General features: G+C 36.1%; 10 protein-coding genes, 1 long non-coding RNA gene and 1 pseudogene across 18 annotated transcripts; 11 read left to right on the top strand and 1 right to left on the bottom strand.

The window, feature by feature from the left end:
• The first annotated feature begins 2,338 nt into the window (after window positions 1-2,338).
• Window positions 2,339-9,310, top strand: LOC140805960 (calcium-dependent protein kinase 18-like). Its single transcript, XM_073162347.1, has 12 exons — window positions 2,339-3,118; window positions 5,623-5,753; window positions 5,865-5,906; window positions 5,980-6,091; window positions 6,171-6,249; window positions 6,415-6,584; window positions 6,666-6,792; window positions 7,266-7,381; window positions 7,479-7,586; window positions 8,064-8,126; window positions 8,229-8,402; window positions 8,681-9,310. Exons 1-12 carry the CDS (start codon window positions 2,699-2,701, stop codon window positions 8,843-8,845), a joined length of 1,707 nt encoding a protein of 568 aa, XP_073018448.1. The 5' UTR covers window positions 2,339-2,698; the 3' UTR covers window positions 8,846-9,310.
• A 12,521-nt stretch (window positions 9,311-21,831) lies between these two features.
• LOC140805621 (thaumatin-like protein 1) lies at window positions 21,832-24,406 on the top strand (annotated as a pseudogene).
• A 10,417-nt stretch (window positions 24,407-34,823) lies between these two features.
• LOC140805958 (thaumatin-like protein 1) lies at window positions 34,824-36,822 on the top strand. Its single transcript, XM_073162346.1, has 3 exons — window positions 34,824-34,957; window positions 35,063-35,723; window positions 36,311-36,822. The coding sequence occupies exons 1-3, from the start codon at window positions 34,894-34,896 to the stop codon at window positions 36,528-36,530; spliced, it is 945 nt and encodes a 314-aa protein (XP_073018447.1). The 5' UTR covers window positions 34,824-34,893; the 3' UTR covers window positions 36,531-36,822.
• A 4,474-nt stretch (window positions 36,823-41,296) lies between these two features.
• LOC140805955 (alpha-mannosidase-like) lies at window positions 41,297-82,446 on the top strand. 2 transcript variants are annotated; one of them, XM_073162342.1, is made up of 29 exons: window positions 41,297-41,745; window positions 41,828-41,911; window positions 63,136-63,224; window positions 63,308-63,482; window positions 63,569-63,688; window positions 63,776-63,859; window positions 63,949-64,020; window positions 64,117-64,230; window positions 64,685-64,785; window positions 64,879-64,972; window positions 65,316-65,480; window positions 65,612-65,701; window positions 66,233-66,298; window positions 66,386-66,442; window positions 67,440-67,659; window positions 67,857-67,993; window positions 74,593-74,658; window positions 74,759-74,818; window positions 74,961-75,032; window positions 75,148-75,195; window positions 75,328-75,447; window positions 77,117-77,182; window positions 77,411-77,523; window positions 77,612-77,696; window positions 81,137-81,247; window positions 81,321-81,416; window positions 81,490-81,537; window positions 81,758-81,826; window positions 81,975-82,446. In XM_073162342.1, the coding sequence occupies exons 1-29, from the start codon at window positions 41,527-41,529 to the stop codon at window positions 82,212-82,214; spliced, it is 3,081 nt and encodes a 1,026-aa protein (XP_073018443.1). In that variant the 5' UTR covers window positions 41,297-41,526; the 3' UTR covers window positions 82,215-82,446. The 2 variants fall into 2 exon arrangements, with proteins under 2 accessions (XP_073018443.1, XP_073018444.1); XM_073162343.1 differs by lacking the exons at window positions 41,297-41,745; window positions 41,828-41,911 and adding exons at window positions 62,109-62,450; window positions 62,552-62,635.
• Window positions 46,234-60,018, top strand: LOC140805956 (alpha-mannosidase-like). Its single transcript, XM_073162344.1, has 19 exons — window positions 46,234-46,708; window positions 46,827-46,916; window positions 47,600-47,665; window positions 47,748-47,804; window positions 52,782-53,001; window positions 53,191-53,327; window positions 54,404-54,469; window positions 54,565-54,624; window positions 54,768-54,839; window positions 54,955-55,002; window positions 55,155-55,274; window positions 56,663-56,728; window positions 56,941-57,053; window positions 57,142-57,226; window positions 58,199-58,309; window positions 58,383-58,478; window positions 58,551-58,598; window positions 58,830-58,898; window positions 59,412-60,018. The coding sequence occupies exons 1-19, from the start codon at window positions 46,535-46,537 to the stop codon at window positions 59,604-59,606; spliced, it is 1,893 nt and encodes a 630-aa protein (XP_073018445.1). The 5' UTR covers window positions 46,234-46,534; the 3' UTR covers window positions 59,607-60,018.
• On the bottom strand, window positions 71,273-72,339 carry LOC140805959 (uncharacterized). The gene is made up of 2 exons (XR_012112399.1): window positions 72,208-72,339; window positions 71,273-72,134 (listed from the first exon to the last, which is right to left on the bottom strand). It is a non-coding gene; the product is annotated as an uncharacterized lncRNA (long non-coding RNA).
• Window positions 82,447-85,649: 3,203 nt separating the features above from the next.
• Window positions 85,650-89,755, top strand: LOC140805953 (protein ALTERED PHOSPHATE STARVATION RESPONSE 1-like). Of its 2 annotated transcripts, none has more exons than XM_073162339.1 (5): window positions 85,650-85,779; window positions 85,901-86,789; window positions 87,433-87,635; window positions 87,838-88,061; window positions 88,657-89,755. In XM_073162339.1, the coding sequence occupies exons 2-5, from the start codon at window positions 86,111-86,113 to the stop codon at window positions 89,435-89,437; spliced, it is 1,887 nt and encodes a 628-aa protein (XP_073018440.1). In that variant the 5' UTR covers window positions 85,650-85,779; window positions 85,901-86,110; the 3' UTR covers window positions 89,438-89,755. The 2 variants fall into 2 exon arrangements, with proteins under 2 accessions (XP_073018440.1, XP_073018439.1); XM_073162338.1 differs by having other exon boundaries at window positions 85,650-85,815.
• Window positions 89,756-90,612: 857 nt separating this feature from the next.
• LOC140805952 (3-dehydroquinate synthase, chloroplastic-like) lies at window positions 90,613-94,828 on the top strand. Its single transcript, XM_073162337.1, has 8 exons — window positions 90,613-91,140; window positions 92,736-92,886; window positions 92,977-93,144; window positions 93,239-93,465; window positions 93,732-93,855; window positions 94,002-94,064; window positions 94,277-94,420; window positions 94,506-94,828. Exons 1-8 carry the CDS (start codon window positions 90,794-90,796, stop codon window positions 94,635-94,637), a joined length of 1,356 nt encoding a protein of 451 aa, XP_073018438.1. The 5' UTR covers window positions 90,613-90,793; the 3' UTR covers window positions 94,638-94,828.
• A 4,808-nt stretch (window positions 94,829-99,636) lies between these two features.
• Window positions 99,637-102,617, top strand: LOC140805954 (rac-like GTP-binding protein RHO1). Of its 2 annotated transcripts, none has more exons than XM_073162340.1 (8): window positions 99,637-99,767; window positions 99,933-100,208; window positions 100,556-100,643; window positions 100,783-100,892; window positions 101,007-101,070; window positions 101,959-102,023; window positions 102,151-102,216; window positions 102,320-102,617. In XM_073162340.1, exons 2-8 carry the CDS (start codon window positions 100,110-100,112, stop codon window positions 102,419-102,421), a joined length of 594 nt encoding a protein of 197 aa, XP_073018441.1. In that variant the 5' UTR covers window positions 99,637-99,767; window positions 99,933-100,109; the 3' UTR covers window positions 102,422-102,617. The 2 variants fall into 2 exon arrangements, with proteins under 2 accessions (XP_073018441.1, XP_073018442.1); XM_073162341.1 differs by having other exon boundaries at window positions 99,719-99,762.
• Window positions 102,618-105,247: 2,630 nt separating this feature from the next.
• LOC140804783 (F-box protein At4g35930-like) lies at window positions 105,248-108,031 on the top strand. Of its 3 annotated transcripts, none has more exons than XM_073160912.1 (5): window positions 105,248-105,377; window positions 105,697-106,140; window positions 106,994-107,068; window positions 107,161-107,270; window positions 107,390-108,031. In XM_073160912.1, exons 2-5 carry the CDS (start codon window positions 105,748-105,750, stop codon window positions 107,649-107,651), a joined length of 840 nt encoding a protein of 279 aa, XP_073017013.1. In that variant the 5' UTR covers window positions 105,248-105,377; window positions 105,697-105,747; the 3' UTR covers window positions 107,652-108,031. The 3 variants fall into 3 exon arrangements, with proteins under 3 accessions (XP_073017013.1, XP_073017014.1, XP_073017012.1); XM_073160913.1 differs by having other exon boundaries at window positions 105,254-105,377; window positions 105,701-106,140; XM_073160911.1 differs by having other exon boundaries at window positions 105,255-105,377; window positions 105,692-106,140; window positions 107,390-108,030.
• A 4,727-nt stretch (window positions 108,032-112,758) lies between these two features.
• Window positions 112,759-117,112, top strand: LOC140805951 (la-related protein 1C-like). Of its 3 annotated transcripts, XR_012112398.1 has the most exons (7): window positions 112,761-113,239; window positions 113,412-113,961; window positions 114,034-114,181; window positions 114,281-114,371; window positions 115,620-115,691; window positions 116,161-116,473; window positions 116,573-117,112. XR_012112398.1 is itself a non-coding variant. In XM_073162336.1 (6 exons), exons 1-6 carry the CDS (start codon window positions 112,994-112,996, stop codon window positions 116,287-116,289), a joined length of 1,233 nt encoding a protein of 410 aa, XP_073018437.1. In that variant the 5' UTR covers window positions 112,759-112,993; the 3' UTR covers window positions 116,290-117,112. The 3 variants fall into 3 exon arrangements, 2 of the variants coding, with proteins under 2 accessions (XP_073018437.1, XP_073018436.1); XM_073162336.1 differs by having other exon boundaries at window positions 112,759-113,239; window positions 113,415-113,961; window positions 116,161-117,112; XM_073162335.1 differs by having other exon boundaries at window positions 116,161-117,112.
• A 3,610-nt stretch (window positions 117,113-120,722) lies between these two features.
• Window positions 120,723-122,505, top strand: LOC140804873 (bZIP transcription factor 27-like). The gene is made up of 2 exons (XM_073161030.1): window positions 120,723-121,551; window positions 121,976-122,505. Exons 1-2 carry the CDS (start codon window positions 120,973-120,975, stop codon window positions 122,138-122,140), a joined length of 744 nt encoding a protein of 247 aa, XP_073017131.1. The 5' UTR covers window positions 120,723-120,972; the 3' UTR covers window positions 122,141-122,505.
• The last annotated feature ends 21,249 nt before the right edge of the window (window positions 122,506-143,754 follow it).

Below are 143,754 nucleotides of genomic sequence, written 5' to 3'. Positions count from 1 at the left end.
TCATTATCATATTTATTATTGAAATCAAATTATTTCTTCCACTCTATAAATTTGACTTGGTATTCTTTGCCATTAATTAACCAGATCTTACTAAACTTTGTCTCCTAAAGAAGAATTTTCAATTTGGAAAGGCATTAATTACAAGGAGTACTTACCGTAATTACAAGGAGTACTTACCGTGTGTCCGGGTCTTATAATAACTAAATCTTCAAAAGAAAATATCGATATTTTTTTATTCAATAAATGTATTTTCTGAAGTCCGTGAAGTTTCAAAAACCTCAAAATTTTATATGTTTTTATTTTAATTTTTTTAGAAAAAAACCCTTAACAATGTTCTTTAAAAAAAATTTGTTATCTTTTCAAAAAAAAAAAAAAAAAATTGTTATAACGTTACATAGACACTATAATTATATAAGTATCAATCAATGTAGGAGGATTCAAAAATATGTAGGACAAAATTGATTGATCATAATAACTAAAAACTATAGGGAAATTCAGATTTATAAAAGTCGGATGAGATACGTTTTTTAGTGTTGATTTATTCATGAGATGTGATAAATGAAGAATGTGTAACAAAAGTGATAATAAAATGAAAGACGATTATAAATAAAAAGTGTAATAAATTATATGATGTTCGATATGCTTTTAAAATGATGGATTAATTTTGTTAATTGTATTTTAATGAATAAAATGTCTCATCATGTATTAATTCATAAATATTAGTAAATAATTAAATATTTATAAGAGTGATTTGATATTATTAATTTGATTTAAATGTGTTAAATATATAAGTTTAATAATATTATATTAAGCATTAAATAAAAATAATTGTGAGCTTACAATTATACAACGGAAAGTGTAAATGCATAATTGCACTAACTTTTTGTGACAAGTTTAAATATATAAAACCTTTTAAAAATATTAATAGACTAATGCATTAATCATTTTTTTCAAAATCAAAGATATTTAGAGTGGGTCTTTTGTAAGACGATCTTACGAATTTTTATCTGTGAGACGGGTCAATCCTATCGATATTTTAAATAAAAAGTAATACTCTTAGCATAAAAAATATTATTTTTATGGATGACTCAAATAAGAGATCTGTATCACAAAATACTACATATAAGACCGTCTCATATGAGTTTTTGTCTTATATTTAATCTCTAATTTATAAAAACTCAAGCATATATATCCCGGATTTTATGCTTAATTTTTAAAATTCATGGTGTAAAATGATATTGATTCTAAAAAAGCTGCTTTCTGTTTTATTATTGTTTACGCCGATTAATCATATATCAATAAATCCAATATACTAGACTTTATGTAGCCACTGGCCTAGAAATCTATCGGCTTAGCAGAGTTCACTCTTGCATTAGCTTGACATGGAGTGGATATCGTTTTATCAAAAATTATAACAATAATAATGGTATAATTTTATTCTTTTAAATTGGGCAAAAAATCAAGCGTTACATTTTGATCATTCTCCCATAAAAGACAATTATTGCACTCAAACAATCTCATTTTCAAAATGCACCCATCGCAATTCATGGAAACACATGGCTTTGACTCTAACATCAATTGAAGGACCTAGTATTTGTTGTTTTACTAAAAATTATTTTATATTTGATGGTAAGTGTGCAATTTCAATCTTTGAAATTATACGACCACCCAAGTATTACATTCCGATTGTTCTATCAACATGTACAATTATTGCACGCGGCATGAATTATAAAGTATTACATTCCGATTGTTCTATCAATAGGTACAATTATTGCACGCGGCATAAATTATAGAAAATTTTAATAACTTAAATAAAAGCGATTTTTTTTAAGATTTCGATATTTGAAGCTATATTTGGGATGGCAATGAATCTATGTATAACGGGGATTCTATTCGAGGCCAACCCCTTCTGAGTTCTGAGGTAAGTGGTTTTGAATAAGTTAAATGAGTACGAAATATGTCACGAGTACTTATTTTTTTCTCGGATGAGTTTAGGTAACAAGTTCTATGGAAAACGATCCAAACTCGACTCGATTGGTATGAAGATATTAATATGTGTTCATTGTTGGTTGTAGAATTCTGTAATTGGTAAATAAACTTTTAGGAGTGTGTCTCATGTGAGATCCGTCTCACGGATCTTAATCTGTGAGACGGGTCAACCCTACCCAAATAAAAGATCTGTCTCACAAATATAACTCATGAGACCATCTCACACAAATTTTTGTCACCTTTTAGTTATATTTGTCAAAGAGATTGATGACTTGGCCATGGACCTTTCCTCGTGAGTAGGATATGCGAATCTGGCAAGTAAAAACTGAGGCAAAGACCAGAAGAAAGAAATCAAGGCAATGAAATAATCAAGAAAGCGGGGAACTTTTTACAATCCCCCTTTCTCTCTCCTCTCTGTTTTTTTTTTTATCAATATTTTCTTTGACCATGACCACCTCCACCTCCTCCATCTCCTTCTTCCCCTCTTCCTCCTATCTGCTTTAAGCCTTCCTCTGAATTTAATTATATAACCCATCATTTCACATTTTCTCCTCATATGATTTTCTTTTGTCTATGTATTGTTGATATTAATATGTTTGTTTACATGATCATCATTGGTTGTCCCGCAGGATTCTTGTTTGGATATTGAGAATATTTGATTTGAAAGCCCAAAAGTTGGAATCTTTAGCTTCATATCCTGTTTCTTGAAATGGGTAGCTGTTTTTCCACCTCCAAGGTGAGTGGTTCCAATAGCAACACCCCTTCCAACACCGCAGCCGCCACGAACAACCAGCGCCCCTCCACCGCCGCCGCCAAGCCACAGTCAGCAACCCCTTCGACTGCCACGCTGGGAAAACTAGTGGGTTCTCGTTATAATCATCGTAAGACGAAAGAAAACCATAATAATCAACAACAGAGGCAATCCCAGCAGGTTCATAGGAGTGGGTCTAAAAAACCAGGTGGAGCCATCCCCTATGGGAAAAGAACGGATTTTGGTTATGATAAGGATTTTGATGCGAGGTACACAATTGGGAAATTGTTGGGACATGGTCAATTTGGTTATACGTATGCTGCCATAGATAAATCTAATGGGGATCGTGTTGCTGTCAAGAGAATAGAAAAGAAAAAGGTAATTTTTGTCCAATTCTCTACCCAATTCATGTTTTTGTTCAATTAATTTGACAGGTTCATAGCAATTAGTCAAACGAGGATTGGTTTTTCAATATTAGGTATTGCATTTCTGGTTCAATCCTCTATTTCTTATTTTATAGGAATTGTAAAGTTTAAGGGAATATAAAGATGGTTCAGATGAATGATTTAGTAGGAATGTTGTAAGCTTTTGGCATTTTTACATCCAAAAGGAAGATCTAAGTTATGGGATATTCAGCAACATCTATGTTGGGCTCTCATTTGTTCCTGCCTCATATTTTCTGTTCATTTTAGGTGCTTGTGTAGTCCATAATCGAGTCATTCTTGATGCTCGTTTGTGCGAATAAACTGATATGGCTTAAGCATATCAGTTTATAACGATTTTTTTATAGTTATTTTTGGCTTATCAACAAAACACCCATTTCTTCTCTGAAAGTTGAGCTTTATCTGAATGCAATGTTTAGTTTTGCCAAGTTTGATGGTTAGTTTTACAACTGTGGAGTATTTTCTTTAGAAACATGCTAAGATTTGGCGCAAAATGGGATATTATGAGAGGGGAAGAGTTTACTTTCAGCCAATTAATGAACCCCATTATTATTGAACCATCATCTGATCAATCCTGTTGTAGTCAATTACTTTGTTAGCCGAAATTGTTATTGGAATCCAGTGTGTCACGCCCCGAGACCGGGGTTAGTTGTCACCAGTATTGTTTAACAATCACACAATCGAAAACAACATACATCGTAGCACAGTATAAATCAAAACCAGTTTATATCATAATTTCAAATAGATAGCAATGTCTTTACAAGCCAATAACCGAAAAAAAAAACGGCAGAATCTTATGCGAAGACGTTACAACTGAATAATAAAAACTTAAACTTAAACTAAAATCTTGAAAGTTCACCGGTCCCAAAATTGTTCCGACCCCTCTTCCTCGAGTTATTCCTCGGTTTATCTGAGAAAGGATTATAACGGGTGAGTATTTTGGGAAATACTCAACAAGTGGGGGCCGTATCGAGCACAATATAACAACATGCATAAAATTTCGAAAATCACATGGCTTGCACACATAATTCATAACACACGCATAACATTGACCAGGCACTGAGATTCTTCTACTTTATATGGTTTACTGATATTAGTCTCTAATTTTTACTCCTCTAAGGGGCGAGGCCATATAACGGTTATAATCTCACCGTGTAAGGGTCATAAACATATCATATTGGGATTCCCACCCACATACAGTCGAATCCTCACAGTGCCCAAAAACCATATGACAACTAACATAAGAAAGGAGAATTTGTACTCGACCGAATTTTCGAAAACGAATATATGCATAAACCGAAAGTTTAACTTTAAAACTGGCCCCCTTACTTTGGTTTTTGAATGCTAAAACGTGGGTGCACGGCTGCTTGACTTGGATCACTTCTTGCTCCTTACTCGGGCGGCAGTTCGGCTAACTTTCTAGCCTAACTTTGGACGATTTTCAAGCAAGGTTTTGGCTAGGATATGCTGCTGGAATTTCGAAACTTTGCAGCTAGGGATCTCGAATTTAGGGTGTGTTGAAGAGTGGAGATGATGGCCTATTTATAGGTGAGGGAGGTCGGAGGAGGCTTAATTAGGTATTCCAATCATGCCCAAAATTGTATCAAATCTCACAATATTTGACTCCAACCCTACCCTTCCATGGCTGATGATTTTCTACTTAATTTAAGTTCCTAATTTCCTAATCCAACCCTTGATTGGCTCGAAAATATGGTGCAAGGGAGGGGAGGATTTGCTTCCATTCTTTTACCTCAAGTTGCATACAATTCAATATTCAAGCACACCATATTTAGGCAAAATTATAGTGGAATTTGAATTTTTGCAATATCATGCCTTAATTCCTTGTATGGCATCTCCCAATCTTGCCATAATCCTTAGAAATTTCGAAAATATGCTTGCCTTATTGTAGATATTAATGACTTGGCAACAAAGATTTTCCAAACAAATATTCTTCGATATGTATATCTTATTCTAATACAAGAATCAAATCTCATGCTCTTAAAATTTCCTTACAAATGTTTAATGAAAAAGGTTTGAAAAGAAAAAGAAATCCGGTTCTCACAGAGTGAATATTGGCACATAAGTTGATTAGATCTCTAAGTGATTCATATCTAGCTAAAGGTGAGGCTGATTTCCCAGAGAAGATTTAATTTATTCACCCTTTCTGATGTTTTTATTTATTGTCTAATGATCCACTTTGCCTGCTTTCATTTTTCAGAAAAAAAATGTAAATTTGGCAGAAAAATATGTTAAATTGATGGTTCTGCTAGCAAGGACTTGTACGTTCTAGTACTTTTTCAATATTGATTATAACTCAGTTTCCATTTTCTGTGCTTGCGCTTGCACTCGAAGAAAGAATATAATTGTTACAATTATTACGTCTATTTGTCCTTTCATTGTGAAGTCTCTGTATTGAACAAAACCTTGAATATCTGGCAGATGGTTCTTCCCATTGCGGTGGAGGATGTGAAGCGAGAAGTCAAGATATTGAAAGCATTAACAGGTCATGAAAATGTGGTTCAGTTCTATAATGCTTTTGAAGATGATTCGTATGTATATATAGTGATGGAGTAAGTTTTGACGTACAGATTTCAAAAGTTAGTTTCAAATATTTTCTTGCATTATGCTGTCTTTTTTGAACATTTTGTGAATGAGTTGTTGTCAAATTTTGTGTATTTTAGGCTATGCGAGGGAGGAGAATTGTTAGACCGTATCTTGTCAAAGTAAGCATGTTGATAGATGAAGATTCTTTTCTTGAAGCTTTACAGTGGGACTTAATGGTGATTTATTTTACAGAAAAGATAGCCGTTACACGGAAAAAGATGCAGCAATTATCGTGAGGCAAATGCTAAAAGTTGCCGCAGAATGCCATTTACATGGTATGGTACACCGTGATATGAAGCCAGAGGTACATGTGAAAATTATTATTTTATCTTCAAGTTGGGATCAAACTGCTGCTTAATGTTCTAACGTTTATTTTCCTTCAGAATTTTTTATTTAAGTCACCAAAAGAGGATTCACCCCTGAAGGCTACAGATTTTGGTCTTTCAGACTTCATAAGACCAGGTAATTGGCTTTAGATTTGTTATTGTCCAATTGTTGAGACATTTTTTTATAGCACGACCACATAACTTCGGCACATAAAAGTTTCAATTATTTCTATTTAATTTTCAGGTTTTCTTTATTATTTCTCATCCATGAAAAAATTTCAAATTGTTTTCATAAATCTAGGAAAGAAATTCCAAGACATTGTTGGGAGTGCATATTATGTTGCTCCAGAAGTTCTAAAGCGCAAATCTGGCCCTGAATCGGATGTGTGGAGCATTGGTGTAATAACATATATTTTGCTCTGCGGCAGACGACCCTTCTGGGACAAAACCGAAGATGGCATTTTTAAGGAGGTGGGATATTACAGTTGTAATTATATTGCACTCTGAAATGTGGCAGGATCCTATTTTTGAATAAATTTTTTATGTTAACAGGTTATGAAAAACAAGCCAGACTTTCGGCGCAAACCGTGGCCAACAATAAGCAGTGCTGCTAAAGATTTTGTTAAGAAGATACTTGTTAAAGAACCACGAGCCAGACTTACTGCAGCCCAGGCCTTATGTATGCCGTGCTGACTCTCAGATAACTAATTTATTTCACTTGAATATGTTTTTTTATTTAGTGATTATAATATTATTGACATCCATTAACACATTTTGTTTTGCATCCACGTGATTCTTTTGTATACAAAAACGAATATACTCAAACACCTTTTTTACAATCTTTTTGCAACATATAATCTGGGCTCTAAAACATCATTTTTATATATTAGTTTAAAAACTTGTAATTGAAGGAACTACAGTCTCTCTAATGCATGGCGTTCTGAAAGTGGAACCACTTGCAATTTTTTCCGAAGTTAGTACAGCAGCCTGATACTGCCATTTTATGCTACATTTGAAAATGAATTATACAACTTATGATTGTTAAATTGTTTGTATTCGTTTACTCGGAAAGTTATGCGGCATTGTTTTTCTAACAAAGTATCTGCACACCCATGTTCTTGATGGCGTACTTATCTTGGTAACATGTTACAGCTCATGTATGGGTTCGAGAAGGCGGCGAAGCTTCAGAAATTCCTCTTGACATTTCTGTTCTGTCCAGCATGCGGAAATTTGTGAATTACAGTCGATTAAAACAGTTTGCCCTCCGTGTAATTCTGCCTCTACCATTAAAATTCTGGTGATTCTATAAATATGTGAATAAATTTTGTGCATGCGACTTCATCAGGATCAAATTTAATGTTCTAGGCACTGGCTAACACACTTGACGCGGAGGAAATTGCTGATCTTCGAGACCAATTTGATGCCATTGATGTGGATAAAAGTGGTGCCATTAGCCTTGAAGAAATGAGACAGGTTTGTTTTTTTGTATGATTATCTGGCCATTTATCAAGGTTTTACTTTAGTTTACATAATAGTTAACTAGAGTTTCTGGAAGGACTTCAGGTGGTGGTTGCTTTGCTTGGCGGCAGAACTTTTTGTGGGGAATAATTTTTAGAAATTTTGGTGTTGTCGGGTTGTGGAAATTTGAGATATTGTTTGGATTGTATGTTTTGAAATATGATGTGTGGTTGTGATTTTCTAAAACTGGTAAAACTGCATCAAGTGTATGGAAAATTTCTGAGAGGAGATAGAAGTGTGATTCTGTTGTGAAATGACATGCGGTTTATAATTGTGATTCACCTTTTTTTAATTTTTTATGGCTGGTCGATAAAAATTTGCAATGAGAGCCAAACAGAATCAGTCTAAAAAGTTGTTACAAGTTTCCAGAGCATTCATCTATTTGCTAAGCATCATTTGTCTTGTTCATCACATGTTTGCCTTGAATTGTAGGCACTGGCAAAAGATCTGCCTTGGAAAATGAAAGACTCGCGTGTTCTTGAGATCCTTCAGGCGGTGAGTTTATCTTAAACCAGGATATGAATTTCACCCTTAGTTGGCACATGTATTTTAATTTTTGGCAGCTTTGTAGATGGCTAATATATATAGTGTGAGCAGATTGATAGCAATACCGATGGACTTGTAGATTTCACGGAATTTGTTGCGGCTACTCTACACGTCCATCAGTTGGAGGAGCATAATTCAGAAAAATGGCAGCAAAGATCGAAGGCCGCCTTTGAAAAATTCGATGTGGATGGAGATGGATTTATAACCCCAGATGAACTTAGAATGGTTCGTATTTGTGTTTTATCCCTTTTTAAGTTATGGTACTATGTGCCAAGAACCAAAAAATAGAAAAACAATCACATTAATTAACTATCATACGCTTCGAGATTGGACCAATCTTATGCTTTAAAAAAAGTTGTTTTATAACATTCTTGCAATTTATCATGACATGAAACGGCAGCATGAAGTATCCATTCTCACACCATTTATAAAACAGAAAAATTTTGTGAAATATGATGTATCTTCGTTCAAGCCTCAGCTTGTTCTCATTTGTTGTGTTGCAGCACACGTGCCTGAGGAACTCGGTTGATCCGCTCCTAGAAGAAGCAGATATCGACAAAGATGGGAAAATCAGCTTATCAGAGTTCCGCAGACTTCTAAGAAACGCAAGCATGAATTCACGAGGCGTTACTAGCCCATCTGCCCATCAACATTCACGCCTGTTATAGTTCCCAATCAGGTATTTGGAAGCTCGTGAGTTGTAAAAATGAGTTTCCCGGAATTGCAAAGAACTTTCCTCGAATACCATTCTCATGTACTGTTTCTCATCTGTTTTCACACGATAATGTCTCTGGATGCGTTTCCAAGTGGTGGTAATTAGAATAAGGTTGTAAACATGTCTCGCGCCAAGGTGTGCAGTTTAGACCTAATGTGAAGAGGGGTCGGGTCGTCTGACTGTAAATTATCTGTTGTTTCTGTTAGGCTTCTTGCTATTCGAGTACGAAAATCGTCTCAGGCCGCCTCTTCTCGTGGTCTTTCTTTGGCATACACATGTAACACATTTGTCTCCTTGATGTGTTGTTTCCTTGATGTTCCGTTTCATTGCTACTATGTTGTTCAGTATATGACAAGAACTGGGAAGTTAATACAGTTTTCGCAAAATCATACAGCATATGTAACACTCGTTGTCTCCACATCTTTGATGATGTATGTTTCATATCAATTATTATTTGTTGTGACCCAAATTTGATTACCTTAGTTTTATCATATTAAAGGGAGAGTTGTTGAAAAACTGCTGATTACACTCAATCTTATCTTTTATCTGTTGCATCAAAATATTACCCTCATATAAATAAATAGAGTAGATCTCTTGTAAGACGGTCTAACGAATATTTATCTGTAATATGGGTCAACACTACCGATATTCACAATAAAAAACAACACTCTTAGCATAAAAAGTAATATTTTTTCATAGATGACCCAAATAAGATATCCGTCTAACAAAATACGACTCGTGAGATCGTCTCACACAAGTTTTTGTCATAAATATATCACTTTCTTTGTATTACAAATGTGAAGACCATGCACCAGCCGAAATCACTCCAGCCGAAATCACTCCATTTCAGCATGAAAATCGAGTGAGCACCTTGAACCAAAAAGTGGCCACATTCATCCGGGAAAAGTTAATGCAACCAACCATTGATCAAGCCATCAGCGTCATTCATGGAGCCATCAACGCAGCGTCATTCATGGAGCGACTGGAGCCTACCTTGTAGAAGGTTGTTCGTGCCTATATAAAGGAGGGCTCCTCATTCGAATTGGCACATCCACTCTCGAAATCCTCTCTAGCAACTCTGTAGTCTCGAAGCCCTTCGCCCTCTAGAAGCTCTGCCGCAATCTCGCCGTTCGTGTTTACGTTTCTTTGAGCAATCAAAATACAGTAAGTGGTTTTTGCTACTATTTCGATTGGCATATTATATTTCGAAAATAGCTATGGCTCTGAAAATTATATCGGCATGATATATTCGTTCTGCTTCTTGGAATTTTCGTTTATTGAAAGCATGTTGAGTATTTGTTAAGCACTGTAATGATTCGATTTAGAAATGGTAAAGGAAATTTCGAACTTTGAAATCTTTGTTTAGGCCCTGATGCGGTGGGTTATAATAACCGTTCCTTTGGCCTCGCTCCTTAGAGGAGTAACATATAGGGGACTGATCAGTTAAAAACCATCGAAAATGAGATGATTTCAGTGCTGTTTCCGTTTTTTTTATCTGATTCGACATGCTAAATATTGAAATTGTGACAATCGTTTATATGTATAACCTCGATATTTTTCATGCACGATTGGCCCCCATTTACTGAGTATTTTCCTCCAAAATACTCACCCCTTACCTCCCCCTCCCAGATAAGAATGAGAAGCAAATTGAGGATGAGGAGCAAGAATACTTTTGGGAGATGGTGAAGAGCAGTCTAATTCGTGACCGATTGATTATTCAGTCTTATGATTTCAGTATTATGTATTTACGCTTCCGCATGTTTCTATTTCTTTCTGAGTTGTAAAGACGTTGAACTTTTGGGAAATTTATGATAATAAACTGGTTTGGTATATGCTGTACTACGAGGCTAGTTGTTTTGCAATTATGTGATTGCGAGATAACGCCGGTGTCAACTAACCCCGGTCTTGGGGCGTGACATTTAAGTGGTATCAGAGCCGCCAGGTTCATAATCCGGTTGGGGAAGGAAAATGTTCAAAAATTCTTCGGTGAAATTTTATCAATCGGCCAATGCTATCCCCTCCGAAACGGCCCAACGATCAAGACTCCCCACCCTAATTGGGAGCCCCAGCGAAAACTCGCGAAATTCCTTCGTTTAGGCCTCCGAAACCTCGATTTTGCCGTTTTAGGAAAGTTTCGTAACTCCTATAACTTTTCGTAGGAAACTCCGAATTCGATTCGTCAACTGTTCTGGAATCCTCTCGACATATGCTTCGAATCCATATGTCTATCTCGAAACTTTCCATTTTTGGAAATTTTCGAAAAGTTTCATTTATTTTCCTTTATTTGACTCTATATGACTCTGACATTTTATTCTGGCCTATTTTTGATATTCTGAGCATTTCTCTTTTTTTTTTTCCAGGAAATGGCTCGCACACGTTTGACTGCCCGTAAGAGTGTAGCTTCGATTACTCATAGAAAGACGTTCCAACTAGACAAGCCCCGACCTCGCCCGCGCGCCCAGTCCCTTATACGTTTAGATGTTTTGGCTCCAGCACGCCACGATAGGACGGTTAGGAGGCTGAGAGCTAGCAATCTGCAGAGGAGGAAGCAAGTGGAGGATCTGACTACCAGGCTATTGGCAGCAGAAAAGAGGATCGACCAGGTATATGAGATGTTCCAACTCATTAATGAAGATAACGGCGAACTGCGAGAGTCGTTACAACTGACGAGGGGCCAAACCAAACGAGCTATGGATGAATTGGACCGACGTACCGTAGAATTGGCTGAAGCTCGTCACGCACGGGTAAGAGATAAGGAGAGAATGGAAGAGTCGTGGAAGGTGGTCATGCAATTGTCAGAAAATAACCAAAGGCTATCAAGGGAGATAGACGAAAGGAAGGCAAGGGAGAAGGCACTCATCCAGAAGGATCAAGCAAACTGCGCGCGTGCAAAGAATGAGTTGGACAACGCGATAGGGAAGATTCTGACTCATAAGGAACAGATTGCTGAATTAGAATCGGAGAATCAAAGTCTGCAGATGCAGCTGGCAGAGTTTTTAGACCCGGAGATGCCGGAGGAGGATTCTGAGGAGGAAGAAGCCCCACCTGACGTAGCTGTGGAGAATGGAGAGATATCAGATTAGAATATTTTAGTGAACCATTTTTAGTTTATTTCCGTTGTCGCCATTTTCCATTCCAATAAATTCCCATTCAGTTGTTTATGTTTATTTGAGAAATCAATAAAAGTTGTTATTTCGATTACTTGTTTGCATCAATTTATTTTCGCACAAATTATTCAATGCATTCTATCAAATTTGTGCAACAAATATCTTAGAAACTTGTACACTTGTAGGAAATGGCCGGAAGACCTCCACGAGCCAATCGCAACCCACGGTACGCCAACAACCACAATGAAAATAATGAGAATCCGAATCCTGACGGAAATCCACCGCCACCACCTCCCAGAGTGGGCCTGAGCCAAGCAGATTTGATGGCTATAGCCACCATAGTGGCAACAACTATCCAGGGTTTGGGAAACCCCAATGGTAATCAGCAGCCACAACCACCATCGGCACAGAATGGGATCAAGTATAATTATGAATCCCTTCGTAAGAACCGTTGCCCAGTGTTCAAGGGAGACGCCGACCCTGAGAGTAGCCAGAGTTGGTTGAAAAGCGTGGAAACCCAACTGTGACTGCTAGAAATACCTGAGGCACTTAAAGTAGAGGTGATAGTGCCATTCCTGGAGGATAAGGCAAGCAAGTGGTGGGAAACAGTCTCACCTGCCCTGACAGCCGCCGGAGTAATCACCTGGCAACAATTCAGAGATGTCTTTCTCAAACAGTATTTCCCAACAGAAGTCAGACTACAGAAATTGAGCGAGTTTGAGAACTTCTCGCAAACTCCAGACATGTCAGTGGTAGATTACACCTCCCGATTCAATGACCTTGGAACTTATGCCCCGACAATCATGGCAGATGGAGTTCTGAAAATGCACAGATACAAAAAGGGATTGAGCAGCCGTATTCAGTCATCCTTAGCAGTTTATCAACCTACAAGCTTTGCTGATTTAATGGGAGCAGCAATAAGAGCTGAGACAGACATCAAGCGTCGTGAGGACGAGAACAAGAATAAGCGGCACCTTACTGGACAATCATCTCAAGGGAAACAACCATTCAAGAGACCCAATCAGTCCAATGGGTCGTTCAAAGGCGCTTCGTCCCACCCAACCTACCAAGAACTAAAGACGTGTCCCAAATGTAATAACCGTCATTCTGGAGAATGCCATAGACAGACGGGAGCATGTTTCAATTGTGGGAAATTAGGGCATCGAATCGCTGATTGTCCCGAGCCACTGAAGAGGGGTACCAAGCCTAATGCTGACGCTAACCCCAACAAGCCAAGGGAGAATAAGCACAACGCTCGTGTGTTTGCAATAACCCAAGAAGAAGCAGATGATGCAAACGATGTCGTGGCAGGTACTATTTTTGTCAATGAAATGTCAGCTTATGTGTTGTTTGACAGTGGTGCTACTCATTCATTCATATCTAAAAGATTCACTAAGAAACTAGGGCTTACACCTGAAATACTAGTCGAACCATTTAGAGTAGCAACTCCTACTAGTAAGACAATCGAAACACATAGAGTACACCGGCAGTGTAAGATCTGCATCCATGAGCACCTATTCCAAGCAGAATTGATACAACTGAAAATGGTGGAATTCGACGTCATCTTAGGAATGAATTGGTTAGCAAGAAACAATGCGATGGTAGATTGCAAGGGAAAGAGTGTTAGGCTCCGAACCCCGAGCCAAAAAGAGGTCGTGTATCATGGCAAATCCAAAGGACGGAAGTCACTTCTTTCCGCATCCCAAGCATGGAAAGCCGTGAAATCCGGAGCAGATATCTACCTAGCAATGATTAACGTAGTGAAGGAGGAGATCGAACTTAAACCAGGGGATATCCCTATCGTACGAGAATTCCCAGACGTCTTTCCGGAAGAACTACCAGGGACAATCCCGGATCGTGAAATTGAGTTCGAAATCAACTTAGTGCCCGAAGCGGCACCCATCTCCAAGGCACCGTACAGAATGGCACCAGCTGAACTTAAGGAGCTAAAGGAGCAACTTCAAGAATTGCTAGACAAAAAGCAGATTCGACCAAGTGCGTCTCCATGGGGAGCTCCAGTACTTTTTGTCAAGAAGAAAGATGGGAGCATGAGACTGTGCATTGACTATAGGGAATTGAATAAGATCACTATCAAGAACAAGTACCCTCTTCCAAGGATAGATGACCTGTTTGATCAGCTTAAGGGAGCCACAGTGTTTTCCAAATTGGATTTGAGAACGGGCTACCACCAATTGAAGGTCAGAGCTGAAGACATCCCAAAGACGGCCTTTCGGACAAGGTATGGACACTACGAATTCACGGTGATGTCTTTTGGTCTGACAAACGCACCAGCAGCCTTTATGGACCTAATGAACAGAGTATTCAAGCCGTTTCTGGATCGATTCATAGTGGTATTCATTGATGACATCCTTGTCTACTCTCCTAGCAAGGAAGATCACGAAGAGCATCTCCGCCTCACTCTACAAACCTTAAGGGAGAAAGAACTCTATGCCAAGTTCAAGAAATGCGAATTCTGGCTAAACAGTGTATCCTTTTTAGGGCATGTGATATCGGAAGCAGGAGTATCAGTGGATCCAAAGAAAGTGGAGTCAATTCTAGATTGGCCGAAACCGAGAAACGCCACAGACATTAGAAGCTTTCTGGGATTGGCAGGCTATTACAGAAAATTTGTTGAAGGATTCTCTTCCATAGCCATACCATTAACAAGGCTTACTCAAAAGAATTCTAAATTCATTTGGGATGACAACTGCGAGAAAAGTTTCCAGACATTGAAAGAAAAGCTCGCGTCTACACCAGTGTTAGTCTTGCCCACTGAAGATAAGGATTTCACCATCTACAGTGACGCATCGAAGGAAGGGTTGGGATGCGTACTCATGCAAGAAGGAAGAGTGATTGCCTATGCATCAAGGCAGTTGAAGCCGCACGAACGAAATTATCCCACTCACGACCTCGAACTGGCAGCAGTCGTCTTTGCTTTGAAGATATGGAGACATTATCTCTATGGCTCCAAGTGCGAAATCTTCACGGACCACCAGAGCCTCAAATACTTGTTCACCCAAAAAGAATTAAATATGAGACAAAGGCGATGGATTGAGCTGTTGAAGGATTATGACTTGACTATAAGCTACCATCCAGGCAAGGCAAACAAAGTAGCTGATGCTTTGAGTCGGAGGAATATGAGTAAGGTTACCTTAGCTGCACTCTCCGCTCAACCATGTCTGCGAGAAATCGTTAAGTTGAACCAGGATCGAGACCCAGTTCTAGCAAAACTTAAGGAACAAGCTAAGGAAGCAAAGTCTCAAGATACTCAGATCGACGACAAAGGAGTCCTTTGGATGAAAGGACGATTGTGCGTACCAGACGTAGATAACCTTCGAAAAGAAGTAATGTCAGAAGCACATAAGTCGAAATTTTCAGTCCATCCTGGCAGCACCAAGATGTACAGAGACTTAAAGAAGAATTTCTGGTGGAGTGGAATGAAAAAGGATGTTGCGATATTTGTTTCCAAATGTCTTGTGTGCCAACAGGTCAAAGCAGAGCACCAAAGGCTTGGAGGACTTCTTCAACCTCTAGAAATTCCAGAATGGAAATGGGAATATATCTCCATGGACTTTGTGGTTGGGTTACCAAAGTCTAGACAAAGCCATGATGGCATCTGGGTAATCGTAGACAGACTCACAAAATCTGCGCATTTCTTACCAGTCCGCATGAACTATAATTTGGACAAGCTAGCCACGTTGTACATGAATAATATCGTACGATTACATGGAGCCCCAGTCAGCATATTGTCAGACAGAGACCCGAGGTTTGTATCTCGTTTTTGGAAAAGTTTTCAACAAGCCATGGGAACTAAGGTCACCCTCAGTACGGCCTACCACCCTCAGACCGATGGTCAAACAGAGAGGACAATTCAAACTTTAGAAGACATGCTGAGAGCATGTGCCCTAGACTTTAGCGGTAATTGGAGTGAACATTTGCCTCTAATTGAGTTTGCTTACAATAACAGTTTTCACAGCAGCATCGGAATGGCGCCGTATGAAGCTCTGTATGGGCGAAAATGTCGGTCACCACTATATTGGGATGAAGTAGGAGAAAAGGCCATCACTGGACCCGAATTGATCCAAGAAACAGTGGATAAAATCGCTACAATCAAGGAGAGACTTAAAGTGGCACAAGACCGACAGAAAAGTTTGGCTGACTTGAAAAGAAGACCAGTGAAATTCATAGCGGGAGATAAAGCATACTTGAAAGTATCACCAATGAAAGGTGTGGTTCGATTCAACAAACCCGGGAAACTGAACCCTAGATATGTTAAACCTTTTGAAATTCTAGGGAAAGTGGGGACACTTGCATACAGATTGGCACTCCCACCGAGTATGTCTAGAATCCATAATGTTTTCCATGTGTCACAACTAAGAAGATATGTTTCGGATCCAAGCCACATCCTCGAAGCTGAACCACTCTTAATCGAGGGAGACTTGAATGAAGGCCTTACTTATAAGGAAGTCCCGATCCGAATTGTGGATGCCAAGGACCAAGTGCTAAGACGACGAACGATTCCATACGTCAAAGTACAATGGTCCAATCACACCGAAAGAGAAGCCACTTGGGAACTCGAAGAGAAAATGAGAAACCATTACCCTTACCTTTTCGAAGGACAAGATGATCCAAGTTTCGAGGACGAAACTTACATTAAGGAGGGGAGAATGTGAAGACCATGCACCAGCCGAAATCACTCCAGCCGAAATCACTCCATTTCAGCATGAAAATCGAGTGAGCACCTTGAACCAAAAAGTGGCCACATTCATCCGGGAGAAGTTAATGCAACCAACCATTGATCAAGCCATCAGCGTCATTCATGGAGCCATCAACGCAGCGTCATTCAGGGAGCCATCAACGCAGCGTCATTCATGGAGCGACTGGAGCCTACCTTGTAGAAGGTTGTTCGTGCCTATATAAAGGAGGGATCCTCATTCGAATTGGCACATCCACTCTCGAAATCCTCTCTAGCAACTCTGTAGTCTCGAAGCCCTTCGCCCTCTAGAAGCTCTGCCGCAATCTCGCCGTTCGTGTTTACGTTTCTTTGAGCAATCAAAATACAGTAAGTGGTTTTTGCTACTATTTCGATTGGCATATTATATTTCGAAAATAGCTATGACTCTGAAAATTATATCGGCATGATATATTCGTTCTGCTTCTTGGAATTTTCGTTTATTGAAAGCATGTTGAGTATTTGTTAAGCACTGTAATGATTCGACTTAGAAATGGTAAAAGAAATTCCGAACTTTGAAATCTTTGTTTAGGCCCTGATGCGGTGGGTTATAATAACCGTTCCTTTGGCCTCGCCCCTTAGAGGAGTAACATATAGGGGACTGATCAGTTAAAAACCATCGAAAATGAGATGATTTCAGTGCTGTTTCCGTTTTTTTTTATCTGATTCGACATGCTAAATATTGAAATTGTGACAATTCGTTTATATGTATAACCTCGATATTTTTCATGCACGATTGACCCCCATTTACTGAGTATTTTCCCCCAAAATACTCACCCCTTACCTCCCCCTCCCAGATAAGAATGAGAAGCAAATTGAGGATGAGGAGCAAGAATACTTTTGGGGGATGGTGAAGAGCAGTCTAATTCGTGACCGATTGATTATTCAGTCTTATGATTTCAGTATTATGTATTTACGCTTCCGCATGTTTCTATTTCTTTCTGAGTTGTAAAGACGTTGAACTTTTGGGAAATTTATGATAATAAACTGGTTTGGTATATGCTGTACTACGAGGCTAGTTGTTTTGCAATTATGTGATTGCGAGATAACGCCGGTGTCAACTAACCCCAGTCTCGGGGCGTGACAACAAAGGTGTGTTTAGTTGATGTGATTGTATAGATAAAAAAAATGTTGTGATTATTAAATAATAAGACGTAAAATAATTTTGAATAAATGAATGTTTGGTTTGATTGTTAAAATTTTAAATTATCATTATGTTATTTTTCAATAATTAGTACATATGTTGAGATAGAGATAATATTGTATTTTTAATTCAATGATTTGACAGGTATTTGATAAATATCGACTAAACACAACTTGAGAATTCACCTACATAACTCAATTGGTATTCGTGTGCATGTTAACAATCAAAATATCCATATTCAAACATTTGTCTATTTATCGTATATAAATAAATTTTTTATTTCAGTAACTTTGTTGTGAAAAATCAAAGGCCATGATTAATACATTAAAATGAAATAAGATGGGAATCAAAATAATAATTATTTAAAGTTTATTATTATTATGGCTGCTAGATAATTATTATCAATATTTTATTTATTATTGTCATAATATTATACATTATTATCAAAATTATTATTTTATTTATATAAAAAATTTCATATTATTATTTGTTTCTTGCTACTCACTATGTAATCATCAGATCTTATACTCGTTAAAATATGATGTTTTTCTTTTACGGTTCACTTAACGTATCACAAAGTAACACAAGCAACTTGATACAATTTACTGCTAGAGCTTCACGTAAAGTTATCTATCTCAGTTCTACTCTTCCAAAAACGTTTAACCCAACCATGAAATTTGATTTTTCGAAAAACTTTGGATGGCCGATATGAATATCCAAATTAACTGATCGAATATATATTTGTTTAAACTCGGTTTAAATTTAAATTCAATTCATTTATGTTCATTAATTAAATTTTTTTAAAAAAATTGTTTATGATTTATTGTACATAAAAAGATTTTTATGCTGTTAAAAAAAATTGTATAATATTTAAGAGTATGTCTCTTGTGATACGGTCTCACGAATCTTTATCTGTGAGACGGATCAACCCTACCGATATTCACAATAAAAAATAATACTCTTAGCATAAAAAGTAATATTTTTTCATGGATGATCCAAATAAGATATATGTCTCACAAAATACGACCCGTGAAACCGTCTCACACAAGTTTTTTTCAATATCTAAAACTATTTTCAAAGATCTTACAAGAAATTCTTTTAAAAATAGTGCATAGTTGAGCTGGATATTTCATCAGAGATCCCGAATGCATTGAAGATAGGGTTCAACCTCATTAAATTTGGCAATTAATGGCCATGCAAAGATATTTGAAAAGACTAGGCAGATTCTAGAAACAACCTAGCTAGTGGAATTTAAATTTATTTATGGATATTTATTATAAAAATAATAATTTTCTTCGACTAAAAACGCATAATGCAAATTATTATTGCACAATCCTTACTTCTAGTTAATTGAGCTAGTGAAGTGGGTTATTACGTTTCTTGAGTTTTTGTTTGCATAAGATGGTTTTGGTTTAAAAATTAATTTCTATAAGATAGCATATGTCTTTATTTAATGCATTAATTGTGAATATATTGCCCGGAAATATTTCGGGATAACATATCCACACTGTCGATAAGATTAAGTTTTTTTAATAGTGTAGGAATATGTGGTAGTTACTCTTAGGTGTGCATTGAGTAAACTCACGAACTAACACAATAAGCAGTGAACCACGTTAGTTAGGCGAGTCACATTGGGCAAGCTCTGTGTGATAAGCTCGTCCGAGAAAGTATTAGGAGAAAAAATCGAACTCTTGAACATTGATAAAAAAAACTCACTTACTCCAACCACTCGGACAACTTGTCTATTGATATGTATGTTGGTCCATTTTGAGGTGAACTATTTTACCGAAATAGATTGAAGATCATATCAACAAATATTGGTGCAGATTTTTATCTGAATATTGTCGTGAATACATTATCAATTGCACGAGAAAGAAGACTCCAGTGTTCAGAGAAAAACAAGGTGTTACGATATTCGTGGCAACAAAGTGGCAAGTTTCATCTCAAGTCACCTTATTCGTTTTGCGTTTGCGAGCAACAAAAAGGTGATACGTATCCAGGCTTATTTCTCGAAAGATGAAAGTTCGAGTTAAAAGTCAAATAGTATTCGTCGACTAAAATCTACTAAACATGATTGTCATAAAAGCGTGGTATGATGAAAAGAAGAAAAAATAAAGAGTATTTTATAAATGACACCAAATGTGTCAAATAGTGATAGAGGTCCGAGACTCCCAAGCTTAGGGTCGGATTTTTATGAAGCCAAGAAGGTCATCGCCTCATGGCCCAGTCTTTGGGGGAGTCAAACATATATATTTTGAGTTGATGACCTATTGAAAAAAAATGTGTCTCAATATTAAATAAATATAAGAGTAATTTGAACATTTTTTGTTTATAATTTATCAAATTAGATCTTTTCTTCAAGTTCAGTTTGAATAAAATTTAAAGAACATCAAGAGACTTTGAGGCATTTGTTGAGTTTGAAGAAGTTAATAAGTTAGTCTTTAACTAGTTTGATGAAGTATTGTATAGAGCTTCAATAATTTTTTAAGATGCTAGAGCATTTGGCAAAACTGAATGATTTATTTTCAAATACTTATATTGCTTATAAGATTTTGTTAACCATCCTAGTAAGAGTTGCATACGCAGAAAGAAACTTATCGAAATTGAAATTAATAAACATTTATCTTCGATTAATAATGTCACAACATAGATTAAATGATATGGGTATATTGTTGATTGCCAAAGAAATGATCCAAAAACTGAATTATATAAATTTGACATATTTTTTTCTACTAAAATAGCTAGACGATTAATATTTTTGTATTATTTATTGTATTTATTATTTACTAACTGAATTTTAACATTATTTATAGCAATAAGATAACTAATTTTTAAATTTTTTTTCAGGCTCCATCGAACACAAGTACGATTAGGCCCAAACCCGGTCCCAATTGGCGAATTGTAATTAAAAATTATAAGCTTATCTAAATTCCCCGCAGCGTAGCATCGAAATAGCATCATTTTGCCACGTTACCGATTCTAACTGTTATCGGAATTCGGGCCAATCTGCTACCGTCTTTGGGCCTGTACCCTCTCGTACGACAGATGGGCCCATCCGCCGCCCAATAAAAGCTGAACACAAACCCCCTTCCCACTCTCCCAAAGGCCCGCCACAATTATTGACTAATAATTAATAATCCACTCAATCAGATCCAATTATTTTGGTTTACATCTTATCATAATTTTGTTCCCAATATTTCATTTGGTTTACATGAATATAACGTCATAAATTCGGTCGCATTTGAGCTTAGTGCTTGACCTATATTCAACCAAAATCTTCAATATGTTTAAACTCGAGCTTGATCGAGTAGAACTTCTTGATAGCGAGTTTGAGTAACTTTTGAGCTCAAGAATATCGAGTTTTTCGAACAAGAGTTAAGTTCAAGTTTGATCATATGCATCCAAAAAATGCTTTTTAATTAATTTTTAAAATATGGTTATAATAAAAGTAAGAATTCTATATAAAAAAAATTAGAGGGAAATATTCATCACTTGAATGAGAGCATTTGAATTAGAATTAATATTACTAATCACAACTTGACTTCTGACTCGAGATAATGTTCAAAAAAGTTCCGTAGTAAGAAGTTGTTAAAATAATACGACGAAAACTTGTGTGAAACGATCTCACGGATCGTATTTGTGAGACATATCTCTTATTTGGATCATTTATGAAAAGTATTACATTTTATTGTGAAAATCGGTAGGGTTGACCCGTCTCACATATTAAGATCCGTTAGACGGTCTCACATAAGACTCACTCGAATAATAAAATCTGAACATTCTAAATTTTTGAATTTTTTAATATTACCATAAAATTTTATACTAAAATTCAATAAAACTCGACCGTAAAATGGTCGTTAAGCCTATTTAACTTCGCCACGGCTCTGACAGACCACCCCCACGAATCACCAATAAGCTCTCCTAATCTTAACCAGTTTCCATACTTGCTGACGCAAATGGCGGTTTCATCAACTCTGTCGGCTTAAATGTCTCCTTATATATATGAATCTGCATTCTACGTACACACCTACTTCTTTTCACACATTTTCCCTGCAACATTCTTTGTTCCATAATTTAATGAAAATGACGATAGCACATCGTTTACTCCTGCCCATTCTTGTTTCATGGCTCATCGTATTTGTGTTGATCTCAGGTATTGATTTCATCTGTTTCATGGTTTGATTTTGATCGGTTCTGTTCTTGGATTAATTTGGTTTTGGTTGACTTGTTTGTTGAAATGGGAAATGCAGGCGGGGCGTTTTCAGCGACGTTTACGTTTGTCAACCAGTGTTCTTACACAGTGTGGCCAGGGATACTATCCAACGCCGGTACTCCAGAGCTTTCCACCACCGGATTCGCTCTTGAACCCGGCGGATCAGGTTCCACTTCCCGTGCCTTCCGCCTGGTCCGGCCGAATGTGGGGACGTACTTTCTGTTCCCAGGACCCCACTTCAGGAAAATTCACCTGCGTCACAGGCGACTGCGGCTCCGGAAATATAGACTGCAGCGGCGGGGGAGCCGAGCCTCCAGCTACTCTGGCTGAGTTCACGCTCAACGGGGCTGATGGGCTCGACTTCTACGACGTCAGCCTCGTGGACGGGTACAATCTTCCTATGTTAGTGGTCCCGAAGAACGGCTCCGGCGGGAATTGTACGGTGACGGGTTGCATAGCCGACCTGAACGCCGCCTGCCCTTCTGATTTGAAGGTGACGAACGACGTCGGTACAAGCAGCGGCGTCGGTACGTGCGTGGCATGCAAGAGCGCCTGTGAGGCGTTCGGTGATCCTCAATACTGCTGCAGTGGCGAGTACTCGACGCCGGATACATGCCGTCCGAGCGCCTACTCGGAGCTGTTCAAGAACGCGTGCCCACGAGCTTACAGTTACGCATACGACGATGGGAGCAGCACATTCACGTGTGCTTCTGCGGATTACGTCATCACCTTCTGTCCTACTCCTTCAGCCAGGTGATAATTTTAAGTTCCAAACTATTATTTTATTAATTAATTATTACTAATTTTTCTGCCAAGTTCGCATTTTTTTTTTTTTTTTTTAATAATTGATGATGTTAAGTGATAAACCATATAATTTAAGATTTTCCCGACTCCTAAAATAGTCGATAAACTTGTAGAATTTGATTTGAGAAAGTAATCCATTTTATTTAAATATTATAAATTAATGAATTTGAGCATGCCGTGCGGTGATATCAAAGACTAATTGATCCTTTGACTTGATTTTATTTTTTTCCTCCCAAATTTTTTTAATTTCCCATCTTTACAACATAATGGGAGATGATCTAATCACAAAGAGTAGTGAATTTGGTGGAAGAGAATACAATTAGATCAAGAAATCGTACTACAAAAACTGATCGTGAAAAGATATTGATATATCGATATGATAACATGAACTAGCGTCGATTTTATATTTTCTATCATTTAAATATCAAATAAAGAATGGAAACGTGGATTTAGCACCCAACTTAGAATTATGAGTCATTGAGCTACAAAGCACAAGTTGTTTGTCTACGACATGTTTTTATATAAATCTAAATGCCACCAATTAGCTTTCCACTTTTCACATGATATTTCATTATTTAAACCAAATTTACTTTATAATACATCAATCTGGCATAATTCCCTTCCTATTAATAAAATATATATTTTGTTTTGATTGAATATTACAAAAATATATGTTGGACACGTAATTTGTCCCGACTTCAAGAAAAAGAGGCGCCGACCACGCTGTCTATGCGTTAAGTTCGACTATTAGATATATTCTTTGTACAATAATATGATATTGTATTTTTATTATTACCATCAAACTTCCCTTCTATCTATTAGGTTCCTTTCCTTTCATTTGGATGAAAGGTGATAGATAAGAGAGTATGGCAAAACATCGTATTCGCGATGATTTGAATTTTTTCTATACTACGTTTCGAGTATTTCAGAAAAGACGTAAACGATTATTCTTTATGATTTAGTTAACTTAGATAATGAAGTAGTTCTGGTAATCGGCAGTGAAATAGTGTTTTGTATGATCCCTTGCAGCTAACGCAATATGATATTTAATTTCAATTAAATATAATATTGATAATAATATAATAATTTGTGTGCAGTAATAAGAAATCAAGTGGAGGGCAAGTGAGTGGGCCCGGTGACGCTTCGTCGTTAGCTAGTGCTGCTCCGAATTGGGCCTACGTTTCCATTTTGATCATATTTCTATCAGTTGCTTGGCAGTTGCGATGATGGGCTTGACCCAACCGGCCCAACATGTAAGGCCCATTCGTTTATCTGTGATTAGTGGGCTTGGGTATCTGCCCACTGATGAAGGCCCAATTTTGGATGATTTGAGGATTCGTGGATGAAATGGAAAGACAACGATAGCGTACATCAAGAAGAGACCGATTCTTGCCGATAATCTGTCTTTTTCTGTTATATTTTGTGTTTGTTGAATTCTTGTAAGAATTTATTATAGTTAGTGTATAGAAACAATAACAACGCTATTATTATTAAAAAATAAAAATGAACAAATTGCAACTGATGTCAAATCGAAATGTTGGTTGATAATTGCCCTGGAATTCAGTGTAACTTCGTGTAAATTATAGAAAAAGTCACGAGTGTACAAAACCTCATGTACAAATCTTGTTTCTTTTAACATCTCATGTTTTAAAATAATAAAAAAAAAAAACTCAAGTCTTATCGAAATATAAATGGGGAAAATATGCTTGTAGTTTAATTAGACAAGTTTTAAAAGACTTCTAATATTATATACCGTTTTTCATTATCTGTCTTTTCAAAGAGACGGTGAATGTCATTTATTCAAAAACAGTTATGACATCGTGGTTTTGTCCATGCTATCCATATTGGTAGTGTCTTTATCCACTCAGCACGTAACATGTGTTTTGAATTGATAAATTATGATCATTCATTCAACTATGGCAAAAACTGGTGTGAGACGGTCTCACGGGTCGTACTTGTGAGACGGATATCTTATTTGGGTCATCCATGAAAAAGTATTGTTTTTTATACTAAGGGTACTACTTTTATTGTGAATATGGGTAGGGTTGACCCGTCTCACAGATTAGTATCCGTGAGACGGTCTCACATGAGACTCACTCTTCAACGAGTTGCTCTCATGTGAGACCGTCTCACGGATACTAATCTGTGAGACGGGTCAACCCTACCCATATTCACAATAAAAACTAATACTCTAAGCATAAAAAATTATACCTTTTCATGAATGACCCAAATAAGGGATCCGTCTCACAAATTCGACCCGTGAGACCGTCTCACACAAGTTTTTGCCTTATATGTAATGGCGTTAAATTTGAGTTGACATCCTGATTTGTGATCAAATCAACGTAACACTGAATCAGTTCCTCTCTTACTTTATCTTCTTGTTGAAAAACATAATAAATCCCAGCTTTTGTTATTTTCTTGGAGAAAAATCACTTCTCGCAAGAAAAAAATAGATGTATTTTCAATCATAGCATATTAAAACCTGATACGGTGCTATGGATATGACTAGGTGATAATAAGTTTAGTCAGTTTGCGATTTTTTTTAAATCGATTTAAGTAATATTTGTTTTGTATTTGAAATATTCGAAATTTGATTCTCGCTCGAACACAATTTCTAATTTGATAATTTATCGGAACTTTGAATCAAACTCAATATCGAGCTTGAATATTTTTTATTCGAGTTTTAAAATTTGGAATTAGTTGTTGAGTAATCACTTTTATATCTTCTTGTAGAAAATCGGAATTAAATGTTTAGACTTTAGATCATTAAAAAAAACAAGAAATACGGATGAGAAAAGTGATATAATTTTTAAAAAATATTTAATTTTTCGAAAGTATTAGAAATTCCAAAAAATAAGAATTGGTGAACTCAAGGTGATATGTTTTCCATTATCTATTTTAATTTCAATTTAATTTCAATTTATCAAACACATTATATGGAATATTTGACATATATAGATATAAGTTCTTATCATGTTGGACATAATGTTGGATACATATTTTTTTAAAACATAAACTCTCAAGCGTCAATTTTGTAATATCAGTTTCGGACCTGACCCAACTCTTTAAAAAATATTATTTTTTATGTCAAATATATTATTATTCATGATAGTTGTGGATCAGATCAATTCATCTCATAATTATACTCGTTATACCGTCTCACAAAAAAATTATTTTTTTAAATATATGTGAGTATTCAGTGAGAAGTTAAAGTTAATTTCATCGGACCAAAATATTTTTCTTCTCCTTCTATTTGGGCCTAATCTTATACTCGAGGGTTGTAAATTTTCGGTTTCGATTTCGATTTCAAGGATAAAAAGTTCGAAGTAAGTGAAGAACAAAAATTTAAATTTCTTTACTTTTTTGAATCGTACACCCAAACATGCCTTAAATCCTACACTTAAATAAACAAATATTTAAGGTTTTAGAAGGAAAAAAAATGAACGTTTTACTCTCCTTTTGAAGATTTGTGTTTTATTCATCATACTGAATCTTCCAAATTTATAAAATTTTGATTCTTCTTTAATTTTTTTTAAACAATTCGATATTAATTATAATTTTTTATTCAATCTATACTTTTTCAGGAAAAATTGATACACTCGCCGGATGAGCATAGACTTTGCACTTGTCCTCAATTACACCATTCACTTCTCATGTATCCGAAATGATTTTGAAAATCAGAATAAATAAAAGTGTGCTCGCGGAATAGACTATTTTTGTCCAAAAATTTCTCTAGCTTAACACTAGCAAAAACCCATATAAAGTTGGGTTATATTTAAGTATTGTTCGGTGCAATAATTTCTCCTACTTGAAGAGTCGTCGCAAACGTTTGATCCTACAAGTGGTATTTAAAATAAAAAAAATGTTGATTCTCGTGAATTGCAAGAACTGTGTGCAATATTATTGAGAGAAAGTTCGATGAGGTATCTTAACTTTCCTGTTTGATAGGTAATATTTGAGCTATTTTATGATCTAAACAATTTGAATTATATCAATACCACCACTTATAATTTTTTTATAAAACGACTAACGCTTAATCATACGACTATATAAATTATAATATGCAAAACCATATTTTGAGTAAATAAATGAGTTTATACATTTTAGTTTAATGAAATGAAATTATAGTTCTTTTTTCTTTTAACCCCATACAACTTAATTATGTTATATTCATTCTGCGAAAAACATGTATCTTATGAGACTGCCTCACATATCTTTATTCGTGAAATGACTCAACCATTGTCATATTTACAATAAAAAATAACTTTTGATATAATAATTAATATTTTTTCATGAGTGACTCTAATAGAATATTCTTCTCAAAAAAATGACCCGAAAAGTGTCTCACGTGAATTTTTGTGTACTGCAAATCCGCGAATTTTTGTGTACTGCAAATCCAATAAATAATGTTATTAAAACCAATCAATAATGTATAGATATAATTGTAATTAGCCAATTAAATATATATTTGTATAGAATAATACATTCCTAATAATGGTGGATGGGAATTAAAGGAACTGACAGATATTTAATATATGAACCCCCTAATCAAATATTATAGGCCATTGCATTTACTCCGATTAATCTGAATGCATAAACTGTTTTGAGTAGGTCTCATGTGAGACCGTCTCACGTATCTCAATCTGTAAGACGGGTCAACTCTACCCATATTCACAATAAAAAATAATACTTTTAGCATAAAAAGTAACACTTTTTCCATGGATTACCCAAATAAAAATTTGTCTCACAAAATATGAGTCGTGAGACCATCTCACACAAGTTTTTGTCAATTGTTTTTAGATATATTACTCCATCTTCATGTTAGGTTGCGATTTGCGAACCTCATTACCCAAGTTGAGGACAAAACGAAAATTTGTGGATGAGGAATTTATTAATATTATATTTTCTCGTTATCATCTCTACATGCTATGTGCATGTAAATTAATCAACTTTTTTGTACTAAATAATTTTTTTTAATATTATATTAAACTAAGAATTTTAAAGATGATTTCTTTTAGTATTTTTATGATTAATTAAAATAACCATTTAAGTCGGATAATTTTTTAAAAATAAATGGTCTTGTTCATATAGGACATACATTGCTGGCATTTATGGTTTGATTATGTAAATTGTGGGTGTATCCTTGAGATTAGCTAACTTTTTAAATTTTCAATTTCGATTTTGGAACAATAATTTTATTTTTATGATATTTTGGTACATTAGTTTATATAGTACCAAAAAATATTGATATAACATCGGAAATTAAACTGCTGACTTGTAAATGTTACAAAAGTCAGTGTACCACAATTCAAACTCAAATTTGGACAAATTAATAGACTAAAACACAATATACATGTGATCAATATATTAATTTCTAACAGTGCTCTGAAAAACAAGTTTTTAAAGCAACGATTTAGGCAAATAAAGAGAAATTTATATTTTGTATTAAATATTTTCTGGGACACACTGATAAAGAAATAAAGACATGTCCATTCTTCTTATTGCATCCCTACTATTTGGAGGTTATGCTTCATGTCTCATATTTATAATGAATTACTGTAAAGTTGATGCATGTAGGTAAAATGTAAATATTTTGGTCTGTGGATGAGTACTGGAGCTAAGATCATAATCTGGTAGAGATAAAAGAAAAGAACTATGTTCACTACAAGAAAAATAATTTTTCGTAGCACGTCATCAACAACGTATATTAAAAACACGCTGGAAGATTACTTTTAACAGCGTGCACCCATAGGTACGCTGTTAATATTGTTGCACTTAACAGAAATAACGGCGTGCAGTAAAAGCATGTTGCGGTTACTATCCGCAGCATGCATTTATGTGTGATGTTAATAAATTATATAAACGACAGCGTGCAGTTATATGTGAGCTGTTAATAACCTATGAAATTTTCGCAGTGCACAATAAAGGCAAGCCGTAAATAGTATCATTAACAGTGTGCATGTTAATGTGCGCTGTTAATAGTAAATCATTAAAAAAATCGTTTCTAGAAATTAACGATGTACATTAAATGTATGTCGTAAATATTATTATTCACGACATGCATATATTAGCACGCTGCGAAAATGGCGCTCAAATATTTAGAATAAATTTTAAATTAGCGAGGTTTTCTTGAAACTGTCGCTATATTAGCGACGGTTTTGAACAAAACGTCGTTAAATTTAAATCGGTGACGGTTAATCATCGCTAAGATGTAGCGACAGTCTTTGATAACTGTCGCTAATAGCGACAGTTTAATAAACAATCGTCGCTATTAGCGATGATTTTCTAAAATATTGTCGCTAATAACGACGGTTATACCGTAACCGTCGCAAATTGTCTATAAATATCCATATTTCCGATCCATTTTCCTCCACACCACTTCACAACACTTAAATTTTTTTCTCTCAGACGATTTTAGTTTCGATTTAGGGTACGTTTTTCTGTTTCAATTTTTGGTTAAATTTGAAGTGTTAGTTAAGATAATGAGTTGTAAGTTTTTTTTTATAATTTATTAAATTATAAAAGTATTTTTTATTTATTTTAACAAAAAAAGTAGTGACAGATTATGATATAACGTCGCTAAGTTTAGCGACGGTTGAACGTTGACCTTCGCTAAACTTAGCGACGGATTTGTTAACCGTCGCTAATTTTTGAAGTTTTAGAATTAATATTAACGGCGTACATTACACACTGCGGATAATTGTATTAACGGCGTACATATAAAAATAGTATTAACAGCGTGCACATGTACGCCGCGGATAATATTGAACTTTCAACAGCTTGCAGTTGTGCAGCGTGCAATGTGCGCCGTAGAAAGAGAATTTACGCGATGCGAAAAGCCGTTTTTGCAGTAGTGATTGGAGATTATTTTATGAGTATATATATATACAAAAAACTCATATAAGACGGTTTTATGTGTTAATTATGTGAAACAAATATTTTATTTGGATCATACATGAAAAAATATTATATTTTATGTCAAAAGTATGACTTTTTTTATTGTAAATATAAGCAGAATTGATTCGTCCCACGAATAAAAATATGTGAGATTGTCTTACAAGAAACCTACTTATATAAAAACAAATATTATACCAATTTTGACCGTCTAGTTTTGTAACATGTCCGCAAATTACATTGCCTTTTTTTCCGTCACCACAATATTATCAAATTGTAATAGTAGGTCTCATGTGAGACCGTCTCACGGATTTTAATCTGTGAGACGGGTCAATCCTACTCATATTCACAATAAAAAGTGCTAGTCTTAACATAAAAAGTAATACTTTTTCATGGATGACTCAAATAAGAGATCCGTCTCACACATACGACCCGTGAGACCGTCTCACACAAGTTTTTGTCAAATTGTAAATGTCACAAATATTATTATTTAATGGTTTATAATTATTTTTTTTAGCTAAATGTATTTATACATATACTAATATTGTATAATTATTTTTTTAGATTTTCAAAGTTAGATAAAATTTATTTGCATGTATTCCCTCTGATCTAATTATGTAATCCACTTTTTTTTTTACACAGATTAAGAATGTTGTTGGAAAATTAAATTATACACACATTTTTTAATATATCCTTGTTTAACGATATTGAAAAAATTGAAAAAATAAAATATATTATATAATTGAGATGGTGAAAGCGTAAAATATAAAATTTTACTGGACCAACATTTTCGTCAGAGTCTGATCAGGCAGACATGTCCAAGAGCAGGGCCACAATTTTTTTAAACCAAATTTACGTTGTTGGTTGTCTATACAAGTTTCGACCTTATCTACAAGGCCTAGGGGCGGTCACGAGTCAGTTATTATTTGTGATAATTAAGCATATCTACTTTTCGAGAGATGTAATGGGAGTTTGGATCGGGTTTATTAGGATATTGATATCTTGGACAACGTTCAGGTACGCGTCATTTTCAGACTCGTGCGGAATAAGAAAGATTGAGAGTCTAGAGCTGATTACGAGAATCGAGATAAGATTAAGTGACAACTAACTTGAGTAAAGAAAAAATATCTCATCATCTCTGGACGTTCATCAACTTGAGAAGTTGATTAGATCGGTACATATTCATGCAATCCACTCATCCAGAGCTCCTTGCTTTGGTCTCAGGGACCCTGTCATCGGATAGTCCATGAAGTTGAGTTTCCACAGTGTGAACGTGACGAGGGTGAATGTTGTGTATATCAAAATGTAGGTGTTGTTCGTAGGTGTTGTAACACCCACGACAACATGCAGCGGAAATTATACTTTTAACACACTAACATGTAACTGGAACAATAGTAATACGAGAGACGAGTCAGTTAATTATGCACAAGTATGACCTTAGGGCAAAATAATTCACTAGAAAAACTTGTAAGTTTACAAAAACCAATACTAGTGAAAGAATAAAACAACTCCCTTAACACGGTGAGTAACAAATTGCATCCTAAACCTCTAACAAACCGTATAATCAAAACAATATGAGATGCATCAACTGAGAAGTGAAAGATATTCAAAACTCAACACTCTAATCAAAACAGTGATTAGGTGTTGTCTTCAGATGTTGTCAGCACTTCACAGCAACAAGCTTTCAACGACATGAGATTTGCTATTCTCGGAAACCGTCTTTGCGTATCAATTCGTCTCTGACTCCCAAAAATCACCAGCCCGAGTTCAATATCGTCTCCTCTTATTTATACCCACTTCATCCTTTTTCCTATTAAACATGGAAAACCAATTTCATTAGGAAACAAACTCTATTGAAAATAAGCATAATATATCTTATAGATAATATCTTGAGTCTTTTGAATCCACACGAAATCATACTCCAGAAAGGCAAAAATACTACGGATATTATCAAAAGGAAAGTAATTGATAAGGAAAATATATCAAGGAATAAATCAAGGAATAAAATTCCTTTCAGTCCAGATGCCAGGGTCCTCGTTGCATCCTCACATCATAACCAATGACCTAGTTTCTAGGGACAGATATTGATTATAGGCCCACAAGCATGGGACATCACACATCGAAATCATTAGCTTGTCAGTTAGCGAATGTAAAGACGATGTAACAAGACTGGAAACAATATGAGTTGTCAGTAGTGACAATGTCAAATGTACGGGGCATGGGCAGCCGTTTGATCACAAAGAGTAGCCCAACACTGAAAACAAAGTCATCATTAACTTTCTCTTAGAATTACTCAGGTTTACTCGATCATTTACGACATTCACTTAACATTTTTTTACAAGCACTCAATATACTCTTTATGTCGCACTTTCATATATACAAATATTTCACTAACTTGAGCACCAGAGTAGCTATGCGGAAAATCTTTCGACTCTCAACAAACGTTATTTGCTTTCCAAGTGTACAAAACACTTAGTTTGGGATCCCTATGCCCGGTTTCCAGCACTCTCAGGAAAAGAACGTAACAAATCAGGCAAATTGTCCATCAAACTCATCCAATTTATCTAGACATATAGATATGAAATCCGACTCGTTAAAATTTTGAATTACTTATATTTGTTCCAATCATTTTAAATTTAAACTCGATCATCAAATTAATTAACTACAGTGTTCTTCGTCATCAAATGTTTTTCGCTAAACGGATAGTGTTTCTAGTCAAGTCCTAATAAACCCATTACCCGACCCAATGTAATCTTTGTGGTAAAATCAAGATTCCTATCTTAATTTTATATCTATATGCTTGGGTGAGTTGTGTGGATTTTCGAAACTGTTATGTAAGAGAAATGTTACATATATGAGGATCACTTTTGAAATTGCGGGACAAAGTGTTAAATAAATAAAATTCGTCATTTGAATTTGTAGGATGCACATCTAAATTCATAATATTGGTATCCGAGTCGATTCCATGATTATGAGTTCATTCTATACCAGACCAGACTGCAATAAGGTCGATCAGTTAAGTCACGACAAGAATGTCGCTTTTCTGAAGAAGTACTGATTGCAATATATATCGCACGTGTTTTTTCGGATAATATTTTTTTGAATTAAACAGATATTTATATAAAATAGATTTAAGTTTTTACTTTCTTTTTTATTTCTTTGAAGAGTAGGTCTCATGTGAGACCGTCTCACGGATCATAATCTGTGAGACGGGTCAACCCTACCCATATTCATAATAAAAAGTAATACTTTTAGCATAAAAAGTAATGCTTTTGTATGGGTGACCCAAATAAGAGATCCGTCTCACAGATACGACCCGTGAGACCGTCTCACACAAGTTTTTGCCTTCTTTGAATTATAAAATAAATTTATGCCGGAATAGTTTTTTTTTAATATATATGGTAATAGATTACATATAATGATTTAATAAAATATAAGTTCCCCATTCAGTATGAGATTATATACGAACAAGTGATATATATTTTTGTACTTTAACCTACAATAGGAAATAAAACTGAAAGAAACACAGATATCATCCACTATGTGACTATGATATCATCATTTCCTCGTATTATTCCATTTTTGGATGTCTCTAAGGTATTATTTTATATTACAAAATATGTTGTTAAACAATATTTAATCATAATTATATTTTAATATATCCTTATAAGGCTACGTCTTTGTGGTGAATCTTTTGTAATTAACAGATGACAAAAACTTGTGTGAGACGGTCTCACTGATCATATTTTGTTAGACGGATTTCTTATTTGGTCATCCATGAAAAAGTGCAACTTTTTATGCTAAGAGTATTACTTTTTATTGTGAATATCGGTAGGGGTGACTCGTCTCACAGATAAAGATTCGTGAAACTGTCTCACAAGAGACCTACTCTTAACAAGTATATAATTAGGAGCATATTGAAGCTAATCAAGATTATTATCTAAGAATGTAAATGAACCTAACATAGCAATTCGTGAATTATTCGAAGATCGATTAGATAAAATTCGTTTAATGAAAATCGTTAAGATAAATGAATTAAATTCAAGTCTTATAATATTTGACTTGTTAGATCGTAAATAAGTTCGTTAGTAGGCCTTTAAGTCCATTCTTAAATTAAAAAGATAATATTTTTAATATTGAATTTATAAATTTCGCACTTTATTTATGGAAAAAAACAAAAAAAACTCTATTAATAAAATTACAAATTTTATTAGGAATATTATATTGTTTTTCTAAATATATATTTTATTTCTAAATAAATTTATTAAATATTTAGTTTTATAATTTATATGCTTCAAGTTCATCACACTTAGGCTACGTTTGGTTGGAAGGATATGATAAACTAATGATTAGTATGTAAATGATAAAAAAAATGATTGTGATAGAAATATAATATATGACGTAAAATAGTATTATGTTTGGTATGATTTTTAAGTATGAGATAATTTTGAATTTTTTGATGAAATATCGAAATTGTCCTTTTCTTTAATTTTTTTTCTTTACTCCGGCAACGGAGGTACTCCGACGGCCGGCGGCATCCGACGTCGGCCGGAAGCGGCAGCCGGAGGTGACCGGCCGGAATCGACGGCGGTTGTCGGCGTTAGCGGCGTCGGTCGACGGTCGGCGGCGGCAGTGGCGGCGGCGGTCGGCGGCGGCAATGGCGGCGGCGGCGGCGGCCGGCGGGTGGTCGGTGGAGGGAAGTGGTGGTGAGTTTGAATTTAGGAGAAGGGTAAAATTGGAAAAATAGGATGGATTAAGAGTAGGATAAATAATCCTTGAGGTGAGGAGGTATTATTTTAACCTACCTAATATAACCTAATCATTCATAGGAGAGATTGACTTGGTTAAATAATCACGCGTACCAAACAGGATGATTAGGTGGGTTAAAAAAATAAACCCACCTAATCCTACCAACCAAACACTGTCTTAATATAAAAATTTGAATAAAATCGTGGATCATAAATATATTATTAAATAAAATCTAAAATTAATTCGATTATAAACAAATCGAACTCAAATTGTTCGACTACACTGGATAACACTCTGTCTCCGCCGCCAAAACACCCCATTCTATAGGCTCGTTCTTATTTGCCAAAACTAGTCTTTCATGGATTCTTCTACTAGTACTACTTTATTTACCATCTTTCTGCTCTACATCTTCCGACAAAAAGGTACACATGATATATATGATTCTAAACTAATTTTTGGTGAAGATTTTGGGACGAAATTGATTCGGTAAAATTGGATATTTGATGATGATGTTAGCTTCCATGCAGGAGTGGTTGATGCTGCAACTTTTACATTAGTAAACAAGTGTTCTCAGACTGTTTGGCCTGCGATTCTTGGCCATCCGGCCATGGACACTACCGGATTCGAGCTACCCAAGGGAGGCTCTCGGGCATTCCAGTCTCCGACCGGGTGGTCGGGTCGGTTTTGGGGCAGAACCGGTTGCACTTTCGCAGGCTCGGGCCGTGGATCCTGCGCCACTGGCGACTGCGGCTCCGGCCAGGTGGAGTGCAACGGGGCTGGCTCCACCGCCGCCACACTGGCCGAATTCACCATCGGGTCGGGTTCTATGGATTTCTACGACGTCAGCCTCGTGGACGGATACAATTTACCCGTGATGGTGGACGTCAGCGGCGGCTCCGGACAATGCCAATCCACGGGCTGCGTGGAGGACCTGAACAAGCTGTGCCCGGCTGAGCTGAGGACCGACGACGGAGGCGCGTGCCGGAGTGCTTGTGATGCGTACGGCAAACCAGAATACTGTTGTAGGGGGGAGTTCGGGTCTCCTTCGACGTGCAAACCGTCGGCGTACTCGCAGATGTTCAAGAATGCGTGCCCGAAATCTTACAGCTACGCGTACGATGATGCCACCAGCACTTTCACTTGCACCGCCGCCGACTATTTGATAACCTTTTGTCCCACCCACCCAAGGTACAACTCTTTAATGCACAATGTCCAACTTATTCATACTCATTTACCATTATATTGTTATTTATTATCATAATTATAAAGAATGACAGCTTTTAGGGGTAAATATTTATGCTTTATTATTTTATTAAATATTCAAAATATAATGATTTTATATATTCCATAAAGTATAATGAAAATAATATGACTCTTATTGTGTTTGTAAGGCAAAAACTTGTGTGAGACGGTCTCATGGATCGTATTTTGTGAGACGGATCTCTTATTTGAGTCATTCAGGAAAAATTATTACTTTTTATTTTAAGAGATTACTTTTTATTGTAAATATCGGTATGGTTGACCCGTCTCACAGATAAAGATTCGTGAGACTGTCTCACAAGAGACTTACTCTATCTCACGCACAATTTAAATCCTTTTTTTCAAATCAGAATTATTAAATATGTCAAAACATGGTTTTAGGCATCGGAAATTAATTGCTGTAAATTGGTGAAAGTTCATGTTCATGCATACGATCACATGTAATCATACATTTAATTTCTAAAATACCTTCAAAGTTATTCTCCCGATTTTCAAACTAAATTTATTCATCGCAGCCAAAAATCAAGCAATGGAACAGGAAACGACTCCGGGCCTGAGGATGGTTCCGGTGTTGGATCGGGGTCCGGGTCAATGCCGGAAGCTATGTTGGCGGACGGGTCATGGTTGGCAAATTTGGCGATTGGGGGCTCGTCTAGAACACGTTCTTTGGGTGCCACCCTTCGAATAGTAGCAGCCGTTGTACATCTGCCTTCCACAGTAGTACTTCTGGTGTAATCTTGATTTTTTATTGGTTCATTTTACCAAATTTGCATGGATAAATCACAATTCATTAGCCAAAGATTTAATTAATTGTTGTCGTCAAGAAGAAATGGATGGAATATTGGGGTTTTACTCTAACATTGGGATTTCTTGGGGGTGCTTGTGAGATAGATATTGAGAATTTTTAGGGGGAGAGTAATGGAAAATATAGGAATATATGTCCTCAAGTCTATTCTAGTGAGATACTGAGCTAGTACTCCAATTAGTCCAACATTCTAAGAATATAGATATTTAAGTTTGTAGGTTATGGATTAGAGTATTCACGAAGGTGAAAGAAACCACTTTTTAGATTTCAGATATTCTATGAGTAACGGTGTATGAGTATGAACAACGACTCATGATTGACCAACCTACGACCCATGACCTATAGTAGTGCATGAGTATGTGCTGATACTTATGTTGGGTCAGCTTACGATACATGATTGTTACATGTTATATATATATATATATTTAATAAAGAAATCAACATTAATTTTATTTTGTTTTTTTATTTAAGATGTATCCTTCAACTGTGTACGTTAGATTATTGAAATGTTTATCAACATTACGAGAATATTATGTATAATTTCATTCCCCAATTAATTTAGTGAAAGTATAGGGGATGCGACTACAAATAACCAATAATTCTATGGCACCGATTTTTTCTTTAAAAATTAACCTCTTATTGACAAAAACTTGTGTGAGACGGTCTCACGGGTCGTAGTTTGTGAGACGGGTCTCTATTTGGGTCATCCATGAAAAAGTATTATTTTTTATGCTAAGAGTATTACTTTTTATTGTGAATATGGATAGGGTTGACCCGTCTCACAGATTAAGATCCGTGAGATGGTCTCACATAAGACCCACTCCCTTTTATTATGTAGATAAGTACATTTGAGTTTTATGTACATTTTAGTAATTTTAAGCATTTCTCATCAGACTTTCCATTTTTTTCTCAACTAATTATGATAGACAAGATAAATAATTTTTAATTTATTTATATATTATTTTAGATGTAAAAATATAACTAAATCAAGTATTTGAATTTTTTTTTATATAAAAATCATAACTGAACCAATTATTTTTTAAAAAATATTATTTATATATAACATATAATATCATTTTTTATACCTAAATTATTAATTTTCATAGTAGATATACGTCGATCGGATCAGATCGATCTTACAATAGAGTACTCATATATTTTTATGGCAAAAGTTCACCACCTTCCAAATATTTATGCTACTAGAAAAATGTATTAATGAAATAATGTACGTGATCTCTTGCTCTACATATGTTGCATGTTTTCATTAATATTATATATAACAATAGCACGATTAAGTAATTCTTCCATACGTGAAATATTTTAACAATTAATTTATAAGTGTCAAAAGTAAGCTTGCTTAATGCTCGGAAAAACGTACGTAGTATATCGAGATAATTGCATTATAAATTAACAAATTAAATTAATTTTTTTTAATATAGTTTCCAGTTAATTAAAATATGATATCACTATTTTACACTTAGATGTATCATTAACATAAAATAAAATCGGTTTTATTCAATTTCTAGTTAATTAAATATTCAATTAATTAGTACAGTCTCTATTTTACACTTAATAATTAAAAATCACAGTTTTAATAAGTATGAAAATTAACAAATCCGGATTTTCCAAACATCAAAATTAACTCACAAAGTTCCAGAGTGTTGGGCCGAAAATTTTCTAAACCAACCCAGTTTGAAACTCGCCAGTTTATCCAGTTTTTTTTTTTTTTTTTTAATTAAAATTTTTTGGGCTTTGGCGCAATTGAATCCTCAAATTTTTTTTTAAAAATAATTATATATATATATAGAGGTTTCTAATAGGAGAGGAATATAATAATTTGAAATCCAAGATGTACAAAATTGAGGCAAAAACTTGTGTTAGACGGTCTCACGGGTTATATTTGTGAGACGGATCTCTTATTTAGGTAATCCATGAAAAAATATTACTTATTATGCTAAGAGTATTACTTTTTATTGTGAATATGGGTAGGGTTGACCCGTCTCACGGATTAAGATCCGTGAGACGGTCTCACATGAGACCTACTCCAAAATTGATGACAAGTGAATTAATTAGTGCTGTCACATTTTTTTCATTTTAATGATTTTTTTTCTTTCTGATTTTATGTGATGGATCCCAATTAGTTTAATTTCCAGATTGTACACAGACAACTTGTCATTAAGTATTTGATTCGTACCGCACAATGAGTCGTCATTCCCAAATATTTATGCCTAAAATTTTCAGAAAACCATGAAATCTGTCAACATTTAATCTAAGCATATGAATATGAATCACTAATAATAAAGAAAAGACACATCGCAATTCGATCTAAATTTACTATTATTGCAATGCAAAATGGGAGGCTGGGGAGCAACACAAATAGAAAAGGGAGAAGAACGTGACAAGCTTGGGTGTGTGTGTTTTCATTTGTTTTATAAATCCATTTCACATTTTCATATGTTCGTATATTATTTAATGACTTTAAAGCATTATGACTTTTAAATTCATAAGAATTTTATTCGATATTTCGGGTATCAGCCAAATATTGAAAATTTTCAAATCTGATATTGATATCGAACATTTCGGTATATCTAATTCATATGGGTATGTTTTACCCACGGCAAGCAGACAAGTTGTTTCTTGGCCAGGTTGCTGTATCGATATGCAATGGTGATGTATCAACTTTCTCCGACGAAATCGTTTGAGGAATCACTTGGCAAAACGGTAGCCTCCTCGCGTAGGCCGTGAGAGAGCAGGCTGTGCACGCTAATGGAGGGTAAAAACCTTCACCGCATACGCCACCACTCAGCGCAAGCTTTCATATAGCACAGTCGTCAGACGATAAGCGGGTAGTAGGAATCGAACATGCATCGTTAGCTTGGAAGGCTAGGGGTTATAGTCGAAGTCGATTCAGTATTTTGAACATCTCTAATTCAAAACCGAACATGATACTTTGGTTTTCACTCGACTCCTTTATGGAAGATAAGTTAATTAGTAGATATAAGATTTGTTTAGAATGAACAAAATTCTACTCATAAAATTTATGGGGAAAATTTGTAAAATAACTTCGGACAACTATTTAATTAAGAAAATGACCTCTTCATGTCTATTTACCCCACATTTATGTCAGTTTTTTGTTTAAATATAAACAAAACGAATCGCTTTGGTAAGATTACACGCACCAATTTCCACAATGTTTGAGTTAAAACTCCTTTAAATCCATTTTATATGTTTTCCCGGAGTAATATAATTTTTAAAAAACTATATATCACGATTAGGAATAATCTAATAAATTTAATTATCATCCAAAAAAAGAAACTACATTTCATATATCTGTTGGGGCTTCAGAGATATTAATAGATAACGAACATAATCTAAAATTTTTATCGAGTTTAATCTTCTACTCTTCTATGTCACTTCTCTGAAAAAACTACATTTCTAAAAACAAACACATTTTTTAATTAAAATAATAAAAATAATATAAACAAAATTCTTTAGATATCCAACAAATTAACGCAAAAATAATCCAATATTTAATGTCGTTTTATGTAAGCAGGTTATAATTTTTTATTAAATAAAAATAGATAAGTTTTGTAAATTGAGAGGGATATTTTCAATAATTGAAAATTACACCATCACTTTAAATTAGTTAATCTGGAACTTCAATGGTAATAATAATTTTCCAATTTTCTTTCTATGGTGATAAGAAAATCAAATACCATTTTGTCCTATTTTGTCTTATCATGAAAAGGACTCCAAGAATAGAAACGTAATGATTGAAGCCTTCACGTTGCCGCTCTATTGACAATGAAAGTAATATTTTATTTTGTATTTTGAGATTAATTTAAATTGACTTGTTCATTCAAAAGATCCTAAACCTAGATAATCTTGTTTTTGAGAATTATTCAAGATAATTTGTTAACTCATATATAAGAGATAATATGCATTGAATAGAGTGACATTCTTATTAAAACTCTGGTTGTGGGAAGGATATATGGAAATATCGATTAAGAAGGTGGGGGAGGATATATGGAAATATTGATTAAGAAGAGTTTTATATATTGTGAAAGTCAGGTCGAGAAAAAGAGAGAAGACAACGGGAGAAGAGTTGCTTACGGCTACTGGAGTTTTGTTGAACCTGATCAAACTCAGTATTGAAGATTCGCGTAAAGAGTTTGGGTGATTGACTCACATCGTGATTGTCTTGATGTCTAGTGTTGACAATACTCGAAGAACAATACTGACGCAGAGTGTTGATCGAATAGTGATTGTGTTTGGTTTTGTGTAATACGTTTCGTTTTATGCGTCTAGTTTTTAGTATTGATTTATTTTGATGTATTTGGGTTTCCTTGAGTGTCAAAGAATTTAGGTTTGTTAGCCTCAATAGTATTGATTTGTTAAAACGATTTACATAATATTCTAGCGAATTTTCGTGTCACGAGTCACAAGTGTTCGTACTTGTGTATGATTTAAATAACTTGTGTTCATTTATTAAAGTTTATGTGTGTTAATATTAATTTTCGCTGCAGTTGACAATACCGAGCACAACATTGATATACTCGTTTACAATTATTTCTTGTACATTTAGATGCAACAACTTTTTAGATAAGACCAAACATTTCCAGCGGAGATTTGCAAGAAAAAATGGTCCCTCCTCACATGCCCAATTTACGTGGGTTTTTAATGTTTTTAAGGAAAGGGCCCTCCTTTTGGCAAGATTGCGAAAAAGCTATAAATTATTGTACCATGTTAGTGTAATGTTGATTAAAATATTTGCCGGCTTCTACAGTCCCAAAGGAGAAACCGATGTGTATTTGTCAGTTTACCTTACTTAAATGCTGACATCTGCGTTGTTTTCTTGGTATAGAGACATATACAGCTATATGTGCTGTCGAAACCCGTCAAGGGAAATCCTCTTTGGGACTCGGAATGGGAAAATTGGTGTCAGTTGTTTCAGCTGTGCTATTGGTTGCATCTGTGTTTTGTTCGTGTGGAATTGTTGGTGTTGCAGGGCGCAGTAAGTATGATACTGGGAGTGGGATTGTGGATGGGAAGCTGAACGTTCATTTGGTCGCTCACTCGCATGATGATGTGGGTTGGCTCAAGACAATTGACCAGTACTATGTTGGATCAAATAACAGTATTCAGGTAGGTTAACGTATGAATGTGGAGCTATTTAGTCTTAGTGAAAACATCTTTATTACCTGTCGTTTGACACTTTTCTATGCAGGGTGCATGTGTGGAAAATGTTCTGGACTCAGTTGTGGTGTCGTTGCGCCGTAATCCGAATAGAAAGTTCATCTTTGCTGAAATGGTAGCAAAACTTTTATTTTTGCTTTTGTGGTTTGTTTTGATAAAGTCGCTAAACACATGGTTTCCTTGTTTCAAAGGATCATTTTCTAGCTGAAAATACATTGAATGCACAGAAGTTGTTGTTGCAACGTTTCTCTTCTTTGTATCTATATTCTATGTATATCTGTGGGAACTCTAAGTTCACTATAGAGTCCGTCGTCGGCACCCTGTTCAAATGAAGACAGTACTTGCATAAATGCATTTTTCATGAGTAAGAATACCATGAGCACTAACTAGTCTTAACTTGCTTAAGTAGAGGATCCATTGCAAAATGTAGGATACATTTCTTTCCCTACTGTGCACAACACTGTGGACTCTTTCCTCTCTCATTTGTTGGATTTTTAATGGTTTATCCTAGAGCACATAAGTACCCTTTTCACTTGTCTGTGATGTGCACATCCATGTAGGCATTTTTCTATAGATGGTGGAAAGAGCAAAGTTCAGAAATTCAAGCAGAAGTGAGACAGCTAGTCGATGCAGGACAGTTGGAATTCGTGTATGGTGATGCTTGTAACATTTTATCTGTGATTTTCTTGGAGAAATCTCGCATAAGGTTGTTCAACTGACTTGTCTGTGCAGAAATGGTGGCTGGTGTATGCATGATGAAGCAGCTACCCATTATATAGATATGATTGACCAAACAACCCTTGGTCATCAATTGATAAAAAGTCAATTTAATAAGACTCCTCGTGCTGGATGGCAGATTGATCCATTTGGGCACTCTGCAGTGCAAGCTTACCTGCTAGGCGCCGAGGTACACAATCACTTCCCTCGGTGAAAATAAATGATATAATTAGTTTCCTTTGAGTTTAGCTCATATCTCATGTATTAATTTAGATTTCTGCTGTTTATCTAGCTAGGATTTGATTCTATTCATTTTGCACGGATAGATTACCAAGACAGGGCAAAACGCAAGGGAGATAAATCGCTTGAAGTCATATGGCAGGGTTCTAGGACATTTGGTTCATCTTCTCAGGTTAGAAATGCAGATATTCCCAGTTGCTCCAAATTAAATGTTTAATCGACTTCATTTTGTCACTTTTGAGGCCTGTGTTCTTGCAGATTTTTGCCAATGCATTTCCTGTTCATTATAGCCCACCAAATGGGTTTCATTTTGAAGTAAACGATGACTTCAATCCAGTCCAGGTTCTTTGACAGAGGAGTGTCAATCCCAAAGTTGAAGCAATGCTTGTTTAATGCTTTTCTGAATAGTTCTTTAATTCCCAAAATGCAGGATGATCCTTACCTTTTTGACTTCAATGTTGAAGCACGGATTAATGATTTTATTCTTGCTGCAATGACTCAGGTGAAGTAAACGAACCAATTTTTACCTGTAACATTGACTAGAAAGCACACACGCTGAGTATTCCAGAGGCTGCTGTTCATTTGTCTTTGATTCACAGGCAAATGTCACAAGAACTAATCATATCATGTGGACGATGGGAGATGACTTCCAATATCAATATGCTGAGTCCTGGTTCAAGCAAATGGACAAACTTATTCATTATGTCAACAAGGTATCATATTTCGAGTGAGAAGAAAATGAAAAAATGAGAGACTAATCTAATCTAATCTAATCTAACATATATACATATAAATATATGACCTCTGATTGTGATGTTTTTATATAGCCTTGTTCATATAAGTTAACAAATTAAATCAATAATTTTTTTTAATGAGTTCTTTTGTAATTCATTGTTTATCTTAAATGACTTTGTACTTTAATACATATTGAATTCGTCAATTTACCAATGGTTTTTCTTTGTTGCTACTAAAATTAGTTACTAAAATGAGTGGATTTCTTCATGGTTGCTAATGCATATTAAATGTTTTTATCTTATCTTTTCTTTTATTTTACATATAAATACATCACTTTTATACAAGTTAACGCTTTTACAAGATTTTAGTTAATGTTGCATCATTACCACATATTATAATTTTTGGTAAAACGGTAAATGCATGATCCTAAAATTGGTATATATCAGAGCCAAAGTCATGAGATCGATTGTCATAGACTGCAACAAGTCTAATAATTGTCCTTGCTGGATATATTGATTGAACAATGATGATTGAGCTACTATACTGTTTAAAATATTTGAGTTCCATCGTTACATCAGATATAGCTTTGGTAAAGCGACAAATGTCTGGTCCTACAATTGATATTAGAGCCAATGTATCGAGTTCGATTCTCATTGATTGCAAATAGTGCAATTGTTGGGGTACAATTATTGTCCTTGCTGGATAGATGAATCGAAACGTGACGCTTTAGCTGTTGTACGGTTTTAAAAGATTTGAGCTAACGTTTAAACATTGTTAGCAGAAGTTATAATTTTTAGTAAAATGACAAACACTCTGTCCTACAAGATTTATTTATGCCATTACTCAATTAATATTACATTAATTTAACTAAATAATAAAGTTTGAATTTGAAAATTTTCAAATACATTAAGTTAAACAATTTATAGAAATTATTCAAGAAAATTTTATTGACAAAAAGTTTCAGTAAACAAATAAATTATTTAATTTTATTTTTTTCAAATCCTGAATCATGAATTCTAAATTATAATTGAAAATTTTGAATTCTCTCGTCATTTTTCTCCATCAATTCTTAATTGTTTTTGTAATATTTGACATTATTAATTACTTTAAAAGTGTTTTTATGTTTCTTAGGATAATTTTAACTATTATATTGACTTATAAATGCAGCAAAATTAATTAAAATGTAGGACAATAACCTAAATTGTTTTTTTCATATTTGATATTATTCAAAATATTGTTTTACTGTATATTATTTTTAATGATTACATATATTTTGTGTGTGTGTAATAAATTAGTTTTTTTAATTATGTGAATATATGCATTGTTTTTTTTAAATATTTTTATGATGTTATGACTTAAATCTAAAAAACATTTAGTAACTTTTGGAATATTAATATTCATACATAAAGATTGTGAGGTGTCTCATTAATATTTTTAAAGAAAGAAAACTAATGATGAATTATCTTAAATTTTTGTTGCCTCCCTAATCTTTATATCAAATAATTATATCATAATTTTAAAATTAATATATACATAATATCTATTTTAATCACTCCATTTTTTCTTAGTTTTTTCTATTCATCATACTTCAAAGTTCAGGTATACATTTTTTCTCATAAACAATTAATTCATACACTTAATTGTATTCTCAATGCAAAATAGATATAATGTATATATAATATAATATGTGGAGAAACCGAGCGAGACTTCAAAAATAAAGAAAAATAAATGGAGTTAGACTCAAGCTTGAACGACTCAAATAAAAAAAAATAAGAAGATCATAGGAGAAAACACGCAAGCATCAAAGAGATTAATCAAAATCAAATTCGACAACGAAAAAATCATGAAAGTTAGATATGATGATATGATTGCTGAATTTAATCGAAGAAAGAATCATGAAAAATAAAATAAAAAATGAAAAAGACACTTAAAGATTCGAAAATCATACAAGATAAAGATCAAAAAAACTAAACCATGGTTTTTTAATATGATAGATAAACAGTTAAATAATATTTGATATTGAATAATTTGTGAAAAATTATGTTTCATTTGCAAATTTAAAATCAATATTCATAGTATACTTAAATTTGTTACCCACGTGCGATGCACATGCTTTGCTACTAGTTCAACTTAAATAAGCATGATATATGATCATATGTGTCCGCATGTTTTGTACAAGGCCATTACACCTTACTTGCATTTTTGTGCACTCTAATTATGATTAATTTTAAGTCTTAGGGGTTTCTACTGCGAAATTCAAATGACGATTGAGTGTTCTAACTCCATAATCAGTCATCGGTGCAGAAGTTGTACAGTTTGTGTCTCAGATTTCTGGAAAACTAAATTTGTGAACTCATGATAGCATGATGTGTCCGTTTTACTTCATCAAATGAGTCTGAGAGAGCTTACTGAAACAGGATGGCCGGATGAATGCACTATATTCAACACCATCTATATACACAGATGCAAAACATGCTGCAAGTGAATCTTGGCCCCTGAAAATTGATGATTATTTCCCGTGAGCACTAAATAACTATTAGTCCTAATTTTGTTATTTTGATAATTATATTTAACTTGATCCAAGATAGAATTAATTTCTGTTGATTTGGAATAGATATGCAGATAGTGCTAATGCTTACTGGACTGGATTTTATACGAGTCGCCCGGCACTGAAAAGATACGTTCGTTTGCTGAGTGGATATTATCTGGTATTCTCAGACATATTTGTAAATTAATTACACAATTCCTCGTCAACTAATTTTTTTTTGCTTAGGATTCAGCACCTGATTATGTACTTGCATGATTTAGTTATGGAACTTTATTATTTTAATGGTTTAATTTTGCAATTGTATTATGACTGGTTATTGATAACCATCATGAACTATAAGAACACAATATGACAACCATGACAAGTGACTGGAACCCCAATTGCTATTCCAGCCCCATTCTGCATGCTGATAGTAATCTTCTCATTTTTAGGGATATACTGTTGACCACTGGGTGTTGATAATATTTGAGAAGGTATTGGAATACACTCATTTTGTGAATGTGTAGGCAGGCTCGGCAACTTGAATTTCTGAGGGGAAGAACAACTAGCCCCAGTACTGATGAGTTAGGTAACGCGTTGGGCATTGCACAGCACCACGATGCTGTCAGTGGTACAGCTAAACAACACACTACAGATGACTATGCAAAACGACTGGCCATTGGAATCGCAGAGGTGCATTTCTATGATATTTTTCACCGTAATTACATAACGATGTCTTGCCTTGTGCTTATATATGGACTTAAATGTTTAAAATACTATGGTTATTAACCAATTGTTCTATATTTTTCAGGCAGAAACTGTGGTGAATTCAGCTTTGTCATGTCTCGTTAGTTCTAATATGGAAGGGCAGTGTGCTGAATCTACAGTGAAACTTAGCCAGGTGGCATTTACAACTTGATGAACTTGTTTGAGCTACCAGTGATCCAATTTAGTGACAATGCTCTCTATCTTCTCACTAACAGCAAATCATTCCCATCTAAACTACCTACGCTACCCACGTTTGTGGGATTTGAGCCCAAGACCCCCATTGTATCACAAAAAAGAGCAGAAAATCATTCTTTCCCTTTCACAGGACACAAGCTAAACACTTATCTATGTTTTTAAATAAAATTTTATAAAGCATGCATTCAAATTGTGTTGAAGCAAGTAACTACGTCATGAAAAACCAAATACTGGATCCATGAGCTAATTGGTTGTCACTAAACATGTCTACTCATTGATTGCAAGGAAATACACAGATACTAGTGGCTCAATTTGATATTTTTTTTTCGCGGTTAAGTTATATAGCTTAAAAGCATGAGTAAACACATGATATGCTCATTGTCAAGAGTTACGCTAAATTCAGTTGCAGTGGACAAAAATTCTTGATAAGAGCTTGTTTTTATATGTAAATTTGGGCTTAAACATCTGTGCTTGTTTCTGTTGCAATTTCATTGAAATGTTTTGAGTAAAATTTTTATTTGTTTTGTCCTTCATGGAAGATTATGTTAGTGGAGTAGCAACTGAATATTTTCTTGTCTAACGTTCATGTTTTTCTCTTTTCACCTTTTGATTGGTGAACAGTGTCAGCTGCTCAATATAAGTTTCTGTCCACCAACAGAGGAAGATATTCCCGAAGGAAAGAGTTTGGTCTGAACTTTTTTCTGTGTATGCTCATTTTTCAGCATATGGTATATGGTGTGGTTTACCTAGGTTTAACACTCTTTTTCAGGTTGTTGTGGTGTACAATTCACTGGGATGGACGCGTACTGATATTGTCAGGATTCCCGTGAGTTACAATATTTTTCTCCTTTCCCCTCTTTGTAGTTGATCATAGTGAGGTTTCAGTTGCTATAAAACAAGTTTGAATTGTTTTCTTGAAATGCATAGTTGAGCTTATTGCGTGCGGACATTCCCGCATCTAGTTTTGTATCATCTAAGGTCATAAAACTTCCAGTTTACATAGGATATACCATAACTGCAAACTAGTTCATCCGGTTAGGTCTTCGAATTAAATTTGTATTCGTTGTCCCCCAAAAAATCTTATCCTTCAAAGATGTCATTCTGATTAATCAACCATGACATGACCAAATAGTTCTCAACCTTCCGTGTTTTGAACTTGGCATCGATGGAATCAGGGCGTCTTCTTCGTGGCGGCTGCATATGAACATCATTACAGATTGTGACCAAGGCAGAAAATTATGGTCGTTTAGTTTATGGCGCGTGATGGAGAGTGGAGACACATCGCCCAAGCTCGGGGTCATGGTCACCGGAGAGGAGGTATTGTCGGAAGACGAGGTCATGCCGTACTTCGTCATTGGCCGAACCCAACTTCTGATACCATGTAATTTTATATAAGAGAATATATGCTGAAGAAGATGAATTCTTATTCACTTAACGAACTGAGAAGTACAACCTATACTTCTACAAATCAAATCAGTGGAAACCATGAAGTATAATTCAACCCCACTAAAGGCCAGCTAATTCTAGGAAGTCTTTGGTGCGACAAATGCAAGAAAACCTACTCATATATTGACACTTGCTAGAGGATACATAGGAAGCCCGCAGACTGGAAACCAGTGTGAGAATGTCGAGCAAACACTGTTGTCTATGATCAGCCTTTCTCTGAATCGCAGCCTTTTACCAAGGAGCAGCTTGACATCCTTCACAAGCTATTTGGACAGCAACCCTCTCCGTCGACACCTCCTGTTTTTGGTACGGGCAGTGCTGCCATTCAATGTGATATTCCACTTGCTTTACTTTCACAAAGTGATTTATCACGTTCATGAATCATCGATTCTGATGCTTCATATAACTGGACAATTGCATTTTTTCACCACATACAGCCCATTTTCTGCTCCAAAATCACTCTATGTGGCAGATGGGTCATGCACAAGGGTGTTTGGTTCGGGTTCCATATGGTTATCAACATATTTGTGCTTCAAATTATGTTGTTTGTTCCCGCACTTCTTTGCAATTTGTTATCAGTTTGTATGTTGAATAATGATCTGCATTGCTCAACCGTTTTCTCGCCTGGTTCTTGTGGTTTTAGGACCTGGCATCGGGGAGGACGATTGGCAGTATTGATAGTTCTGCAGGCGTGTACCTCCTTCGGATGACGCCCTTCTCGAAGAATACCCCTTGCGGTACCTCTAGTCCTTACATTTCTGTGTTTCAATATCACCTAGGACATCCGAATTTTTTGTATCTTCAAAATTATTTCCGTTATTATTCAGTAAAAAGGTTTGCATTTTCTTCGTTGTGATGTTTATCAATTGATAAAACATACTCATAACACTTTCAAACCACAGTCATATACGCCATCTAAACTTTTGCCCTCATTCATAGCGATATTTGGGGTCCTTCACGTGTGAAAAACATAACATGTACACGTTAGTTCTTATTATTTGTGGATGATCATACTCGTCTATCTTGGGTGTTTTATGAAAGAAAAGAGTGAGGCTTCAACAATTTTTAAAACCTTCTACACTATGATCTGAACACAATTCTCGACCAATATTCAAATCATATGCACTGATAGGCATGAGATTTCTTTAATTGTGTCTTGGGTGATTACCTAATCACTCAAAGGATTGTTCATCAAAGCTCTTGCGTTGACATCCCTCAAAAAAACGGTGTTGTAGAACAACAAAATTGTCATTTCCTAGAGGTAGCTCGTTCCATGTTATTTACTCGTAATGTCTCTCAGTATTTCTGGGGTAACGCCATCCTAACAGCCACTTATATCATCAATCGGATGCCTTCTTGTGTCCTTAACTTCCAAACACCAGTTCAGACTGTCCTTAAGTTTTACACCAATTCCTAGCTCCTTCGCAACATTCCAATGAGAATATTTTGTCGCTCAGCATTCATGCACATTCATTCGCAACATTGGGGCAGACTTGATCCATGTTCTCTCAAATGTATCTTTCTTGGGTAATACCCTAATCAGAAAGGATACAAGTGTTATTATCCTATAATTTGAAAATTATACTCTTCCATGGATGTCACTTTCAATGAGGCTGGACTTTTCTTTCCACGTTCCTCGGTTCAGGGGAACTTGTTATGAATGAACCTCTGAATCTGGAGCTCATCAACATACTCAATGACTCCCTGACACATCTTACAATCGACCCAATCAACACAATCCCACCAGATAACTCCCAGCCTCTTCCTTATGCTCAATGACTCCCTAACACATCTTACAATCGACCCAATCAACACAATCCCACCAGATAACTCTCAACCTCTTCCTGAACATCTTATTCTACCTTTTGACCATGTTTATCCTTGCATAAGGTCACTTCACCTTGGGAATCATCAGGAACACACGCACGATCAGCCAACATAAAGTATTTCCTCGTCGCCGGGTTCCTTGAAAACAATCAAGGTACGCCGAGTTCTTACTCACCTAGTATTGATGATCTTGATAGGCCCATTGCCTTGAGAAAACGAGTTATATCATGCACCCAACACACTATAAGTAACTTTGTCTCACTTGATCTTTTATTTCCTGCATATCGAGCCTTTGTTGTGAATTTAGACCATGTACATTTTCCATTAAGCATCACTGAGGCTCTCCAAAATCCAAACTGGGGGACTGCTGCCTTTGATGAAATACATGCTCTTGAAAATAACAACACTTGGCAGATCACATAACTTTCACCTGGGAAACAAACTGTTGGTTGCAAGCTGATTTTAATAGTCAAGCATAAAGGTTGATTGAAGCATTGAACGATTTAAAGCACAACTAGTAGCAAAAAGGTATACCCAAACATATGAGATAGATTATCTATCAAGAAACCTTCGCATATGTAGCCATGCTAAATATTGTCTTTGTACTCCTATCCATTGCTGCAAATTTCGATTGGCCTCTATAACCAGCTCGATGTAAAAAAATGCCTTCTTGAATGAGTTCTAGAAGAAGAAATCTACATGAATATACCACCAGTATTTGAGTCAAAGACTACTGTCAACAGAGTATGTAGGTTGAAGAAATCACTCTATGGTTTGAAGCAATCTAGAGCCTGGTTTCACAGGTTCACTAAAGTCTTGAAAGGAAATGGATACATGCAGTGCCAATCAGTTCACACCATGTTTGTCAAACACTCCAACAAAGACAAGATCTGTGTTATCATCGTATATGTTGACTATATTGTTATCACTGGAAACCATGAGTAGGAGATCACTCAGATAAAATTGTTGATTTCAAAGGAATTTGAGATGAAGGACCTAGGACACTTGAAATATTTATTGGGAATGGAAATTGCCAGATCAAAGCATGGAATCTAGATTTCACAAATGAAATATGTCTTGGACCTCTTGAAAGAAACATGGATGTTGGGGTGCATTCCTGTCAACACTTCTATGGACCTAAATATAAAAATTGGAAGGCAGGAAGATAGTCTACCAGTCAACAAAGGAAGATATCAGAGATTAGTGGGCAAATTGATATATCTTTCTCACACAAGACCCGACATTGGATTTGTAGTGAGCGTCGTAAGCTAGTTCATGAACAATCCTACAGAAGAACACATGAAGGCCGTTCTTCGGGTATTGAAGTGGTACCTAAAGGAGTCCCCTTTGGAAAATGACTATGTTTTTGCAGAACTACCACAAGAGATGTATAGCTATACAATGATGTTGACCAGGCATGATCTTTTACTGACAGACGATTCATATATGGGTACTGCTCGCTTGTATGAGGTAACTTAGTAACATGGCGTGGCAAGAAGCAAAATGTGGTGGCAAGAAGCATTGTAGAAGCATAATTTTTCTACAAAATTTCGGTCCATGGCCTATGGAATTTGCGAAGGTATATGGCTTCAAAGATTGTTGGCTGAATTGAAATTGGAAGGTCATCAGATAGTGGAACTGAAGTGTGACAATCAAGTTGCAATAAGTATTGCCAGGAATCCAGTTCATCTTAATCGAGCCAAGCATGTTGAGGTCGATTGTCATTTCATAAGTGACTCAGTTACGTTCCTAGTCATTCACAAGTTGTAGGGCATTCTAACAAAGACCCAACCTGTTTCGATCTACATTTGAAGACTTGGTGTCCAAGTTGGGCATGATCGACATAGACAACCCAACTTGAGGGGTAATGTTGAATATCTGAAGATTATATAAAGATGTGATTTTGAATTATTAGATAAGCTATCATCTAATGTTTTATATTTTAAACTTGGGATACATTAGATTAAGTTGTTATCCAATGTTTGATTTGTATAAGTATAGGTTGTACTTCTCAGTTCATTAAGTGAATAAGAATTTGTCTTCTTCAACATATATTCTCTTATATAAAACACATAGACATCAACAAGTGTTAAACCATACTACCACAGCAGTACGTCTTAGTTGTTTTCACCGCAACTTAAAGGATCACCCGTAATGAATAATTCAAAATACGGGAATTTTTATCTAAAGGTGAATCATAATGTGGGATGTAATGGTTTTGGAGCAACTGTTTGCCACGGAAGCACCCCTACCAAAGAGCCTTAATATTTGGCTCTAGTCCTGCCAGAATTCGTGTATAATTTCGGTTGCTTTTGAACCATTTTACTTTCTGGATCTGTTATAAACCACAAACCCAAGCTGGAATATCATTTCACACCAGCCAAGTTTGGCTAATGTTTTCTACTTAACAACAAAAGGATTAATTCTCTATTTCGTTGCTGCTAAACAAGTGTTATATTCGAAACTTTTTCTGCTATAATGGGGTTTCAGAATAATGATAAAATATAACCAATAGGCTCATAATCTACAGGTTAACGACTATAATCTTGTCGTCAAAGATTCCATGGGAAGCATTGTTGAGTCTCAATTTGTGGAAGTGGATAATGTGACGAGTAATGTTAGAAAGTTCTACGTGAAAGCATATACTGGAATTTCAGCTGCAGAGACTCCGAAATATTGGCTTGTCTTTTCAGCATCTGTGCCACCTCTGGGTTGGAATACATATTTCATTTCTAAAGCTTCTCAAAAGGGTATTGATTCAAAATGTTATTCTTGGCAATCAATTCCAAAACTTTTTACCAGTTAGGATTTTAAAAATATTACTTTTTAACTCTTGAAACATACTTTTCAGCAATAATAGTCTTCTTAAAATACGATAGAGACTCAGTCACCTTATTCTCTGTAATTTCGGTGCTCATATATGATATTCAATAATGCAGGAAATAGAAGAAGTGGTTCCATGTCCACGATGGCTCTTCCAACGACTGAAACTATAGAAATTGGACCAGGAAACTTGAAATTGTCTTTTTCAGCAGTATCTGGGCAACTTAAACGCATATCGAATTCCAAAACTGGTGTAAGACTCTGTTTTGAAAAGAGGAGTGTTATCTATTGTTCTTGTTATGCAGTTGAGCTGGACAATAGATCTACAGTGGAGAGTGAAAGAAGGAAATTCATAAACTTCCTAAAAATATCGTGCCTTTTTATTTACCCTTGCTTTAGTTAGTTTCCTTTGGTCACCAGTCAAAGAGTTTTTTTTAATGGTCTATGAACTATTTGAAGCGAAATGGATCAGTGACATAATATAACTTCAATTGATCTGTCTCTGCATCCTACTAAATGTGCTGATAATGTCGTGGAAACATTGTTGACAGCGAGAGATTACCTAGAATGTGCATCTACAAGGCAGTTGGAACTTAGGTACCAGATCTTGTGCTGCTTGGAGAATCTAAGTATCATTAGTATTAGAATTGTTCTTCAAAATCCACATCATCAGTTTGATTAATTAGCCAATTTTTTTCTAAGTATCATTAGTATTAGAATTGTTCTTCAAAATCCACATCATCAGTTTGATTAATTAGCCAATTTTTTTTAAAAAAAACTTGAAATAATCACCTTACTGGATTCTCTGTTCTTTATTTACAGTAAATGAAACATTTTTCTTCCGTCGTAGCTCATTATTATTCCATGAATAGCAATTGAGTACAGAAGAGGGGCCGTGGAGGGTTTGCTTTTTATTATCAGAGGAGAATGTGAACTGAACTCCTGTAATTCATGCTATTCCGCTACATCCCATTCTTCAAGATTTTAGTTTGGGCAATATTATAGAGTGATCTTGATGATGTTGTGTGGAATTCTTTATTTGTTTCCGGTGAAATATCATGATTGCTGAAAGAAAATTCCATATCTATCTATTGGTCAAAATCATCTTTTACGTTACCATACATTTTTAACCATAGTTTCAAAATGTTTCATCTTCTCTCAGAACATCCAAACTGGAAAAGTTTGAATCATCCAACTGTGAACCAATATCCATTCATCAACTTTGGTTTTTGAATTGTTGCTGCTATACTTTCAATCTTTGATGTCCTCGGTCTAGAGACTCCTTAATCAAGTTTCTTCATCAATTTCTGATTAATGCTATTATACCAGATTGATGTACCGGTACAACAAAGCTATCTTTGGTATTCTTCTAGCCAGGGAGATGCTGATCCTCAGGTACATACATTTGAGTTTAGTTGTCTATGATTGTCCCACTGTCTATAATTTGAGTGAAAGAACTGCTATAAGTTGATGCATATCACACCTTTCAGTGTTCTGGTGCATATATTTTCCGACCTAATGGAATGCCACCTTCAGTGGTCTCCAGATCAGTAAGTGTTTTTACCCTAACAAGAATATATGTTCTTCAAGTTAGAGGTGAAATGCCTTTCGAACTCAGAATTATTTTGAGAGTTTGAAACTTCAATTAATATTTAATTTCCTTCTAAAAAATGTTTTGGCTTGCTGCTCACAGGTTCCGATTAAGATTGTACGGGGACCACTAGTTGATGAAGTGCACCAACAATTTGCTTCATGGATCTATCAGGTTGAGTATTTAAATTTATTTTATTAATTATGAAAGTTATTATTGTTTCAAAGTTGCACGCATCTTCATCCAACCGACTCATCTAGTATGTTGAAATATTTTGCAATATTTTCAGGTTATTAGAGTTTATAAAGATAAAGATCACGCGGAAGTTGAATACACAGTCAGTAATTATTTGATCATTTCCTTTTTCCATGTGATTGTATTGTTTTTCTACACCTCGAGGAACATATGCCTTTGCTTTTGTTCCTTTGACTTGCTAATCCTGTTATCCTTTTTCTATAACGTGTTTGGATGTATTAATGTTATCTGAAGATTGGTCCAATTCCTACGGACGATAGTGTTGGGAAAGAGGTTATTACAAGAATGACGGCTAATATGGTCACCAACAAAGTGTTCTACACTGATTCCAATGGAAGGGACTTTCTAAAACGGGTACGTTTTGTGTTATTATTCTCCTCACGTATACTTTGACAATGTGTCAGAACCTAAGATCCATAAACTTGTAATACTCTGCTTTCTGTTATCAGAATGTGTTATCAAATTACTAAAAAAATAATTGGCGTAGATGAATAGATGGAATTGAGTTGTTAAACTGATTGAGTTTTCTGCTCTTGCCTTTTTATCTTTTTTCTAGTGGATACATTGTATCGATTGCACTATGGCTTGCCATTCAAGATGGTTATTTTCAAAACAATCGGTAGTCATGTGTTACATAAATGCTGATTTTAGAATGTAAAAAAAATCTAAGTGTCCTAATTTTCCAAAAAATTTGATTAAAAAGTGTGAAACAGTAGTTGTTTTATGATATGTCCAATTCCAAACTACTAAATTAAAACAATGAGATGATTGGAAAAGAATAAAGATTTGGCTCATGATATGATAACAGACTGGCTCTTTTTATAGAAAAAAACCACTAGAGTACGATGTAGAAATGTCTGTTAATATCTCGTAATAAGTTTATGTGAAAACAGGACATGTTCCTTACCTCTAGAGTTACAGGTGAGTGTGTGTGTGTTTGGGGGTCGGGGGATACAAAAGGCATCAACAGCCACATCCAACTTCCTTTCAATATGCCAGAAAATTATCTTCAGACTAGTAGAGTTTATCCTAGGTGTGATTGACTTAGCTGTCACAAGATTTCAGGGTTAATTGAGTTATTTTAATATGAGTATTTGGGCTATTCTTATGTGTAGTCGTAACTTCTAGAAGGGTAAAATTTATAGATTGCATGGGCATTTTTATGGTTAGCTTGAAATGTTGTGAGACAGAAACCTATCCCTTTGTCGGATAAAGAACAACACTTCACAAAGATTTGTGAGCTGCATATTGCCTCATAATACCGCCTTTGGAATCACATTCATTAAGTTACTGGAGGTGATTTGATTTTCATCTTTTGCTTCATTATACATTTACGAGAACCCAACTCGTCTGCATTTTTTGAGTGAGGGAAGCCCAAGTTGCAAGCAATAGATTAAAGACGTATAGGCTATAGCATCATCTGCTTGAGCATTTTGTGCTGTTGAATTGGCATGACTTCACTTTTCACTGATTGCTTCCCGAGGCAGTTGTTGGGTTGTCAGGTGCACTTGATGACTTTTAATCAGTGATTTATTCCTGATGCAACAAGTTCTCCTCCACCTTAGAAAAAAAGTGAATTGTTTATAGATAATGGTAGAAGAGTCAGGCTGCTTTTATTTTAAATTGATAATGTAGTCTAACGTATATTCTCTGAAAGGCATCTTGTCACCGTCTTGTCAGTGATTTTCATTACATTTCATATTCCGACCTGATTTTGACTTCTTCATTTTGCAAATTTTCAGGTTAGAGATTACAGGGCTGACTGGCCTCTCGTAGTTACTCAACCTATTGCAGGGAACTACTATCCGGTAATTGTCCCTTAACTTGCTATTTTCATATTTTTAAAGAGAAGATTACAAATACCTTGTTCACGTGCATTCACTATCACCATTATATGCTCAACAACTGATGCATGTTTGATAAAAAACTTTGTTTCGCTCCATCAGTTGTGACTTCTGTTTACCTTAAAAATGGGAACTGATGGTTATGATCATGGTAAAAAATTGTTCTATCTGTTCAGATCAACCTTGGAATTTTCATGGAGGATCAGAAATCTGAGCTCTCTGTTTTGGTTGATCGGGCCGCTGGAGGATCCAGCATTAATGATGGAGAAATCGAATTGATGCTTCACAGGTCTACAAATGTTTACAAATTTTTTGTTCCAATCTGTTTCGTTGTTGGTAGAATAAGTCCAACATTTTTCAGTGCTATCATCGTCCAGGCGTATTTTAAATGACGATTCCAGAGGAGTGGGTGAACCCCTTGATGAAACTGTATGTGCTAACGATACATGTGAAGGACTCACGGTACGGTCATGAAGTACAAGTTTTGTGTGATTTCATGTTGTTATTAAATGCATAAATTGTGACCCAATTGATAAAAGCTTGAGGCTCCTTACTTTTTCGTTTTTGAGAATAATGAGGCTCCTTACTTTTCATTTAAGTTTCTGTGACTATTAAGCTCTCATGCTATGGTACTTTTTGTCCCATCTTCATTAGAAAAGAGAATTTGAAATAGTTTATATTGGCTTAAAAAGGGACTCATATAGTAACTTGTATTAAATATTTTCGTGAACGAAAAAGGATATGAAGTAGTTGCTATAGGACGCATGGTGCAACTGCGCTTGTGCGGGTGTGGGGCCTATATTTTTAAAAAAGAAAACTATATAAGAAAATATCAGTGTCAAGCATTCGTAAGAATCTATACATGGAGTTGGATTACTACAATTTAGTTGTTCTCTCTGTTTTTATATTCTTGGGGCTGGTTGATAATTCCATGCATTTCACAGGTGTAGCATTAGCTTCAATTTCTCTAGTTCAACGTTGAAATACGGCCTGATGGCTGTAAGTAAGATGTATGACTCACTTTCAGTTACCAAACTCAGAGAATTAGAGTAAAGAAGCAATACAAACTGTAAATTTGAGAGAAAATGTAACTCTACATTTAATTCATGAGCACAATGCATCTTTTATAGGATACAAGAGGTATTACAAAATTCCATAAAATCAGAAAATATGTTTTCCTACCTAATTTAAAAGATTTAAATTATTGCATCGGATTACAAACAATATTTCTAGTTATTTGACAAAGTCCTAAAATTATCCTTTATTTTATCTACACAATCCAACATAAGAGTGGAAATAAGGGTTGAAATATTGACCACAGAAAATGCACCAATTTAGATGCACATTTGGGATCACTATGTACAATATCCTAAAGCAGTAGGAGAGCGAAAAGATTAATGTCTATAACAATGTTGTTTTGTTATATCTCATTAGGTTCGAGGAAATTATTATGTTGGCATCCATGAGCTTGGTTCCGGAGCTCGTTGGAGGCGGACTACTGGTCAAGAAATCTATTCACCTCTTCTTTTAGCCTTTTCACATGAGGTATATTTGGTTGTTTAACATGGATATGAGATAGTAATCCTGCAATCTGACTATTTAGAATGGACTCCTGCAGAACTCTGGATACTGGAAATCTTCTCATTTGGCAACGGCAACTATAATGGATGCAAACTATAGTTTACCTCTTAATGTTGCATTAATAACACTTCAGGTGATTGTTTTTTATTTGCATATGTTCTATGAATAATCTATTTCCACTGATCCTTTGGCTTCCGTTTTTCAGGATTTGGCCGATGGAAGTGTGCTCCTACGTTTGGCCCATTTATATGAGGTGACTCACTCAATTTAATTGCAGTTGTATTTATAAATTCATGATTGTAACTGTGTTTGATATCATTGGAACGAGCGAGAGCAAATTTACACCTAAATATTGCGTACTTCATTTCCTTTTATAGGAATACACCATAAGACAGTAAGAAACATACCTCTCACATGTTATCTAGGTCCTTTCGAAACTTTTCTTTGCCAAAATGCGTGACTTATTCATGAACATTTGTCCTAGGCCGGTGAAGATCCTGATTATTCGACACTTGCCAAAGTTGAACTGAAGAGGATGTTTGCTGGAAAAAAGGTTTGTATGTGTATACAGCACCGAGTATTACCTTTTGTCAAATGCAAGGTTATTTTTATCCAATGTTTAGCTGGAATTCCTTTTGGGCTACTTTCTAACTTTTTTACCCTTCTTTCCGTTTTCTCATCCCCAAATTTTCTCCGGTGTTGATATGAAAGTACTTTTGGCTATTTCTGTATTTCTTAAGATCAATCAATTTCATTCCCCTCTTCATATGATTTTATGTGTATTTCCGATTTGATGTGTATTTATGAAAGCATACACGTCAAATAATCGGTGTTTACTATGGTTTTTGTGTGTTCTCCATTTCAAGTTCTACACTTTTCTGTCATGTCCCTCAACTTCACTCGCTGAAGGGCTCACGTCAAAGGAGCAGAAACTGATGAAAGTAGTACTTTTATGTAAAACACTAAAGAAAATGACACTAGTTTTTAGTGAAAGTTATATAAACCAGTGTAAACGATCACATGAATCTTTTTATGCTTTTGGTATTGACTTGAAATCGTATTTCAGATAAAGACGCTCAAGGAAACAAGCTTATCAGCAAATCAAGAAAAGTCTGAGATAAAGAGAATGACATGGGAAGTTAAGGATGAAGTTGGAGTCGAGGCAGCAGCAGCTCCAATCAGAGGTGGTCCTGTGGATATGTCAAGTCTTACAGTCGAGCTCGGTCCCATGGAGATCCGGACTTTCCTCTTAACCTTTTGAAAAAGGTTCATCATCTCCACCATTTGGTATCCGGATTAATGCTTACTCCTTTCTAATGAATGACAGAACGACGATTTCTTCTTTATACCGGGAATAAGTGATGACTGTCTTTGATCCGCCGGTTTGTGGCCTACAAAAAATGGCCACTGATGCGGTTAAAATAACGAGAGGGGATAGTTGCTATGTGGTGCAACTGTACAGCCGTATAGTTCACATACATATTTTCATCTCGACTTTTTTCTTCCAGTTTTCCACATGAGTATTGAAAAATAAGCGAACAAATGAAATACTAATTGTAGTTACTCCAGATTAATAAAATCACTGTTATTTATAGTGAGAAATACGGGCAAAAAGACGTGTAACTCTTTGGCATTTGTTAATCAATAAAAGCTTTACATAAATTGCTACTTTACTTCGAAGGTGTCGTTGTTTGTTCCAACTAAAATATATCTCTTGTCGAGAAAATATGCACCTAATTAAAATCGATATATATTTCAAATGAACTGTCTAGTTGGCTAAATAAATTGGACAAACAAAAACTAATTCGTGAAAAGTTTTTCATATCATAATTGTTTCTCAATTGTCAGATAGGATGAATGAGAGAAATTAATTGATGTTCGAAAATAGTCGTATCGTCTTCTTCACTGCCCCAGTTCTGGACAACCATTTTGTGGTGCCTAGGCACAATCTCACCAAGAGCCTCGGGTCACTGCATTACCCTTCGGAGCCCGCAACCGTTGGATGAAAATCAAAACTTGCTATTGGATGTGGTGTTGGTAGCGGTGGTGGTGACGGGTTTTGCAGTTGGAAGTAGTCTAGGCGTGAGCCTATCCCTTATCAACAGGGGTGTCAAAATGCGACACCACTCGTCAATCCGACACGATCCAACACGAAAAAAATTGGGGTTTTTCGGGTTCGGGTTCGGTCGCGGGTTGACCCGCGAACTTTTTTTTTGAAAATACTACCTATATTTTTATATATTGTATATTTGAACAAAATTTATTGTATATTTATATGATAAATTTTCATCATTTAATATTTATTTTGCATATTTTTATTTTTTATTTGATTCAGTAAATATACTTTTAATTTTCTGCGATTAAACTTTCAAATTTAAATCGAAAATTTTGTTATTATGTGTTTAAATTAAAATATTATTGGTATCTTTTAATTTTTTGAATTTTTTTCATTAATTTTTTAAAAAAAATGTTAAAAAAGTTAATAAAATTCGGGTTAGGCGGGTTAGATGTGTTGAGTCGGGTTATACGGATTCGTGTTCGGGTTGGGGGTTTTCGGGTTGCTTCGGGTTTGGGTTGGGTTCGGATTGAAAAAAAAAATAAAAGAAATTTCTCGGGTTAACCCGAAACCCGACCCAACCCACCCGATTGACACCTCTGTCTTATCAACCTGACAATATTTATACTATCAATAAAACAATGACTGATGAATACTAATCATCTATAACGAAGCTTTTTGTTTAATTCTAAAATTGTCCTTTCGCACATTTAATTTAATATATATTTAAATTTGATTTTTAAAAAAAAACATCATACTTAATTTTGTTGTATATGTTATATATACACACATAAAATGAGAACGTCCTATAGTCTCTCACGATATACCAAATTTTTTCGCCCTATCATACCATTTTCCCATAGTATCATTATTTTTTTGAATGCATCAAACACAATACGATAAAATACAACCTCAAATATTAAATTTAAAAATTACTCTAATCTCATATGAGAATATAAATATTTGTATTTAAATTTAATTGTTGGGTTAGTATATAATCTATTACTATTATTACGAATCTTTGTAATAGAGATAAAAGGTAAAAAATTGTGTAAGACGTTCTCATGGGGATTTGGATCTTCTACAGTGTTGAAAACACAGCATTTGGTGTTGTGCATTTTTTTACATGAAATGATCACGTGATCATCTTGTAGACATCACATCATATGAGATAAATTTAAAAAGTTGACAGATTAAATGAGATTATCACATGATCATCTCGTGTAACAAGTGCACAGTACCGAGTGTTGTGTTTTCAACACAGCAGAGGATCCAAATCCGTTTCACGGTTCGTATTTATGAGATGGATCTCTTGTTTGGATCACTCATGAAAAAGTATTACTTGTTATGCTAAGAGTATTACTTTTTAATGTGAATATGAGTAAGATTGACCCGTCTTACAGATTATGATTCGTGAGACGATCTCAAATGAGACTCACTCCAGACAAAAATAGTGTCTTGATCTATTTTTTTGTTCTTTCAATTTTGCCCTTATGTTGTACTAATATTACATTTTTTTATTTTTAATTTCAACAAATATTTTTGTTTTTATTTATTTTTTAATTACAACAATTCAAATAAGGCTTAAATTTGTTGATAGTGCGTCAAATTTCACTTTAATTCTTCGATAATTAAAAAAAATTTGTACACACCCTCTGTTTGCAAAGTAGCTAGTATGTTATAATACACCCACAAGGTGTGCGGTGTCGTTTACTTACTTTAATCCAAAGCTCAATAATGACCTTTGCATTACTTTCTGGTGGGGTGATACAAGGATAAACTGCTATATGTGCTGTCAAAACCCTTCAAGGGAAATCTTTTCTGGGACCGGGAATGGAAAAATTTGCGCTAGTTGTCTCAGCTGTGTGCGTTGCATCCGTGTTTTGTTCGTGTGGAATTGTTGGTGTTGAAGGGTACATTAAGTATGATACTGGGAGTGGGATTGTGGATGGGAAGTTGAATGTTCATCTGGTTGCTCACTCGCACGATGATGTGGGCTGGCTTAAGACAATTGATCAGTACTATGTTGGATCAAATAACAGTATTCGGGTAGGCGTAAAGTGTGAGTGGAGTTATATGAGCAGTTTCTTGAGAGGTTTCTTTTAATTTAATCTTGGTGAAAGTATCGTTCTTCTCTGTTTTCGACGCAGGGTGCTTGTGTGGAAAATATTCTGGACTCGGTTGTGTTTTCATTGCGCCGCGATCCAAATAGGAAGTTCATCTATGTTGAAATGGTAGCAGAAGTTTTTCTTTTTCCTTATGCGGTTTCTTTTGATGAAGTCAGTAAACACATGGTTTCTGTGTAAATACAGTGAACGCACATAAATTGTTGTAATGTTTCTCTTATTGGTATCAAACTAAATCTGTGAGAACTTCAGTTCATTATGGTGTCTATTGTCGGCACCCTGTCCAAATAAAGACATTACATACACGAAAGCTTTGTTGAGAACTAAAGATACCAACTAGATTGATTGTGATTCTTAACTTGTTCTAATAAGGGATCCATTAGAGAAATGTAACGTGCATTTCTTTAATTACTATGGACAACATTGTGTACTATTTCCTCTCCTATTGGTTAGATTTATAATGGATTATCTTAGAGTGCATAAGTGTGCATCCTGTTTATTATACCACTTTCTTGAAATTGTGATATGCCGCGTTGATGCAATTGGTCAGTGTTTCATTATCATAATAGTACCCTTTTCACTTGTCTGTGATGTGCGCATCCATGTAGGCATTTTTCTATAGATGGTGGAAAGAGCAAAGTCCAGAAATTCAAGCAGAAGTAAGACAGCTTGTTGATGCCGGACAGTTGGAATTCGTGTATGGTGATGCTTTTAACCCCATATGTGTGATTTTCTTGGAAAACTCTCTCATACGGTTATTCAACTGATTTGTATGTGCAGAAATGGTGGCTGGTGTATGCATGATGAAGCAACTACCCATTATATAGATTTGATTGACCAAACAACTCTTGGTCATCAATTGATAAAAAGTCAATTTAATAAGACCCCTCGTGCCGGATGGCAGATTGATCCATTTGGGCACTCTGCAGTGCAAGCTTACCTACTGGGTGCTGAGGTACAAACATACTTTCTCTGGTGAAATAAATTATATTTGATTAGTTCATATTTCATGTGTTAATTTATGTTTCTGCTGTTATCTAGCTAGGATTTGATTCTATTCATTTTGGACGGATAGATTACCAAGATAGAGCGAAACGCAAGGGAGATAAATCTCTTGAAGTCATATGGCAGGGTTCTAGGACATTGGTTTCATCTTCTCAGGTTAGGAAATGCAAATATCCGACAGTTGCTCGGAAGAAAATTTTTAATCTGCTTCATTTGGTCATTTTTAAATATGTGTTCTTGCAGATTTTTGCCAATGCATTTCCTGTTCACTATAGCCCACCCAATGGGTTTGATTTTGAAGTAAACCGTGACTTCAATCCAGTCCAGGTTCTTTGACAGAGAAGAATATTATCCAAAAGTTGAAGCTATTCTTGGTTAACATTTTGCTCAATAGTTCTTTAAATGGCAAAACGCAGGATGATCCTTACCTTTTTGACTTTAACGTTGAAGCGCGAGTTAACGATTTTATTATTGCTGCAATGACTCAGGTGAGTAAAAGAAGCAGTTCTTAACTGTAAAATGAACTAAAAAGCACACGGTATGAGTGTTGTGCATGTGGTTGTTTATTTGTCTTTGATTCACAGGCAAATGTAACAAAAACTAATCATATTATGTGGACAATGGGAGAAGACTTCCGATATCAATATGCTGAATCCTGGTTCAAGCAAATGGACAAACTTATTCATTATGTCAACAAGGTATCTTTTTTGATTGAGAAGAAAATGCAAGAATAATGCGACTTAAATAAGCATGTTGGATGATCATGTGTGTCAGTGTTTTTTGTGCTCGGCGATAAAAGTCAAAACACATAGGTATGCTGTGTACGTGTCCTATGCATACATAAACAAAATCAATATTTGCTGATATTTTTTCATTTTTGAATTGAGCCGGACAAAAAATTTACTTAATAGATCTGCGTGGCCATTACAACTTGCTTGCATCTTTGTTTTCTTTTATTTTAATTTTGGGGTTTATGGGTTTCCACTAATTAATCAAACTAGAAATGATTGTTCTAAATCCTGAATTAGTCATCAGTGCAGAACTTGTGGAGTTCGTGCCTTAAATTCTGGGAAATTAAATTTCTGATGACTCATGACTGCATGCTGTGTTCATCTTACTTCATCAAATGAGTCAGAGAGCTTACTGAAACAGGATGGCCGGGTGAATGCATTATATTCAACACCATCCATATACACAGATGCAAAACATGCTGCTAATGAATCTTGGCCGCTGAAAATTGATGATTATTTCCCGTGAGCACTATTACTAACACTTGTTCCTATTTTTTTATTCTTATTTTTATATTTAATTCGATCCAAGATACAGTTACTGTTGATTTGGAATAGATATGCAAGCAGTGATAATGCTTACTGGACTGGATTTTATACAAGTCGCCCGGCATTGAAAAGATATGTTCGTTTCCTGAGTGGATATTATCTGGTATTCTCAGCCATATTTGTACATTAATCAACAAAACTCCTCGTTGACTAATTTTTTTGCTCAGGAAACAGCTCCTGATTATGTATTTACACTTATTTAGTCATGAAACTTGTTATTTTAATTGTTCAATTTTGCAATGTATTGTGGTGGATATATCATTAAGTATAAGAACAGAATACTGCAACCATGAGTCCATGACAAGAGACGGACTCCCCAATTTCTGTCCCAGATATATTCTGCATGCTGGCAATAATCTTCTCATGTTATGGGATATATCTTTGGGTGTAGTGCATTAGTAATATTTGTGAAAGAGGTGGAATAGACATATTTTCTGCATGTGTAGGCAGCTAGGCAACTTGAATTTCTGAGGGGAAGAACATCTAGCACTGGTACTGCTGAGTTAGGTGACGCATTGGGTATCGCACAGCACCACGACGCTGTTAGTGGTACAGCTAGACAGCACACTACAGATGACTATGCAAAACGACTGGCAATTGGACTCGCCGAGGTGCATTTCTATGATATGTTCACATGACAACATCTTGCCTTGTGCTTATAAATGGGCGTAAACTTTTAAATCCTATTGAGTATTAAACTTTTAAATCCTATGAGTATTATCCAATGGTTTTATATTTTCAGGCAGAAACTGTGGTAAATTCAGCTTTGTCATGTCTGGTTGGTTCTAATTTGGGGAGGCAATGTGGTGAATCTACAGTGAAACTTAACCAGGTGACTTTTAAATTTTGTGAATTTGTTTGAGTTACCAGTGTTTCGACTGGGAGACAAAAACATTCTCTCCCTTTCATAGCACACAAGCTCAACGCTTTTCTATGTTTTTAAATAAAATTTTATAAACCATGCATTCGAAGTGACTTGATGCAAATAATAACTAACTAAGTCATGAAAAACCAAATGTTGGGTCCTTGGGCTAATTGGTTCGCTACTAAATGCGTCTACTCGTCGATTGCATGGAAACATGGGGATAATATTGGCTCACTTTGAACTATTTTTTCTGGTCACATAATATAGCTTAGAAACAAACATCTTATGTTCATTGTCAAGATTATGCTAAATTCAATTGAAATTCTTATTCAGAGCTTCATGTTTTTCAATGAATTTGGGCTTAAACATGTGGTGGTTTCTGTTGCAACTTCCTTGCACGAGAGTAAAATTTTATTTGTTTTGTCGGTGGAGAAGCAACTGGGTATTTTCTTACCTGATATTTTATTTTTCTCTTAACAACTCTTAATTGGTGAACAGTGTCAGCTACTCAATATAAGTTACTGTCCACAAACAGAAGAAGATATTCCCCAAGGAAAGAGCTTGGTAACCACTTTTTTCTGTGTATGGTCTTTTTTCAGTGTTTACATGCTCTAAGAAGTATGCTCTACATAGGTATAACTCTCTTTTCAGGTTGTTGTTGCATACAATTCATTGGGATGGACACGTACTGATATTGTCAGGATTCCTGTGAGTAACTATATTTTTCTCCTTTCCTCTCTTTGTAGTTGATCATAGCTAGAGGTTTCAGCTATCATATAGAATTTTGAATTGTTTTCTTGAAATGTGTCATTGAGCTTACTGCCTGCCGAAGTTTCCAAACTAGTTTTGTATTATGCAAGGTCATAAACTACCAGTTTACATAGGATATTCGTTTACCGCAAACTAGGTTAAATCTGGTTAGGTCTTTAGATTAAATTTGCATTCACTGTCCAAAAAAAATTTTCTTTCGAAGATATGTCATTCTGATTAAGTTAAACTTAATTGGGAAATTTGAAATTATTTTAAAATTTAGATTGTTTTGTTTTTTTCTTTAATATCCCAACAAAACATCTGGATTACATCAAGACTGAACCCCGCCCCCACCAAAAAAACAGAAAAGTGAAACAAACAAAACAAAATTTCTTCCCTTTTAAATTAGTATCAGAGGCATACGATCCCCAGTAGAGACATCAACAGGTGTTAAATCAGAGTGCCGTTGCACAACGACGTAGTTGCTTCCACGACAGCCAAAAGGATTGCCTATAATGAATACTTCAAAATATGTGATCTTTATCTAAAGGTGAGTCAATAATGTCCAGAGTATTAGTTTCTCTCTAAACAACTGTTTATTATGGGATGCATTGATCCTCCCCCTGGGAGCAAACTCTCTGTGCACCAAATTCTGGTCCCTTTCACGTTAATCTTTTGTCATCCTACCAACATTTGGTTCTACTCCTGTCAGTACTCTTGTATAATTTTGGTTAACTTATTCAAACCATTTTTTCTTAGATCTGTAATAAACCACAAACCCAAGCTGAAAATATCATTCCACACCAGTAAAGTTTGGTTAATTTTTTCTGCTCACAACAAAAGGATGAATTCTTTATTTCATCACTGCTACACAAGTGTTATTTTTTAACCTTTTTCTGCTATAGTGGGCGTTATAGAATAGTAATAATGTAACCATTATGCTCATAATGTACAGGTTAACGACTATAATCTTGTTGTCAAAGATTCCATGGGAAGCATTGTTGAGTCTCAATTTGTGGAAGTGGATAATATAACGAGTAATATTAGGAAGTTCTACGTGAAAGCATATAATGGAATTTCAGCTAAAGATGCTCCGAAATATTGGCTCGTCTTTCCAGCATCTGTTCCACCTCTGGGTTGGAATACATATTTCATTTCTAAAGCATCTCAAAAGGGTATTGCTTCAAAATATTATTCTCGGCCAGCGATTTAAAAGTGTCCGCCAGTTATGATTTTTTTTAATTGGTTTTTTACACTTGATATTTCTCACTCTTCACCGATAAGAGTCTTTGTAAAAACTAAAACATGATAGAGACTCATTCATCTTATTATTTCTGTGTGTATGGCTTACATATGGACTTTAATAATGCAGGAAATAGGAGAAATGATTCCATGTCCTTGGTGGCTCCTCCAAAGAACGAAACTGTAGAAATTGGACGAGGAAACTTGAAATTGTCTTTTTCATCAGTATCTGGGCAACTTAAAAGCATATCCAATTCCAAAACTGGTGTAAGATTCCTTAATCTAAAGGGATTATGTTATTAGAACTTTGGGGATTCATTTGCCCTTGCTTTAGTTAGTTCCCTGCACCCGAACTCCTTTGGTCACCAGTTAAAGAGCTTGCCTCATGAATGGTCTAAGAACTATTTGAAGTGAAATGGATAAGGGACAAAATATAGCTTCAATTGATGCATCTCTACATCTTACTACATGTGTTGCCAATGTTGCAGAAACATCTTTAATATCGGTTGATATTTAGTTTAATGACATATTACTTGCAAACTCCGTGCAGAAATAAACAAGACTTTTGGAGATTTCTGTTGTGTATTATTTCGTAGATACAATTACATCTTATTTAGAGTACAATGAGCTAATCTAATTCCACAAAATTGGAAGACTAAATATTATCCCACAAAAATCAGACTATTATCCTACCACGTTTACAAAATTTGACAATCCTATCAAATCACAACTAATTGATAAAATATTTACACAACTTATTATTCTGTGCACTCAATCTTAAGTCCCTTCAGCAATCTTCGAATCCAGATGAGCTCACATACTCCATGGGCCATTGACCTGTACTCAGCTTATGCGCTACTTTTGGCAACAAATGGTTGTTTCTTGCTTCGCCATGTTACCCGATTACCCCATACTTGAGTACAATATCCCAATGTCGACTTTCGATCAGTTATAGATCATGCGCAATCTGCATCAGAGAATGCACTCAGTCCTTGGTCATCACTTTTTGCGAAGAATAGACTTCTTCCAGGAATCTGCTTTAAATACGTCAATATTATGTAAACCGCGTCATGGTGACCCTGACTAGGTGAATGCATGTAATAATTAACAATTCTAACGGCAAATGCAATATCAAGACGTGTATGAGAGAGAAGATGAGCTTCCCAATGGGTCACTGATAGCTTCTTTTATGTACAGGTATCCCCTCAACATTTATCTTTTATTTCCCAACTCAACTGGTGTTTGCATCCTAACATACCAGTTTCATCCAATAGGTCCAATGTGTACTTTCAGAAATGGAAATCCCTTTCTTGCTCTTAGCGATTTTCATTTCCAAGAAATATCTCAAGGTACCGAGGTCTTTAACTTTGAACTCCTTAGCCATCATCAGCTTAACATTCTCCATTTCTTGACCGTTGTCTCCTGTGACAATTATATCATCGACGTACACTATGAAAAACTATTATCATCCATTTCTCCGAGTTTTTAACTAATAGTGTATCTTCTGTTTGCCCCTGACTGGATCTGAACTCTTGACTACTTTGGAAAATCTGTCAAACTAGGCACGTGGGGATTGTTTAAGCCCATAAAGAGGCTTGTTGAGTTTGCATACAATCTGCCTTCCTAATTTCTCCAAACTAAGGGGTTGACTCATGTAAATTTATTCTTCTAGATCGATATTAAGAAAAGCATTTTTAATGTCCAGTTGATGTAGTGGCCGATCAAGATTGGCTGCTAAGGACAAAAGTATTCTTACGGTGTTAAGTTGCGGAACAAGTGTGAATGTTTCAGTGTAATATATACCCAAGGTTGTAAATGGCGGGAGGCGGCGGCGGGGCGGTCGGTGACCGCCTACCGCCTCGGCCGCCTAGGCAGTGCCCAGGCGGTGCCTAGGCGGTTGAAATTTTTTAAGTAATTTTTTATAGATAATCATGCAATATAATCATTTTTATGTAAAATGTGCAATTAAATAATGTTTAAGCACAAAATATAATATCATCTAGATAATGTTCCAACTCCGGTTGTTTATCTTTTTCTGCCATTAATCTTCAACAATAAATCAATAATAAAATAATAAATTAATAATAGTAAAAAAATTGATTTTTGAAATCACAAAATCTGAAATCTTATAAAAAAGTATGATAAATAATAAATATGCAATGCTTAACCTAAAATCTAAATATTCTGACTTCCGGCGGCGGCGGCGAGCGGCGGGAAGTGGCAGATTGTGTGTGGACTGTGGTGGTTGAGAGTTGTGAGTTGAGAGATGAAGTGAAAATAAAAAATAAAATAAAGAAAGAGGTGTGTTAGGGTTTTAATATTTAAAATTAGTTGACTTTGACTTGGTTTTAAAATTGTTGACTAAGTTTTAAAAATTGTTGACTAGGTTTTTTAAAATTGTTAACTACTGCCTCGCCCGCCTGCTGGCCGCCTCGCCCGCCTCGACCGACTGATGGCCGCCTCGACCGCCTGATGGCCGCCTCGACCCGCCTACTCGCCGCCTCAACCCGCCTCGACACCCTCGACCCGCCTCGACAGCCGCCTCATGCATAGGCGGTGCGGTCGAGGGCCGCCTACCGCCTAGGCACCGCCTAGGCGGCCGCCTCGACCGCCATTTAGAACACTGTATATACCTTTACTTTGTGTGAATCCCTTGGAAACCAGTCGTGCTTTATGTCTCTTGATCGAATCATTAGCTTTATACTTGACTGTAAACACCCATTTTGCACCTTACAATGTTGTGGCAATTCTACCAAGCTCCATTTGTTATTCTGTTGTAGGGCACACATTTCTTCTAGCATTGCAGATTTCCATTCGGGAAAATTTAAAGCTTTTTGATTTGACCTAGGAATAGAGACACTAGACAATTTTGAAGTAAAGGCACAAAATGAAGAGAAAAGATCCGAGTAAGAGACAAAATTAGAAATATGGTGTTGAGTGCAAGATCGTACACCTTTTCTAATTGCTATAGATACATTAAGATCATGAGTGATACCTGATGATGGGGAATCTACTACCGGTTTGTGTTATTGACTGTGGTTAGGATTCACGACATCTTTAGTTATCTGAGACTTGTCCCGTCCTGAGTTGACGTGTCCCACATCGGTTAGCAAGAGTTTTCTTGGGAGTTGGCACGAGGACGTACAGTCTAAAGGGGTCTGGAATGCCTGGAAGTGCCCTGGAGTGCGGGTTAACGAAGGAGTTGGCACGAGGACGTACAGTCTAAAGGGGTCGGGAATGCCTGGAAGTGCCCTGAAGTGCGGGATAACGAAGGGCACGAAGACGTGCAGTCTAAAGGGGTCGGGAATGATGTGTCCCACATCGGTTAGCAAGAGTTGTTTTGGGCAAAATATATATGAATTCACAATCTTCCTCTCATGAGCTAGCTTTTGAGGTGGAGTTGGGTGGATTCATATCATGAGTAGATATAGATTTTTTTGTGGTGTTGGTTCTGTTCCTGCTTTGACACATGAGTGCTGGTTTTTTGTATGGAAGGGTTGGTCAGGTATAAGTCAGGGCAAGAGGCCAGTGTAAGGTCGAAGGGTATACCAAAAAGAAGAGGAGTGTCCCAACCAGCTTCATCAGATGTCTCCCTCTGAAGCAAAGATTGAGAGAAAAAAAGTGTCTTCGAAGAAGGTGGCATCATACGAGATATGCATCTTTCGAGTGTTGGGACAATAACATCGGTAACCTTTTTGGGAAAGAAAATAACCCACAAATATAGTTCTAATGGCTCGAGTATCAAGTTTACCGCGATTGTGATTCTTTGACATGCACAGATGCTAGGCACCCAAATGTAGGTGAGTGGAGAGATGGACATAGGGTAATTGTTTAGGGAGGAAAGACAATGAAGTCTGGAAGTTAAGTGGATGGCTAGGCGATTAACGAGAAAGGCAAACATTCCCCTATAGGTTTTTGGGAACATTCATGGTGAACATAAGAGCACGAGCAATTTCTAGAAGATGGTGATTCTTGTGTTTTGATAACCCGTTTTGTGGGGGAGTATCTACGCAAGAACTCTCGGAATAATACCATGGGCTTTCAGATAGTAACCGTGGGTGGTATTGAAGTATTTTGTACCATACTTTCAGTATGTTGTGTAGCTAAGAAATCTGTTATTACGGACATACTTTTTTCCTTACTTTTAATATCCTTCTTACCATACTAAGTGTAAGGATTTTCTCCACTAACTTGTCAAGTCAATCAATTTAGATTCTAGCATAATTTATAGCTCTATGTATTTATGTAATTTTCGAATATTTTAGGAAATAAAGGCTCAATTAAATTTTTTTAGAAGAAGAAATATACGACTTTTCTTAGGTGTGCTTATTTTTTTTAGGGTTTGGTAGGCTTTTCTTCTATTTTTCTTTTTTATTTTAAAGATTTTAAAAGAATGGACCAAAAAAACCTCACTCTAGAGGGATCGCTTGGTGGCGCCTCTCGCCTAATAAAATAAATTTAAAACAATGGACGAAAAAAACCTCACTCTAGAGGGCTCGCCTGGTGGTGCATGTCGCCTTTAGGCGAGAGGAACTCAAGACTACCCTTAACTAAGTCAAGAAAGGGGACAAAGTGGGTTTTACCAGATTGGGTGACCGAGCATGACCCAACAGGTGGACTTGGAGATGGGTTGAGTGAGGAATGACTCAGAAGACGACAATATTTTTCAGTTTGTTCTATATGTTCCTTTGTGAAAGGTGCATTGATGTATGAGGAAAAACATGCTGTTCTTGGGCTGTTTGGTCTTGGAAACCACGACCATTGGGTCTTTTGTGGCTTCCATTCTGCTGGTTTGTCGTGGATTTCCCAATGCTTGTCTTTGGTATGTCTGGAACGCTGACAATGTTCGCATCAAGGCGTTTGGCCTGACGCGGCCCCTGGCTATTGGGTTGATTGGAGATCAAGGCAGAAGCCTCAGATGCAGCAGGTGTGGCTAGTAAAGGAAGCATGACTTTGCGATGCTTTTCTTCTCGTCGAACTTCTGCAAACGCATCCTTGGGAGATAGAAATGGGTTTCGCGCAACCACACATCCCCGAACATCATCGAGTTCCCGATTTAGTCCTGCCAAGTAATCGAAGGCACGTTTTTTCTCAAGATTTTGACGAATTTTGACACTGCATTCAGTACATGTTTGAGTGTTGTCGAGAAAAAGATCCAACTCTTGCCACAGGTTTTGAAGGTCCTTGCAGTATTGTATCACGGAATTAGAACCTTGCTGCATGTCCTTAGTTTTGATCGAAGCTCGAAAATCTTGTGAGGCATTTCCAAGGTCGGAATACATCCGACGAGTAACATTCCAGACTTCTTTTGCTGTTTGAAACCACAAGTAGAGACGGTTAATGTGTTGTTCTCCATGGAATTGATAAGCCATGTGAGGGCAATTGAATTCTCAGCAACCCAAGTTTGGTATGAGTGTATGACGGGTTTGACTTATTTGGTGATGCCAGTTCTCCTGGTGAGATAACCTATTTTTCCACTGCCACATATCGCAATCTTGACTGATTATGCCCGCCATAAATAATTATGGCCATTGAGTTTGTGGGCAGCAATTTGGAGAGACGACATCTCTCTCCGAAAAGCGGAGCAAAGGTAGCCGGCGATTTCTCGATAGTGGACGCATCGGAGGAGGACGAAAATTTGGATGAGTCCGATGACATTGTTCAAAGATGAGGAGGCAAACAAGCTGTTAGATGGCGAATTGACTTTCAAACCCTAGGCTCGTGATACCATGCAGAAATAAACAAGACTTTTGGAGATAAATGTTGTGTATTATTTCATAGATACAATTACATCTTATATAGAGTGCAATGAGCTAATCGAATGCCACAAAATCATAAGACTAAATATTATCCTACCAAAATCAGAATATTTTCGTACCATGTTTACAATTTTGACAATCCTATCAAATCACAACTAATTGATAAGATATTTACACAATCTTTTTCATATTATTCCACACTCCGTCTACCAAAGGCGGTTGAAACTTAGGTACCAGATCTTGTGCTTCTTGGAGAATCTAACATAGCATTAATCTTAGGATAGTTCATCAAAATACACTTCATCTGTGTGATTCATTGGACAAATTCAAAAAAAAAAAAAAGTCATCTGGAAATCATTCACTTTGCTAAATTATGTGTTATTTATTACAGTAATTGAAACATTTTGTCCATCCCGACTCATAATTTTTCCACAAATAGCAATTGAGGAAAGAAAAGGATTCATGGACGATCATAGGTAATCTGGATTTGCTTATGGGTTTAGATTACAAAAAAAAATATTAAAATTTATGACCTTACTTAACTCATAAACATAAAGAGGTCATTTTAAAATAGATATATATATATATATATATATATATATATATATACACACACACACACATACATACATACTGAGTGAAGCTCAATTAACAAATTTTCCCTTTCGTTATCAGAGGAAAATGTGAACTGAACTGCTGTAATTCATATGAATTCATCTGCATTCCTGGAAAATTCTTCAAGCCAATACTCTGGGCAATGTTATGGAGGAATCTTGATGATGCTTTATAGAATTCTTTATTTGTTTCCGGCCAACTTTCTTGATTGCTGACAGAAAGTGTCATATCTATATATTGCTCAAAATGCTGGAGCCATGTTAACCATCTATTGCATTATTATGCATTTTAGCCACAACTTTCAAAATGTTTCAGCTTTTCTCAGAACTTCCAAATGAAAAAATTTAATGCGTCCAACTGTGAACGAAAAGCCATTCATCAATTTTGTTTCTTGAAGCTTTGCTGCTATACTTTCTATCTTCGATGTACTCACTCTAGGAGACTCCTTGATCAAATGTCTTCATCAGTTTCCGATTAATGCTGTTATACCAGATTGATGTACCAATACAACAAAGCTATCTTTGGTATTCTTCTAGCGAGGGAGATGCAGATGCCCAGGTACATACGTTTGAAATTAGTTATTTAGGATTGTTCGGACAGTCTATCATTTGAGTGAAAGAAGTAACTGCAATAAGTTGATGCATATCACACTTTGCAGAGTTCCGGTGCTTATATTTTCCGACCCAATGGAATGCCTACTTCGGTGGTATCTGGATCAGTAAGTATTTTCCCTTGGACAAGAGTATGTGTTCTTCATGTTAGAGGTGAAATGCCTCTCGAACTCAGAGTTATTTCGAGCTTGAAACTATAGTGGATATTTAACTTCCTCCTCAAAAAGGTTATAAATTTGATGCTTACAGGTTCCTCTGAAGATTGTACGGGGACCACTAGTTGATGAAGTACACCAGCAATTTGCTTCCTGGATCTACCAGGTTAAGCATTTAAATTTAGTTTATTAATGGTGAAAGCTCTTATTGTTTCAAAGTTCCATGCATCTTCATCCAGTTGGCTCACTTAGAATGACGAACTATATTCTTTCATTTTCAGGTTATTAGAGTTTATAAAGATAAAGATCATGCTGAAGTTGAATACACGGTGAGTGATTCTTGGATCATTACCATTTTCCATGTGATTGTATTGCTTTTCTACACCTCAAGGAACATATGACTTGCTAATCTTGTCATCCTTTATTTGTGACTTGTTCGGATGTGTTAATTTTATTTGAAGATTGGTCCAATTCCTATAGACGATAGTGTTGGAAAAGAGGTTATTACAAGAATGGTGACTAATATGGTCACTGACAAAGTGTTCTACACTGATTCCAACGGAAGGGACTTTCTAAAACGGGTATGTTTTGTCTTATTATTCTCCTCACATGTACTTTGACTATGTGTCAGAACCTAGATTTGTCAACTAAAAAAAAAAGAACCTAGATTTGTGAGCTAATGTACTTTGCATTCTGTTATCAGATTTTGTTTTCCAACTACTCAAGAACAACTGATGTAGGTGTTTGGATGGAAGTGAGTAGTTAAAGCGATTGAGTTTTGTGTTCTCATCTTTATATCTTTTTTCTAGTGTACAGCATTATAGCAATTTAGTCTACAACTTGCCACTGAAGATAGTTATTTTGAAAACAAATGATAGTTATTACTTAAAGTTTAAATTTAATATTTCACAACACCAGCGTAATATAAATGCTGATTTTAAATTGTAAAAAATTTTGAGTGTCTTAATTTTCCTAAAACTTTTTGTTAAAAAAGTACAGCACAGTGGTTTTACAGTATGTCCAATTCCAAAATACTAGACTTTTAAAATGAGATAATTGGATAAGAATTGAGATTTAGCTCATGATGTGATAACAAACTCTGGTTCATTTTGTAGAAAAAAAAACCACCAGAGTATGATTGGGAGATATGTTTGTCAATAACTCAAAATAAGTGCATGTACAGAGAAGACATGTTCTTTACCTCTAGAGTTACAAGAGTGAGTGTATGGATGTATTGGGGTGGGAGGATATGGAAAGCATGTATAACCACACTAAACTTCCTTACAAGCGTTGATTTGTGCCAAAAATTATCTTCGGATTGTGAGAGTTTACTCTGTATGATTGACCTTCTATCAGTTGTGACAAAAGTTTGGGGTTAACTGAGGTACTAGGAACGTTCTTATGTGTAGTGCAAGAAAAAATCTTGAAGGGTGCAATCTATCGATTGCATTGGTATTTGCCATTGTCTCTTTGTGGGATAAAGAAAAGCAGCACTTGGTTAATGAGATGCTACCTTTAGGGTATCGAATTAAGTTTGCATCAAATGACCCATATTTATTATCGCATGTGGGGACCATGAAAAGAATCATAGACCCCAATGTAAGAATAAATGTGAATTTGGATACACCCTCGGGGCAATACTCTGATGGCAAGTTGAACTCAACCGCAGCACTTCACGATGGTATGTGAGCTGCATCTTACCTTGTACAGCTACCTTCATAATCCCAGTCATGTGGCGTGGTCTAAGTCTAACCCCTTTTGTGCCAAAGAAAAAGGGAACTGTGTTGCAGTCCCTTAATAATAACCTCTGGAATCTCACATAGTGTGTGATTCTTCTTTACCTGGATTCACCTTAAGTCTGATTAGTTGCTGGAGGTAGATTGTGAGATTCCAACTTGTCTAACACTGTTTGGGCAAGGAAATCCGATTTGCAAGAAATAGGTAAAAGACGTATGAGTTCATCTGTTTGTGCAGTTGATTTGTCAGAATTTGATTTTCACCGCATGATGCATTTGTTGGGTTGAGAGGTCAGTAATTCGCTCCAGCTGCCGCAAGCTCTCCTTCACCTTGGAAAAACCAAATTGTTTACGCATAATGGTTGCGTTGCAGATTTTGCTGGTCTTATAGTAAATTGATAGTAGAGTCTCATGTATATTCTCTGAAAGGAACCTTGTTACTTGTCTTGTTGGTAAATTCCATTACATTAATATTCCGACCTGAATTTGACTTCTTCATCTTGCAATTTTTCAGGTTAGAGATTACAGGGCTGACTGGCCTCTCATTGTTACTCAACCTGTTGCAGGGAACTACTATCCAGTAACTTTCCCCTTCCCTATCTTGTTACTTTCATAATTCTAAATATAAGATTGCAAACACCCTATTCACATGCATTCACTATCACCGGTATATGCCCTGTAGCTGGTTCTTGTTTTATAAGAAAATTTTGGTCCCCTTCATCAGTTGTGACTTTTATTTATTTCCCCCTAAAATGGAACAGCTATATGGTTATGTTCATGGTTAAAAAAAATGGCAATGTGTTTTCAGATCAACCTTGGTATTTTCATGGAGGATAAGCAATCTGAGTTCTCTGTTTTGGTTGATCGGGCCACTGGAGGATCTAGCATTAATGATGGAGAAATCGAATTGATGCTTCACAGGTCTACAAATGATTACAAATTTTTTCTATAATATGTTTCTGTTATTAGTAGAATAAGTCTAACATGTTTCAGTGCTATCATCATCCAGGCGTATCTTAAAGGATGATTCTAAAGGAGTTGGCGAACCCCTTAATGAAACTGTATGTGCCAACAATGCATGTGAAGGACTCACGGTATGATAAGATGAAGTATATGTTTTGAGTGATTACATGTTTTTATTATCTTATGCGTAAACTGTTGTCCCAACTGATAAAGCTCGAGGCTCCTAGCTTTGTATTTAAGGTTCTTTGACCATTAAGCTCTCATTATTTCTCTCAATAGGAATATGGTGCATATCAAATAACCAGTTTAACCACTCTTCCCCATGAGCTACCCAACACAATGATGCTAGTGTGTGTGATTTTCAGACTATTTTGAATTTGCATTTGTTTGCTAGGGAAAATATAAATGGGTGTTAAAGGAAAACAAAAGGTATCCTCCCTGGTCTATTGATTATGAGAAAAGACATCTCAGACTATCTGAGAAATTAAAAGTCAGAATTCAAGCATCTCTTTATAGTATGCAAGGGAAACCTTGAATTGAAATCTGACGTTATCAGTGTCCAGCATTTTTAATAACCTAATATGGTTTTATATTATTGGAATTAATCTTTTTTCTCTGCTTTTTAGATTGTTTGGGCTGGTTAATAAGTCCACACTTTTCTCTTGCACATGGAACATAGAATTAGCTTCAACTCTCTAGCTCACGACACTGAAGCTGTACAGCCTCATGGCCTTGAGTGTGATGTACGACTTACTGTCTGTTACCAAACTCAAGAGCTAAAGGAAGGAAGCATTATGACCCCAAAATAAGAGTGGAGATAAGTTTAAAATATTGACAACAGGAAACTGCATCAATATAAGAATCCATATGTGATGTTATATTGTTCGAATTTTATGTTATTTTTTTTTGAAAAGAAACAATATTAATAATATAAATCGATTGTTTACAACGGCGGATAAGTAATCCGCCAAATATTACAAACACCCAATTACAAATTCAAAAGGAATTATCACGACCAAACATAATTCCAGTCCCTAACTAAATCCGAGATACTGAGATGGTTGAATTCTGGCAAAACCACCAACCAACTTGCAACTCGGAATTTTATGTTATCCCAGATTTCTTCTACCGCCTCCGCTTGATCTTGAAAAATTCTTTTGTTGCGCTCCAACCATAAATTCCAGAATATGCACTGCACTGTCAAATACCAGAAAGTAGTTTGTCTTCTCCCAGCTTGCAGACTTGGCTTTAGCACAAACATGTCTTTTGCTTTCTTTGGAAACGTCCATTGAAATCCCATTGCTTGTATCACCTTGATCCAAATGCTATAAGAGAATGGACAATGTAGTAGCAAATGATCTTGATTTTCTTCATCTGACCTGCAAAGGCAACACCAATTCGGGCGTAGTGCACATGTCGGCCATCTTTTTTGCATGGATTCTCCTGTTTGCAATTTCCCCAAAGCCACTATCCACGAAAACACATGAACCTTTGTAGGTATAGGTACATCCCAGATGTTGCGACCGAATGAGAAGAAACTGGGACTTGGGTTATTAAAAAAAAACTTATAGAATGACCCAACCGAAAACACTCCCGACGAATCCCCCAACCAAACTCTATAATCCCCAACACCCCACTGGACCCTCACCGATTGTAAGATCCCTAACAAGGCCATAAAGTCATGTTCTTCCCTCTCGTTGAACCCTCGTCTAAAAGCTAAGTCCCAGCTAGTTATGTGTGTGCCATTTCTCTGTGATTGATCTACGAAAAACTGAATAGGCTTATTATTAACAGAAGAGATTAGAAACAAAGAAGGAAAACGCTCTTTAAATGGCACCCCCCCAACCCACTCATCCTCCCAGAAGCGAATAATGTTACCCTCTCTGAAAACTCCTCTCACTAACTGTTGAAAAGCCGGGAAAGATCGAGAAATGCACTTCCAAGGACTTCTAAACGTCACATTAACCGCCAACCCCAAGTCCCATCCATTAAAATGAACACCATACAGACTGCTTATAACCTTTTTCCATAGTGTATTTCTTTCCACCGACCCTCTCCACCACCATTTTCCAAGTAAAGCTTTGTTACGTAATGAAACATTTCCCAGTCCCAGACCTCCCCTATCTTTTGGCAAGCACACTTGTTCCCACCCCACCACATGACAATGACTTTCCCCATCAGCTCCATCCCAAAGAAAATTTCTCATTATTTTTTCCATCTTGAGTGCCACTTGATTTGGCACTAAAAATAATGACATAAAATAAGAGGGCATTGCGCACAAAACCGCCTTGATCAAAGTTAGTCGACCCCCCCTTGAGAGAAAAGATTTCTTCCAACTTGCTAGCTTTTTTGTCATCTTGGATATTACCGGTTCCCAAAAATCCATTGCCCTCGGGTTTCCTCCCAAAGGAATCCCCAAATATCTAATTGGCCAATTCCCTTTTTTACAACCAATTACACTTGACAAAGCATCAATATCATCATCCAATCGGTTGAGTCCTAACAACTCACTTTTTTCCCAATTTATCTTCAGTCCAGAATGTTGGCCGAATGTGTTTAGTATATCCACAATTGCCAACAAGTGCTGCTGTGACTTTGCAAAGAATAATGTATCATCCGCAAATTGGATGTGAGAGATTTCAATCTTATGCCTCCCTACCTCCAGTCCTTCAACAACATTATCCACCTTTGCCTTATCAATCATCCTTCCCAACCCATCGACAACGAGGTTGAAGAGGAATGGAGATAGAGGATCTCCCTGTCTAAGTCCTCTCTCGCCTTTAAATTTTCCGCAAGGTTTCCCGTTAATGAATATAGAGAAAGATACGTTTGAAACGCAACACCTGATCCATCTTCTCCATCTCGCACCGAATCCTTTTTTCCTCATCACATACTCCAAAAAATTCCAGTCAACCTTATCATAAGCCTTCTCCAAATCAACTTTGAAAACCCATCCCTCTTTTTTATTTTTCCGATAAGCCTCTACCGTTTCGTTAGCAATTAGGCAACAATCCAAAATCTGTCTTCCCTTGATGAAGGCACTCTAATTTTCCGCAATCGTGGAACTCATGACTTTCTTCAATCTAATTGCCAGTACCTTTGCTAAAATCTTATACAAACTTGTGATCAAGCTAATGGGCCTGAAATTGTTTATCTTGAGGACATTTTTTTTTTCGGGATGAGACAAATATAAGTTTCGCTAGTAATAGCATTAACAACCCCTGTCTCGAAAAATTCAGTGAAAACTTTCATTACATCCTCCTTCACCGTATCCCAATTTTGTTGGAAGAAAGCCTTTCTCTTGCACAAAGGGCGTAGAATTAGCTTCAGTTTCTCTAGCTCAACATTGAAGGACAGCCTCATGGCCCTGAGTGCCATGTATGACTCATTCTCAGTTACCAAACCCAAGAAATTAAATAAAGAAGCATTATGATCCCAAAATAAGAGGGGAAATAAGGGTTAAAATATTGACAACTGAAAATTGCATCAATTTAGATGCCCAAAGCTGTAGGAGAGCAAAGGGATTAATGCGTTTTTTATTAAGAAAGCGGATTTGTTGCATCTCTTTTAGGTTCGAGGAAATTATTATATCGGCATTAATGAACTTGGTGCTGGAGCTCGTTGGAGGCGAACAACTGGTCAAGAAGTCTATTCACCTCTTCTTTTAGCCTTTTCTCATGAGGTATATATGGTCTTTTAACATGGATATGAGACATTAGTCCTGCAATCTAATTATCCAAAATGAATTTCTGCAGAACTCTGAATTCTGGAAGTCTTCTTATTTGACAACGGCAACTACTATGGATGCAAACTATAGTTTACCTCTTAATGTTGCATTAATAACTCTTCAGGTGATTGGTTACATTGGCATATGTTCTATGAACGATTTCTTTCCACTTATACTTTGGCTATTTTGCTTTCCAGGATTTGGTCGATGGAAGTGTGCTCCTTCGTTTGGCCCATCTGTATGAGGTGACACATATAATTTATTTGCAGTTGTGTTTGTTCATTCATCATTTTATCTGTATTTGATGTCATTAGCATGAGTCAATGCACATTTGCAACTAAAAGTTTTGTGCACTTCCTTGAATGGGAATGAACGCCATATTGAAGAAACATATCCTCTGACATGATTGTGATGTCCTTCAAATAATTTCTTTGCCACATTATATTCATGGATATATTGTCCCAGGCTGGTGAAGATCCTGATTACTCAACACTTGCCAAAGTTCAACTGAAGAGGATGTTTGCTGGAGAAAAGGTTTGTGTGTTGTGTACTGCACCGAAGTATTTATATGCAAACAACTACAGAAAATGACACCAGTATTTTGTGAATATTAAATAAACCCGTGACAAGCATCAAGTGGATATTTGTATGCTTCTGGTATTGACTTGAAATTGTATCTCAGATAAAGACGCTCAAGGAAACAAGCTTATCAGCGAATCAAGACAAGTCTGAGATGAAGAGATTGACGTGGGAAGTTAAAGAAGAAGTTGAAGCCGAGGCAGCAGCAGCTCCGGTTAGAGGTGGTCCTGTGGACATGTCAAGTCTTACGGTCGAGCTTGGTCCCATGGAGATCCGGACTTTCCTCCTAACATTTGAAAAAAGCCAAGAATCTCCACCCTCTGATAGCAAGAGCAGTGCTTAATTGCACCTTTCTTGAGTTCTCGATTAACGAATAAATGATAGTATGAAGATCTCTTCTTTGAACCGGGAATAAATGTAGACTGTCTTTGATTCGTTGGTCGTGTCATAAAATAGTTGAATTTGACGCAGTTGAAAAATAATGATTGGGGATGTTTGCGTTGTAGTGCAATTGGCTTGTCAGCAATGTTTCAGACATATTTTTCCCTGAAATTCTGTGGTTCACTTTGTGTATAGTTTCATGCTACACAAATATAGTGTATTTTTGTTATATATGAGAATAGTTTTCAAAAAGGATATTTAAATGACCGGATAACATGTAAAACTTGCCAAATTAAAACTTCTTTAGTAGTAAATCCCCTATCAGTGAGATACCACATTAGGCTATTGCTATAATTGGAGATCTAAAAATTATCATGATGAAAATATGTGAGGTTCATGTTTGATCAACATTGTGTTCCATTTTTCCTTTTCCCTTACTGAAATAATCGACATGTTTTTTTTAATCTTTTAAGATGAGGGCGATTGTGTTCAATTAATCAAAATTCTATTTACCCTATGCTTTCATTAATTGTTGATATCAAAATATGCTGCACGCAAGGATTAGATTTTCTCTTCTACTAAACCTTTGAATGCTTTAATTCGGTTTTTAAAAACTAAGTTTTGGTTAATTCGGTTAGTGACAAAATAACTTTTTAATCATGTTATATTCGACTAAGTTTGATAAAAATTGAATCAATTTCTTTTAATATTCGAAAAATTTACATTATATTAAATCTGGAATAAATACATCAAAATCAATACAAGAATAGATGAAACTCATCCTACCAGATTAGGCATAGAAACAACCTCCTTAGCAAGATCATGAGAAGCTTGATTCGCTAAAACAAAAATAGTGAAATGAACATTCAATACAAGAAGTTTACGATCTTCGACAATCAAACCCAAACTTGAAAATTTTGGCTATGGAGAGTTCATCGTTTCAATTACCTGGAAAGAGTCAGTTTCGATGATAATATTCGACAAACTTAAGTTCTTTAGCCAACTAAGAGCTTCTCTAATATACCCATTTTATGGGGGAATTTTCCATCTCACATCTCCCTGCTGTCTCTAGAAATGTTGGTGATTAACATCAACAGTCTTTGCTACCTGCCATTGAAAATGAAGATTCAAAGCATACTGGAATATCATAGTAACATGTTTACATTTTCCCTTCCAAATCACCTCATTACGGTTCTGCCAAAGGCACCACGTGACTACTGCAATAATTTCAATATCTTTTTATGCTCAAAAGTTTTCATCTTTGCTTAGCTAGAAGGGCTAAACCCATTCTTCCTCCTTTTCTCATTAAGTGAGATGCTATTTATAGACACTGCCCCAGAGTATATTTAAAGGTGGATATTTATCGATATATATGAGGTCTACTATTTTTTCAGTGAGCCTCACAAATATTGATAAATCTTCACACTTAGATGCATTATTGAGATAAAACTTGTAAAAGTGGCATGGAAATTTTCCCTTTTCTCCTACTAAATTTGGTCCAACTTTGACACCAGATACCTCTCCCATTCTGCCTTGAAACACCAAAAGAAATTCATTTGTGTTCCAACTTTGTTAGTTGTCTCACATGGATTGGACAAAATCCCGAGAGTTGCATATATGGAATTGGACAATCCTTCCCCCTTGAGCTAACTTTTAGGATTGAGTTAAATTCAAGTCTCAGTCTTAACAAACTGGTCACACCATAAAGTAGGAAGTGCAAATACACTCGTAACATATGATGGGGAGAGCTTACACTAGAAGCGTTACTTAAATTAAAAAAGAGCGTTTTAAGTAACACGTAGCGATATTTGCGCGGGAATATTAAGATTTTTAGTTTCTTCTCCTACATGAGACTCTTCTGTCTGAACAAGCTTTTCAACAATGGCGTCCCAGGAACCTAACCCTACCCCATTGTTGTTGGATCTCGGTTTTCTCGTACCCAAACGCAGCGGAAGTTTTAAAATTTTTATTTTATTTTGACAATCAAAATATATTTGTTTGAGCACTCGTATGGTTTTATAATTAAACATACATAGGATGTTTAGTTTTTACCTTTAGTGAATTTCACTTGGCTCTAACTACGCCGGTATAAGCGAACGTAGCTCTTGTTGTAATTTTCACGTACGTTCTTCAAATTTTCTTTCTTCAATCTCCTAATCCTGTCTGCGACTGGATTACTTGTTCCTCTTCTAATTTACACTAGAAAGTGTAGAAGGATTTATCGTTGGAGATTAAAAATCGAGAGGTGGCTCAACCCTTAAATTTATTCAAGGTGGCCGAAATATTTTTGAGGGAGAGGAGTTTTCATGGGTTGGATTGTAGCCAAACTCGTTCCATACTCACCTCATTAACATCTCTAAATATAAGCCTCAATTCTTAGGACAAGTTAGATCATGAATCTGAATTTACGATTATGTCCCTTGGAATCATGGGCACTCCCTCCTAATTTGAATAATAATTATTATTGCTCATACATATATTCAGGCCCTTCGAATTCTGTGGTTACAAAATTACCCTCATGAAATTACGATTCTGTTCCTGCTGACGCATAATAGAATCTTGTACCGTAGTACTTGCTTTTTTCCACTTTCCTTAAAATCCAAACGGTAAAATTCTCTGATTTACTCACCAATTAATTTCATTTTTTAAATTATATATTTGAATTGTTACTTATTTTAACACAATTTAATGCTCCAAGAGTAGTCTAGATTTGTTCTTCTTATATGCATTAAATAATTATTATAAAAAATATTTATTATTAATTTAAATAGAGTAGGTCTCTTGTGAGACGGTCTCATGAATCTTTATCTGTATGACGGATCAACCTTACTGATATTTACAATAAAAAATAATACTCCTTACATAAAAAATAATACTTTTTCATGGATGATCAAAATAAGAGATCTGTCTCACAAAATACGACCCGTGAGACTGTCTCACACAGATTTTTGTCTTTTAAATCATATCTAAATGTACAATTTACTTGTTTTTTTAGGAAGTACAATTTTCTTATATTTTAGCAAGAGCAAATAAAGAGGATCATGTAAGAAAGTCACTTCGCTTCGCTCTTTCTTTGACATATATTTTGTATCAATTTTTTTTATCAAAAATTTTAAAATATGATACTATTTTAATTTAGATATTTTAAATCCTACAGTATTTTAATAATAAATTATATTATATGAGTTGTAAAACTATGGGTCATGATTTTTTTACTTTTAATATTAAATTGAACTTTGATAATTAATATAAAATAATAATTAAATAAAATGAAGAATCCAAAATAAATAATAATTAAATAAAATGAAGAATCCAAAATAAATAAATAATATTTGGTAAATAGTAAAATAATATGGAGGGAGAAAAAGGGTTAATTGTGCATAACATTTTAGCACGCTGCCCAACAACTCATTTCTTCTGTAGTACCGAAATATATTGTTGTCTTCTTCTTCCCAGCTTTCTTTTTCTTTCCTTTCTTCTGTCAATGGCGATCCATTAAAGAGAAAGTACAAGTAGATGCACAGCCTGTAACTTGTTTTCTTCTTGAAATTCTGTTAGCTAACGTAATATTCAGTGTTTTTTTGAAATTGGTGTCAAGTTTTTATTTCAAATGTCGAATTTAGTAAAAGGAAATGTGTTTTTTTGCAGGTGCAGATCAGGATTCTCTCTCTTTTACCAGTTGTGGTTTCTCATTTCTTGTACTTTTACTGGCACGGCCTCTTTGCTTTTGACTGTGATGAGATTTGAAAATAAGAAACTGGTAGGAAATATTGGAATGTTGTTGGAATCTTTTAGCGGTAAAGTTTGAGTTTTTCTTTTTTTTTTTGGTTATATCGTGAGAGAACAAAGATTTAAGAGATGGGTTGTTGGTATTCGAGATTGGTAAGTGGAGAAGAAATGGTTTCGAGATGTAAGGCCAGGAAGAGGTACATGAAGCAGTTTGTGAAGGCGAGGCATTCATTTGCCGCCGCCCACAGCATGTATTTAAGGTCTCTCCGCGCCACCGGCGTCGCTTTGCTTCAGTTCGCCTCCGCCGAGACCAATCTTCACCACCACCTCCGACCGCCGGCCACTCCTCTGCGAGTCCCTCCTCCTTTTCCCAACCCACCACCAGCAATGAGCCCAACTTCTTGGACCACCACCAGTGCTTCCACCACCACTTCCTCTGTAGTCCACCCTCCGCCGCCTCCGCCGCCGATGTCTTCTTCATCTGCCTGGGATTTCTGGGACCCTTTTATGCCGGCTTCGGGAAGGCCTGTGGATGAGGAGGAGTGGGAGGAGACCACCATTGATTCTGAGGTAGCCGCCACAGCCACCGCTGCCGCTCGGAGTGTGGCTGCCCCTCCTTCTGTGGTGACGGCGACAGCCACCAGTAGCAGCAGCGAGCTTGCGGTGGTGGTCTCTACGAAGAGTAAAGATCTGGTTGAGATCATCAAAGAACTCAATGACTACTTTGTTAAGGCTGCCAATGCTGGTGATCCACTCTCATCACTGTTGGAAGTCCCCACTGGTCAGTTAAGTTACCAAGAATCGTCAGGTAATTTGATAATCTCATTTCCAGGTCCTGTCATTTTTTCGTTGTCGATTTATGCACTGTGCATGTGTTTGTCTCTTTTGATTTTGCAAGAATTCCGTATTTACATAACATTCGGGTGAAAACATCGACTTCAGACAATTTGATGCCATGTTTGTTGGGAAACAAGAATTGTTTCATCCATCCGGAATTGATTTTGAGAATGTCATAATGAATTTAGAAGCTGTGAATTGCACATTTGCTGACTATAAATTATATGGGCAATATCATATTTGATTCTCAACGATTGCAAACTGAAGTAGTTGTTGGGTCCGCGATTTATGAGTTGCATTGTTGTTACTAGCTTTTAATGCAACGACGAACACTCAGTTGTACAATGTTTTATGTCAGAATTCGTCGTCAACCCTTGTGGATGTATCCTTCTATATTCTTTTGATTGGTATTGGATTTATTGTGCTAAAGGTAAAGATGATGGTAACGTGAAGAGCTTAAGCCCCTATTGTGATGAGTTGCATTGTTGTTACTAGCTTTTAATGCAACGACGAACACTCAGTTGTACAATGTTTTATGTCAGAATTCGTCGTCAACCCTTGTGGATGTATCCTTCTATATTCTTTTGATTGGTATTGGATTTATTGTGCTAAAGGTAAAGATGATGGTAACGTGAAGAGCTTAAGCCCCCTATTGTGGACATGGAGCTCGAGCAGCGCGAAATGGAATGCATTTGGGAAGTTTTGTGAGGATTCGGGTGGAAATAATATTGGCCGTGGCAATGATGGCATAGCAACTCATTGTTCAACAGTCGAGAGGTTGTATGTATGGGAAGTGAAGCTCTACCAGGAGGTTAAGGTATCACAAATTAACTGTGTTGTAGCTGAACTCGATACAAGACAAAATACTGTGTCCTTTTTATTTGTAAAAAGAAATTTTTTCAAAATATATTTTTGTATACTTTCTGGAACCAAATATGATTCTAGTATGTAAAGGTAAATCGTACGACCGTGTTCCATTATTTTAACTGGTTAAAATCTTTTCCTTGATGATGTGGTAGAACGCTGAGTATTTGAAGTTAGAATATGAGAAGAAGGTAGCTGTTCTTAGAAAGCTAGAGATGAAGAGTGCCGATTATTTTAAAACTGAAAAGGCAAAAAAGGATGTTGAGAAATTGGAATCGCAGTTGATGGTTGCTTCGCAGGCTATTGAGGCTACTTCAAGTGAGATTACCAAATTAAGGGAATCAGAGCTTTATCCACAACTTCTTGAGCTTGTAAAGGGGTTAGTTATCTTCCTACATATTCGTCAGCGCAGATTTTTTAATTTATCCTCTATATTTGGAATTTAAGTTTTTGTTGCCATGCATTGAATTGATTCATTGTTCTTGTTAAGTTATCGAAAGAAACTTACTTTTATTATAAACCTTATTTTATATTCTTGTTTTTTTCCTATAGTTCCCACTTCACTTGTAGATAGAAGTCTGGTGTTAATTTAGCTATCACTGATGAAGATTGGACACTTGACACAATATTCGAGTGGGTCACATGCTAACATGTTATCTTCTTTTATTTGTCCGGCTTCTGTGAGACTTCTTTAAATTGGTTAAATCTGGTAAATTATGAGCTGGGGAAGCAGCGTCATTGCAACCCCCCTCCCCTCTTTAAACTTTCATACAGATGTTTACTTTTTTTCTTGAAAACGGATACAAAATATGCTCACCCCTTGAGCTTCAGACAACTTCAAACTTTAAGTTTCCCTATATTTCCCTTCTTTTAGGAAACAGACATCAAGTGGATAAATGTTGATGTCGACCACAAGTCACAAACAATGTTATTATTTAAGCTCGCCTAAATTTATTTGATCCTGCTCTTTCCAGGCTAACGTGCATGTGGAGAAGCATGTATGAGTTCCACCAGGTGCAAACACACATAGTCCAGCAACTCAAGTTCCTTAACTCGATCCCATCTTCCAGTCCCACCTCTGAAATCCATCGACAATCGACACTCCAACTCGAGCTCAAAGCTCAGCAATGGCATCTCTCCTTCTGTAACCTTATGAAGGCTCAACGTGATTATGTTCAGTCGCTCACTGGTTGGCTCCGCCTCAGTCTATTTCAAGTTGGTAACAATCCGCTTCACAAAACAAGACAAGATTCAGCCATTTACTCGCTATGTGAAGAATGGCAGCTTGCCATCAACAATGTCCCCGACAGGGTTGCCTCAGAGGGAATCAAGAGCTTCTTAACTGTCATCCACGCCATTGTAGTGCAACAAACCGAAGAACAGAAACAAAAGAAGAGGTCCGACTCGGCATTCAAAGATCTCGAGAAAAAGGCATCCGAGCTTAGATCACTGGAAAGCAAATACGGCCCATATACACTACCGATTTGTTCCAGTGAAACAAGTAAAAACCCGGTGCGGGAGAAAAGAGTAAAGGTTGAGACTTTACGGGAAAAAGCAGAGGATGAAAAGGCTAAGCACGAAAAATCGGTCAGTGTAACCAGGGCTATGACAATGAACAACCTACAGATGGGGTTGCCACATGTGTTTCAGGCTATGACTGGTTTCTCCAATGTGTGTACACAGGCGTTTGAATCGGTACATAATCAGGCCAAAAGTAACCATGACTTGCAAAACATGAAAATGATTTTGCCTTGAACAGCTGAGAAGGATGGATTTTCATGCTTTCATTTTGACTCTATGTACAGATGTGCATTAACCCCCCAGGTTCGCGCTCTACAGCTTTCAACGAATGCGAGAAATACGGGTGCACGCTAGACGACTAGATTGTGCTTGATCATGAATACTTTTATCACCTAATATAATTTTATGTTCCTCCCTTCTACAGAGTTTTTCAAATTTTAATTTAGTTCCCCAATTTGTTAGCTTATGAAGTAAATTTGATTTTTATGTTGTATACTTGTTGCTTAACGTTCGTATTTTTAAAGACCGAGAAAATTTAGATGTTTAACTTTTGCATGAAAAAGATTTTGTTATATATCTCAGTTTTTTCTTTTGTGACTTTTTTTTTTGTTTTTTCAGAAAAGATTGTTATATTTGAGTTTCGAATTCGAGATTTCACATCATATTTGGACAGTTGGTGTTAAATGTGCTCTGACGGTGATGTTTTCATGGTCTAAAAGAAAGAAATGTGCAAGTAAAACCTGTGGCCAAAAAATTTGGGCCAATGAATCACGTTTTCTTTTTTTATTACAATTCGGGTCGGCGCTTAAGGTTTGAACCCTGTTATCCTCGTCTCTCCACAGTTCAATCTTCTCAAATATGGACATGTCCACATGGTAAAAAAAAATATACATCCACTACGGTGTACAAATCTCAATATCATCTCATATGATCTGTAGAAATTTTTTTTTACAAAGTCTTATAAGTTTATATTCAGGAGACAAACCAATCAATCTATATTTATTATGAATACTCTTTTTCACGAGTTAAATCGGGTCAAAAATCTTTATCATAAAATTGATTCGTGAAACTGTTTCACATGAATTTTTGTGTGACGCTGCCCCAATCATTATTTATTTTCTACTCTTTACAGAAATAATCATATTCTTATTTAATTATGGACAAAAACTTGTGTGAGACGGTTTTACAGGTCATATTTGTGAGACGAATATTTTATTTGAGTCATCTATGAAAAAATATTACTTATTATGCTAAGAATATTATTTTTTATTATAAATATCGATAAGATTGACTCAACCTCACTCCTAATTATTTTTGGTTTGGGTAAAAACAAAACAAGAGTTTGTTTTGTCGGATCGTTACTTAAAACGCGCGTATGGCCGAAAAAATGGTAAGGGGGAAAAGTTAAAATACAATTGAAGCCAAGTCTCCTTTGGTGAGCGTGAGTGTCAGTCACCTACCACAACTCACCAAACCCAAGTCCAACTCACCTAAACAACCACCAAAATCGCCTTCCCCGGACGCTACAAATCTTATTCCTCCTCCCCGTCATCACCACCGCCGCCGTCGCCTCATTTCGCACCACCTCCGATGGCGGCTTCTTCCTCCTTCTGCTCCCAACACACGCTTCCTCTGCCAACCCCTTCTCACAGCCACAACAAACTCACCTCGCGTTATTCGCTTGTCCGGTTGCATGCCTCCAGTTCTTTCAGTTATTCCTCGTCTTGTCTATCTTCAGAATATAATAGTTATTACAGTGGTCTTCGTGCGGGGAAGATTGGATTGAAGGCCTCGGCGACTCCCGCTGCTCCTGTCATGGATCAAACCTCGTCTTCCTCTCCTGGTGTTTCTACAATCGTTGAGGTAGATTTGGGCGATCGGAGCTACCCGATTTACATCGGCTCCGGCCTTCTCGATCAGCCACAGTTACTCCAAAGGTAATTGCTTCTCCTTTCATTCCTTTGATATTATCAGTATGTAATCGCTTGTATTTAATGCTGGTTCACAAGCTTTTGGTTTGTCTATCTCTTTCTTTGCTTCCGTCTATTTGAATTCTGAAATCTTCTCCCTTTTGTTAAGTTTATGCCTGAAAACTCTGCGACAAAAAATAGGAAAAATGGCCCTCGATAGATGACCTAACTGGTATTTTAGTTATTCAAACTCTCTCTGAAGGGCTGTGCTAGTAAATTACCTGGGTAACTTTGCATAACGTGGATTATCTATGGTATTTGAAGCAATTCACCTCAACCCTGTTCGCCGGAGTATTTCCCTGTTTGCGCTTGCATTTAACGGCTGATCCCTTTTTGAAGTTTGATGTGATCATCCTTTATATCAGTTAGCTATGGAATTTTGAAATAAGTGGATTGACATGTTGTCTTCTGAGGATGGCCAACTTGATTGAATTTAAAAAGGTTTCAATATTTTCTTTTTGGTTGATGCCTTTAACGTTGTCTAAGACTGCACCACTGCTTCTAATTTGAGGTTATGTTTGAAATTGTATGCAATCATTTGCATATACTAGAAAGAAGTGTGTGTTTTAGCTTAATTATTTGTTCCAATTCCTTTAAGAATTTTGAAAAAGGAGCATGCATAAGAGTTCTAAAATTATTTTAGTAATTGGTTTAAGGAGAAGTGGATCATGTGAAGTTAAATAAGTTATTTTCAGTCCAAATCCAAATATCATCTGTAAATATTATATTATATGAAACTTGGTAACAAAGGTAACATAGGAGAATATGAACCCATGAAAAATACTTACATATAGTGAATATTTGGATGTAAAAAAGGCCATGTTTGTTTCATATTACAGAATCGTTTTAGAATATTTCAATGTGGAAACTCGGATTTAATTTGTTTTTTGATACTTATTAACAAATTTTTAATATGCGTTCCAATATCATGAACTTTTCAAATTTTATGCAACTAATTGTTTATCATGATATATTATATAGAATTCCTCTTCATTGTGGAATTCTTTTCTTATGTCTTCTTTTTTCTGTATATGTCGATATCTTATCCGTGGAGCATGGGGAAAGAAAAAAAAATTTAAGACCTCAATTACATATCTTCTTCCGATTGATTTTCTTTGTTATGTTAGAGTATCTTGTTTTATTGGCCCTTCACTTTTAAGACCACCTTCTGATTGTTATTCATGTGTCTTTGTTATTTGCCTGTGTTCTTGGGATTCATTATGAACTTCTTAATTAGTTACCTACCATCTAAATAAGTTCCTTTGCTACTGGATTCTTCCATTATGATGAGAGCCCTACACCCACTGGTTAGTGTAATGGCTTCTTCCATGCCTTCACTCACGCCAAAAGACAAAGTGAAAAAATAATATTCCTTGTATTTTATATTTTACTATAATTTATGTTGATGTTTATCTATTCTTATTCTCTCTGTTTTGCTCTCAAATTTGTGATTTTTCACTTTTTTCCAATTTCTTGTACCACATGTTAGGAGGATTGAGTTTGGCTTTTGCTTTGTTCTCTTGTTACAGTAAGATTACTATTAACTCACTATTACATTATAGGCATGTTCATGGAAAGCGAGTCCTGGTGGTCACCAATACCACTATCGCTCCATTGTATCTTGATAAAACAATTTGGGCTTTAACAGACCGAAATCCTAATGTCATAATTGAGAGCGTGATTTTACCAGATGGAGAGCAATATAAGAACATGGTAAGTATCCTTTGTTCTGAGGACATTGCCATCTGGAATCAATCTTCAATGGCAACTTAAGTTCATTGGCTTTATTGTGTGTTTTCATAGGACACTCTCATGAAAGTTTTTGATAAAGCAATTGAATCACGAATGGACCGACGCTGTACATTTGTGGCTCTTGGAGGTGGAGTCATTGGTGACATGTGTGGATATGCTGCGGCTTCTTACCTGCGTGGAGTAAATTTCATTCAGATCCCTACCACTGTCATGGCACAGGTATGACACTGATAGACTGGTTTCATCTCAGATAGTTCGTCATATTTTTACATCATTTAGTTTTCACTGTTATTCTGCTTGTTTTTTACTTCAGGTAGATTCTTCGGTTGGGGGTAAAACTGGAATCAACCACCGGCTTGGTAAAAATATGATTGGAGCATTCTACCAACCACAATGTGTGCTTGTAGACACTGACACTTTGAATACATTACCGGATCGAGAATTAGCATCAGGGCTTGCAGAAGTCATTAAATATGGGCTTATTCGAGATGCCAAATTTTTTGAATGGCAGGAAAACAACATGCAGGCTCTCATGGCAAGGTGTAATTTATTTAGTCACTTGTTGCATATCTCCTTTGACATTTAACAGCGAGATGTGATTTGTTCGTTGGATGTTGAAGTAATAGAAATAGTTGCATGAGACCTTATTAAATTTCTGAGATCTACATAATTCAAAGAGTAGCGGCATAAAATGAGTGCAATAGATGAAAATTTCGCTGCTTTTGTATAAAAGATCTGTTTATCTGTTGTCCATGGGTATATGGTTTCGTTTGGTGATGATTTGACCTGTAATATCTCCTTTGCAGGGATCCCAGAGCATTTACTTATGCTATCAAGCGGTCGTGCGAAAATAAGGCTGAGGTTGTGTCCCTAGATGAGAAGGAAAGTGGATTGAGGGCAACATTGAACTTGGGTCACACTTTTGGTCATGTGAGTGTGATAATTCGATTCTGATGAATGATATTACTTTTAAAAATACAGTCATATCATGTGATTTCCTGTGAAATGCCACACTCCTAAATTGTATATTTATTCATCAAGTCATTTTTTTATGAGCTATCCACTTATATTCACAGGCTATTGAGACTGGTGTTGGATATGGGCAGTGGCTTCACGGGGAAGCAGTTGCTGCTGGCACGGTATGTAGGTTGTTATTTCCTTATTCATATAGACCATGACATTTTCATATTATTGATCTGCACTCTTTTTTTAGCCTCCTGAATGAACGTCCCAATGTGATACAAACCTAGAACCTCCTAAGAAACCAAATTTTCTGCCACTGGCTTTAACTGATTGGTTACAATTTTATTTAAGAGGTTATGCTCAAGGATGCCATATTTTACAATTTCAGGTCATGGCAGTTGACATGTCTTGCCGACTCGGCTGGATTGATGATTCATTGGTAAAACGGGTGTATGATATCTTTCAACGAGCCAAGTTACCCACAGCCCCTCCAGAATCCATGACTGTAGACATGTTTAAGTCTGTGATGGCGGTAAGAAAGAACAAAGTCAAACACATATAACGCTCGTTGACATTCGCATTTTGTTCTTGGCGTAATGGTGATTCATGAAATGCAGGTGGATAAGAAGGTAGCTGACGGTCTGTTAAGGCTTATTCTGTTGAAAGGTCCACTTGGCGGCTGTGTCTTCACTGGTGAGTACGATAGGCAGGCCCTTGACGACACGTTGCGTGCTTTTTGTAAGTCTTGATTTAATCTTGCTTGTAGCAATTTAACGATTGTCCGTGTGTTCGTAGTTTTGCTTGCCAACTTCATCTATTCTTTTCATGTGGTTTCATTTTCCTTGTTTTCTTACACGGTGTTTCTTGTGCCATTATCGAGAACGTTGTAAAAAAAAACCTTACATATTGTAATATTATGAGAACTTAGCTGATTATAGCCTTTCTAACACCTCATTTTTCATGTCGGTTTCATGAGGGATTTGGATCTTCTGTTTAGGTTGAAAACAAAGCAGTTGGTAATGTGCACATTTTACACGAGATGATCAACTAATCATCTCGTTTTTTTGACAATTTTTCAATTTTATCGGATATTGTGTGAGGTCCATCAGATGATCATCAAATACCGTGTTTTCAACCACAACAAATGATCTAAATACTTTGATGAGTTATCAGTGTTATTTAAATGGGTTGTGTTATTTACCATTCAATTTTTGTTAAACATACTTCATTTGTACGATAAATTGACAATGTTACCCTTTAATTAATTGTCTCATCAATTCCTAAAATAAGTTATCTAAACCTTTAAGAACTCGAAATATTAAAGTTATAGTTTTCAATATTTTAAAATTTAGAAAAATATATAAAACTAATTATAAAAATATTATTCATTAAAACCATTATTTATTTTATGTTATATTCCCAGTTTTTGAGAAAAAATAATTTCATTCTTATATTTTTCATTATTCTTTCATATTTTCTTATATTTTTTGTGGTAACATAAAAAATTCAAACTTTTAATTTAATCAATATCTTATAAAAGAGGGATGTCTAACAATAATTTTTAAAAATATATATATAATGATTTATGTATAATAAACATTCTTCTAAATAAAAAAGAAAACACCGATAAATTGATTTTAATACTTAGTGTGAATCTATATGAAATTAAAAGATTAATAGATTTCAATTTATGTCATTGTAATTATTTTCTTAATTACTAGAGTATGTGTTATATGCTTTGCAAAAGATATTGTAAAGTAATAATATATATTGTTTTTAAAATTAAGTGTGTTTGTGTGTGTTTATACATACATATATATATAATTAAGTGTGTTTGTGTGTGTTTATACATACATATATATATAATTAAGTGCGTTTGTGTGTGTATATATATATATATATATATATATATATATACAGTTTTGATATCCTGCACACCTACCGTGCACACCTCTGTGAGCACCGATGAGGTGTCACTCACCTATTGGATGTGATGGAATATAGAAAAATTGTGCATCCAATGGGTGAGTGACACCTCATCGGTGCTCACAGAGGTGTGCACGGTGGGTGTGCAGGATAACAAAACTATATATATATATAAATAAATAAATATATATATATATATATTATCCTTAACACTTTAATAAAATTTTGGTAAAGCAACATCCTGTAAAGTGTAAACCCAATTAATTTTATGTATTTTATTAATAAAAAACATTTTTGTATTCCTTTCAAAATCTTGAGATAAAAAATGAATAATATTAAATTCTAAAATTACCAACTGATTTTTAATTTAATAATTTATTTGCATATGAAGAAGAACCACAAAATGTTTTTGAGATATTAAAATTTGTTTTGACGAACAAAAGAATTGCATTTGAGTTTTTTTAAGGTAAATAGAGATTTTATAGTATAAAGAAGGTAATTATTATAGGTAATCTTGTTTATAAGAACACTAAATAGAAAGAATAAGGTTTAATAACACTTTTTGGGGTTCATTTCACCCTACCTTGTGAGGCACTGCCCCTATGAGGTGATCAAAGGCCCAGATTTACACACACATACACCCCATGAAGTGATCAAAAGCCTAAATTTAATCACCATGTAAAATCAATGGCTGAGATCCTGTGAGGGCACTGCCCCCACAGGTAGCATCTACATTACCACTTTTTGGAGTACATGTATATATATATATATATATATATATATATATATATATATATATATATATATATATAGTTTTGATATCCTGCACACCTACCGTGCACACCTTTGTGAACACCGATGAGGTGTCACTCACCCATTGGATGCACAATTTTTCTATATTTCATCACATCCAATAGGTGAGTGACACTTCATTGGTGCTCACATAGGTGTGCACATTAGGTGTGCAGGATATCAAAATTATATATATATATATATATATATATATATATATATATATATATATATATATATATATATATATATATATATAATTTTAATAAGGAAAGTCCAGTATAATATCTACTTTTTTCTTGGTTCCTCCTTAAAACAGCCCCCATAATGAATTATCTATTAATCCATGGGTAAATTTGCATTTTGCTATACCTGAAAATTAAAATAATAATAACAATAAACAGAAACCCCTTAATAAATCAATAGTTTCTCACACGTTTGTTTGTTTTTTTTAAGGTAAACTTGCATTTTATTGATTAAAATCGTTCCTTACAGGTCCGACTAATTACGTTGAAACTTATCATTCATTCAAACAAATGATAAAAAAAAATGAAGAAACAAAATGTATAATATTATGAATTATACTACTAGTCGTTCTAAATTCATGAATATCGTATGATATCAACAGTATCTTCAAATCTTTACTAATTTCTAGTGCGCACTTCCCGACGTGACCAAAGTCTTCCTCTGAGACTGTGACTGCTTGCACTCCAACGAGCAATCTGTTGCTACTTGAACATCCACAAAATTCTTCTCATACAGCAGACTGACCTCTTCCCTGGTGGCTAATAAATCTCCATGGACCACCGATATGGGTTGACTGATTTTCTTCCCAAATGTCAGTAGAAGTCTACCTCTCTTGTATCACAATACTCCACCCACGCTGTAGTGATTCAATCTCTCATTGACACATGCATGATGCATCTACATTTAGCTGGAAAGCGCTTCTGTCTGATTTTTTCCAACTCTTCTCGGCCATGCGCTTATGCACTAAGTTGGCATGCTTCTCTGCCAATCTTGCTGCACGAAAGTCCGAGAGCAGCGCTGAGCTCCCAGCTACGTACACTCCCCGCCGTCGCAGTTCTGCCATTGTACGTCGTGTAGAAGTTTCTGCTTTTCATTCCAGATAGCCCAGGGAAAGAATATGAATTTCACAAACTCTTCCTTCGACATTTGTGCTCGCATCCATTTCACTTAAATCCAAATCGGAACGTGGTGGTTATGCAAGTTTTGACTAGATATCATCCCCGTTAGTTTCTAATACGTTTTTGAAGCACAAGCATAAATGCTTATTTCAGGGGCTAATGAATAGAATTTCCTCGTTAACTAATGCAACCCTTTGTCTTTGGTAATGGTAATACTATATTAATTACTTCCTACACACATTAGTACACAAATTTTTTTTTTTAATGATATGGGCACTTGTGGTCTTTATTTTCCGATGTACACTGAGTAAACCACATGCACTAACGCAGTAGTCTGCAAATCACATTAGTCGTATAAACTACACTAGACAAGTCATGTATGATAAACTCTTTCAGTAAGGTGTTAGTACGGAGAATCGACTATTTATACATATTTGTCTATATGGTGTGTTATCAAAGTGGTCACACTAACATGTTTTTGGCAGCTACATATATATGACCCAAGTATATTATTAATTATTTTGTAACACAAAAAATGGTTTTCAAAGTAATCTAATCGAATTAATAATTATATTTCATCAATATAATTAAAAATAATTAGATAAAGTATTGCAAAAATTTATTATTAGTTTGTGTTTACTTTATGATTGTTTAGATTTATTATAGTTAATTATTGTTTTATATTATTTAAAATAATTATTGAGTGGGTCTCATGTGAGACAGTCTCATAGATTTTAATCTGTGAGACGGGTCAACCCGACTGATATTCACAATAAAAAGTAATACTCTTAGCATAAAGTAATACTTTTTCATAGATTACCCAAATAAGATATATGTCTCACAAATACAATCCGTAGACCGTCTCACACAAGTTTGTACCATAATTATTATAGAAAAAAAAATTATAATCACATTTTTTAAGACCCTATTTTTGTGTTTTTACAGCTCTCTCATATGTATTGAAATACATAGAAAAAAACTACGAATGTTCACAAAGCAACCATAATCATTCACGAGTTCTTACCATTATCTTTAATAATACTGAGGTTGAGTGATTTATAGAGTTTAGTTCTCTGCAAACAAAATACTCTATAGAAGTAGGTGATAAAATGATGTATGATTTTCCTTAGTTTTTCTTTTCAATAAAATATATTTTATTAAATTTATTTATTCTTTTGTCTCTATCACATCTACTTTCCAAAAAATTTAAAACTACTAAAATATTTTCTTTAATCTTTTTTAAACTTTAAATTTTTAAATATTATATCATTCATTATATAAAAATTTATAAAAAAAACATTAATTAAAAATAACACAAAAAATATCACATATATGCATGCAACGGGTGCAAAAAATCATATTAGGTGTTGTCATGAGTGCGGTTAGTGTTTGAAAGATTATTGGATACAATAATTGTTTCTGCTTGATATAAATCAAAACGTGATTTTTGAGCTGATGATCGTTACCATCAGCTATAAATTTTGGTTAAACGAAAAAAATTTGATCCAACAAAATTTAACTTAAAAATTTAAACCACTTCCTAATTCTAGTTCAACAAATTTATTTCACCAAGATCTCATATTTGAGACAAATTACGAATTAAAATCCAATGATAAAAAAACACATCCCCAATTAAAAATAAGAGTGTGTATCATGTGAGACCATCTCACGAATCTTAATTTGTGAGACGGGTCAACCCTACCCATATTCATAATAAAAAGTAATATTTTTAGAATAAAAAATAATACTTTTTCATTGATGACCCAAATAAGAGATCCGTCTCACAAATATGACCCGTGAGACCGTCTCACACAAGTTTTTACCTAAAAATAAATCTAAAATTATTTGACTCCTATCCTGTAGAGACCCAACGATCTGCAGGCCCGTTTATTCCAGGTCCAGCGGCCCCATGATATATTTCTTCTCTGCTAGAAAATCGGATCGGAGAGAGACTGTAGAATTAAAATTAGAAAAATGGAGAACGACTCAATGGCAGCGTTTCCCGGCCAAAGTAAGGTAGGCATTTTGCGTAATGATTTCTCTCCCCATTTTCAATTCTCTCACTTCCATTGAGCCACCATTTTCTCTCTCTCGATCTTGATCCCCCATGTTCTCTTCCTCGCATTCTTGCAATTTTAGGGTTAGGGTTTGGATTTGACTGTTTTCTCGGTGTATTGACAGGTTTTTTCGATTAACGGAGGAGCTTGAGAATTTTTGTGTTCTTTTATTATGTGTGATTGGGCGTAAATATATAATTGTGTGCTACATCAGGTCTTCCGGAGAAGATCTGAGACGTGGATAGTGTGTGTGTGTGTGGTGTATGTGAAAAAAAGTGTTGCGATTTTCTTCATCTGAAGAATGAGTGCCTCGAGATTCATCAAGTGTGTGACGGTGGGCGATGGTGCCGTTGGCAAGACCTGTCTCTTGATTTCCTACACCAGTAATACCTTCCCCACGGTATGTACATCTTTTTCTTGATACTTTCATGTGTGTGCGCGTTTGTGTGCATTCGTTAAATCTTGAGAAGTCGGTGAAATGGGAAGAGAAAAATATGAGCTGCATGGCCATTTCTTGTGTCTATTGATGGAAAGGACAGATATCTGCTTACTCGTGGCGTTGCATCTTGTTGTGTAATTTCTTTGCCAAATCTTCAAAAAAGAACCTCAGATCTGTTTCGATTGAATGCTCAATGTTGGTGTTTTCGTACATAGTTTATTTCAGATAGAGGGTAAAGAACATTTTTTATGTGTGATTTGCGACCTGCATAACATGTTTATTTTATTATTTAAATTTAAATCAAACAGGATTATGTGCCTACGGTATTCGACAATTTCAGTGCAAATGTGGTCGTCAATGGAAGCACCGTTAACCTAGGCCTCTGGGATACTGCAGGTAATTACTAGATATATCTTTCTTGAGAACTATTATTCCAAAATCTTCTTATATACGGGCCTTGTTATGTGTAGATTTAGAAATATGTGCATCTTTGAGTATCCCTTTTATAATTTATGAGCCTACAATTATCAAACAGGACAGGAAGACTATAACAGATTAAGACCTTTGAGTTACCGTGGCGCTGATGTTTTCATTTTAGCATTTTCTCTCATTAGCAAGGCCAGCTATGAAAATGTTTCCAAGAAGGTAATGGATCAAATTTTCTCAGAAGACTTTCTTTTACTCTTACTTTTCTACTTTTTACTTTTACGTGCTTCAGTTTTGTTGGCTTGCTGAGATCATTCATTAATTTTTCTCCAGTGGATTCCCGAATTGAAACATTATGCGCCTGGTGTCCCTATCGTTCTCGTGGGTACAAAACTAGGTGAGGTTTCTTGGTTTATCTATCTTCTCTGCCTTAGTCAGACAATAACAACATTTATAATTATAAATGAATAAAAATGGACAGAGACGCTGTTGTAGACATAATTTGTAGGCGTAATTAGTTGTAGATCTGTTGCTGCGATGCTTTAGCTATAGGACTAAAGGTTATCTCGCATTTCTCGTAAGTACTTTTATTTGTGATAAGTAATATTCATCGGAAATTAATTTACTGAAAACGGGTAAGTGGTTCGGCTCTGTCATTTTCATTACTTCTGTAACTGTTTTTTTTTTATGTTTCAGTTTTGGTCACAGGTTCAAATTTTAGCCTCCTTTTGGTCTTTTAAAAATTTCAAAATATCCGTAGTGTTTAGTTTTTTTTTAAAAACTCTCCCCTCTGATTAAGTTGAATATAGAAGAAAACAGCTTGATTAGAATTATGGGAGGTCTGTCAGTGCTGCCTAGGATGCTGTCTTCATCGTTTTTTGGCAATTTTGTGCTTGGGGTTCCTATTTGTTACCTCTTTCTATGATCTCTACATATGCTTTTGGTTTTGTTTACGATTTCTCGCCTGAATGAGTCTGTAGGAGTTAGGACACTAAGAAGAAGTATCTGTGCTGATAGTTTAGTTGTTGAAATTACAAAAGACTACTTCGACTTCTTTTTCTCATTGAATTGTTTTTCTCATCTTTACATGTCTCTACACATCTAGTTGAAAAGGTTGAGGATGATTAACCTAGATGCAAATGGTGTTTTATGATTTACGTTGTAAGATGATCAATTGTAGAATTCTCTGATGGCACTATTGTTTTACTCGTTCAAAATGGAAATTGCTTGTAATTTAAATGAATATATTTATTTGTTGATTCTTGAGTAATTTTGTCGGATTCAGATCTTCGAGATGACAAGCAGTTCTTCGTTGATCATCCAGGCGCTGTACCCATCACTACAGTACAGGTGAGAGTATACCTATGTAGCTCTCTTTGCCATCTTCTTTCTTGATTTGTTTGAAACAAAAAAGACTCAAATTATGTTTCTTCCCTCCCATTTCTGAACATTATAATGCCATATTTCAAACTTGCAGGGGGAGGAGCTGAGAAAAATGATTGGTTCTCCAGCTTACATCGAATGTAGTTCAAAAACACAACAGGTATACTCAAGATTCAATGCACAACTTTCCAATTTTTATTTTACTGGTACCATCACTCTTTGAACACGCAGCACTCGTTTATCCTATTATGTTTTTCCATCAGAATGTCAAAGCAGTTTTCGATGCTGCTATCAAAGTCGTGCTCCAGCCACCCAAGCAAAAGAAAAAGAAGAGTAAGGCTCAAAAGGCCTGTTCTATATTGTGATCAGCATTAGGTACACAATAAGGACAATAGCCCGCCAATTGTTTCTCCTCCATCAACTTCATTTGCTTTTTCCTCCGTCAAAGGAGGAACCGTTGCCTTCCTCCGCTTGCTCCCAGTTCTAGCAATTCATATCAATCCCAAATTGTTAAGTCATAAAAAAATTAAGTTGGTGGTTAATATTAATTGTTTTTGCATTCGTCCTTCTTCGGTTTAGTCCACCTTTTATTCATTGAAAATTTGTGTGTTGTAGTTTTCAGTATGATCATGCTGACCACTTAATCAGTGCTTGACATGCTATCCACTCAGTATTATCTGACACTATAAATATTTCCTAGGTACTAACTAAGATGCCGGGCTACAATACTTTCTTTATACATTCATTGGCCAACATGTTTCTTTTCTTGAAAAACAGAACAAAGTTTGGCCGGATAAGATTCTTGGTGGATCACAATAATTTATTTTGTAATTTAAAAAAACAAAACAAAACAAACAAGGATATTTATTTCGTCACAATTTCGTCGGTTTCTAAGATGTCAAAATAATATTTGATTAAATGTTCAGGATGATTATACCTAATTCCCAAACACGTGGTCCCTTGTATGTGCCCTTTACATATTTGATCCTTACTTTTCAATTTTTTTTTATATTTTTTTGACTAAATGAAGGCTTGAGGTGTGGTGCGTGTGCTCAATATTTGAAATTGCGAGGAACTATTAACTCATAAGGATTTTTAGAAATCCCGTAATTTCATAATGATTAATTATGTAAAGATCTTCGTGTTGAAAATATAAATTATTCTCCTCTTCACAATTGAATGTTTCTACTCAGTCTACGATATATCGAACTCGTTATTAGATATTAAGTTTTTGTACTCATCAATGTTTTTTGCTGCACAAAAAATTATATAATCACATTCACGTGACTTAAAATTTTAAAATTGCATAAACAATAAGTTTATAATTGTTGTGCTAAATTATTAGGCCCACAAATCTCCCATCAGTTATTCAGTGCTCTTCCTAATAAATACATTTCCACTATATTTCCAACTTCTTTTACATGTTCAAATTAATTCATCCAACCTTTTACTTCTTCCAGCTTTTTTAGGGGAAAATAAACTTTAACTCCTTCAAAATCCGAGAAAAAAAAAATTAATTCATCTCCTCCATCTATCCCTTCTATATTATTAAATTAGACACTCGTAGATAAATTTATGGCAAAAACTTGTGTGAGACGATATCACGAGTCGTATTTTGTGAGACAGATATCTTATTGGCAAAAACTTGTGTGAGACGGTTTCACGGGTCGTGTTTGTGAGACGGATATCTTATTTGGGTCATCCATGAAAAAATATTATTTTTTATGCTAAGAGTATTACTTTTTATTATGAATATGAGTAAGGTTGACTCGTTTCACAAATTAGGATACATGAGTCTCACTCTATCTTAGAGTCCATGAAAAATTATTACTTTTTATGCTAAGAGTATTACTTTTTATTGTGAATATCGATGTGTTTAACCGTCTCACAGATACAAATTCGTGAGACCGTCTCAAAAAATATCTACTCTAAATTGATGGTGAAGCCACGGTGAAATTGCAAGTATATTTCCATATATATATATTAGTGTCCTTTTGCGCGCAACCTTATACAGCCGAACTATTTATTTACATGATATTTATGTTATTTTCATATTAATGGTTTTACATATTTTTAATTAGGAGTGATAGACTATCGAAAAATTTAAATTTTATAGCTAAAGATATAATTGATTTTTATTTTTATTTTTATTTTTACAAAAATTGATAAAGATAAGATTAAAGATTTAAAAAGAAATATTATTTAGGAAAAAAATCACCAATAAATTATATATTGAGATATAATTGTAATTTTAAATAAGAATTCATCAAATTAATTAGAAGTTAATCGGTATGATAGTCTCATCTTTAATTAAAGGCAAAAACTTGTGTGAGACGGTCTCACGGGTCATATTTGTGAGACGGATCTCTTATTTGGGTCACCCATGAAAAGTATTACTTTTTATGCTAAGAGTATTACTTCTTGTTGTGAATATGGGTAGGGTTGACCCGTCTCACGGATTATGACCCGTGAGACGGTCTCACATTAGACTCACTCTTAATTAAATAGAAAGATAATAAGACTTAAGATAGTAATATATACGATTTTGATATATTGTCCAACAACCGTGTATTAGTGTATATCTTTATGTCCACACTTAGGTGAGTTATCATATAATTTTGACGTGCTTCATCGCGTCCGTCCACCAAGTGATTGGCACATCGACGACGAACACAAAATGGGCACATTTTACGAACAATATATATAGTTTTAATATGTTATACATCTATTATGCATATTATGTGAGCACCGACGATGTGATATTCATCTATTAGATGTGATAAGTGAGTCACACATCGTCAATAATCACATAAGTGTGTACAGTAGAATATGGATATTCATCATATCAAAATTAAATTCCTAAATCTCATTTAACCATCTCCACATTTTGATTAACTTTTCATGAAAATTAAATTACCACACATCTTTTTCAATTTTCATCCTGGTTAAAATAACAACGGCCACGTATTTATGTTACAAACGAAAATAAATTATGATTGATATTAAATAGATTTTGGCCTCCGTAATTTCCGGAAATAGAATAATACTAAATAAATAGCAGAGGAGCCCCACACAGACACCCACCAATACAAATATGACACGTGTCTTGTAATGTAGTTATTGCCTCGATTTGGGTAACTGTTCCTCAAAAAAATGGCGGGCATAGATAAATTTCAAAATTTCCCCTCAAAAACGGGAGACAAAACCCTACCTGCTTACGTTTCTCTCATTTCCCTCCACTCTCCTCCTTAAATATTCATTTTATTATTGATTTTTCTTTGGTTTACGCTTATGGCTTTGTTTTCGGAAGGATTAGCGAAGGTTTGTTAACTGAAATCTCAATTTTTCTTGTTTTTTTTTGTTGTTGTTGCGTGATAGAGTTTGTTTGATTGGCCTTTGTTGTGTTTTTAGATATTCAGGGTTTTGGTGATTATTACGTGATGTTGTTGTCTGATTTGTTTGTGTTTGTAATGTGGAGATGAATTTATAGGATGTATAGTTTTTTTTTTCTGCTGATTAATGTCTAATTTGATGAAGAAAATGATTAGCTGAAATGGGTGGGTCTCAGAATTTGCTTTTTGATCGGTTATTTAAGTGATGCTGACTTTGGTTTGCAAATGGTTGTTCGTTGAAAGGTAAGACAGATTTGAGAGTTATCACGTTTCCTCTTGAGAAGTAAGAGATTCAGACAATGGGGAAGGTGTCGCCAAATGAAAGGCAGTCCAGAAGTGGGAGACACAAAAGAAAGTCGAAAAATTCAAACAATAAGTATTTGAAGCCTGGGGCTCTTGCCCAGCTTAGAAATAGCAAGGCATCAGCTTCTAAGTCGTGTATGGACCTTGGGAAGAAAAGAGTCGGGATTGTAGATTCCAAGCATACTGGAAGTTATGATGCTGATATTTTTCTAAATAAGGACATTGATAAAAGCCCTGAAATTTTGTCACCCGAGAGGTTCGAGTTCGCTCCTGGAAATGGGCATAGTGATGTGCTTAATCAGAATAATTTACAGCGAACTCCAAAGACACCTTGTTCTGAAGAACGTGTTTTTGAGTCAAGGCTGGAGTCTCTTCCAATCGATTTACTGGTATCGTATAACTTCACCCTTTAGCTTAACAATGCTATTTGTGCGCATTGTGCAAATATTCAACATTGTAGGTTTCACTGTTCTGGCTGATTCTGACTGGTCTATATGTTGTAGTGACAGTTAGACTCATTGTTTTTGTTTGAACATTGGTCATTGAAACACGAGTCTTCTCATGTTCTTATGAAGGACAAAAGGGGTTTTTTCTATTTATTTGCTGCTAAAGTAGTTGCCAATTTCTTCACCCTTGCACGCAGATATCTTGGACCATTGTTGCTTGTCATGTATTTCCACTTACAAGGCAAAAGTTGCGAACTTGCTGATTCTGTTGGCTCTATTTTATAGAATGCTGCACTTTGAGAAAAATATTATTTTGTATTACATGCTATTTTTTTGTGATTGCTTTTACGACCCTAAATTCTGATGTACATATTTTCTTAAACAGACTTGCAAATGTACCTCCAAATGTGTTAATATTTCATTGATCACAACTAATAAATACTTATGAGTTCTGAATATCATGTTCTGATTGGCGGGTTAATAAAAACATATATTGCCTGTTACCCTGACCTCAGAGGAATTTATGTATTTGTTTAACAAGACATATTTGGAATCTCCTTTCTCTGCTCCAGAACGTTTTCTTATCACCAATAGTGTTTGTTGACTCTATCAAAAATCTGAAATTACAAAGTAAAAGAACACTGCAATACTGAAACTCTTCTCACTAAAGACACGTCGAAGCAAATTGATATCTTTACTCTCATACATTTGGATACATGTTGTAATTTTATTGTTTCTGACATTTGTTTCTTAATTTCCAAGGAGTTATATTTAACTAATATATTATATCATGAAGGTCAAAATACTTTGCAACCTCCACCATGATCAACTCAGGGCAGTTTTCCATGTCTCTGAAAAAATTAGGAAGGCGGTAAGTTCTGTTCCATAACACTTTGTTATTTATCTGCCACTGTATATTTAAAGTAACACGACGCCATCTATTTAATGATTTGACTGGTCCAGGTCGTTATAGCGAGGCAATTCCACTTTAATTACACCACTCCAGATAGAGCAAGGCAAGAGGTGCTAAAAATAACGACTCCACTACCGACTGATCATTGGCCCTTTGTGAGGTTAGTGTTTCTTTTTTCTTTTTATTTAATCAGTCATGGTAAACGGGCAGTGTTTTGATTCCCTTTAAGAAGTCTACTCTAAATATCAAAAGGTTGTAACATATTGGAACCATTTGCAGCAAGGGAGGTGGAAAAGGAATGTGGATTGGCAGCCCTCGCACACCCAAGGCACCTAAGCACGGTCCTCGTCCCCCTTCTCGTCTAAAATGCACGGAGATGCGCCAAATTGCTGCTGTTCTCTTCCAAGGATCCTCATTTTCTTCAAAATGCTTGGTGCCGTCACTTTTGCCGAAACCTGTCTGCAAATCCTTGGCTTCTAATAGAGCCCTCTTTTATGAGGATGAACTGTGTCAAGCCGTTGCACAAAACAATCTTCTTTGATTTTTGCTATGGTTTTTTTTGTAATATCTTTTGTTCCATTTTTGTATAGCAAGAACATTGGCATGCTTCCTTTTGGTATAGTTTCTGGATATTTGGAGCAGTCCTGGCTAAATTTTTGCAGTCAATTTAGGTGCTTGTGAATTTTGGGGCCTAAAGATTCTGTTAGGATTAGACTGATAAGTAGTCTTTGGTTGTTCTCGAAGTGAGTAATGTAATACATAAGTATTAGTAATATGTACAGTGTTTTTGGGTTTTAGTTTTTGATAATTTATTTTGGATTTTCAACTATTTAAGTAGTGCACAATTGAATGTATGTACAAGCAGACGAAGGTTGGTTGGTATGAAAGTAAATGAACTAAGCGAGGTGAGTTCGATAAAAAAATTTATTTGAGATCGTTTGTTTTTTTTTATAGAGTCAAAGTTGAGTTTAAAGATATCCAGTCGCGAGTTTGGAGCTTGGCTTGTTTATATGGGTCGTGTGCGTGAGTGTGAGTTTGGCTCGTTTAGTATTCACGAACATGTTCGTAGACATAGCTCGTATTTGGAAGGATTTGATTATTTGAACATAAGATTTTGTTGAACGAAAAATAAATTACATTACTTAGCTTCAATTGAATTTTTGAATTTAATTTACAGATCATAATATTAAATTATCTTTAAAATATAATAAATAGAATAACATGATAGAAATGAACTAACTTATATTTTTCACCCAAATTTACATAAAGAAGACATGTACGTTGAGTAAATTTATAAAATATGACACCAAAATATTATAAAAAATTAGCATGATAAATAAGTAGAACTTAAATAAAACGTACCCATTAATTCATTTAAAAGGACCGAATTATTAAAATAATATGAATTTGTACTATCAAGTCGATTGCAAATTTGAATAAATTTGTATATATTATGTCGAAACTTCTTTTAAAAAGTAGTGTAATAATGATAATGCCGCATTGACATGTCTTGAAAAATTAATTAAATAATTATATATAATCAAGATAATTTATAGAATACTAATATAATTTCATAATTGTAGAATAATAAAATTAGACTTATCATTAATCAAATAAATTATAAAATGATTTAAGAACCATTTACAGCAAACTATTTGAAATTGATAAATTTGCTACAACAAAGACATTTTAGAATTTAATATTTTAAATACAGTATAATTAATTTATATCCCTAGATGTATTTTGGAACGTTCAATGATTTATTAAGTTTATGTTTTTTAATTGTTAAGTTTGTCGTTTTGGATATTTGTGAATGTATTTACTATTTTATGTCTTAGTTTAGAATTAGTTAATAAAGATACATTATATTATATGCTTCAACTTGATCATATCTTTAACGTGCTTGAATTAAAGTCAAACTTGAACTCAACTGTATGCTTGACAAACTTGCTTAAAGATCCGAATTCGAGTTAAACATGATAAACGAGCTATTAACAAATCAAGCTCGAGCTATTCACGAGTTTAGTATTTTCAAAACGAGTTGGGCTCGAATTTTATGGTTAAAGCTCGGATTGAGCTTGAGCTCTATATATTTATTAAATGAGTCGAGCTTGAGCATTTTGATCGACTTAGTTCATTTATATTCTTACTGTTGGGTATGTGAGTCTCGGGACTGATGGTGATGGGGAATGATTGTCGGTATTAAGATGTAGCATGTATAAACCGTGACTCTTGACACAGCTTTTAGACGAATTAAATATGAATGAACTACTCTAGATCCCACACCAAAATAGAGAAAACTCAAAAGATTTGATATGTAATATTCATAACAACAATGTGTATTTTATTTCGGAAGCCCATAACTTGGGAACTCTAAATTAAGCGTGTTTGACCTGAAACAATTATGAAATGTGTGAACTTTAAGAAGTTTTTCTATGAAGCGTGTGAGTGAAACGATTTTGGTATGAATGAGCGTGTGAGTTAGAACATAAACACAATGTAAATCCTCGTGTTGATATGTGAGGACATTATCAACTCGAAGCCAACCTCTCGACCATTAAAATGTTATCCGGTGATAAAACCAGACGAAAAACGCTCAATCTTACCAACAAAACTCCATCGAAAATTTGATCAATGACAAGCATTTATATGATATATTTATATGTTGCATAAAACCTATGTTTTTTCTGAATTTTTCTGCGGCCGTGTAAGACATAAAACATGTATAAAAAGTGAAATAAAACGAAACGAAATGCAAGTCTAACTTCTAAATGATATTGAATCCCGATTTGAATGCAAGTTATATTGTCCTCGATTTAGTGAAAATAAAACAAACAAATTTGCTAGAAAAACTTGGAAAAACAAAAGGAATTCTTAGAATGGTATGAACAAATTGTTATCCCATTAAGAATGAAAATCAACATTTTTACAAACTTAAAAGAAACAAATAAACACTGGAATCTAGAAATCTAGATTAGAAACTGAGATCGGGAAAAAAAATATAAAAAATTTGCTTAAATTTACGATTGATCGAGTTCTCCTCTGTTTCTTCCTCCCTTTTTGTTTAATAACTCGTCTCCCTATGTTTTTCGGCAAAAACTTGTGTGAGACGGTCTCACGGGTCGTATCTGTGAGACGGATCTCTTATTTGGGTCACCCATGTAAAAGTATTACTTTTTATGCTAAAAGTATTACTTTTTAATGTGAATATGGGTAGGATTGACCCGTCTCATAAATTATGACCCGTGAGACGGTCTCACATGAGACTCACTCATGTTTTCCTACGTTGTTCATTGTGCGTGAATTAGTGGCTGGTTGACTAAAGTAGCCACTTTTGCCCTGATGGGCCAGCCACCCATTGTTGGTTTTTTATTTTTATTATTATTTATTTTTGCCTTGACCGTTCCTATTTCTTTGGGCCCAACAATTTTAATTTTAGGGCCAGAACCTTCGTTTCACTGTGAAATACACGAATTTAAGTAAAGTGTTGCGTGAATCAGAATGTTAAGTCCATGAGTCAGAAAAAGAAAATAAAAATGTCTTATTGTTGATGTTGTTTCATATCATCTAGGTACTATTTGGTACACGGGATAAGGATGAGATTGATAAATAATCTGTCTTATCCCACGTTTGGTACGTTTTTAAAAAGCCCATTATAATATCATGGGCCATTGATAAATACATTTTTAGAAGGATAAAACATCCTTAGTAAGAGGTGTGATAATTTTAATTTAATGATAAAATATACTACAAATTACTTAATTACCCTTATTTATTTAAATGCATTTAAGTTAATGTTAAATGTTTATTAAATACACACATATATACAAATATATAGATACATATATATATACACAAAAATAGTTATTAGGCTCCTTCGATATGAAAAATATTATAAAAAAATAAAGAAAAAGACAAAAATCCAATTTGACCGATGATCACCTTTGAAAAAAGAAAAGAAATTGTTTAAATAATTTTCAAAATATGACAAAAGAAACGAAAATTATTCTTTAGGACCATATATATATATATATATATATATATATATATATATATATATATATATATATATATTATAACGTAATTTAAGAATTGAGATATGCAATTACAAGATCTTGATAACAATGAAATATAAGTTTTTGTGATAGGGTTAATTTTGTCATGAGTAGGTCTTATGTGAGACCGTCTCACGGATCTCAATCCGTGAGACGGGTCAACCCTACCCATATTCACAATAAAAAGTAATATTCTTAGCATAAAAAGTAATACTTTTTCATGGATGACCCAAATAAAAGATCCGTCTCACAAATATGACCCGTGAGACCGTCTCATACAAGTTTTTGCCTTTTGTCATTACATGTCAATATATAAATTTAATCACTCTTGTTAAAATCATACAAAACATTCAACATATTATCTTATCATTATATTTATTATACTGTATATCTCTTACTTATCATATCTTATGTATCAAACTGTATCTTAGAGATCAATATTACTATTTATTGTTAACGCTATCTCCATCCGAGAACATTTTCTTTATTCTGTAACTCACCCATCCGACCAAATCATTGAAATGTAGTGTCAACAATTTGATGTACTTTCTAGGAAGTTTCTCGTCCCGATACACTTAGAACCATGCAGGCTTAACTCTACACATTATTGTGCATGTTTGTAGATTACTTTCTTTAATATTTTTTTTTTTGAAATTGAATCAATCAAATTCATAATTTATTGGGTATAGAAATAAAATATAAGAGTAGGTCTCTTGTGAGACGATCTCACGAATCTCCCTACCGATATCCACATAAAAAATAATACTCTTAGCATAAAAAGTAATATTTTTTCATGGATAACCTAAATAAAATATCTGTCTCATTAAATACGATCCGTGAATGATGAGACCGTTTCACACAAGTTTTTGTCAAAACGTAAAGCTTTTTAGGATTTTGTTTTATAAGATTATTTGAAACTAGTAATAACGACTTTAAAGTATTGTTATAATTGACTTCAATCATTTTAGGTCAATTTACAAAAAGTTCCTTTGTAATTAAATAAAAATCACGATAAGAAATATAATTTAAAATTGATGGATAAACTCCTAATGTTCTTATTCTCAAATTTATTTTCAATCCTTATCTATATATTTAAATTTATATTAATAATGTAGTATTAAGGATGCAAAAATTCGTGTGATACGGTCTCAAAGGTCGTATTTTGTGAGGGATATATCATATTTGAGTCATCCATGAAAAAATATTACTTTTTATGCTAAGATTATTATTTTTTATTATGAATATCGGTAGGGTTGACCCGTCTCACAGATAAAGATTCGTGAGATTTTCTCACAAGATACCTACTCGATTAAGGATTGTTAATTTAAAATGTGGTGAATATTATAAAAATATCTGAAATAAATATAAATTATAATAAGAGTAAAATATATGCAAGATTTTAAAATAAAATACTCGAAGATTTTGAAAAAGTGAACAAACAAACAGTATTTTTAGATAAAAATATATTCTAGATTTTTTTTTTGAAAAAATCTGGTTTTTAGATTTTTACTGAGTTGTAAAATACGATGATAATATATTATATTATTATTATTATAGATAAAAAGAAGGAAATCTGATTTACCTCTTATCTTTACAGTCGATGTCTGTCAAATACGTATCTTCGCAGACTTGTAACATAAGGAACAGATTCATCGCTTCGCTGTATATATTCGCAGAGACGAGAGGAAGACTTTGATTGTGGGAAATTTTTTGGGTTTTATCTAATCGATTCGATCAATCGTTTGTTTCTTTGTATTCGGCGATTGCGTTCTGGGTGTTGTGATTGTTGTCTGACATTTCCGATAAAGAATAAACCTAGTTCTTTTTAATGGCGACTGCTTCTAATTCTGAGCGGGAGCGATTTATAGCTTCTGATATTTTCGTTTATGAAGTAAGTGAGGATGATGGTGTAACCAAGAATCGGGTTTGGAACAAGCCCGCTAATGGTGTCGCTCCGGATGTTGGTGTGGTGATGGGGGCAGAATCTTGGCCCGCTCTCTCCAAATCAGCTCGTGCGGATTCTTCAACCGATTCTCTTAAAGAATTCTCTCATGGATCACTTACTCCGTCTAAGGTTTATTATTTCTGTCATTGTTGTTTCCCTTGTTACTATGTGTTTAAGCCATTTTTAATCTATTTGTTCTGATGTTCTTAGCTGCTTGGGTATTATATGCTTCTAGTGTTATTATGAACTCAATGATTACAGAGTTAGAATGCTTAAGAAGTTTTCTTTTTGTCAATAATAGAAGATGTCTGTTGGTTCTTCGTCTTCACTAGAAGACTCTTCGAACCATGAATCTCCTAGCCACCAGACCTCTATTGAGAGAGGTGGTGGCAGCTTAAGACACAGCAGCAACGTAACAGCTAATGACAGCGATTCTCAAGCACCTAATTCACACAGTTCTGTAGTCGAAGCATCTCTGTTTAATCCAGTGAAATCCAGCAGCTCTGCGGGGGTATCTCCTAGGGGCAACACACATAGGGATGTTGCACAGAGAGGTGGATCTTACAGTGGGAACGAGCCACACCAGCCGCGTGGTCCTTTTAGAAGGAATAACAGTGGACCACAACTTCAAGGGAATGGTTCTTTTAATCATAACCATGGTAGCAAACGAGACCAGGAACGTGGGAAGCAGGATTGGAGCAATAACCATCGATCTTTTGGCAGCAGAGCACCCCAGCAGAGAGTCGCCTCTAGGCCTTTCATACGCGGTCCAATTTCAAATGCTCCTATTATATCTCCTCCACCGCCCCCTGTGGCTGTGCGGCCCTATGGTCCTCCAGTGTTCTACAATGGTGAGGCTTGATTCTTTTAGATTCTCGCTTCTATATATTTTCTTGTGTGCTGATATTTTGATTCAATTGCAGATATGCCATCTTTTATGTATTATGCTCCTGGACCCCACCCAGGTTCACTCGGGCACATGCCTATGGTTCCATTTGCACCAATGTTTTATCACATACCCGATCCTCACTTACCTTCCAAAATTGTGAGCCAGATAGATTATTATTTTAGGTATTCTGTTTTTTGTTATGCGTACTTAATGATACATCCACTCTTTGCTGTCTATTTGTACATGGTATTCACTTCTTTATTTTCACATATATCTTGCAGTGATGAAAATTTGGTGAAGGACACATTTTTGCGCCAGAAAATGGATGTGGATGGATGGGTTCCCATTAACCTAATAGCAAACTTTAAGAAAGTAAGCTGGTCAAATTAATGAAGAAAATTCTGCTATTGCTTATTTGTTTATCCATATAATCTAAAAATAGACTTGCATTTCTTTTTTGATTGTTGGTACATAAAAGAAAAAATTTGAGGCTTTGGATTAGAAGTTGAAAAGATCAAAAGCTTGATTCTTTACTGGAATTTAGTGACCAATATAGAATAAAAAGTAAGATAATTGAATGAGGAAACAACTAGTTCTTTAGTGGGTTTTTTCAAAAATAATTGCGACATTTGACAATCTCCTTTTAGTAAGTAGTCTAAGGTATTGGGCAATTTGATTGGATAGCTTGGGCACATGTAGGCTAAACACTTCTATCATTTTGGTGGGAGCACTACATTTAGGATTTGCCTTGTCTTATTTAAGTTCGCCTCAAAATGGGTATGGACAAAGGTGGTATTGTTGTGATGATATTCCATGTTGAGCTTCTGCCTGAGCCCTGAGGTTATAAGTAAAATAGAAAGCACATGAGATTGTAAAAGAAGTTAAAAAGAATTTAGCATATCACATCTGTAATAGTACTATCAAATGCTTAAACACCAGACAATATATGGGTAACCTGAAGGTATGGAACACAAATGAAAAAATTGTTAACTGGTAAATGGAAAATGCTGCGGTCTGCTGGGTATAATGTACTCCAATCATCATACTTCTTATTATAATTGTTAAATCGAAAACCTTATGTCTTGAGGAACCATCATGACCAGTTTGAAAACTTGAGGATCTTACTCATCTCAACTGAAACAGATTAGAAAATTTGGAAATGTTTTGGTTTCTGACATCATTCTTGGATGAAGTAAAATGACTATCGATTTCCAACCGTAATACATTTTTTTTAAGATTTATCAAAGTATTTATATTGATATGTTAATGGTAAATTTGTATTACCAAGAACGCACATTAGAATCATGTTACACTCTTTATCAGGTAACAATGATAGTATTTTAAGAATTAACTTGCTTGGACTGGTTAGTTATTTTTGTAAGTTATCTTTGGAGTGAATTCAGAGATGCCTGATCATATCAAAATTATCTCTGGCTGAAAATCTTGACTGCCATGATTTGAAACACCAAATCGACTGCATTATTTTATTAGTGCTTCCATTTAACTCTTATCATAGTGACAGTCAGAGGCAGCTGGGTAATATATGGCTGATCATATCGAACATTTTAAATGATTTGCCATCTAGTAAGATGAGTTTCAGACTTAGCTACAATTTTTCAGATTAGGGAGCTGGCAGACAATGTTCAACTTATACTGGATGCTTTACGAGCTTCGAATGTGGTGGAAATACAGGTGAATGATATGTGTGTTTGGTCTTCATGATACCACTTTTCGTACACTAAATCTCTTACTATCAGCGTAGTGCAGAATTTTACTGAAAAAAGAATAGTATGTGTGTGATAAACTATTGAGAAAATTCTGTTAATATATCCTCCTTTCAGCTTTCTCATTCTCACCTAGCGAGTTGTTCTATATATCTGCATGCCTGTTATCCTTTGGCTATTAAATAGACATTTCATCCCACAACGTGCACTTTAGATGACATTGCTGGACTATGACTCATCTAGGCGATATTTTTTCTGTATTCTGCTAATATATCCTCCTTTCAGCTTTCTCATTCTTACCAGCGACTTGTTCTATATGTCCATATACTTGTTATCCTTTGGCTGTTTAATAGACATTTCATCCCACGACATGCAATTTAATTGGTATTGCTGGACTCATCTAGGCTATTTTTTTTTTCTGTTTCTGACTCTTGCAGGGAGAAAAAGTGAGGAGGAAGGGTAATTGGAAGAAATGGGTAATGCCACCCATTCTGTATCATACAGGATCGAGTTCTCACTCGCTCAATAATTCTAGTCTGGATATACTTGAAAAAACAGCCACGTAGTTTCTAGCGATACTATCATCACGGGCCGGGACTTTGAATTATGAACAACTCTGTTATTTAGACTGCTTACCGAGCTTGTGTGGCGAAGGCATCAACGGCTAACATTGGCACATCGGCACTGCTTTTTTGTTTTCTACTTTTTATTCCCCCAATCATGGATTTTTGGATAGAGAAGGTTTACGAGGTTAGTCAGGAAATTGTTTTTTTCCTACAGGTGTTAGTGAATTTTTGACACTGATTTACCATAGAATGATATCTGCGTGAGGCTTCTCTTGCTGAACAGGTTAAGTAGTCAATAAGTAAAAACTGAAAAAAGTCATGGTTAAGAAGACTCTTCTTTCGGGTTTCTCCTGGTTCGCGTTTGGTTTGTCCGAAGGTGTTCCGTTCTACCTTTCTTTAGCCGCTGTCGGAAGATTTTGGATTACTTCCGCCTGCTGCTTCTCTATATTTCATGCATACAGTTCGGTGTCGGTCGTGTGTCGTGGCGACTAATATGAATGAGATGATGAGCTACCGCTGGGTCTTTCTGGCAAGCAATTGAGAATTTAGTTGGATTCGTGATATCCATTTCTTTCTTTGTCCGGTGTCTTGAACTATTTTTTTTTTAAAGTTGCTTTCTATTTTGTTTTCCAGAAACATGTTAAATTGAAATGTTGGATATTAATATGTTTGTGTTTTTCTGGTTTTTGGTTGATAGATGATAGATACTATAGTGTTCCTAGTGTCCGACAGTAGCAATAAGTATAGACAATATTTTACCTTCGTATAAGCGTATTTGTATTTGAATTTATCGTACCAAACTCAAATTCAAACGTTGCTCCAACATTGTTTTATTTTATAACATAGTTTGCGCGATAAAATTTGATAATTAAAACTTGGCCCAAAAAATCCATTTCGAACCCAAGATTTGACTGAAGCCAAACATCAGGTGCAAGTAGACAATTTTTGGACCTTCAAAATTGGAGCTCGAAATCTAATATTAGTAAATAACTATTCTATTCGATTTAATTCATTTACATCCTTAGAACAGTTAAGGAAAGAAAGGCACAGTAAAAAAAAATGTTTTAATAATGAAACAAATTCCGGCTCAATTAAACTTTTTTTCCCAAGTATGTAAACAAATCCATCTGTAAAAATATTTATCACAATATCTTACAACATTTATTCATGCATCGTTTCCTTGAGATAATCATACAACACTTTACATGGAATTAGCTAGAAATAAAAAATATACCATCCATTGAGGCTCATCTTGGATTAGTTGTTTAGCAGAAGCTTTTGAGCTTGAATAGTGAGGTGCAGCCGGGCAAGTGCGTGCATGCATTGCAGGGCTATGCGTGATTGCCTTCGGACGATTACCCCGCGAACTAGTGCTTGCAACTTCACCAGGCTTTTTAGCGCTCTGAATGCCTTTCTTGCCTGTACAATTGTGTACACACATGCGTTATGCTATCATACTAGTTGTATAGGGTAAAGAGCAATTTTTGTCCATGAATTCGACCCAAATACAAATTTGATTGTCTGATTTTTAAAAAATAGGTACTAGCAATAACTTTGCATCGTTTGCACTTATGATAAAAAAAATAGTTTCATTCTTGCTATGTCACCAAACATATGAACAATATTCAACGTCATATCAGCAGTGATTTGCATCATATTAGTAATATTTGAACTCATGTCAATATTATACTAAAAAAAATTGTCTTTTTTCGTAAAATTTCTAGTTTATATGTGTGTGTGTGTTGCAAGTAAGTAAGAAAGAGGATTAGTAGTATATACAAGATGGCTCCTGAAGCATGTTTGGATTGTAATGGCAGCCATATCCTCTCTTGACAAGAACTCTGTACCCATAGTCTCTTCATATGCACTGCTGTTTAAATCATTGCTGAATCTTCCATCGTTGTTGTGCACAACCAGAATACTAGAATCGCTTTCGTGTTCATGATGATGGGCAGATGATGAGCGTCGGAAAAGTTTTTTCACGACGATTCGAGACCAGACGCCTTTTCCGTTCCAGTCATGAAACCCATTTTGGTGGTTGGCTTGAAATCAAGTCTTTCTTGTTTTCTAGATTTAAGAATTGTGCTAGACTAGAGAGGTGAATGAGTTGAGTGGGTGGCATGTTCTATCAACGTGGATGGATGAATTTTCTTTTGGTCTTGTGCTGTGTAGCTGGAGAAATACCTATATTGCCCTTGCTATTTTGAGTTAAGAAAAGATGATGCTGCTGATGTCCTTAATTACCATGTTTCCGTGAATACTACTTCTGAATATGGAACTGCCTAAAAATAGATATGAACTTGTTCATGTGAGACAAATAATCGCGACGTATCATTTTTGCACTTCAACAAAATAACTAAATATGGAGACATCTTCAAATATGAATAGTTGTTCACATGATTGGTACATAGAACAATATTTACCCAAATGATAATATCTGGGTGAATCGGGTGTGATATACGTGGCAATCCACCGGATAATGATGATAATTTAGTGTTTAGGAAATTGGAGTAAGAATAATGACTTCGATGATACCTACAAACAAGAAAGGAACTCGTGAATGAGCGTCGGAGGGGTGTCCGGTATGACCACTCTGATGCTAAAGTCAGCAGGTTGAAGACAAAGAACACAAGCTATATATGTGAGAATATATGTGTGCTTGAGAGTTCAAAGTTTTTTTCAGAATCTGTAAATGAGAAATATATCTGCTATTTATATGAGAGAAAAGGTGGTAGGTACCTTGTTTCAGTGCATACTTACTAAATATGGCAAGTCGATTACCCATACTTTCCGATGACTTATATGACACGCCAAAGCCATGTTGCTCTGATAGATTAGACATCTCATATCAATCATAGTCGAGTGTGGTCTAATTCTCGAGATAGCCTGGGTGGAAGTTCTCGGACACTTACATGAGAGCCCGGGATCTCGACTGCCCAGGAAGAGGATAAATGCCCGGTTGATGAGGATAATACCCGGCATATTAGCTCTGATTTGGACTATATATCTACTTAATACTTCGGGTCGTCCATGATCGGGGGTACCACCTAACTTTTCAAAAATGATTGAATTCTGGAAGATTTAGAAACAAAAATGAAACAATTTAAGTTTTAAAAAGAAAGGATAATTAATATCAAGTTCTGCAACATATATATATATATATTTTTAACCAGCCTGATAAGGAGGATTTCTAGTAATTCCAAATATTTGTTTGAACAATGAGTTATGTACTGATAATGTACAAATTTACACATGCTTTTGTATGTCCACTGAAACAAGAAATTAAGATACAACAAGGCAAACAACCGCCAACAAATATTTCCCACGAAGCAGATCGATGATTTGGTGTTGGAGAATCCAAGTATTTAGCCAGGACTAGGAGCATGAAATAGCTTATACAGAATGCAACGATCAAACCACGATCTTCAATGGACTTTCTATAACCACTAAGTCTAACGAGATAAAGAGGACGATCCCAAGAATGTCTTCTCCTACTCCTTTTCGGAAAACCATAATATTAACATATGATGAGTCTACAGTCTTCCTTGCCCGATAATGATGCCGCGTTGGCTTTCGATTAGGTGCTCGAAGCCAATATCTAAAAAGCTTGATGAGTACCGATTTGTCTGGATAATCGAAGAATTTCTCGCAGAATTTATCTGTGTGGTCAATAATACCATAAAAAGAAACATAAAGAAGGAAGTTTTTCATGTTTGAAATTCGTCCAGCTCCAAGTTTCCCCCACCTTGTTGATTTTCATCCTACGTTTAAGAGATTTTCGAACGTTCATTGATACTCGAATTCTCATGTATGTGACAAAGAAACAGGACAGAGCGTAAACTTGCCATATAGAGACAATACTACGATTTCTTGTTATCACAGGTGATAGCTTATGAAAATAACTTATTTGGGCAAACTTTACGTAAGTTTTTTCGTTTCTTCAATACATATATATATATATATATATATATATATATATATATATATATATATATATATATATATATATAGTCATATTTAAATAAAATTAATGATTATTTAACATCATCATCACAGATAAAAGAAGAAAAGAAAAGCAAGGGAGGTCAAGAAAACATTAACTAAAGTTATATACCCTGGTAAATTTGCCGTAAACATATGCAATTAATCCAATCATTATAAAACTAGTCAAGAAAAAAAAATATAAAAATGGTCCTCTAAATTGTTTTATTTTGATTTTAGATCATGTCTTAACCTGATAACCTGATTTCTATAATATTAGTAATTACGATACCAATCATTAATTCCAGCATTACCAAATTCTAACTATTTACATAACTAAAAATCGATATAAGCCAAATTTGGGTGGTTGTTTTTTTAAATTTACATTAGTAAAAAGATTGTTGGCAGACCCTTTAAGCCACCCAATAACCGATTAAAGAAAATAATAATAATAATAATTATGACTATTTGAGTCAATAAATCTTTGGCAGTAATGTGTAATATTTCATGTGATTGGAGAGTGCTGGTACCTTGCCACCTTCGTCCACTGAAATGGAGTACTAGTCAGCAGAGCTTTTGATGGCGAGAAAAGAAAACTCCCATTGTCGTACTGTCTGTTTTGACACACTTCGTTCGGACATGACAATTCACCATTAATCGCCCGTGTCCTGTCCTAACCCCTAAATCTGTCTGCATAATCCAATGAGATTTGAGGATGTTTCCATCCTAAAATACCCCAAGCAGCCTCCCAAAATCCCATTTAGACTGCCTCTACAAATGTGGACATCCACTCCTTCGAATCAAAACCCTTTTTCGTCTCCTAACTCCACGTTTGCCGCCATTCTTGATAATGAAGCTCCTAGCAGCTGTAGCTTGAGGTTGCAGAAGAACATGGAGGATATGTGGAAGGATATCGGTCTTTCTTCTCTTCAGTACCACCACCCTTCTTCACGTGGGATGGTTCTTCTTGACTTTTTTTCTAGTGATATGCGGCCTACCGCCCCTCCGCCGCCGCAGCTTCCAATTCCTGCTGTGCTCACCACCTTGAGCTCCGGTCGTGATCAGACTAGGAACTCACTTGCCGATCAGCCAATTATTTCACACGCCGCTCTTCCCAACTCGCAGTTTGATGATCTGGTTCCAGCTGATTACCACAGTGCCGCCGGTGTGGGGAAGAAGAGGTTCCCGGAATCGGAAAGGAACTCCAGCGACCGGCGCCACAAACGTATGATCAAGAACCGTGAGTCTGCTGCTCGTTCAAGGGCTAGAAAACAGGAAAGTGTCTTTCTTTCTGAGTCATCTTCCAAGCATTAAAGTGGTAAATATCCGAACTCAGTTTCTGATCTGGAAATTAAATTAGCTGGATTTAGATTCTTGTTTCCAGACTTTGATATCTGGTCTCCTCGCTACACGTGGGAAGGATGTAAAATACTTCCAACTTTTGAACTAGTATATATCGTTGTTACTTTTGGTCGTCCAACTCAGTAAAATATTTCTCCCTTTTGAGTAAGTTCCAAGTCTTGATTAAGTGAAGACACAGATGCACGAAGAAAGTCTTTTGTTACAAACTTACCAAAACTAGCTAGTCCTCTGCATAAAGGGAAAGAGCCAAGCTCATGTGTTTAAAATAGTAAGTTTAAAGTGGGAAATCTTGATAATTCATGCCACCTAAGTTCTTGCACCCCTTTTTGATGAAAACGTACAGGCTTATACAAATGAGTTGGAACTAGAAGTGGCCCATTTAATGGAAGAAAATGCTAGGCTCAAGAAACAGCAGCAACAGGTTAAATCATGTCTAGATATATATATTTCCTCATTCCCTTTTTGCAGTATACATATTATATGTCTAATTCCGTTTCTGAGCTGCTGATCTCGCAGTGGTATGAAGCCGCGGAGTATCACGGACATTCCAAAAAGAAATCCCTCTACAGGGCGTCAACTGCTCCATTTTGAGAAATGAAACCTCATTTCACCTACTGTATTTGTGCAATTTGACTGTATGGGTTTATTAACAAAAAGGGCTTATGCCCATTTGAAAGTTTAGTGCTTTTTCTTTCTTTTTGTTAGTCCAAGGAAGCAGGATGATGTAGGGTTTGGTGGGGGTCGCCCCCCCCCTCCCCCCTCCCCCCTCTTTTTTTTTCATCTTGCTTTTGTTTTCTACTTATTTTGTTGCTTTATTGGCTGCAGAGGGCAGGTGGGGGAGGGGAACTTTATTTCATTGGCTAAGGAATATAATTGTACAATGTCAGTGTAGGGATTGGAACAACCTTTGTCTCTTCTCCATCAATGCAAAATCTAGTTTCTGATATTCATCTACTTATTCCTCCCCATCTTCATTACATTACGTACGTTCTCCGGTTCTGGTGCCTGAGTTCTAGGAACTGCACGGAACCAGTTGAAAACCGGTTCGGTTCCGGTTCCAATGGAAAGCCTTGGAATCAATTCGAACTGGAAGTCTAAATCGGCTCGGACCTGGACAAAATCAAAGGACAGGCGCTTAGGCGTCGAAATCGTTTTTTGACCGGACTGTCCATGGAAAATGTCCATTTCAAAATTACAGTTAAATTGATTGTATCAGTTAAGTCAAACCAGAACATTATTATATTATATAATTTAATATAGTAAATTTGACATTTCAAATTAGAATAATATTTCAATTTTTACCTAAAAAAATCACATATCAATTTTCATCATAATTCATAAAAAAATATTATAGAATATTTTTCTTCTACTTCATGGTGTTGGTTTGCAAATTAATTGATAGTGATTGTCGCATATTTTTTTTTAGTGTTAAATCAATCTTGTAGTAATAGATGAATGACAAGTGAATCCGAACAAAGATCGTATCTATGATATCTAATTAACCGACTGCATGTTGAGAAGGCCGACTGATGCTACACTTGAGCACGAAGCTGCAAATACGTTTATTGGTATCGATGATGAGATTAAATTGTCTTGAATTTTCTTAACACAATTGTGTAAAACATAGAAGTTATTTCACATTTAAAAATTCTGATTCAAAAAAAAAAAAATTATAGTTCATTTGATGAGCTTGTGGCACTCATGTTATTTAATATTTATGGTGTCCTAAAGTTCGTAGAAAGTTATTTTCGATTGATTTCTCAACCGAACTTGTCACGTCCCGGGACGGGGGTTGGTTGACACCGACGTTGCTCTCAAATTTACATTCGAAAACAACAAGCCTCAGAAGTACAAAATTCAGAAACCAGTCTTTTCATAATAATCATTGTCTGATACAAACTCAAAGATAAATGTTTTACAGCGGAAATGTAAAACCAAATATAATAACTTCTTGACAGATGCAGCGGAAAACATAAACATAAACTAAGAACAACAGTCTTCTTCACCAGCCCCAGAACTGGATCTGCTCTTCCTCTTCTAACATTTCTTCAGTACTCTTATCTGAGATGGGTTTGGTGGGTGAGTGATATGATTGTCACTCAGTAAGCAGGGGCGGGAATAACTCCCAGTTTTCGAAATCATTTTCATACAGAAACAGTAATTCGAAATATACAGAATTCTTATTTTCATAACGGAAATCAGTATTCAGAAATCAGTAATCAGAAATCAGTATTCAGTAATCGGTAATCAGAAGTTTAACAAGTAAGCACTGAGCACATTCGTGAATTTCATGGCTAAACTGATATCAGTCCCCTATATGTTCTCTCCTCTAAGGGGTGAGGCCAGTAATCAGTAATCAGGATTCAGTAATGTTCAGAATATATATTCCTACTATTAGTTCACTAAGTTTCAGTGCTTCGAAATCAGGTAACAGGATTCGAGAACATACTTTGCTTTAAAATAGAAATCATCAAACAGTTTTCAAGATATTTATACATAAGCCCACTTACCGTAATTTGCAAAAAGGTTTCGGTAGAAGTCTGGAATATGCTCGTTCTTGCCACTGGTTTCTACTGCTCGAAAATAAGCACCCTCCTTTAGTTCGAAATTCAAATGATAATCTCAGATTTGTGTAACACCAATTCAGAGATTTGAGAGTGTTAATTATAGGCAAGATTCTGACTGTTAGTCTCCCAAATAAATGGTCATAATCTGCCATTAACAGTCTTTATTTCGAGTTAAATGCTTCAGTTACAACTCAATAGCTGAATCAGTAACTGTCTGCTGGAATTCCCTCTTCTGCTGCTGGATTCGGTCTGCTGGATTTTGATCTGCTGGATTCTGGTCTGCTGGATTCTGGTCTGCTGGGAAATGCCATCTTCTGAAAACATGAGTTGCTGCTGATATTATGCTATCTACTGCTACTGGTGGAATTTCAGGTTCTCACATCCCTCCCTCCTTATAAGAAGTTTCGCCCTCGAAACTTGGCTAAACATGATTTTCAAAGAGATAAGGATATTGTGCTCGCATCTTTTCTTCCAACTCCCAAGTGGCTTCTCTTTCGGTGTGGTTGGACCATTGTACTTTGACATATGGAATAGTTCGTCGTCTCAGTACTTGGTCTTTGAAATCCACAATTCGAATCGGGATTTCTTCATACTTCAGTTCTTCATTTAGATTGCTCCCAACCAGAAGTGGTCCAGCTTCCAGAATGTGACTTGGATCAGGAATATATCTCCTCAGCTGTGAGACGTGGAATACATTGTGAATTATTGACATGTCGGGTGGGAGTGCTAATCTATAAGCAAGCGTTCCCACTTTCTCAAGAATTTCAAATGGTCTGACGTATCTAGGATTCAATTTCCCAGCCTTATTGAATCGGATTACACCCTTCATGGGTGACACTTTCACATATGCCTTCTCTCCAACTTCGAATTCAACAGGTCTTCTTTTCAAGTCAGCCCAACTTTTCTGTCGATCTTGTGCAGCTTTTAGTCGCTCTTTGATCATAGCAACTTTATCCACTGTTTCTTGGATCAGTTCAGGTCCAACGATGGCTTTTTCTCCTACTTCATCCCAATATAGTGGTGATCGACATTTTCGTCCATACAGAGCTTCGTATGGTGCCATTCCAATGCTGCTGTGGTAACTATTATTGTATGCGAACTCGATTAAGGGCAGATGTTCGCTCCAGTTACCACTGAAGTCCAAGGCACATGCTCTCAGCATATCTTCTAGAGTTTGTATTGTCCTCTCAGTTTGGCCATCAGTCTGTGGATGGTAGGTCGTGCTAAGAGTAACCTTAGTCCCTATAGCTTGTTGAAAGCTCTTCCAAAATCGAGATGTAAATCTAGGATCTCTGTCTGACAGTATGCTAGCTGGAACTCCATGCAATCGTACGATCTCATTCGTGTACAATGTGGCTAGCTTATCTAAATTATAGTTCATGCGGACAGGTAAGAAATGCGCAGATTTTGTGAGTCTATCTACGATTACCCATATTCCGTCATGACCTTGTCTCGTCTTTGGTAAACCCACAACGAAATCCATAGAAATATGCTCCCATTTCCATTCTGGAATTTCTAGAGGTTGCAGAAGTCCTCCAGGTCTTTGGTGCTCTGCCTTGACTTGCTGGCACACGTGACATTTAGAAACAAACGTTGCCACGTCCCTCTTCATTCCACTCCACCAGAAACTTTTCTTCAAGTCTCTGTACATCTTGGTACTGCCAGGATGAACTGAAAATTTTGACTTATGTGCTTCAGACATTACTTCTTGTCGAAGGTCATCAATGTCTGGTACGCACAATCGTCCTTTCATCCACAATATTCCTTTGTTGTCTATCTCGAAATCTGGTGATTTCCCTTCTTTGGCTTGCTCTTTCAGTTTCACCAAAGCGGAATCTCTATCTTGACTCATCTTGATTGTCTCTCGAAGACATGGTTGTGCTGAAAGTGAGGTCAGGATCACCTTACTCATATTCTTTTGACTTAAAGCATCTGCTACTTTGTTGGCTTTGCCTGGATGGTAGCTTATTGTCAAGTCGTAATCCTTCATGAGTTCGATCCATCGTCTTTGTCTCATATTTAGTTCTTTTTGAGTGAACAAATACTTGAGACTTTGGTGATCGGTGAAAATCTCACACTTGGCTCCATAAAGATAGTGTCTCCAAATCTTTAGTGCGAACACCACTGCAGCTAATTCAAGGTCATGTGTTGGGTAATTCTGTTCATACGGCTTCAACTGTCTTGACGCGTATGCAATCACCCTTCCCTCTTGCATGAGTACACATCCTAAACCTTCTTTGGATGCATCACTATAGACGGTGTAGTCCTTACCTTCCATAGGTAATACTAGTACTGGTGTGGATGTAAGCTTCTTCTTCAAAGTCTCGAAGCTTTGCTCACATTTTTCACTCCATTGAAACTTAGAGTTCTTCTGTGTGAGCTTGGTGAGAGGTATGGCTATTAAGAAGCTTCGTATCTCTGTCACATTCTTTGGTCTAGGCCAATCCGAAATTGCCTCCACTTTCTTAGGGTCCACAGATACTCCTGCTGCTGATATTATGTGTCCCAAGAATACGACGCTCTCTAGCCAGAATTCGCATTTCTTGAACTTGGCGTATAGTTCCTTTTCTCTCAGCTTCTGGAGGGTGAGACGAAGATGTTCTTTGTGGTCTTCTTCACTTGACGAATATACTAGAATATCGTCGATGAATACCACAACAAATTTGTCAAGAAATGGTTTAAACACTCTGTTCATGAGATCCATGAATACTGCCGGAGCGTTTGTTAATCCGAACGACATCACTGTGAACTCATAGTGTCCGTACCTTGTCCTGAAGACTGTCTTTGGGATGTCGTCTGATTTGACCTTCAGTTGGTGGTATCCTGATCTTAAGTCGAGCTTGGAAAAGACTGAAGCTCCTTTGAGTCGGTCAAACAAGTCATCTATCCTTGGAAGCGGATACTTGTTTTTGATTGTGATCTTGTTCAGCTCTCGGTAGTCGATACACATCCTCATGCTTCCGTCCTTCTTCTTTACAAATAGGACAGGAGCTCCCCATGGAGACGCGCTTGGTCGAATCTGCTTCTTATCCAACAACTCTTGAAGTTGCTCTTTGAGTTCTTTCAACTCTGCTGGAGCCATTCGGTATGGTGCTTTTGAGATTGGTGTAGCATTGGGCACTAGGTTAATCTCAAATTCCACTTCGCGATCGGGAAGTTCGCCAGGGAGTTCTTCTGGAAAGACATCTGGAAATTCTTGTACTACTGGAATCTCTTCAAGCGTGAGTGTGGTTTCTTGTTTTACCTCGCTTAACATGGCTAGGTAAACTTCTTCTCCATTTTTCATGGCTTTCCAAGCTTGAGAAGCAGAAAGAAGAGTCTTTCGTTCTTTGGTCTTGCCATGAAATAAAATTTTCTCTTGGTGTGGAGCTTGGATGGTTACCGTCTTTCCATGACAGTCTACTAAGGCATGATTCTTGGCTAACCAATCCATTCCAAGAATTACATCGAATTCCACCATGTTTAGTTGAATCAGGTTTGCCTTGAATTTCTGATCTTCTATGGGAACACTAATATCCCGATATAGAGTGCGAGTTTCTAAAATTCGATTAGCAGGAGTTGCTACTCTATATGGTTCTTCTAAGTTATCAGGCTTAGCTTCTAGCTTCTTGGCAAATCTCTTAGACATGATTGAATGCGTAGCACCACAATCAAATAACACATAAGCAGGTATATTATTGATCAGAATGGTACCGGCTACGACATCATTTGAGTTGTCCGCCTCTTCTTGAGTGATGGCATAGACTCGAGCATTTGGTTTGTTCTCCTTAGGCTTGTTTGGAGTTGTTCCTCCTGCTGGTCCATTCCTTGGATCTGGAAAAGGGCATTGGACAATGCGGTGGCCCATCTTTCCACAACGAAAACAAGCTCCAGAATTCTTACGGCATTCACCCGTGTGAGTGAATCCACAATTTTGGCACTTGACTCCCTCTTTGCTTGATGGGGAAGAAGTGGTTCCTTTGGCTGGATCATTGGTGAATTGGTTGCTTGAAAACCTAGGCCTTTTGAATTGTTGGCCCGATTGGTACTGGCCTTGCTGAGGACGTTTGAGTTTGTTCTCGCCTTCACGCCTCTTGATGTCATTCTCAGCCCTGATGGCGGCTCCCATCAATTCATCAAAACTATTGGGCTCGATAACTGTGACACCCTGACCCGTAACGATAAAATACACAGTGGAATTTAAAATTTGCTTTAAAATATGGAAGGAGTTTCAAAATACATTTCATAAAAATGTTTACAAAATAATCATATGATCATTTAAATGACATACAAAATACAAAATAATCATTCTTATGATCATGTCCCCAAAACGATACAAAAATAATCTTCCTTCCAACGGTGTATGCATATGACCCCCATCCACGATCACTGCCCTGGTCGGTCACTCTTATCTGCATCACATGAAAATAACTGAAATGAGTATAAAACTCAGCAAGTGGAACTCTACATAGCAATGATACATAGTATACTCTGTAAAACATGGCTTTGAAATCATAAATACCATCAACTCTGAAACATGAATACTGTAGCAATAACTGTAGCAATAGCATAGCAATAGATAGCAATACGATGGTATTCTCTTTTCTATGGTTGGATTGATATCAATAGTATCTATGACTGTGGTTGCCAATATCCCATCGATATAAATCGATAACTGTGAGGGGATAAAAGCCTATGGTCGTTGATCAACTAATTGCATGCAATGCTCTGACTATGATTCAATCAATCCAATAAAACATTTGAACTCTGAATATCATTTAAAGCCGTCGTTTCGCAATCTCTATCTTTTGTATTCCCTTTTAACAATAGTGAGACATCAATTGTCTCCAATAGATAATCAATGAAATCCATACATAACAATGAATCGATTGAAGGGAATATCACTTTAAAATCTTTAAAACACAATACATATAATATCATGCGAGCAAAGGGATGAAATTCCACTTACAAACCAATAGAACACCTCAAACTTAGCTCTTGGTACACCACCTACAACAATAATCCATAAATAACACCAATATCAACTCTAAATCCACAAATACAAGTCAAATATTCCATTAAACCAACAATAACAACACCCTATAACAACTCATTTCCAAAACCATGATAGAATCGCACCAAAAACTTACCTAAGCTTCCTAGCACCAAGGAGAACGTCGATCTCAAGTCGGAAATCGAAACAAAGCCAACAATCAAAGGTAGGAAGCAAAAGAAATGGATGAAAACCCTTGTTCTAGAAAGGAAAATCGAGAATGAAGATAGAAGATAAGGTAGGTATGGCCAACAACTCCCAAAAAGTCACTTAAAAACTCGCCCATACTTACACCGCGGGTGCGGTCACACAAGCACCGCGGGTGCGCTAAGCTCACGGCCAACCAAAATAAATCCCATGCACGATCACCGCGGGTGCGGTGCTACAATTACCGCGGGTGCGGTGCTTACACTGCCGCGGGTGCGGTGTCCTCACGGCCTTCCAAATCCAAAATGATGAATAGTACACCGCGGGGGCACTCCTCTAAGAGCACGGGTGCACTCTACTCACGACAATGAACAGTAATAAATCAACTAAACTCGATCCGAAACGCTGAAACGAACAATCAACACCAACTAATACCTCAACAAAACAATAACCAATAATACTATAGCCCAAAACACAACCAATCATCTAATCACAAAACCCAAATAACAAGTAAAGCTTAAACCGTACCGTACACCGGGCTCGGCTATTACAATCTCCCCTCCTTAGAGGAATTTCGTCCGCGAAATTGACTTCACTGCACGAACAACTCAGGATACTTCTCTCTCATCTCAATCTCTGGTTCCCACGTAGCCTCCCCGATCAAATGGTTCCTCCAAAGGACTTTAACGATGCCGATCTCTTTGTTCCTCAGAACTCTAACTGTGCGATCCAAAATCTGGACCGGAACCTCTTGGTACGTCAAATTCGGCGTCAAGTCCAATGGCTCGTGGCGAAGAACATGGGAAGGATCTGCAATATACTTCTTGAGCATCGATACATGAAACACATTATGGACTCTGTCAATATCGGGCGGTAGGGCTAATCTGTAGGCTCGGTCACCAACTCTGTCCAATATCTCGAATGGACCAATGAATCTCGGACTCAACTTGCCCTTCTTGCCAAATCTCATCACACCCTTGAGAGGTGCTATCTTCAGAAATACATGATCGCCAACCTCAAACTGCAAAGGTCTACGACGAACATCTGCATAGCTCTTCTGCCTCGACTGAGCGGTCTTCATCCTCTCTCTGATAACTGCAACAACATCGGCAGTCTGCTGGACCAACTCGGGACCCAACATCTTCCTCTCGCCAACCTCATCCCAAAACAAAGGAGATCTGCACTTCCTGCCATAAAGTGCCTCATACGGTGCCATGCCAATCGTCGCCTGGTAGCTATTGTTGTACGTGAACTCCACAAGTGGCAATTTAGAATCCCAGCTACCAGAATAATCAATAGTACAAGCTCTGAGCATATCCTCAAGAATCTGAATGACTCTCTCTGACTGACCGTCGCTCTGAGGATGATAAGCTGTACTGAAAGCTAATCGAGAACCCATAGCTCTGTGAAGACTCTTCCAAAACTCGGAGGTAAACCTGGGGTCACGATCAGACACAATCGACACGGGCACACCATGAAGTCTAACAATCTCTGCAATGTAGTCCTCGGCATACTGATTCATGGAGTACGTCGTCTTGACTGGAAGAAAATGAGCTGACTTGGTCAATCTATCAACAATGACCCAAATAGAATTATAACCTTTCGGCACTCTGGGAAGACCAGACACGAAATCCATCGTAATGTGCTCCCACTTCCACTGAGGAATCGGCAAAGATAGCAATGTCCCAGCAGGTCTCTGATGCTCAATCTTCACCTGCTGACAAGTAAGGCACTGAGAAATGAACAAAACAACATCTTTCTTCATACCTGGCCACCAGTAGAGTCGACGAAGATCCTGATACATCTTCGTACTGCCTGGATGAATCGAATAAGGTGCGGTATGAGCCTCTGTCAAGACGTCTCTACGAATATCGTCGCCAAAAGGAACACAAATACGGCCTCTGAAAGTCACCAATCCATCACCATTCGAACCAAACTCTGAATTACCTCTAATCTCTGCTCTGGCTCTCAACTCTGTCAACTGAACATCAGTCGACTGCTCTCTACGGATCCTGTCCGTCAAAGTAGATCGAATGACCAACGCTAAAAAGCGAGAAATGGTACCTGGAATCACCAGATCAATCTCCTCTCTCTGCAAATCCATCAACAATGGCCTCTGAATCAAAGAACTCAAAGAAGCACTCGACTTGCGGCTCAAAGCATCAGCCACAACGTTCGCCTTCCCTGGGTGATAACTGATCGTCACATCATAATCTTTGACCAGCTCTAACCACCTCCTCTGCCTCATGTTGAGCTCTTTCTGAGAAAATAGATACTTCAAGCTCTTGTGGTCTGTGAAGATCTCACACTTTTCGCCATACAAGTAATGTCTCCAAATCTTCAGGGCGAAAACCACAGCTGCTAGCTCCAAATCGTGCGTCGGATAATTCTTCTCATAGTCTTTCAACTGGCGAGAAGCATAGGCAATGACCTTACCTCGCTGCATCAACACTGCACCAAGGCCTCTCTTCGACGCATCGGTATAGACCACAAAATCCTCTGAACCACTAGGCAAAGAAAGAACAGGAGCTGTCGTCAACCTGTCCTTCAACTCTTGAAATGCACGCTGGCAATCGATAGACCATTCGAACTTCACAGTCTTCCTCGTCAGATTGGACAATGGCAGGGCAATCTTGGAAAAATCTAAAATGAAACGACGATAATAACCCGCCAAACCAAGGAAACTGCGTACCTCAGAGACAGTAGTAGGAATAGGCCAATTCTGAATCGCCTCTATCTTCAATGGATCAACAGCAATGCCATCTCTCGAAACGACATGGCCTAGAAAAGAAATCTGATCCAGCCAAAACTCACACTTCTTCAACTTGGCAAACAGTCTCCTCTCTCTCAACAACTGAAGAACAACTCTGAGATGCTCTGCATGAAGCTCTCTGGTCTTGGAATAGATAAGAATATCGTCGATGAAAACAATGACGAAACTATCCAAGAATGGCTTGAACACTCGGTTCATCAGGTCCATGAAGACTGAAGGGGCATTGGTCAAACCAAACGACATCACGAGAAACTCAAAATGACCATACCTGGTCCTGAAAGCCGTCTTAGGGACATCAGACTCCCTAACCTTCAACTGATAGTAGCCAGACCGAAGATCAATCTTCGAGAACACAGTGGCACCATGGAGCTGATCAAACAAATCATCTATCCATGGCAACGGATACTTGTTCTTGACAGTCACTTTGTTGAGCTCCCTGTAGTCGATACACAGCCGCAAAGATCCATCCTTCTTCTTAACAAAAAGAACCGGAGCTCCCCAAGGCGAAGAACTTGGACGAATGAAACCCTTATCTAGAAGATCCTGCAACTGCGTCTTCAACTCCTTCATCTCAGTAGGAGCCATCCGGTACGGAGCCTTAGAGATAGGATGTAATGCCCAAGATTTTATAACATGTTAGTTTGAGATTATCAAGTTGAGTGACATGATTAGAACCAGGTTATCGTAAGATTAAATTGAGATAATAATACTGTGGGGCGAAAGTGACTCGCCCGGGCGGACATTTTTGACCGCCCGAGCGAGAATGCCTCGGAGAAGAGGGCCGAGAGTCACTCGTCCGGACGGATGTTTTTGACCGCCCGAGCGAGGCTGCTGGAATGGGCGAGGGCCGAGCATTACTCGCCCGGGCGGCAACTTTTGACCGCCCGAGCGAGAGCCGTGTACATCCAAGGATTTGCCATGTGTCTTGAATCATGCAAGGTATATATATATAAGTTGGCCTTTCTTTGGCCATTTCATCAGAAGAGACCACCGAGAAAGCTTAGGAGAAGGGGTAAGGTGATTTCATCCTAGAATCAAGATTGTGTCACTTTTATATATCCAAACTAAAATCTAAATATAGATTTGAGCTCCTCTCATTGTTAGCTACAAAGTAATGTAAGTATTGTTCAATTCCAGCATGTTTTGAGAATTACATATTGGGGAAATGCTGATATGCTTATATATATGTGTTCTTGAGAGAATTGTTATCGTAGAAACGCAACCGGATCGAATAACGGATGTTGGATGCGATTACTACTCTTTTCCAGCATGTTTAGAGCTAAGATTATACAAGATCTGAGTATTATCTTATGTTTATGAGAATAATCCTGAGTTTCGAATGATACAATGTTGATTAGGGAGAATTGGATTGACCGGTATCGAGAAATACACTGTTATGCCGTCAATGGTGTTGAAATGTATTAGTGAATTGATAGTATATGTTTTGATTGGGTTAGGAGTTGATGAAACACATATTACATTGCTATTTCAGATTGGTGTCGACGACTTTGACATCGAGAATTTGGCATCGACAGATATTGTACGGCGAAAGGTATAAGTCATGTTTTGTTTGGGGAGATGTAACTCATATAAGATATTATTTGAGTTTCCCAACCAAAATCACATACTAGTATTATTAGATATATTGTAACATGTTTATGAATTGTGTATAGCATTATATTCAATCTTTTAACATGTTTATGCTTTGATTTCAGAATTGTATTCAAGCATGTATGATCAGTGTGATATTCAGATATGAATATGATTATACGTTGTTTACATATTGATATTCATTGCATATAAGATAGGAGAGTCTTTGACAGGCATTGTCAAATAGCTAGATGTTTCGGTGTATCTCAGCATAGGAGTAGGTATTACTCTTATTGCCGCCGTTGATACAGCTCAGACCGAAGTCTAGGAATGAGACGTACATTACCCCGATTGGAGGGTAGGTAGTGACGTCTTATTCACACCGGGATCCCTAGAGTTCTAGTCGAGTCGAGTCCAGACATGGTTTGATTCGCATGGCATTGCATGTGCATATGATGTCATTCATGATAGCATGTTCATGTTTAATTTATTATATGCATGTGTACATGTTTATACTGGGATTTGTTCTCACCGGTTTTCCGGCTGTTGTTATGTCTGTATGTGTGCATAACAACAGGTGGGACAGGATCTGGGTCACGCAGAGGATGAGAGACAGATATGATATAGCGTGGTGATCACGGGCATAGCAGATGGCTAGTAGTTGTACTTTGTTATGTACTGTAGTTGAACACTGGATTGTTGAGTACGTACCAGACAGGATATGTATATGATGTGTTCATGTTGTAATTAAATAAAAAATGTATGCTTGTTTATATACATTAGATTTGATGTTGAAAAGCGAAAAATTTGACCCACTTTTTATATTAATGATCCGTTTTAATCCCAAAGAAAAGAATTAGAGCCCGGGTCCCCACATAGGAACCGTACCAGGAGCTAGATCGATCACAAACTCAACATCCCTATCCGGCGGCAAACCCGGAACATCATCCTCAAACACATCAGCAAACTCCCTCACAACATCGATATCATCTACATTCAACTTAATCAGTCTATCAACATCCACAATAGAAGCCAGAAATACATCACAACCTCTACACATCAACCTCTCAGCCTCAATACAAGAAATAAAAGGAAGGACCAGCGAAGTACCTGAGCTGGCGAGAACTCCTCCCTGGCCATCATCTGCAAAAGCTACTGTCTTAGCAACACAATCGATAACTGCACGGTAAGTCGAAAGCCAATCCATGCCAAGAATAACATCGAAAGCAACCATAGGAATAACAATCAAATCAGCGAAGACAACTCGCTCCTCAATACGAACAGGGCACGCAAATACAATCGATGTCGGGCACAACACGTCCCCCGAAGGCAAAATAACACTAAGCTGAAGGGGAAGAACAGAAGGAACTATACCAAATGATCTCAAAAACAAATCAGACATAAAAGAATGAGTAGCACCAGTATCTACCAAAGTCGTAGCTACTCTGCCTGAAATCAAAATAGTACTAGAGATCAATGAAGAATCATGATTAATACCTTCCTTCGTCATCGCAAAGATACGACCCTGCACCTTCCCTTGGCTACCTCCTCGTGGACAATCTCTAGCAACGTGGCCTGCCATGCCACAACGAAAACAAGTATGAGTGCCCAATCTGCACTCTCCTCGATGATGCTTGCCACACTTTGGACACAGTGGCTTCTCGGGATCAAATGGAACTGGCGGTGGTCTAGGACTCGGCTCCATCTTGCCCTTGCCCTTGAAACGATCCCTGCCCCTCTGATTAGAACCCTGGCCTCTCTGATTAACAGCTTGATGTCTCTCCTGCCTCTCCCTGGCGATGTCCTTCTCATCCTGCTCGGCCAACAATGCTTTGGACACAATCTCCTTGAAAGTAACAGCCTTGGACATGTTGATATCACGACGAATCTCAGCTCTAAGGCCTCGAATGAAATGAGCGCCTTTATCTTTATCATCGGATGCAACATATGGAGCAAATAGGCAACCCTCTTCAAACTTCAGAATATACTGACTAACATCCATGCTCCCCTGTCGAAGCTCCAAGAACTCCGTAACCTTCCTCGCTCGAAGTGCATCGGGAAAATACTTGTCGTAGAACAAGTCAGTGAACTCTGACCACTTCAGTGTCGCAACATCAACTCCAACTTTCGTGGCATTCCACCAGATACGTGCAGCTTTAACCAACATGAACACTGCACAGCTGATTCTGTCTTTGTTCTCATACTGGAGATGATCGAAGATAGCTTCAAGCGCCTTGACCCACTCGACAACAACTAGAGGATCGGTGCTACCTGCGAATTCCGGTGGATCCATTCTCTTGAAAGCAGAAAAGACGGCATCAGTGCCAACAGCCTGAGCAACCTGACCTCTCACTTGGCCTCTACCCTGTCCTGCTCCTTGCAATCGGAGCAACTGCTGAATCTGATCGCTATGCACCTTAGCCTGCTCCTTAAGCAACTTGCCGAACTCGTCGACAACTCTTGAGGAAGAACTATCCTCCCCCTCTGCCGCCTTACGCTTAGGAGGCATACTCTACAATTGCTCACAAGACACCAATCAATATATAACAATGAATAGATGCAAGAAAACATACCCGGACAGTTGAAAGTAGACGAAGTCATATGCATTGGTCCGAAGAACCTGGCTCTGATACCACTAAATGTGACACCCTGACCCGTAACGATAAAATACACAGCGGAATTTAAAATTTGCTTTAAAATATGGAAGGAGTTTCAAAATACATTTCATAAAAATGTTTACAAAATAATCACATGATCATTTAAATGACATACAAAATACAAAATAATCATTCTTATGATCATGTCCCCAAAACGATACAAAAATAATCTTCCTTCCAACGGTGTATGCATATGACCCCCATCCACGATCACTGCCCTGGTCGGTCACTCTTATCTGCATCACATGAAAATAACTGAAATGAGTATAAAACTCAGCAAGTGGAACTCTACATAGCAATGATACATAGTATACTCTGTAAAACATGGCTTTGAAATCATAAATACCATCAACTCTGAAACATGAATACTGTAGCAATAACTGTAGCAATAGCATAGCAATAGATAGCAATACGATGGTATTCTCTTTTCTATGGTTGGATTGATATCAATAGTATCTATGACTGTGGTTGCCAATATCCCATCGATATAAATCGATAACTGTGAGGGGATAAAAGCCTATGGTCGTTGATCAACTAATTGCATGCAATGCTCTGACTATGATTCAATCAATCCAATAAAACATTTGAACTCTGAATATCATTTAAAGTCGTCGTTTCGCAATCTCTATCTTTTGTATTCCCTTTTAACAATAGTGAGACATCAATTGTCTCCAATAGATAATCAATGAAATCCATACATAACAATGAATCGATTGAAGGGAATATCACTTTAAAATCTTTAAAACACAATACATATAATATCATGCGAGCAAAGGGATGAAATTCCACTTACAAACCAATAGAACACCTCAAACTTAGCTCTTGGTACACCACCTACAACAATAATCCATAAATAACACCAATATCAACTCTAAATCCACAAATACAAGTCAAATATTCCATTAAACCAACAATAACAACACCCTATAACAACTCATTTCCAAAACCATGATAGAATCGCACCAAAAACTTACCTAAGCTTCCTAGCACCAAGGAGAACGTCGATCTCAAGTCGGAAATCGAAACAAAGCCAACAATCAAAGGTAGGAAGCAAAAGAAATGGATGAAAACCCTTGTTCTAGAAAGGAAAATCGAGAATGAAGATAGAAGATAAGGTAGGTATGGCCAACAACTCCCAAAAAGTCACTTAAAAACTCGCCCATACTTACACCGCGGGTGCGGTCACACAAGCACCGCGGGTGCGCTAAGCTCACGGCCAACCAAAATAAATCCCATGCACGATCACCGCGGGTGCGGTGCTACAATTACCGCGGGTGCGGTCTCACCGCGGGTGCGGTGCTTACACTGCCGCGGGTGCGGTGTCCTCACAGCCTTCCAAATCCAAAATGATGAATAGTACACCGCGGGGGCACTTCTCTAAGAGCGCGGGTGCACTCTACTCACGACAATGAACAGTAATAAATCAACTAAACTCGATCCGAAACGCTGAAACGAACAATCAACACCAACTAATACCTCAACAAAACAATAATCAATAATACTATAGCCCAAAACACAACCAATCATCTAATCACAAAACCCAAATAACAAGTAAAGCTTAAACCGTACCGTACACCGGGCTCGGCTATTACAATAACGACAAGGGCAGATTGAATACGGCTGTTCAATCCCTTCTTGAAGCGATGCATCTTCAAGGCCTCGTCTCCCATTATGGTTGGGGAGTAAGTTCCCAATGAGTGGAACTTGGATGAATACTCCACCACTGTCATGTTTGGTTCTTGAACCAAGCTTTCAAATTCTGACAGCTTCTGCACTCGAACTGCTGTCGGAAAGTACTGCCTCAGAAATGCTTCTCGGAACCTTTGCCAAATGATAGGTCCCGCCTCTATCATAGCTGGTGAGACTCCTTCCCACCATTTGGCAGCCTTATCCACAAGGAAATGTGTAATCACCTCTACTCTGACCCTTTGGGGAACCTCAAGTAGTCGAAGATGGTTTTCCACCTCTTTTATCCAATTCTGTCCCACTTCTGGATCGGTGCTTCCATCGAAGTTAGGGACTCTTGCTCTTCGGAGAGCCTCATAGTGCTGCTTCGTTCCATTCTGAGCTGGAGGTGGTGGCGGTGGTTGATTAGCATTTGGGTTGACAAACCCTTGCAGCGTAGTTGCCACGATCGTGGCTATGGCCATCAAATCGGCCTGACTGAGGCCAACTGCTGGTGGTGGTTGAGGTGGTTGTTGTTGTTGTGCTTCCTCATCGTTGCGGTTATGTTGCGGTTGCCGTAGCGAGGATTGCGATTGTTTCTAACTGGTCTTCCGTCCATTTCCTACAGTTATGAAAGTTCTAAGATTGATGACAGAATAGAGACTAAACAAAAGAATCACAATGATTGAGTAATTGCTCCAAAAATTAAATATGAACCAATGGATAGAAATAATCTTTTATTGATTCCTCAAGAAAGTGCAATTACAAATGAACTTTGAAAATGAAACAGAAATGTAAATGGGACAAGTGTCACAAGACTACTAATGATGTTCTAATCTATCACTTCTTCCAAATCTAAATCCATATGATCCTCTTCAACTTCCTCTTCTTCTTCTTCGGGATCCTCCTCGGGTTCATCTTCATGGTTGGCTATTACTGCTTCGAGATGTTCAATATGACCATGCAGAACTGCATTCTGGTCACTAAGAACTTCAACAGTATCTTGCAACTCTTGAATCTGAGCATCAGTCTGTGCACTATACTGATTATGTTGGTGCACGAGTTGGTGGTTCTGATCCTTGAGTATTTGGATCTTGTCAACTAGTGTATCACGTAGCTCGATGAATTCTGCCACATCTCTTGGGATATTTCAAACTCCTCTTGAGTCTTCCTACTCCTCTCTTCTGCTTCATGCAGATAGTGAACATAACGTTGAACATCACCCTCTAAGTGCTCTGCTCGACGCTCTAACTCATCTTTGTCCAACTTTAGACAATAGTTATGTTTGCTTGAGTTTCTCTAGCTTCCATTCTAGGCTCTTAATGTAGCTACTTTGTTCAGCCATATCCTACATCCAAAACATGAGGGTAAAGGTTCAGAATTGATATCAAGAATATGGATTAAGTTATAAACAAGTACTGGAATGAATAGAATCAGTAAGCCTATAACATTCAATAGCAGAAAATAGCTCAAAAATTTTCGGTCTCAGAATGGCGTGAAAAATTTATTAAAAATCTTTCACATCAAGAATATGAATGGTACCAAGTTTGGTGCAAAAATACTAAGCCATTTGGAAATGAAAATTCCTCAAAGCTTCAAAATTTTGGAAAATTTTACGGAAATGATGATATACCTATCTAAACGATGGATTTTGGGCTTCGTCGGTTGTGATAGAACAATGAATCGTTCTAGGTTAGGTTCTCCTCGTCGTGAGCTTTCCAACGCCTACTTTTAATAGTAAAAATTCCTCCTGGATCAAAAGTTATGGCCGTTTGAAGTTTGCGCGAAAAACACCTCAACTTCCATGTCATTTTGCGAGGTCTACTGCATTGCCTTGCTGGAATACGCTGTCTACTGCAACTCTGATGCTTCTGCAATCAGTCTGCTGCTTTTCCAGCATTGTCTGCTGCATTCCGAGTCTACTGACTCAGTCTTCTGCATTCAGACCTACTGGTTTCCTAGCACTGGTTCTGGGTTCAGACTACTGGTCTTATCCTACTGTTTTTCGTCTACTGGTTTTGGCCTACTGAATTTTTATTTATTTTTTTTAACTCGTTTCAGTAGTCTATTACAGTAGCTTATTTTCAGTAGTCTATTTCAGTAACCTTCTGAACTTATTCTCAGAAGTCTATAAGAACTTATTATTTCTAGTTCCTCCTCCCCAGATTATGAAACCCGGTTCTGCTCTGATACCACTTCAATGTCACGCCCCGGGACGGGGGTTGGTTGACACCGGCGTTGCTCTCAAATTTACATTCGAAAACAACAAGCCTCAGAAGTACAAAATTCAGAAACCAGTCTTTTATTCATAATAATCATTGTCTGATACAAACTCAAAGATAAATGTTTTACAGCGGAAATGTAAAACCAAATATAATAACTTCTTGACAGATGCAGCGGAAAACATAAACATAAACTAAGAACAACAGTCTTCTTCACCAGCCCCAGAACTGGATCTGCTCTTCCTCTTCTAACATTTCTTCAGTACTCTTATCTGAGATGGGTTTGGTGGGTGAGTGATATGATTGTCACTCAGTAAGCAGGGGCGGGAATAACTCCCAGTTTTCGAAATCATTTTCATACAGAAACAGTAATTCGAAATATACAGAATTCTTATTTTCATAACGGAAATCAGTATTCAGAAATCAGTAATCAGAAATCAGTATTCAGTAATCGGTAATCAGAAGTTTAACAAGTAAGCACTGAGCACATTCGTGAATTTCATGGCTAAACTGATATCAGTCCCCTATATGTTCTCTCCTCTAAGGGGTGATGCCAGTAATCAGTAATCAGGATTCAGTAATGTTCAGAATATATATTCCTACCATTAGTTCACTAAGTTTCAGTGCTTCGAAATCAGGTAACAGGATTCGAGAACATACTTTGCTTTAAAACAGAAATCATCAAACAGTTTTCAAGATATTTATACATAAGCCCACTTACCGTAATTTGCAAAAAGGTTTCGGTAGAAGTCTGGAATATGCTCGTTCTTGCCACTGGTTTCTACTGCTCGAAAATAAGCACCCTCCTTTAGTTCGAAATTCAAATGATAATCTCAGATTTGTGTAACACCAATTCAGAGATTTGAGAGTGTTATTTATAGGCAAGATTCTGACTGTTAGTCTCCCAAATAAATGGCCATAATCTACCATTAACAGCCTTTATTTCGAGTTAAATGCTTCAGTTACAACTCAATAGCTGAATCAGTAACTGTCTGCTGAAATTCGCTCTTCTGCTGCTGGATTCGGTCTGCTGGATTTTGATCTGCTGGATTCTGGTCTGCTGGGAAATGCCATCTTCTGAAAACATGAGTTGCTGCTGATATTATGCTATCTACTGCTACTGGTGGAATTTCAGGTTCTCACAGAACTTTCCTCCAACTCTGGCCTTCTCTGATCCTTCTTTACTAGAATATAACTAAAACATCTTTTTGAAGAGATTGTATCACTGAAATCTTCGATCGTCAACACCTTTCTTCATAAATTCACCATAAAATTCAAAAAATATGTATGATGATCGCTGACTTTGACTTGAGTCTAGTAAAGTTGCTAGACAATGAACAATTGAGATTATCTCTCAATATTTTTTATATTTATCTTCCTTGTTTAATACAAATTATGACAAAGTCTCATAGTCTCTATTTTCAAAAAAAAAAAAAAGAAAACTATAAACATATTGAAAATAAGCGGAATGAAAAAAAGGAGTGATATGATAATGAATGCTAGAAAATATTTTATTTGCATCTTTAAATTTAACAAATATGCACATTTAGTAATGAGTGGGTCTTATGTGAGAGCGTCTCACAGATCTTAATATGTGATACAGGTCAATATTACCCATATTCATAATTAAAAGTATACTCTTAGCATAAAAAGTAATACTTTTTCATAGATGACCCAAATAAGAGATCCGTCTCACAAATACGACCCATGAGACCGTCTCACACAAGTTTTTTCCTTTAGTAATAAGATCCCAATCATTTTCTACAAGATGAAAAGAAGACACATCAATAAAATTATAAAATGGATTGAACAAATCTTTATATAATAATATTGCATTAAGCAAATGATAAAGAAAATTCCAAGAGTTTCAACAATAGTAGGACACATTTTATGTTTAACACCATTACTTTCACATAAATGTTTAAATTTATTATCATATCTTCTTTGACCATATATTTTTTGACGCATCAATCTACCAACAAATTTGATTTTTCTATTGAATTACAGCTATTATCACGGAAACTAGCTTTAACACAAAAATTGATTATATGAATTTGATTGAGCATTTCTTGTACTGTAAAATCCTCAATAAAATAAATATTTTATGTTCAAATAAATCATAAGTGCACGAATCAATTTCTAATATAGTGTACAAAGTACAAATATCATTCCTACTGAGCTTGATCAGACAAATCTACCTTAAACGTAATTCTTTAGTTAACTAAAACAAAAAATGAATTAATTAACACATTAAATGGAAAGTGAAATAAGAATTTAACAAACACAATATAAATAATATAAATTAAAATACTGCGAACAATTGTTAGGATATTGGTTCACCTACCATTTGAGATATTCTCTAGTAATTGAATTTCAATTCATAAGCCATATTTTTCACGTGATTTCCTAATCTATCAATATATTATGTCGACCTATATTATTCTAGTTAACAAAATGCAATAACCAAGTGTGTTCTTGTGTCATTTAAAAATTGAAATTGCAAACAAACAACGTAATAATTATAGCTTTCGATTTATTGGATTATGACTATCAAAATGTATCTGACATCATATGTCCATGTAAGTTGTAGATCCATGAGTTAGGTTACATATCTTGTTATAAAATCTCTAATCGATCTCAATTATAAAATATAAAATCACTTTGAAGTTGATCATGCTCCAAATATGAAACAAAAATCAATGACATAATCAAGTAGACTCAATAATAAAATTCAATCTTAAAAAAGAATAAAAACATATATATTTGGGGATAGGTTCCCCTAAAGCATAACTAAAAGAAAACATAAAAAGAAAAAAACGATGTTAAGTTCTTGTTTTTCGCTCGCTCTCTTGTTGTGCAGCTGTTTCTCTTCCTCCGGCTACGTAGTCAATCCATTTCATGTATCAAGGATTCCATCAGATATAGATGCATCCAAGAGTCCTCAAAAGTTGAAACAAAAAGTGTAGATCTTGTTTCTTTATTGTGTCGCGCTTGGGCGGTCTATTTCTGCCGCCCCAACACGAGCTTCTTGCAGATTCAATTTTTTTCTTCATTTGGACGCGGTGGGGCGGTCAATTTCCCCCGCCCTAGCATTCCCTCCTCATAGTTTAGTTGGTAATTACCTTCTTTTTATCAAGTCCACCTATAAATCAACCGAAATATTCGAGAAATGAAAATAAGCATAAATTATTAATAAAAAAGATAAAATACAAACTCGATACCCTAAACTCATTCTATAATAGATTAAAATAACACAATTAAAATATATAAAAACGACACTTATTAGAAATTCACATCTAATATGTAATAATTCAACATTTAACATGAAATAATTCAACATTTAACATTGGTTTTAGAATGACATTTAATTGTCTTATCATAACATTAATGTTTGATGCATTGTTTAATGTGATTATCGTAATTTTAGTTCAATATGAATCTATAAATATTTATAATATATCTAGGGTGT

Source organism: Primulina eburnea, chromosome 11, assembly GCF_022965805.1.
Source record: "Primulina eburnea isolate SZY01 chromosome 11, ASM2296580v1, whole genome shotgun sequence".
In the NCBI taxonomy this organism is placed as follows: domain Eukaryota; kingdom Viridiplantae; phylum Streptophyta; class Magnoliopsida; order Lamiales; family Gesneriaceae; genus Primulina; species Primulina eburnea.
The sequence above is the reverse complement of the archived record's forward strand: the minus strand, read 5'-3'. Positions and strand labels throughout refer to the sequence as shown.

Excerpts from the sequence above, each read along its gene's own strand:
- LOC140805960 (XM_073162347.1), top strand. The coding sequence starts at position 2,699 with ATGGGTAGCTGTTTTTCCACCTCCAAGGTGAGTGGTTCCAATAGCAAC. Across the intron at positions 3,119-5,622 it reads AGAGAATAGAAAAGAAAAAG|ATGGTTCTTCCCATTGCGGT; the intron begins GTAATTTTTGTC and ends AATATCTGGCAG. Across the intron at positions 8,127-8,228 it reads TTCTTGAGATCCTTCAGGCG|ATTGATAGCAATACCGATGG; the intron begins GTGAGTTTATCT and ends TAGTGTGAGCAG.
- LOC140805958 (XM_073162346.1), top strand. The coding sequence starts at position 34,894 with ATGGATTCTTCTACTAGTACTACTTTATTTACCATCTTTCTGCTCTAC. Across the intron at positions 34,958-35,062 it reads CTACATCTTCCGACAAAAAG|GAGTGGTTGATGCTGCAACT; the intron begins GTACACATGATA and ends GCTTCCATGCAG. Across the intron at positions 35,724-36,310 it reads TTTTGTCCCACCCACCCAAG|CCAAAAATCAAGCAATGGAA; the intron begins GTACAACTCTTT and ends TATTCATCGCAG.
- LOC140805955 (XM_073162342.1), top strand. The coding sequence starts at position 41,527 with ATGGGAAAATTGGTGTCAGTTGTTTCAGCTGTGCTATTGGTTGCATCT. Across the intron at positions 65,481-65,611 it reads TGGCAATTGGACTCGCCGAG|GCAGAAACTGTGGTAAATTC; the intron begins GTGCATTTCTAT and ends TTATATTTTCAG. Across the intron at positions 77,183-77,410 it reads TTGCAGGGAACTACTATCCA|ATCAACCTTGGTATTTTCAT; the intron begins GTAACTTTCCCC and ends ATGTGTTTTCAG.
- LOC140805956 (XM_073162344.1), top strand. The coding sequence starts at position 46,535 with ATGTGTAGGCAGGCTCGGCAACTTGAATTTCTGAGGGGAAGAACAACT. Across the intron at positions 53,328-54,403 it reads TATCGAATTCCAAAACTGGT|ATTGATGTACCGGTACAACA; the intron begins GTAAGACTCTGT and ends CTATTATACCAG. Across the intron at positions 56,729-56,940 it reads TTGCAGGGAACTACTATCCG|ATCAACCTTGGAATTTTCAT; the intron begins GTAATTGTCCCT and ends CTATCTGTTCAG.
- LOC140805953 (XM_073162339.1), top strand. The coding sequence starts at position 86,111 with ATGGGTTGTTGGTATTCGAGATTGGTAAGTGGAGAAGAAATGGTTTCG. Across the intron at positions 86,790-87,432 it reads AAGTTACCAAGAATCGTCAG|GTAAAGATGATGGTAACGTG; the intron begins GTAATTTGATAA and ends ATTGTGCTAAAG. Across the intron at positions 88,062-88,656 it reads CTTCTTGAGCTTGTAAAGGG|GCTAACGTGCATGTGGAGAA; the intron begins GTTAGTTATCTT and ends TGCTCTTTCCAG.
- LOC140805952 (XM_073162337.1), top strand. The coding sequence starts at position 90,794 with ATGGCGGCTTCTTCCTCCTTCTGCTCCCAACACACGCTTCCTCTGCCA. Across the intron at positions 91,141-92,735 it reads CAGCCACAGTTACTCCAAAG|GCATGTTCATGGAAAGCGAG; the intron begins GTAATTGCTTCT and ends ATTACATTATAG. Across the intron at positions 92,887-92,976 it reads GAGAGCAATATAAGAACATG|GACACTCTCATGAAAGTTTT; the intron begins GTAAGTATCCTT and ends GTGTTTTCATAG.
- LOC140805954 (XM_073162340.1), top strand. The coding sequence starts at position 100,110 with ATGAGTGCCTCGAGATTCATCAAGTGTGTGACGGTGGGCGATGGTGCC. Across the intron at positions 101,071-101,958 it reads TCTCGTGGGTACAAAACTAG|ATCTTCGAGATGACAAGCAG; the intron begins GTGAGGTTTCTT and ends TGTCGGATTCAG. Across the intron at positions 102,217-102,319 it reads GTAGTTCAAAAACACAACAG|AATGTCAAAGCAGTTTTCGA; the intron begins GTATACTCAAGA and ends TTTTTCCATCAG.
- LOC140804783 (XM_073160912.1), top strand. The coding sequence starts at position 105,748 with ATGGGGAAGGTGTCGCCAAATGAAAGGCAGTCCAGAAGTGGGAGACAC. Across the intron at positions 106,141-106,993 it reads CTCTTCCAATCGATTTACTG|GTCAAAATACTTTGCAACCT; the intron begins GTATCGTATAAC and ends TATATCATGAAG. Across the intron at positions 107,069-107,160 it reads CTGAAAAAATTAGGAAGGCG|GTCGTTATAGCGAGGCAATT; the intron begins GTAAGTTCTGTT and ends TGACTGGTCCAG.
- LOC140805951 (XM_073162335.1), top strand. The coding sequence starts at position 112,994 with ATGGCGACTGCTTCTAATTCTGAGCGGGAGCGATTTATAGCTTCTGAT. Across the intron at positions 113,962-114,033 it reads TCCTCCAGTGTTCTACAATG|ATATGCCATCTTTTATGTAT; the intron begins GTGAGGCTTGAT and ends ATTCAATTGCAG. Across the intron at positions 114,182-114,280 it reads CAGATAGATTATTATTTTAG|TGATGAAAATTTGGTGAAGG; the intron begins GTATTCTGTTTT and ends TATATCTTGCAG.
- LOC140804873 (XM_073161030.1), top strand. The coding sequence starts at position 120,973 with ATGAGATTTGAGGATGTTTCCATCCTAAAATACCCCAAGCAGCCTCCC. Across the intron at positions 121,552-121,975 it reads GGGCTAGAAAACAGGAAAGT|GCTTATACAAATGAGTTGGA; the intron begins GTCTTTCTTTCT and ends GAAAACGTACAG.